The sequence below is a fragment of the Gavia stellata genome, chromosome 28 (genome assembly GCF_030936135.1).
Source record: "Gavia stellata isolate bGavSte3 chromosome 28, bGavSte3.hap2, whole genome shotgun sequence".
Lineage (NCBI taxonomy): Eukaryota > Metazoa > Chordata > Aves > Gaviiformes > Gaviidae > Gavia > Gavia stellata.
In genome coordinates, this window is record NC_082621.1 from 5,926,463 (window position 1) to 6,065,018 (window position 138,556).

A 138,556-nucleotide genomic window follows, 5' to 3' on the forward strand; every position below is an offset into this window, starting at 1 on the left:
AGGGAACCGCTGAGGTCGTCTTGAAAGACTCACGTACAGTAAATGTTAATTATTTCTCTGATACCTTTGAGCACAACGAACCCAGAGAAGACCCGCCTCCGACGGCAGCTGACCTCTATAGCCCAGAAGAGGTTTCAAACACGGTATTTAGACTTCTACATCCTCCTTGTTGGCTTTCCAAGGGTTTGTGCACTGAAGCCCCTCCGCACAGGTAATGTTTGAGATGCTCCATCTCCGAGTGATCGAGTGAGGCTCTTTGTTCACATCACCCTTGGCTAGGCTGATGCTGGAACCAGCCCTGGAAGCCTTAATTACATCTCTCCTACAGTGAAGGTGAGCTATTTGCTCTCCACTGACTCTGGCTGGACTTTCATCTCAGCTTTTGGCCCTTCTTCAGCAGATGCTCAGGTCAGACCATGAACCGACTGATTGGGAAACTCATCCCAGCTAGTCTAACAGCCTGTCCTCCCACAAACATTGACACAACCTCTCCTGTACTTCATTTTTCCTGAGTCTTCTCACCAAACCATGGGGATTTTGCCCTTCTCCAAGCAATGGGGATGCAGCAGGCTGCTCCCATCCTTGACATAGGATGCGAGTGCAAGCCCTGAGCCTCAGGACTGCTGAAAGCACTGTGCCTGTTCCCACCAGAGCTGTAACTGTTGTGCTGGGGCTGTTCCTGCATCAATATCCTCCATCCTGACCTTGGGAAACTCCAGGATCTTCATTGTTTTGTTTAAGACTTCAGCCCTCAGCTTTCTTCTAAGTCCTCAGGTTTGCAAGTGTTATGCAAAGGCAAGAGAAATGGCACCCACAACAGATTGCACGGACACAGATGTCCCCAGGATAGGTGCCACAAAGCCCAACATTCAAGTGCCAGGCCTCAGGGAATAATCAATGAGGTGCTTAGTGGTTTCTACAGAGAAGGTGGGAGAGGGATGGTTATAGTCTGCCAGGGTGATTCTACCTTTTGCTCCTCTAGCTGGGTTTTGCAAAAAAAAAGGACCTAACAGTTGTTTTTGAGCTGAATTCAAGGGAGTCTGAGCACTGTAACATAGATTGGACTCCTCAGCATACTTGGGAGAAGCTTGAGGATCCTCCCAGACCAGAACTGCAAGAGAGCTTGGTGGGTAGGTGCTGAGCTGTGCCATATGAGGGCCTCTCTGAAGTCTGCAGCCAAAACAGAAAGGCTACTCACTTTAGACACAGTAGTAGGCAGCTCTGGAGAGTCTCTTTGTTGGACTGATGCCTGTCAGTTCCTTCTAAATTTCAATTTATGTGGAATTTCAGCAAATCAGATAGTGTCTGAGATCATAGGACCATGAGGTGACAGGATCTCTGAGGTTTACCCCATGCCTTGCTGCGTGGGGCAGAATTCTAATAAAATAGCTGGTTGGATCAGTCCCAGATATACCACCTTGCACAGCATTTCCACCTCCATCAGCCCATTCTGCCTTCAGTGGCCTTCAAGCGTCATTGATTACATTTCTTAAAACCCCATAGTGACAATGGACAGAGATGAAAAAGGGAAGGGACTATTTGGGTTTTGGTTTCTCTTTCAAAAATACCAGCCTAGGTTTTTTTTCCCCTCGTTTGTTCTCATCATCTAAGAGATTCTGACAGCTGTTCTGTGGGGACACCCTGCCCCAGAGACCACAACACAGTCGGCTCGGTAACTAACCTTTATTTGTGCAGAACTATTGCTCTGGGTGGCTCCCAGGTACAGAGAAATGTACAGCAATGCTCCAGAAGTATCCAATTTATCTGTCTTACACAATGCCTGACGCCAAAGTCAAGCTTTGACCCTTTTTTGCACTCTTTCTGCATGACCCTGATGCTTTTGCTCCTTCAGTTGACCTGGTAACATTTCATCAGCTCCATCACTATCCTTTCCTCAGCTTCGTTTTGCAAGCTGGTGTCCGTGAGGTGGGCTTCCCTCTCTGCTTCACAGCCGGCTGCACCGCTGGGATGGTCAGCGGTCCAATAATCCTGGCTCATGCTCTGCAGTTTCCTAAACAAATCCCTGCTGCTCTCCTTCTCCAACTCACTCAGAAGATCCATGTTTAACTCGAAGCGCTTGGTGCCCGAAAGGCTTTGTAAGATCTGAAGAATGGCATGTCTGTCTTCATGACAGACATTCTCTGCCAGCACCGTAAGGAATTCACCCAGGAGGCCAAAGCCCAAGTCAGCCTGAAAGATTCTGCCCAAGGCCTTCCCTCCGAGTTCAAGCAAAAGCTGGTATTTTTCTTTTCCGCTTTTTAAGCATCTGCGCCAATCTCTGTAAAATTCGGCAGAGGTTCTGGGCAGTTGATCCAGTACCTGAAGGAAAAAATAGTTACCCAGTTCCTTTTGTTTTGTTCCCACTTGAAGATTTTTATCCCCCTGCCCCCATCAACTGGCAGATGGCTGAGATGTTTTTAATACAGGCTTTGATAGCACAAAGGGCTGCATAAAGCTTGTGAGGTGGCAAAACATAAAGACAAAGAAATATCAGGTTCCTCAAGCCCCATATAAACCAGAGCACTTAACAGGAAAATAATGGAAGAATGGATGAGACATGAAATCTGGCGTGGACAAACACAGACCAGTAGTGGATTAACCCCAACCCTAACCAGAATCAGACACGCTACCCAGTCTGGATCCACCGTCACTGCTCGGGAAGGGATCTCCTGGAGACTGGGGTAGTTCAGCAGAAATCTCTGCTCAATCTCAAGCACCATGAAGCAAATCAAAGGGGTGAGGAGATAAAAGATAGGAGATGTAAAACCCAGAAAATATGCAGATGGCCCTAACACACCGTTTCCTGACACACTGCATTCGTACGGTCTGTGGCAGAGAGCTTGCACTAAAAGAGTGCCAAGCTCAATGTGGCATCTCCAGATAAAAGGAAATCCTGTTTTATACAATATGTAATTGAACTGCCGAACTCATCACCACTGACTTAACTGACGCACAGACTGAAGGAGGATTAAAATGTTTAGGCTTTTATACAGATAGTGAGAACAAGGCACAGCAACATCAGGCTGTGTCTAAACACAAAATGGAGAAGCCCTGGAGATCAGAGCCCAAGCACTAACGGGATTAGGAACAGAATTTGCTCTGGGGAGATCACTGCTCAGTCCAAGCAAACACAAAGCTGCCTAGAAGAGTTGCAAAAGAATCTCATAATAAACAGGCAAATGAAATTCAGTGAAAAAAATCCATGAGAAACACCTATGGGAAATATCCCCGGCTACACATCCAGTGACCAGGACTCTCCAGCGTGGGCAGAGTCCACCAGAGAGGGCAGGACAGATGTCACTCAAATCACAAATGACCTGGACAGAAAATGTTTAGTCACCATTTCCCATAACTGAAGAACTAAGGAGCATCCAGTGAACTCATCAGACAGCAGATTTTAAACAAAATAGCACTTTTCCGTATCATGCATAATTAAACCACAGGGTGAAAAAGAGCTGGCTACTTTCAAAGAAGATCTGCGGTCTGCAGCTATTAAACGTGATGATCCAGATGCACAACCCTGGCTCTTGGGCTCTAAACTGCAGCCAGCTGGAAGAGTGTGGTCAAGGGAGGGCACTCTTCCCCAAGATTCTGTTACTGGCCACAATCAGAGGCAGGGTATTGGGAGCTCCGGTCTGATGCCGTGCAGCTGGTCTTAGATTCCCACAGGGTTGAAGCAGACTCTTCTTGAAGCAGCTGGTGCAAGCTCTTATCAGATGCAAAGTAGCGGCCAAGACTGAACCCTATGGTTATCTAAACACCAATGTTCCTGGGGACTTTGAAGGCATGCTCACATGTAGAAATATTTCTGGATAACTCTTGCATTTTAAAATAATACCCAGATTATTCTGGAGTAATTTTTAGATGTGGACAAAGTCCCGGAAAGCGTCTCCCTCACCTGGGGTAGCTCCACATTGCTGGCGTGTGGGGTCTTGATGGGGGCTGCACAGGGATTCCATAGCACATTCCTTCTTTTACCCATCTTGTCCTTTTTCTCTAGGGGCTTCAGGTGTGATGCCAGCACAATGTTCCTGCAGGCAACAAGAAGGGGATGGGGTACTTAGCAAGATCAAATACTCTGAGGCTTTGAGCTTCTTCTCTGAGGCAATTTCTGAGTTTGGGCCGTACGTATCATTCAGAGGGAACTGGACATGCTAGAGGAGTGGGCCCTTGTGAACCTCATGAACTTCAACAAGGCCAAGTGCAAGGTCCTGCACCGGGGTTGGGGCAATCCCCAGTATCAATACAGACTGGGGGATGAAGGGATTGAGAGCAGCCCTGCGGAGCAGGACTTGGGGGTACTGGTGGTTGAAAAATTGGCCATGAGGCGGCAATGTGCGCTTGCAGCCCAGAAAGCCAACCGTATCCTGGGCTACATCAAAAGAAGCACGGCCAGCAGGTTGAGGAAGGGGATGCTCCCCCTCTGCTCCAGTCCTGTGAGCCCCCCCCGGATCACTGTGTCCAGCTCTGGGGTCCCCAGCACAAGACAGACACGGACCTGTTGGAGCGGAGCCAGAGGAGGCCACGGAAATGCTCCGAGGGCTGGAACAGCTCTGCTATGGAGAGAGGCTGAGAGAGTTGGGGTTGTGCAGCCTGGAGAAGAGAAGGCTCCGGGGAGACCTTATAGTGGCCTTCCAGTACTTAAAGGGGGCTTATAAGAAAGCTGGAGAGAGACTTTTTACCAGGGCCTGTAATGACAGGACAAGGGGCAATGGTTTTAAACTGACAGAGGACAGGTTTAGATTGGATATAAGGAAGAAATTCTTTACTGTGAGAGTGGTGAGACACTGGACCAGGTTGCCCAGAGAAGTGGTGGATGGCCCATCGTTGGAAGTCTTCGGGGTCAGGTTGGATGGGGCTTTGAGCAACCTGATCTCGTGGGAGATGTCCCTGCCCATGGCAGGGGCACTGGACTGGATGGTCTTTCAAGGTCCCTTCCAACCCAAACCATCCTGTGATTCTATCAGACAAGATCAGGATTCAAATGAGATCATGAAGCATCAGAGGGAGGTCAGAGGAAAAGAGAACATACTGCATGGGGCACTTGACAGGCACATCCTCCTCACACACTCAGTGTTAACCCAATTGTCAGGACCAACGAGGCAGGAATTTCCCTGTAGGCTGGACCGCTACCGAGCACTGTGGTTCCTCAGCAGCATGGGGAATGGCTTGCTCCTCAGGAGCTGGGAATTTCCACTCAACACTTCCTCCAGAGCCAGGGAACTCAGGAACTGTTTCCTCCTGCCTTTTTCTTACGATACACTGAAGTTTCTATGGCTTTGGGACTTCCAGAGGAAAGACCCTAAATTCTTACAGCACCTAGGGACTGTTTCATAGCTTGCAGTGCACTGGGCAGGTATGTTTTTGTGGATTCATTTGATTTCAGCATCTTATTACACTGACATCTGCGACTATCTACAGCAGCCTGGATTCAGTGGCTCACGTGGTTCCTCTCATCCCGTGGGATGAATCCCCACAGTTAATCCTCCCAGTAACAGGCAGTAGATCTCTGAAGGGGTCCAGCTCTCTGCTCCTTTGCTAGTGTGGGCTACACAAGTGAAGACACTGCACCCACGGAGAGAAGCTGCTCCGTTACCTCCCTCAGATTACTTCTACCATTACCAATACACTGATAAAACAGCTTAAAATCACTCAGGAATCCTTTTATAGGGACTGGCAAGGAGGCTGTGGGAGAAAACACCATTTTAAAGTGTTTTACTGCCTTTCAGGGATCAGACGGCATGACCAAATGCAGGCAGAGATGAAGCCATGAATGGAATTTGATCTAGTCCTGTATAAGTCTACTAAGGGGTTGTCAAAGTCCTGGATCTACCTACAGATCCATCTGTGGATGTCAAGGGACAGGGACTTCCCCAGACGGATCTATAGGTGGATCCAGGACTTTGGTGGGCGTTGGGAATGCCCTGTGCTGCCTCTGCAGAGCATCCCTGCCATCCCTGGGCCACAAACCTGCTCCCAATCCACCTTGGACAAAATGGTGATGGGTTTCGGAGCACAAACATGCTGGGCGAGGTGCATGGGGATGTGTGTCACCCTCTTCTTCTGCACCACCACCACGGCATGGGGTGTGTAGGGAGGAAAGAGAGGGCAGGGCAGGCTGGCAGGGCTTGGAGGGTGGGTGCTGCGCCCGGGAACAGGATGAGAGGACAGCGTGCTGGAAGGAGGGGACAGCAAGCCGTTCCACTGCTGGTCTACAGCTTGGCCACCATAGGGATCTGCCCTGGAGCCGGCCGTTCCCAGCTGGAATATCTGAGATCTTACTGCACATGTCAACCTTTTTTGGGGGGCAAATCTTAAAAAAGGCTGAGTTTCTGTCCCACCAGAGCTCGGTGCCACTGGGCTGTGGCCTTCTCAGGAACCCCGAAGCCGGGTTGGCTGCCCTGTCAAGGCACACTCATGGTCACCTGGAGCAGAAAAGCACATATGATCGGTGCAACCCCCTCTCTGAGCAAGCTTTGAGCTCAAAACCCACTGTGTGACCTTGTTTCTTAAGAGCTCCCAAGACTGAAGTTCCAAAAGAGCTCCAGAAGAGCTCAAAAACCACCCGTGAGGTTAGGTCGGCCCTGCGGCAGGAGCACCCAGCACTGAGCAAAGCTTTGGTGACAGCGTTGACAAAGCCCTTTGGGGTAGGGAAGCACCCAAAACTGCCCCCCCGCCCCAGGCGTCCCCCATCGGACCTGAACTCCTCGTAGGTGGGGACACGCTGGCGCACGGCCCGCAGCTTGGCATCGTTCTCCCTCTCCCACCTCTCGTCAGCTGCCACCGCTGCCCGCAGCTCCCGCTCCAGCGCCACAGGGTCGAGGGCTCCATCCGCCTCCATCCCGGCCCTGCCGCTGACGGGGAACACGAGCAGGTGGGGCTCGGGGACCCCCGGCAGGGAGCCGGCAGGGACCTGAGGCCTGGGGGGATGGGGGGGATGTGGGGAGCAGGGCCACCCCTGGGTGCACGGGGACACCACTCCTGTTGTGACAGTCCTGTCAGGGCTGGCCTTGGGCACCCCACTCCTGTCACAACAGTCCTGCCAGGGCTGGCTTCAGGTACCCCACTCTTATTGCGATAGTCCTACCAGAGCTGGCACTGGGGATCCCAATCCTATTGCGACAACCCCACTCTTGTCGTGACAGCCCTGCCAGGGCCGGCCTTGGGCACCCCACTCCTATTTGTGATAGTCCTACCAGGCCGCACACACCACCAGCCCCAGGGACCCTCACTCCGGTCGCAACAGTCCTGCCAGGCTGTGTACATGGATGGCAACTGGGAGCCCCGCTACTATCGCGACAGCCCCGCCGGGCCCCAACACACCTCTTGCCATGGGGACCCTCACTCTGTCGCGACAGCCCCCCAGGCCACGCACACCGCCGGCCCCTGGGGACCCTCGCTCTGTCGCGACAGCCCCCCAGGCCACGCACACCGCCGGCCCCTGGGGACCCTCGCTCTGTCGCGACAGCCCCCCAGGCCACGCACACCGCCGGCCCCTGGGGACCCTCGCTCTGTCGCGACAGCCCCCCAGGCCACGCACACCGCCGGCCCCTGGGGACCCTCGCTCTGTCGCGACAGCCCCCCAGGCCACGCACACCGCCGGCCCCTGGGGACCCTCGCTCTGTCGCGACAGCCCCCCAGGCCACGCACACCGCCGGCCCCTGGGGACCCTCGCTCTGTCGCGACAGCCCCCCAGGCCACGCACACCGCCGGCCCCTGGGGACCCTCGCTCTGTCGCGACAGCCCCCCAGACCACGCACACCGCCGGCCCCTGCGGACCCCCGCTCTGTCGCGACAGCCCCCCAGGCCACGCACACCGCCGGCCCCTGGGGACCCCCGCTCTGTCGCGACAGCCCCCCAGGCCACGCACACCGCCGGCCCCTGGGGACCCTCGCTCTGTCGCGACAGCCCCCCAGACCACGCACACCGCCGGCCCCTGGGGACCCTCGCTCTGTCGCGACAGCCCCCCAGGCCACGCACACCGCCGGCCCCTGGGGACCCTCGCTCTGTCGCGACAGCCCCCCAGACCACGCACACCGCCGGCCCCTGGGGACCCTCGCTCTGTCGCGACAGCCCCCCAGACCACGCACACCGCCGGCCCCTGGGGACCCTCGCTCTGTCGCGACAGCCCCCCAGACCACGCACACCGCCGGCCCCTGGGGACCCTCGCTCTGTCGCGACAGCCCCCCAGGCCACGCACACCGCCGGCCCCTGGGGACCCTCGCTCTGTCGCGACAGCCCCCCAGGCCACGCACACCGCCGGCCCCTGGGGACCCTCGCTCTGTCGCGACAGCCCCCCAGACCACGCACACCGCCGGCCCCTGCGGACCCTCGCTCTGTCGCGACAGCCCCCCAGGCCACGCACACCGCCGGCCCCTGGGGACCCCCGCTCTGTCGCGACAGCCCCCCAGGCCACGCACACCGCCGGCCCCTGGGGACCCTCGCTCTGTCGCGACAGCCCCCCAGGCCACGCACACCGCCGGCCCCTGGGGACCCTCACTCTGTCGCGACAGCCCCCCAGGCCACGCACACCGCCGGCCCCTGGGGACCCTCGCTCTGTCGCGACAGCCCCCCAGACCATGCACACCGCCGGCCCCTGCGGACCCCCGCTCTGTCGCGACAGCCCCCCAGGCCACGCACACCGCCGGCCCCTGGGGACCCTCGCTCTGTCGCGACAGCCCCCCAGGCCACGCACACCGCCGGCCCCTGGGGACCCTCGCTCTGTCGCGACAGCCCCCCAGGCCACGCACACCGCCGGCCCCTGGGGACCCTCGCTCTGTCGCGACAGCCCCCCAGGCCACGCACACCGCCGGCCCCTGGGGACCCTCGCTCTGTCGCGACAGCCCCCCAGACCACGCACACCGCCGGCCCCTGGGGACCCTCGCTCTGTCACGACAGCCCCCCAGGCCACGCACACCGCCGGCCCCTGGGGACCCTCGCTCTGTCACGACAGCCCCCCAGACCACGCACACCGCCGGCCCCTGGGGACCCTCGCTCTGTCACGACAGCCCCGCCGCCCCGAACCGAGCTCCCGCCGCGGCCGCCGCACGCGGGCGCCCCTCCCGTCGCCATAGCGACAGGGCAGCGCGGCGCAAGGCCCCGGCGGGGCTGCCCGGGTCACGCCTGACAGAACCGGCCCCGCCGCCCCGAGGGACCCGGCCCGACCCGCGGCCGTTGGGTCCCCGTCGGGACCGTCCCCGGCCTCGTCCGCCCCGCCCGCCCCTTCTCCCGCGGGTGCGGCGCTGACGGCGGGAGCGGCGGGGGGGCTCTGTTGCGACAGGCAGCGCGGGCAGCCCGGGGGCCTTCCGCGGCGGTGTCGGCGGCGCCGGCGGCGAGGGCAGCGCGGCGGGTGAGAGCGGGACTGGGGCCGGGGCCGGGGTCCGCGTAGGCCCGGGGCGGGGGGGGACGGGTGGGCCCGGGGGATGCGGGGAGGGGGCAGTGAAGGTGAAGGCGGGGGCAGAGACCCGGGGAGGGAGCGCTGAAGGCGGAGGGTGCTCGGCGGGCAGGCCGGGGCCCTCGGGGCGGGCGGGCCTGGGGAGTCGCGCACGGTGCGGGCCGGGGCCGGGGCCGGGGCCAGGCAGGGACCCCCGGTGCGGGGCAGAGTCCGCACCCTTCTCCAACCCGCTCTCCGCCCTCAGCATGGACACTGACCTGTACGACGAGTTTGGGAACTACATTGGGCCGGAGCTAGACTCGGACGATGACGACGACGAGTTGGGCAGAGAGTCCAAGGATTTGGACGAGGTGAGCGGTGGGGATGGGTGGAGGGGCAGTATCTCATGGGAGCCTCATCCTGCCCCGTAACCCCCGCCGGGAGCAGGGGCTGAGCGCCATGGTCTTCACAAGCTGCCTGTGATTCCTTTTCCATGCCGGCCTCTGGTTCTGCAGTGAGGCTTTGTTCAGTGGTGGAATTTGACTCCCAAGGATCAGAGAGGATTTGGTTTTTAAAGGATTCAGCAACAGCTGCTCTCCTATTCCTGTCATAAAGGGAAAGACAAAGTTTCTGCTTGAATCATGGTTAGAACTGGGAGCTTCTGTAGCCCAAGCCACATTTGGCTTTTTTATTTGTGTTTAGTCAAACGGAGGATCCATACCCATTCAGTGAGGTCTTCAGGCCTTTAGTGACATGTGCTAATGCTACAACAGTATTACAAGGAGCTCAGCTCCCGGGTGGTGAAGACAGAGTAAGACTCCGCAGACACTAGAGGAGACCGACGAGGGCAGGGAGGACAGCAGAGGCTGTTGTGCCACGACGGGAAAGCATCGGAGGACCGAGGGAGCCCCTTCTAGTCTCCTGTTCCTGCAGTTCATCTGAAAGTGGTGTCTGTGTGTGATTGGAGTTGTGTTGTGCATGCGAGCGAGGGGCGAGAGTCGCTGCAAGTGCTCTTGCTGTTCATTTTCAAGCTGTCCCACAGCAGGAAGAGGTGTGTTGCTTACAGAGGGCACCTCTGCAGGCTGCTCTGCCGCTTGATGTGAGGTGCCGGGGCCATCTTGGTGGTTCCCTGGCTGGGTTTGTAGCTCTTTTTTGATGTACGATGCTGAGTCTGTACCTTCTGGGGTGATTGGCGTTTGTAAAGCAGTTTGGTGCCGGCAGCAGCTAAATGTGAGCATTGATTGCAGCTCGAGGATGATGACGATGATGATGATATGGGGGATCATGACGAGGACCACCCTGGGATGGAAGTGGTGCTGCATGAGGATAAGAAATACTATCCCACCGCCGAGGAGGTCTATGGGCCTGAAGTCGAGACGATAGTACAAGAAGAAGACACGCAGCCTCTCACTGGTAAGTGGTGAGGAAGCAGTGAGGCGGGTATGGAGGGCGGAAAAGACTCTTAATGGATCCTTGGAAAAGGGAAAATAATATTCCTTTCTGTTCTCCCCATCGGTTTTAATGCCCCTTTTGAATTCCCTCTCAGCCCTAGGAACACGTAGACTCTTGTTTGTCTAGCAGCGCGCAGATTTTGGCACTCAGGATTATTGCAAATGCCAAACAAACTATCTTTTGAAGAACAGATATCAGCAGATCCTGGAAAGATACTTAACGAGAAACAAAAATGCATTTAAGTCATCTAATTTGATCCTTCTAAAATAGAATAGAGTAGTTCAGTTGGAAGGGACCTACAATGATCATCTGGTACAACTGTTTTTATAAAAGCTAAAAGAATCTGTCAGCTTGAAAATCGTGTTTTTGTCTGCAAAACGCCCTGTTCCTTACAACTGTTTCTGAGCCTGCTGGGTTCAGGGTCTCTGGTAACAGTGTTTTATTGTTCTTTCTCTTGTTTTCAGAGCCTATTATTAAACCTGTGAAAACCAAAAAATTCTCTTTGATGGAACAGACGTTACCGGTCACTGTCTATGAGATGGAGTAAGTAATATGTAGGGGTTTTAAGCACGTAAGTTGGCTCAAGCCATCTGTGCTGTGATTTCCTCACTTTTTATTGTTTGCAGGCAAAGGTAGGGAGGCAGAGTGGTGTGTACTATGTGGAGGAGGCAGATTTCGGGGGGCATTGGCTTTGTTTCTTACTGATACTAGCAGCAGAACTGAGTGCAGCCGTTTCCCAGATTTTGAATCAAAAAGAAGGGGAAGAAAGTACAAGACTAACCATTTTACAGATATTTTTCCCTCCACATAATGCAGCGTAGTGCATGGTTTTCTGACAGTAGAATGTAAATCTTACTTCGACAGCTGATCCAAAGCTTGGTAATTGGAAACCCTTGTGGTGCAGGTTTGCTGAAGGCAAGTTTTCTTGACTGGCTCAAGAAATATTTATATGATCAGTATGTGGCACACCTCATGTTGGGACATTTTGTGTTGATCCCAGTGACCGTTGGCCCACTGCTGTCTCAAATTAATTCCCATCTGTCCTGGAGGGGTTTCCGGGGGAATTTTTATGCCGCTGGTTGTATGCAAAGTTGCGTTGTAGGTCAGCATAACGCTGCAGCTAAGCTGCACTTCTGCTGCACTTGATCTTCTCTGCTGGTTGTGCCCCACAAAGCAGCCCCTGGGACATCAGGGTTGGGAGAAGACCCTGGGAAAAAATCCAAACAAATTTAAAAACCAAGATATAATATTTCTCACAACTTTGGAAAGGAATAAAAAGTTGTTTACTTTCTCTATTAAAAACATATAATCTTAGCATCAACGTCTACATTTTGTCGATGGGTGGAGGGGCTCTGTATCCTCACGTGTATAGTGTTTCTGTATGTTGTCTTCTATTTGAGGATGAACAGATTGAGCTGCGTGAGTGTCTTGTTAGGCTCATCTTTCCATACGCCACTTCATGGCTAGTCAGAGCTTTTTCCAATTTTTAGTAGTCGTCTTCAAGTGCAGATCCCAGAACCAGATGCAGGCTGAGTAGCAGTTCCCTGTGTGCCAAACAGACCCCAGCGTGAGTAGTCCCTTTGCTTATCATCAAGGATCCTGTTATTTTCCAGCAACAAAATTCCGCTGGAGTTCATATTCAGTCAGTTGGTTACTTGGATGCCCAGGACCTTTTTGGCATGGCTGCTTCTCAGGGCTGTCCCCTGATACTGTCAGTTTGGCTGTGTTCATTGATCAGAGAGATTTTTGATATAGCCGGATATAAACCAAAGAGATGGCTGGGTCTTGTTTTTCTAAGCAGTCCATTTTGCTCTCAGTCAATGACCTGTACTCTTCATTATCTACTGCTTTCCTGAGCCCTGTGTCCTCTGCTTGTTCCATCTGTAATGAATTCCTCTTCATCCTGTTCATTGATATAAATGATTAGGATGGTGCCAAGAGAAATTCCCTGTGGGACTTAACCAGAAACCTGCAAGCTTGGTATCGATTTCCCATTTAGGCTTATTTTAAGACCAATAAGCAAGCTTTTAATCCGTATTGTTACTGATTTTTGTATTTTTTAGCTCTTAATCAAAATGTTGTATGCTAAGAAGTCTACTGCATCAGTGAAAATTGAAGTCCTTTTAAGAAGGAGATTATTTGACAGCACTTATTTTCTGCAGACCCATAGCAATGGATACTTGTTTTATAGCCTTCCGTTATTTTTTAGAGTAGTTGGTAATTCAGGATGTCAATTATGTTTTGGCTAGGGTCCGTGCAGAAGTGACCGGCCCATCATTACCCAGCTCAATTGCTTATTCTAAAAGATTTAAATTCCATTACTGTTTCCTTGAGTCCCTGGGAACGTCACTGTTTTAAGACCTGAAAATCAGAATTAATGGTCTGCGGAGCCCGGTGGCTACCTTTTAAAACTGTGTGGGGTGCTTGTTATCCAGCTCTGTGATTTACTTGACTGCCTGCCACTATTTGAGTGGAAGTATTTCATTATCTGAGTACATGGATGTGACTTTTGCTCTAATACTGACTAGAAGAGAAGAAAAATATTCAATAATATTCCATCGCTGGCAGTTTTACCAGCTCCGTATCCTCCCACCCACTGCCATCTGTCTAGGACTCCAACTCTCTTGTCCTCCCCATCTGGAAAGTGGGATTCTTCCTCCGCAGGGCATTGGCAGAATGAAAGTTTGGAGAGGATTCTGGGGGCACCTTGGATAGAAAGTGTAGCTGAAATGGCACCTACTTTTCTTAGACACAGCAGAAGCCTCCAACAGTCTTTTGTGTTTTGTTCCTCCAGTTTCCTGGCAGATCTGATGGACAACTCGGAGCTAATTCGAAATGTGACGCTGTGTGGGCACCTTCACCACGGCAAGGTAGTGTGAATATCCAGCGTATATTGGGTAGTAGTAATGATTTGTTTGTTGCTTACTTTTACCATTGCTCTTGACCCCTCGATCTCCGCAGCAGCAATCTCTTTCTGCTCCCCTTGCTAATGCAGTTATCTGTAGGTTTTCTTTCAGCCACGTGGAAATAGTAACATGCCCAACTTTCCGTACTGCTACTGGAGGGGTGAGATTGTACTTGTATCATCTGAACATAGTCACCTCATTTCTTTTGTGGTTTGGTATTTTTCAGACTTGTTTTGTTGACTGCCTGATAGAACAGACACACCCAGAAATCCGGAAGCGCTATGACCAGGACGTAAGTGAGCTTTTGGTGTATTCCTGCCCTGGGGAACATGGGTTGGCTTTTACACTCAGAGAGAGCATGACTATACGTGGGGAAAATGTGGTTTAGTGATTAGAATGTAAGATTGGAAAGCCAGAGCTCAGTCCTAATTCTGTCTCTGTCACTTACTTGCCACCTTAACTATGTGTCAAGAGTTACTGTGTCCTGCTTTAAACTTAATATTTGATACCACAATGTGATATTCTGACTCTGGTTTTGTCTTTGCAGCTTTGCTACACTGATATATTGTTCACAGAGCAAGAGGTAAGTGAGTCTTGTACGCGGTGATTTTTATCCAGTTGTCTCATGCTTTACTCGCAGTCACTTACTGTAGGCAGTTTCCTCTTCCATTTTAACATCTTTTTGTGCCTTCCACATTTTGATTATTTTCTTATCAATAAAATGATCTGTTCCTCTTGTTCACCTCAGTAAGATCCCTGGTCCAACTTTCTTCCATTTCCTGCAACCCTCATCTCCCTGTATGATTTTATTTATCTGAGATGATAAGCTGTGTGATGATGAAAATCTTTACCAGAGTTATCCCAGCATATATGTAACTCCTATTTTCTTTGAGGGAAAGAGGTAGAAGGGGTTCACAGCAATGATGGATGGGGAGAAAAACTATGATTTCAAAATGAGCATTATTTCTTCTCTGTTTCGTTTGACAGCAACTCTTAGCTAGGTGCTCTAACTCCATGTGGTTGGGAGCGAATGGGAATCTTATTTTGTCCTACTCGCTAAATATTGTCAGGACCAGAACAGGCCTGTGAAGCATTTCTTTCTCTTCATCTTAATGCTCTACTTTATACTCTGTGTGATCAAATCTTATGCTTTGAGGTATAACTTCATAGCAGCAAATGGGCAAAACCACAGAAAAACATGCATCTTCTGTCTCTGGTGTTGCATATTATACTTCCTCAGCTGAAATGAGGCATGGATTGTGCAGTGGTAGCTCACCAGTCTGAGCCAGTATAGATGGGGGAGCTGGGTTGGATACTGCAGCAATGTGAGGTTGTTCACTCCCTCCCTGGGAGTAACAGGATGTCCTGGATGGATGTTTACTTCTTCCCATCTATCTGATTTCCCTTTGGTCATCTTTTACATCTTTACATGGTGATCTATTTTTTTCTTTTAACTTATAATCTTGGTTTCTGTTTCCTGTTTTTCAGAGGGGAGTAGGGATCAAGAGCACACCAGTGACTATTGTTCTGCCGGACACCAAAGGAAAGTCTTTTCTATTCAACATCATCGACACTCCAGGTGATTGTGTAATCCTGAAAATCCTGTTTTGGGATGCACTTAGCTGAAAGCAGCTTGATGTGTGGAGCAGATACATGACCATGTGAACCAGGGTTTCTCTCATTAATAAACCCCTTTGGTCCTCTGGATAGTGCTATTGACAGGAGTAGAGCAGTGAAAACATGCACAGTGATGGCTAATGAGGGCCTTCAAAGAGCTTTTGTGTTGGATTGCGGTGGGATTTTGTAGCATTGGCTCTCAGAAAAACAAAGAAAGAATCTATACCCTGAAACCTCACTGCTTCATCTGGAAATATCACTTAGGTACAATGAAACCCTGGGAAGTTTTCTTTCACAGATAGAAACCCGTGTTTTATTCTGTGTTTTTTGTAGATGATTCCAGCCTAGTCCTGAGCCTTTAGCTAAGTTCATTCTTCTGAAATCACTTCCAGCAGTAATGACTGTGCAGCTGGCTTTTAGTCAGGCTTGTGTTTCTGATTAGCAAGCCTAACTGAGAACTAATGGGGCTGAAAATGTGTTTCACTCAAGTATATGAGAAGCACATGTAGAATTGGATTTTCCAGGTATCATGCACAGTGGGGACGCTGCTTTTCTTAAATGCTGTTTCCCCACAGTGAGACTCAGGAAGTTCCCTCAAGTCTCTGACAAGGTCATGTAGGGGGAACATAATCACAGATCGACTTCTTGTAAGAAACCAAGGCCAAACTTTAGGAAAGAGGGTCTTGGGACACATCTGTTGAGTTACAGCTCAAGATGAGGGAGGTTAGAGCGCAGGAGGAGACTGGAGGGAGAGGCATCTGTTGTTCTTTGGTGAGAAGTAATCTTCCTCCTTTTCCTGAAGTACTTGCACAGAACTGTGAGAAAAACAGTAAAAAATGTGAGGAAAAGTGCCTGTTAAATGAGTTGTTGTGTTTATTCTCAAAAAATAGCATTAAAGCTGAAGCGAATCCCTATACGGAGCTCTGCAGCCACTCCCGGGTCCCTGTCTGAGGAGGAAGCTGTCTGTGTTCTGCCTTGCTGGATATCAGTGACCAGAGCAAGCTGTAGAGCAGAGGGATGGCTTTCCACCCTCTGTGCTGCTGGTGTCAGGGCTTACTTTGGTTCTCACTACAATTTTGTGGTTTTGAAGGTCACGTCAATTTTTCTGATGAGGTGACAGCTGGTCTTCGTATTTCGGATGGCGTTGTACTTTTCATTGATGCGGCTGAGGGGGTGAGTGCCAGGTTCTCCTAGGGGTTAACTTCAAAATCTCTTCCTCTGGAGTCTTTGATCCTGCCTTAGCATGAAGGCCTGGGATGGGTTCAGCTTTCTGGGGTGAAGGGTTTTTGGAGTACAGTTTGGGAAGTAAGAGTGTTTTCCAGCCAAAACAGGGAGTCAAGCCTCTGGCTTGTGCGTCCAGGGCTGACGTGATACGTAAGACCTGTAGGCTGATTATCTAACTTGTTTGCATCTCCATCCCCATGATACCTAAAATTGAGCAGGTTATTTATATCAGAGATGTCCAAGGGGTAGGATTCAAGGAATTCGGTTGGGTTAGCACCTACTTCTGTATTTCAGGAAGATTAGCTGATTGCTGGTGGCTGAGCTTAGGCTTTTCCTTAGGCAGCCCTGTGTGTAAGGGTCGCTGCTTTGTCTGTCATGCCCTAGATAGCATTTTGCGGAGGGCTTTCCCTAAGGGGTGTTTGTGCTCGTTATTCCCTGCAGGTGATGCTGAACACTGAGAGGCTGATCAAGCACGCTGTGCAGGAAAGGCTCGCAGTGACTGTGTGCATCAATAAGATAGACCGACTGATCCTGGAGCTGAAATTGCCTCCAACAGATGCTTATTACAAACTCAGACATATCGTAGACGAAGTTAATGGTCTGATCAGGTATGGGTGTTTGGGATGATGCGGCATTAGTGCTTGCTGTCCCTGTTCTGTTGCAGGTGCTTTTCTCTGCGAGCCTTGTGTATGCCTAAAAACTCATGAGTTTGTCTCTTGATATGTTGAATCATAGAAAATGGGGCAGGAAGAACCATTAGAAATTCATCTCAGCCAATATATTGAATTATACAGAAAGAGCCAATCCTGCCTGAATTCTGACAAGCTTCATGGGATCAGCTCTTTTTTCCCCCATGAAAAAGTAGGGAAAGGTGACATATGACCGGAGCAGGGAACTTCTGTACTCCCAAATGTCTCAAATACATTGAGATTGTCCAGGCTGTATCCCAAATTGTAGGCTGAGATGTCTCAAAGCTCCTAAACTTTTGTTGCAAAACTAATAGGAACTTGGCTGTCCCAACCCCTAAACAGAGACTATGTATGATATTGCTATGGTCAGATCTCCTTGCAAGACCCTGCTCAGAGAAGGGAGGGACATCTTCTCTAGCTTTCGCAGTAGCAATGCATCGTTTCTGTGGGTTCTGCATCCAGGTGGTTTTTCTTAACAGCATTCTTCCTTTCAGTTTGTGTGCACCTGCACCATAGCCTGTATAACCCCAAACTGAATTTGCACGTGAGCTTGCTTGCATGTCTCTCTGTTCAGTTGCTACTGGCATCAAGCAGCTTGGAGCAGGATAATTTATCCTGTCAAGCATGCTTGTGAACTCATTAAAACTGTTTCGATTCAATTCTATCCCTGCATTATTTGGCTTGTATTACTTTTTCACTTGCTCGGTTGACCAACTTTGCTGCCTTTTTTTAGGGGAGGAAAAACTCTACTTGACAAAAAATACAAAGCACTTTTGCTGGTAACTTCTGAATTCTAGGCTTTAAATATTTCTTTGCACACTAATGCTTTGAAGTTTGTAGTCATAAAATGATACTCACCCTGAAATTCCTCTGATGGCAAGCATGCTGCAGCCTGTCTTAAGATGCTATTTAGCAATGTAGAATCCTTGCCTATCACATACTGCTGTTTGGTGTGGGAAGTGGATTGAAGTGTCTTCCTTGGTTCATAATATTGATTATTTTTTTTTTCTTGTCTCTAAAAACTCTCTGCTCTCAGCATGTATTCCACCGATGAGAACCTCGTTCTGTCTCCCCTTCTGGGGAACGTGTGTTTCTCCAGTTCACAGTACAGCATCTGCTTCACGCTGGGATCTTTTGCAAAGATTTATGCAGACACATATGGTGAGGATTATCCGGAAACCTTGTACACTTTAACATCTCATTTCCTAACTTTTTTTGTTGAGGCTTTCTAAGCCATTCATCTTTGACTTTCACTGCACACATATGGCCTGTATATGCGTTCTCGAATTTCTAGGAGTTGAGGGGTACTGCAGATCTGAGCCCTGGGTGGTAAAAAGCAAAAATACAGTTCTAACTAGTTTTTAGCTAGATAGTTTCTCCTGATAAATGTTTCTTGAGTCAGAAGCCAGTATTTTATACATATCCTTAAGCAGAAAAAACAAGTCCCACTATGACAGTTGAAGGCAAGTGTATTTGTTGTGCTTTGCCTCCTTATCAAACGGCTCAGGAGTGAAGCAGTTAAGTTCTGCCTGCCTTTTCACAAAAGTCTCCGGAGTCTGAGACTCAGCTGCAGCCAGGCACAAGCTTGGCCCACAAGGTTTTGCACTCTTGCCCTCTTTCTTTTTTAAGAAACTGTCTTTTTCTGGCTTTGATTTAATTTTCTGTTCCCCAGGTGCCCACTCAAGGCAACCTGCCACTTGTAAAAGTGGGCCTTTTGCTTGCATTAGCCAGCTGTACAGCCAAGACTTTTGAAGTCTCACACTGGGGAATTCGGGGTGATCTGTAGGAGCCATGAGCAGGGGAAGAAGGATGTTGTAAAGCAGCTGGCCTAGCTCTTGCAAAGAAGTTAGCCTGAGGGAGGATGAAGCTGTGGAGGTCAGGAACTGATGTGTCAGGACTATCGTGTGTCCTCGTGAGTGGAGAAATAAATGAGCTCCCTGAGCGTCACAGCATTAACTCAATGCCTGCTAGGATGATACCCCTTCTTTGGGGGACTGATAAAGATGCAGGCACAGTTGGCAGGAGATGCCATCCATGTGGGGCAGACATGAGCTGAGCGGGGACTTGAAGTTGGTAATATTTGACTGTGGCCACCAGGGATGTTATGTGCAGCCACCACACTTCAACTAACATGAGTTATAGTAGTTTAACTGTCAAAACCGCAGCCACCATGAAATTTCTTATGCTTGCACATCTGCCCACAGCAAAAGCTTGTTTGGAAACTGCTATAAATTATCACCACTGTCTTATTATTTGTAAATTCACCATGACAGACAAGCACTATGCTATTCCTTCAGCACTTGGGTATTTGGCTATGCACTTAGTGCATCAGCTGAAAAAGAGAAAAGAACCTGAAGATGTTCAGCAAGGCAGAAAATGCTTGCGATACGCCTGTGGGGCAGACAGGGTGTAAGCCATTGCAGCACCTTGGCACTACAGCATCAGGTTGCAGCATTAACGTTTGGAAAATGAAGCGGATGTAACTGGGTTCCTGCAGCGTGGCATCTGGCAGGCCAGGTCTTCTCAGCTCTAACCTTGTGTGTAATTGAGAGAGTTGAAATGTTCCTGAGAAGCAACTGTGCGAACCCACAGTGTACCTGGGCTGCTGCTGTCGTCCTTGGTGGACTGTTTTCTGCCCGCCTCTCTGCCTGGTCTCCCCAGGTGAGGGCTTCATCATATATTCAGAATTGGGACCAAGTGTTCACTCAGCAGCATCGGTCCCTTAAATTAAATCCTCAGGGTTGTTTTAAAAACCAAAATGCAAGGATTTCCAAGGTGAGAGAAATACAGTGTCATCTGAGAGACTTTTGCCATTTGCTTTTTCCCTTTAGGAGACATCAATTATCAAGAGTTTGCAAAGCGGCTTTGGGGTGACATCTACTTCAACCCAAAAACGTAAGAAGCCTGTTTAAACATCTATTAGTTTATTGCTGGTTTTTTCCCTCCTTTTCCTGTAAAACATGAACTAGACGACCACCCAAGGTCCCTTCCCACCTGAGTTGTCCTGTGATAGAGTGGTATCTGGGAAGGGTTGAGTCAGGCCTCCTGCTTGGTGTGAATCCATGTGGTTCTCCTGAATCCCATAAGTGGGAGCAGGGGACCTTTTCTGGCCTTCGTTTGGAGTAAGCGTGACTCCAATGAGTCATTGACTCATGGACTGCTTCCCAGGGAAATTGAGAGGGAGAAGATAACCTGGGAAGAGCAGAGGCTGTGTTTGCAGCAGGGGTGCTTGCAGGCTGCAGGGTGCTTGCTCCTCATGTCTCTCCTTTTGTCCCCCAACAGCCGCAAGTTCACTAAAAAGGCCCCAACGAGCAGTTCCCAGCGCAGTTTTGTGGAGTTCATTCTGGAGCCCCTGTACAAGATCTTGGCTCAGGTATGTGGTGGTTCATTCTTCTTTCCACAGTCCCAGATAGGAGCAGCCAAGGGCTGAACACTGGATGATGGTATGTCTGGTGCCTGTGGGACTCGCCTGTCCTGTTACGCAGCGGGATCTTCACAGATTTCTGGGTTTGGGGGTGCAGAGCAACAGTTGCTCCTTGCAAATATAGCCCTATATTTGCAGAGTCAATAGAACTGCCTTTGCTCTTTCTAGTATGCTCTAATATCAGCCAAGTGATAATTTGAACCAACCAGCCAGTTCTCATGTGAGCTCTAAACCAGAGCAGGTCAAGAGCCCTGAGGGAGACAGCTGGTGTGTGAAGCTGCACCTGGGAGTTATTGGCCTGGACCCCCGCAGCAAAGCTGAGAGTGGTGCTTGTTGTCTTGCAGGTGGTGGGGGATGTGGACACGACCCTGCCCAGGACTCTGGATGAACTTGGCATCCACCTGACCAAAGAGGAATTGAAATTGAACATTCGGCCCCTCCTGCGGCTTGTCTGCAAGAAGTTCTTTGGGGAATTCACAGGTAAATGCTGTTTGTCTTCCTTTCCACAATCTTCCCAATACCCTAGCCCTTAACTCTGTTGATGTGAGACTGTATTTCAACCTTTGCACAGATCCCTTCTCAGCTTTCCAAATATAAAATCTTAAGCCATTTGCCCGAAGGACAGCTTGAGACACTGCTCACGTCTTCCCCATTTCTGTGGGTCCACTGCAGTCAGAATGGCTTTGCCTTGTGTTTATTGGAGTCTGTTACTTTCCTCTACACTGCATAATCGTGTTCTCATGAAGTATTACTTTTCCAGGCTTTGTGGACATGTGTGTGCAGCATATCCCATCCCCGAAGGTGGGAGCCAAGACGAAAATTGAGCATACCTACACTGGTGGCGTCGACTCTGATCTAGGGGAGGCCATGAGTGAATGTGACCCTGATGTAAGGAAACTCTTCTGCTTTGCTCTGAGTGTCCAAAAGCGTGGCAAATATGCCCTCCTTTCACTGCCTTGACAGGGCAGCTGCCTCCTAGGCAGCCATCTGCACAGATTTGACTTCCAGCATTTTGAAACCTCTCATCCGATACTGAAACAAATCTCTTAACTCTGAGAAACTTTAGCCGCCTGCCAGGGCAGCCCTTGAGAGAGAGAATTGTTTGACAGTGTTCAGAGAAGAACAGGACTAGGTCAGGACTTCAGAGCACGTGGGAACTGCAGGGTGGTTTTGTGTCCTTTTGCAGCCTTTTTGTCCCTTTTCCTTGAAGTTTGATTCTCGCTCCAAACTCTGAGAAAACTGATCTGAACGATACTGATAAAAATAACCCTACATTAGTTAGTCAGCACCTTTCCTATCAAAGCCTTGCAAAAACCTTCCTCCTCAAACAGCTTGTACTGAGCTGTCATTCAGAGTTGTCTAGAGCCACCAATGCCAGCCAGCAACTGGTGAGGAATTTGCCCATGACTTTTGCTCTAATGTCTGGAGAGAAAATGAATGCTTATTTTAATGAGTTGTGATTACTCACATAAAACTGTACAGTGGTGACTGTCACCGGATCACCAGTCCCTTATGGGACTGAGAGCTGTGATCTGTGGAGGCTTGGGTGCTCTGCCCTGAGGTCGTTTGCAGGCCAGCAGATGACATTTCTTCTCATGGCTTTGTCCCAATCACTATTTACTCCTTCATAAGAGGGGGGAGGAGAGCTCCAGAGAAGTCCACCAAAGTCATTCTAGGGGTCTCCATACAGGGCAAGAAGATGTAAGGCTTCCAGTGGAAGGAAATGAAGGACTTGGCAAGTCAAAAGAAGTCTTTCTAATTTCCAGCCCATTAATCCCTTTGTATCCATGAGTCCTACCAGGTCTGTGTCTGTTTCTTGACTGTATTTTGAAAGAGGCTTATTTCTCTCCCTCTCTCTCTCTCTCATGGGAAGGGTCCCCTGATGTGTCACACAACAAAAATGTACAGCACAGACGACGGCGTTCAGTTCCATGCCTTTGGCAGAGTGCTCAGTGGTACCATCCATGCTGGGCAGCCAGTGAAGGTCCTTGGAGAAAACTATACTCTGGAAGACGAGGAGGATTCTCAGATCTGCACTGTTGGACGCCTCTGGATCTCGGTTGCGAGGTATGGAAAGCTCTGGCAACATGTTCATTTGGGAGAGGAGTCACCTGCCGTTGTTGCTGTCAGGGACAGGGAGGAGGACAGCACTGCAAGGGGCCTGCGGCTGGCAGCAGCGAGCGCTGCAGTGATGCTCCCCTGTCTTTCAGGTACCACATTGAGGTAAACCGGGTTCCTGCTGGCAACTGGGTGCTGATAGAAGGAGTGGACCAGCCCATAGTGAAGACTGCAACCGTCACAGAGCCTCGGGGCAATGAGGAGGTACTGTGCATAGCTGGTATCGCTCAACCTTACAGGGAGTCAAGGTGATGGAACACATCTCAAAGGCTCCAGTGGCGAGGTTAAAGAAACCTTGTCTGCCAAGGTGCCAGGGCACAAGAGCTGCTAAGGGAAACAGAACAGCTTCAGATGCAGTGTTTAACTCCAGTGGCCATTTCATGATGCAGAGATTCAGCTCTTTGTCCTTATCTGGTTTCAGGCTCAGATATTCCGTCCTTTGAAGTTCAACACCACATCTGTCATCAAAATAGCTGTAGAGCCAGTCAACCCCTCAGAGCTCCCCAAAATGTTAGATGGTCTCCGCAAAGTCAACAAGAGTTACCCCTCACTTACTACTAAGGTATTTCTGGTGTATGTGTGGCTGTTTTCAGCTCATGCTGTGAGCTACCTTGTAGGGTGACCTTAAATATTTTTCTTACTGTTGGTTGTTTTGTTTGTTGTGGGTTTTTTCATGCTGTTGCAATTGATCTCATAAATCATATGGAAATAGCAGAAAACTGTAAATCCAGCAGAAAAACACACACCTTGCTGTGCCAGGGAAGCAGCTTTCTGCAGAGCACACCAGCTCTTTCTGCTAGAAAAGGCTGTGGGAGCTTTCCTTGGGGTGCTCTGATCTTAACCGATTTATTTAAAGCTGGTACTTCCTCAGGCTTGTGTAGGAGCCTGGAAGGCAAGGGCCTGTGAGCAGTAATGCTGTCAGTTGAACCCGTCTTTTATCTTTTAGGTGGAAGAGTCTGGGGAGCACGTGATCCTGGGGACAGGGGAGCTCTACCTGGATTGTGTTATGCATGATCTACGGAAGATGTATTCAGAGATTGATATTAAGGTGAGGAAATGAGAGGGGGATTTTCCTAGCTGGGGAGGGTGTTTTGTCCCCCTATCTCAGAAGAATGGGAAAATAAAGGTAGCTGCACGTACAGCATTGATTTTGTCAGTTCCTTTTAAAAGGAAAGAAAGGGCTGTTAGGATTGAAAAGTAACTCTTACAGCCTGACTGTGTCACACCATTGTGATTGAGAACCTGAAAATTGGCTTGGAAGAGGGGGATGTGACTATGTTCCAGCCTTTTCCTATACTTCAGCCATTGCCTGGCTAGCATCAAATAAATAAATTGAGCAGACTTTTTCATACCTGGAATTATGTTTAAATGTTCCTGTCTTGTCTGAATAAAGGATTTAGTAAAGCTGTCTGTGCAGGCCTCAGTGGTTCATACTCAGTGCTGATTAAAACACTGTCAGATGAAACAGTTTTTTCTTGTAGGTGTTCAAAGGTTTCAAACAGTCTCTTTAAAAGCAAAAAAGTACTTGAAAACCTTACAAACCTGTTGTCATTATTCCAGGTCGCCGATCCAGTTGTGACATTCTGCGAGACAGTGGTGGAAACGTCATCCCTGAAGTGCTTTGCTGAGACACCCAACAAGAAGTAAGAGCCCGTGGGCAAGCTGGGCATTGGAGACAGGCAGATGGAGGGGTTCACTGGAGACTAGACTTCATCGTCTCCAAGGGGTCTGTTCTCAGTGGCTGTTGTCCAGACAAGTGGTGCGTGCCTGAGTTGGCAGTCTTCTGTTGCAGCAGCTCTGCTGAGCTGCTCAGTAACACACTTGAGGCCCAGGGATGTTTCTGTGCTTTGTGGGAACTCTCAGAATGGAGGGAATAAAGACAGATCCACATCCTCCTTTCTTTTAACTAAATTTCACACCTTCTTGGCAGTTTTGTGGTGTTTCCAAGACTAGGAGATGTATTGGGACCCTAGAGCAGGTGCCAAAGAGCCCAGTGCTGCCTTCAGTAACTCCCCAAACGTTTCATGAGCAACAGCTTTGTCTTCTTTTATACATTCTTAACCTTGAAATGGATTTTTTCTTTTCTGGTGATGCACTGGAGCCTTACAGCCTGGTCTCCTCTTCCTCCCCCAGCAATGCATTACGAGATGCACATGTTTGAAAGAGGGAGGCCTGTGAGGAAACATAGGCTGAATAACCAGGATGAAATCTAGGAGCACAGGAGACTTTTAATGCCTGAATTTTCAGGGAAATCCTAATCTGTCATATGGTGAAGATGGCTTTCCTGTCTTTCCCTGTGGTTCTTACCCTCCTTTAGTCTGATATACTCTCTCCATGGTTGGCAGCCTTATTTCTGGGAACAGAAAGGTTCCAGTCTTAGGTCAGTCTTTGAACTGTTGGGCATGTGGAGTGACCTGCTCTGAGGGCAGGTTACTTGCGTTGGCGAGGTCCTCCGAGGCAACATCCCGTGTGTTGGACACAATGAGTGCTGGCTCTGATAGAGGCATATTGACTGGCCCATGGGCTTCCTTCTGCAGCACTGATGAGCGCTGGACATATGGCAGGAGGGATGGAGCCGTGCTGTCCCTTAGCAGTCTGCTTCTGGAGATCAGCAGACTTTTGGAGAGCAGTTGTTAAGCACATGGGCTGTCTTTACAAGCAAGACAGTAACAGTGAAGGACACGGATGGCTTAATCTCCCTAGCTGTGTTCGAGGCAGTGTGCAGTCCCTGAGGTCCTGCCAATTACTCCCTTTTCCATCATTCTGCAGACTAATTGCATCTGTCTCTCTTCTCAGGAACAAGATCACAATGATTGCTGAGCCTCTTGAGAAGGGACTCGCGGAGGACATTGAAAATGAAGTGGTCCAGATAACGTGGAACAGGTATGACTGATCTGGGGAGAGCAGGAATCCATCTAGAATCAAATAATTGGGGGGAAAAAAGGGAATGCTGGGATCTGCAAGGTGCACAGTATCAGCCAACAGCCTTTAGGCAGGGGTCCTGTGTCCAGCATTGCTACCAGGTAGTCCTTGATCATCCCTCCCCAGCAAATGAGTTGCTCCAGGTAAAAAGCTGAAGCCATTTTATGCCTGAAGGGAATAGGGTCATAAATATGTTGTGACTGCAGGTCAGATACTTTTTTCCTAAGGTTTCTTCTCCTCTTCTTCTATCAGAAAAAAGCTGGGTGAATTCTTCCAGACCAAATACGACTGGGATTTGCTGGCTGCACGTTCCATCTGGGCCTTTGGGCCAGACGCCACTGGCCCAAACATCCTAGTAGACGATACGCTGCCCTCAGAGGTGAGAAACACAGGCAGGGGGTTTATGTTTCAGTGAGACATTTGTCCTGTGGTGGCAAGAGGTGACAGCTCCTTCCAGAACCTGCAGCAATGTCCTAATGCTGTTGGAGGGCTCATTGGTTTGCCAGATCTCAGTTCTGCTGTACTTACTTCATCATACTCCTACGCTGGCTAGCAAATCGCCTGTTATTTTTCAGGTGTTGCTATTTGGGCCAACGTCCTCAAAATTGGCAATTAATCAGCTTGCCTTTCGGGATTACCGAAATACGGACTCTTCTAATGTATAGCTCTAGACGCCAAACTCTGAAGATGATGCTCCTGAGCTGTGAGAGGGAGGGATGGACATTGGGACTATCAAGGGACATTGCTGCTCTTCTAGGAACTGGTTTTTAAACATTGGGTCTGTCTGTTACTGCCTTGTGATGCAGATTTGGTCTCTGAAGCAGTCTGTCTGTCTGTAGGTGGACAAATCGCTGCTGGGCTCTGTGAAGGACAGCATTGTGCAGGGATTTCAGTGGGGGACCAGGGAAGGGCCTCTCTGCGATGAATGTAAGTAGGACCTGTGGAGAAGTGTAGCTAATAAGATCAATTAAATTCTTCCATCTCTAAGCATTCAAGTCTCTTTGCTGGTGCAGTCCCTCAGTGGCCAGTTCCCTTCTCACACCACAGCTGGGGACAACTGTGGGGATGGGTGACAAGGGAGATAACAGAACCTCCCCCTTTTTCCTGGCTGCAGATGCCACCCAGGTACCAGCACTTCCCACCTGCCTACAAACTAGGGCCTGTTAGCTGGCAAGCTGGCTCCCCCAGACCTTGGCTCTGCTCCTCATATAGTTCAGGTGCAGATCACTGAGCACCCTGCAAGATACGCTGCTGAACTGCCTGTCTTGGACATGCAGGGTTAGGACATGGTCATGCTTTCCCTGCTGAAATTAAATTTAGAACAACTTCTTCTAGTGGCTCTAGGTCTTTGGATGTTTGCTATGTGCTGAGGGTCTCTGGGGATGCATGGTTGGTGCTGGTATGGCAGAGAACATCCCCCCTCAAGTCACTTGCTGTCATTTCTGCCCTTCCTCAGTGATCCGCAATGTGAAGTTTAAGATCCTGGATGCAGTGATTGCTCAGGAGCCCTTGCACCGGGGTGGAGGACAGATCATCCCAACGGCCCGGAGAGTGGTGTATTCTGCTTTCCTGATGGTGAGGACTACACTGTGCATGACAAAGACTGAACCTCGTGCTGTGCCGGCTCCTGTGCGCTCCAAGGAGTGCGGGTTGCACGTGTGCTGCAGTATCTGCCCCAAGGATGTTGGTTTAAACTGACTCATTCATCCATTAATGTTTCCAGCACGCTTGTGGGCTGGCAGACGGGTTTTACAAGCAGTCACGTTCCAGTCTGGCTGGAAACTTGTGTGCATCTGCTCTGTCTCCCCTTTTTGCTACTGCTTGGCTTGCTGGGAAGGGTGAGCGTGGGGGAGAGGGAAGCATATGACTCATGGCCAGAAGGAGAAAAGCTCCTTTCAGTGTTTGATGTTGGTTTGGGCAGCCATGGGGCAGCAGGAACCCTTTCATACCCCATCAGGCACTGTGTTTGACCAGAGCATGCCAGTCTCTGACTCTTCCTTGAACCAAATCGTGTTGGTGCTGCTGGAGGCTCAGTGTCTGTGTCCCTTTCTCCCCACAGGCCACCCCTCGCTTGATGGAGCCGTACTACTTCGTGGAGGTGCAGGCTCCTGCTGACTGCGTGTCTGCGGTGTACACGGTCCTGGCCAGGCGGAGGTGAGCTGCTCTGACCAGCTGGCATCACCCTAGTATTGCAAAGCAGCAACTGCTCGCTTGCGTTGCTAGAGATGTTCACAGTCCTAGCACCGCTTGTAAAGTGAGGGGACAGGGTGAAATCTGTATGAAGTGACAGCTGGAAGCTTCCTTGACTTATCCCAGCCCCTGTGATGTGTGGGGAGGTGGATGTCTAGGATCACACGCAGCCTTTGGTTTGTGCCTGGTTCCTCCTGAGTGGCAGAGAGGAGAATGTATAAAGGGACATGAGACGCCACCGGGAGTAGTGTGTTCAGCTCTGGGGCCCCCAGCATAAGAAAGACATGGACCTGTTGGAGTGAGTCCAGAGAAGGGCCACGAAGATGATCAGGGGACTGGAGCACCTCTCCTATGAGGACTGGCTGAGAGAGAGTCAGGGTTGTTTAGCCTGGAGAAGAGAAGGTTCCGGGGAGACCTTATAGCAGCCTTCCAGTACTTAAAGGGGGCCTGCAGGAAAGATGGGGAGGGACTCTTTATCAGGGAATGTAGTGATAGGATGAGGGGTAACGGTTTTAAACTGAAGGAGGGCAGGTTTAGATTGGGCATTAGGAAGAAATATTTTACCATGAGGGTGGTGAGACACTGGAACAGGTTGCCCAGAGAAGCGGTGGATGCCCCAACCCTGGAAGTGTTCCAGGTCAGGTTGGACGGGGCTTTGAGCAACCTGGTCTAGTGAAAGGTGTCCCTGCCGTGGCAGGGAGGTTGGAACTAGATGATCTTTAAGGTCCCTTCCAACCCAAACCATCCTGTGATTCTATGACATACAGGAAGACTAATCTTTTGACATGTTGGCAGAGGCCACGTGACGCAAGATGCTCCAATCCCAGGCTCCCCTCTCTACACTATCAAAGCCTTCATCCCAGCCATTGATTCATTTGGGTTTGAGACAGACTTGAGGACCCACACACAGGGACAAGCCTTCTCGCTCTCTGTCTTCCACCACTGGCAGGTAAGTCCATGCCCTGGCGAGATGGGGAAGAGGGACATGGTAGGATCAGGCACCAGGTAGGTGCTCGCAGTAGAGCTCAGTGCCACAGCTCATGCAGAGCAGGACAACTTCTCTGGAGAACATCCTCAAAGGATCTTGAGTTGGGGAGGCTTTGTACGCTAGCTATTAAGTGTCTGCCAGGAGCCAACGGCTTTGTTCCAAGTCAGATCACCCTTTGTCCTAGTGAGGGAGTGCTGAATGCTGCTGCTTGCTGAGCATAAGGGTGCTTTAGTGCTTGGAGAGAGGGCATCCTTGTGCGGCAGAAGGGAAGCTGTTTGGGTGTACTCGGTGCTCTGCAGCTTGGGAAGCGGAGGGCTTGGAGCAGGGCTTGGACTTGTTGGTCTGTCATAAGACATGGGTTGCCACACTTCAGCTTTGTCTCTCAGAGGTGGCTTTTTAAACCTATGGAAAACAGGGTTTGGGACAAAACACTGTCTTCTGGCCACTTCTCTGTCTGGGACAAATCGAGTCTTGTGGGAGCTACCACTGTGAGCCTGTGAGATGCACAGCTACTTGTGGTACAGCCAGGTGGGCGCAGCAGCAGTGACTGAGCCCCCAGAGCTGGCTTAAAGGTCGAGATGTAAAAGCCCGAGGCTCGGCTCTGAAAAGAGTAACTGTGCCTGATTTCTAGAGAGGGTTGTGCTGACTGGGACCTACGTGGGTTGTTCTGGTTAACAGGTTTTTAGAGGTCTTGGAGTACATCAGCAAGTGGGGAAGGTGGGACGTGTTCTTGGCTTGGGTTAGCAACACCGTATTAGTGACTTCTCGCAGGAATGATCACTAGTAGTGACGTGACAGTTTTTCTGTGCCAGGAGAACAGATGGGGTGTTGGGCTGTCACACCAAGGCCGGGGGTGTCTGCAGGGCCCAGGGGTGTTTCCCATTGCAGTTCAGCTCTCCAGGAGTTTGAACCAGCCCCCAGCATTGGTCTCACATCCTGGCCCTGCATTTCAGATTGTGCCTGGTGACCCCTTGGACAAGAGCATCGTCATCCGACCCCTGGAGCCCCAGCCAGCCCCACATCTGGCCAGAGAGTTCATGATCAAGACCAGGCGTAGGAAGGTACGTCTGGGAATAGTCCCTATAGCATCCCTCTATCCATCTGTACCAGCAGCTGAGCTGTTGCGGTGTTGTCCCTTGGACATGCCACGTCCCCTCTGTGTTCCCAGAGTGGACCGATGTCCTCCGTGCCTTGGGAGTTCCCTAACTCTTTATCCCTCATGCTGTATGTTGGTGCCTGTGATGGTCCCGGTGCCTGTGATGGTCCCATGAGTGACTCATCTGGCAGCAACTCCAGCCAAAAGCTGAGCCCCGCTCCCTTCCCAGCACCCATCTAACCCCATGGTGGCCTGAGTTAGTCTATTTGTCCTGCAGAAAAAGCAACAACTGGTTTCTGTGCTGGTTTAGGGAGCCGGACTGAGTGGTTGGAGGGGCACCTGGGACTGCAGAGGGAGCAGAGGGAATCAGCCTCCCCTTTGGAGGGCAGTGAGCTGGTAGAATCACAGAATCATTAAGGTTGGAAAAGACCTGTAAGATCATCAAGTCCAACCATCACCCCAACCCCACCATGCCCACTAAACCATGTCCCACAGTGCCACGTCTACGCGTTTTTTGAACACCTCCAGTGATGGTGACTCCACCACCTCCCTGGGCAGCCTGTTCCGGTGTTTCACCACTCTCAGGAAAGAAATTTTTCCTGATATCCAGCCTAAACCTCCCCTGGCGCAACTTGAGGCCATTCCCTCTTGTTCTATCGCTAGTCACTTGGGAGAAGAGACCAACACCCACCTAACCACAACCCCCTTTCAGGTAGTGGTAGATACGCTCAGCAGCAGCAACCACATATTTGCAGCTCCCTGACAGACTGTTAGATGTCTTCAAGCCGCTGAGCAGTGCCTGATCCCTTGCAAATTTTCTTGCCTCCTCTGGAGCCTGAAAATGTATCTTACTGCAGGACACCAGGGCTTTTTTGTGGGATCTCTGCCTTGATGGCTGTATGGGTGCTGGCTGCCGGAGGAATAACCTCTGGTTTTATGGTCATCCTGCAGGGCCTGAGCGAGGACGTGAGCATCAGCAAATTCTTCGACGACCCCATGTTGCTGGAGCTGGCCAAGCAAGACGTTGTTCTCAACTACCCCATGTGAACGTGCTGCTGCGGCATGAGGGCTGACCTGAGTCCTGGCCGGTGTCTGTCTGTCCTTCCCCATCCCCGCTTGCCCAGCCTTGGCTCCTGGACGCTCGTGACATGCAGGGAACCGCTCCTCAAGTCGCTCTTTCATGGCTGTAGAAGTCTCCCTGGGTATTCATGGACTGCGCGCTCAGGGCCTGCCCCCAACAGGGAACAGCCCCAAGCGCTGATGCTTTTTGTGTTATTAGTCTTCAGCCATTGTGGCCTCCAGTGAGGAGATTTTCCCTTTGGATAGGCTCTCTCCAGGCACACGGGTTATCCCCGGCTGCAGCAGAGCAGCGTGAATATAATGTCAAGATTACGAAGGACTGAGCGTAAACGTGCGTCAAGCATTTGAGCTTTCTGCTAACCTGCTCCTGGCTGCCGGGGGGTGTTTTGCCTTGGACAAAGCACGTCCTTGGGCAGCTGAGGAAGGTGGGGATGCTGGAGGGGGGTGCTTCTACCAGCCTCCCCAGGAGAAGAGTCAAGTGTGGCTTTTGCCTTTTTTGTACACCTTTTTTCAACCCTTGTAAACGTTTTAATACAAACTTCCACGCAGGGCTCAGTCTGATTGCGCCAAGGGAAGGCAGCGCTGTGAGAGGCTCTGCCTTCACTGGTGCTTAGAGCACGCACTGCCCCAATTCCCCCTGTCCTCAGCGCTGTCCCACCCCCAAGTGCTCCGTGTCCCCCAGCCATCCCTGTCCTGCCTGCAGTAGCTAACTGACCGGCCAGCCCAGGACAATCCTGTGCCACACTAAGATTTTCTTCCTTTCTCACGAGGTCTGGGGCTCCTACTGTGTTTTCAGGGGATCTCATCAGCTGTTTGTGTTCTGAAAGGTTTTTAGTGCTCCCTGTCCTCTCCACTGCCCCAGCTCCTCGCTCTGCGTCTGGACTCGGCCCCGAGTCCGCTCCCCAGTGTGTGCTGTGAAAGTAGGGCTGGTTTACATCTCGTGGGGGCATTTACACCCTCTCTTTCCCCTGGCCCTGCTCTGCTGGTGCAGCTGCCCCCCCCAGATTGAGCCTTGCCTGGGATCGCCCTGATGCTGCTGTGCTGAATTTGGCCACGGCAGCCTGGTCCGGCCTCAGATGCGCCTCTGGGAACCTGCCCCAGAGCATCCCCATGCTCAAAGGTCTCAAGATGGCTTGGGGGGGCACGCAGCATCGCGGGAGCAGAAGGTAAAGCCAAGGACACCCTTCCCCTCCAAACCCTTTCCCAGCTGCTGGTAGAAACTGGGAGGCATTGGGCTGGCGTAGACATGGGGGATAGGAAACAGCCTCGGGAAAGGGTGTCCCGCCATCCAGCGGTGTGCCGGATCTCTGTGGAAGCTGGATATGGCGGAGGATAATTCAGGGCCACCGCTCACCAGCGGGGCTTGGAAACTGGGGAGGGGGAAGGATTTCCTGCCGCTGCCGGTGGACAAGGGCATCGCCCGCATATGCTGCCCCATCCCATCCGCCCAGCGGGAGGGTGTGCGGTGCCGGGGCTCCAGCCCTATCTCTGGGCTCAGCCTTTCCTGCCGGGCAGTGCCGGGAGCTTCCCCCTCACCTCCCGCATCCGCCCTGGCACCGCCGTGCGCCACGTTCCCCTCCTGCCCTGGGGTGAAGTGGGGTTCAAGTCCTGCCTGGTGCGGGCAAGACCAGCCTTACAGCCTGGCCAAAACCTGCCCACGGCCTCGCTGGGGGTGCTCTTCATCTCCCAGTACAGCCCAGTGCCAAACTGGGTCTCTGGGGACCAGGCCAGGCATCTCCTGGAGCAGCGCAAGCCTAAATTGCTCACGCCAGGGCTGCAGCAAGGTCAGCGCCCGTGGGGCCGGCAGCAACTCAGTGCTGCGCAGCACGTTCCCGGCCTCCAGGGATGCGACCCCAGCTCTGGAGCCAAGCACTCGGCCGCTCTGTCCCAGGACATCCATCATTGTCCAGGATGGCTCTGATCCCAATCCTGGGCTCTCCAGGGCCAGATAACGGGGCTGGAGGGTGGTGTGGGGGCACCCCTACACCCACGGGCCTTGGTGCCAGTCACCCCTGCCCTCCGGAGAGCAGAACCACGGGGTGGCAATGCCCGACGGGTCCCTACGGATCTGAGCATCACCCTGGCTTTCACCCCCGGAGAGGTGGCAGGATACGGCCCAGGCAGGCGTGGGAAGGAGCCAGTTCTCATGCAGGCTGTTCCCAGCAGCTGGAAAACGCTGACCCGTGGCAGGGCCCGAGCAGCCACGCGAGCTCTCGCAGCTGAAAACCCGGCCCCGCACGCACAGGCTGGGAATTTTCCGCGGAAACCGCTCTTCCCTGGGAACAGGGGCTGCGTGCAGCCAGACCCTGACCCCCAGCCCCTTTTGAGCGGCTGGAATTTCCCCCGTGCCGGCAAATCAGCTTTGCAGGGTGCCCAGGGAATGCGCCAGTCCGGGGCAGCAGCGAAGGTAAACTGAGGCACGCCAGCATGCAGAACTGCTCGCCAGGGCAGCGGGTGCTGGGGGCCCCCATCCTTGGCATGAGTTCATTGGGGCTCAGCACCGGGACCCACCAAGGGGGCAAACAGCCCCATCCGCAGCGGGGTCATCAGCAACGAATGACGTTAACCCGACCCCTCAGTCGTCCCCATTTGTCCCTGGTCCCCACCGACTTCACGGGTCCACAGGGGGACGCACCGCCTTGAGCAACGAGCTCCCAGTGGGGTGAGCCCCAGCCCTGCTCCCAGTGCCCCTGCCCCCATTCTGCTCCCGTGTCCCCGTCCCCACCACCTCTGTCCCCTTCCTGCTCCCAGTGCCCCTGTCCAGGTCCTGCTTCAAGTGTCCTTGTCCCTGTCCTGCTCCCGATGCCCCCATCCCCGTCCTGCTCTTGGTGTTCCTGTCCCCATCCTGCCCCTGCCCCTGTCCTGTTCCCTGTGTCCCTGTCCCCATCATGCTCCCCATGTCCCCATCATCCGTCCTCCTCCCGTTGCCCCATGTCCCTCTCCCCGTCCTACTCCTGATGCCCCCATTCCCTGCCCCCACAGTGTCCCTGTCCCCATCCTGCCCCTGCCCTGCTCCCCGTGTCCCTGTCCCCATCATGGTCCCCGTGTCCCTGTCCCCACCATGGTCCCAGCATCCCTGTCCCCATCATGGTCCCCGTGTCCCTGTCCCCATCATGCTCCCCGTGTCCCTGTCCCCATCATGCTCCCAGTGTCCCTGTCCCCATCATGGTCCTCATATCCCTGTCCCCATCATGCTCCCCATGTCCCTGTCCCCATCATGGTCCCAGCATCCCTGTCCCCATCATGGTCCCCATGTCCCTGTCCCCATCATGCTCCCCGTGTCCCTGTCCCCATCATGGTCCCAGCATCCCTGTCCCCATCATGGTCCCCATGTCCCTGTCCCCATCATGCACCCTGTGTCCCTGTCCCCATCATGGTCCCCATGTCCCTGTCCCCATCATGGTCCCAGTGTCCCTGTCCCCATCATGGTCCCAGCATCCCTGTCCCCATCATGGTCCCCATGTCCCTGTCCCCATCATGCTCCCCGTGTCCCTGTCCCCATCATGGTCCCAGCGTCCCTGTCCCCATCACGGTCCCTGTGTCCCTGTCCCCATCATGGTCCTCATGTCCCTGTCCCCATCATGGTCCCAGAGTCCCTGTCCCCATCATGCTCCCCGTGTCCCCATCATCCGTCCTCCTCCCGTTGCCCCATGTCCCTCTCTCCGTCCTACTCCTGATGCTCCCATTCCCTGCCCCCACAGTGTCCCTGTCCCCATCCTGCCCCTGCCCTGCTCCCCGTGTCCCTGTCCCCATCATGGTCCCCGTGTCCCTGTCCCCATCATGGTCCCAGCATCCCTGTCCCCATCATGGTCCCCGTGTCCCTGTCCCCATCATGGTCCCCATGTCCCTGTCCCCATCATGCTCCCTGTGTCCCTGTCCCCACCATGGTCCCAGTGTCCCTGTCCCCATCATGGTCCTCATATCCCTGTCCCCATCATGCTCCCCATGTCCCTGTCCCCATCATGGTCCCAGCATCCCTGTCCCCATCATGGTCCCCATGTCCCTGTCCCCATCATGCTCCCCGTGTCCCTGTCCCCATCATGGTCCCAGCATCCCTGGCCCCATCATGGTCCCCATGTCCCTGTCCCCATCATGCACCCTGTGTCCCTGTCCCCATCATGGTCCCCATGTCCCTGTCCCCATCATGGTCCCAGTGTCCCTGTCCCCATCATGGTCCCAGCGTCCCTGTCCCCATCATGGTCCCCATGTCCCTGTCCCCATCATGCTCCCCGTGTCCCTGTCCCCATCATGGTCCCAGCGTCCCTGTCCCCATCACGGTCCCTGTGTCCCTGTCCCCATCATGGTCCTCATGTCCCTGTCCCCATCATGGTCCCAGAGTCCCTGTCCCCATCATGCTCCCCGTGTCCCCATCATCCGTCCTCCTCCCGTTGCCCCATGTCCCTCTCTCCGTCCTACTCCTGATGCCCCCATTCCCTGCCCCCACAGTGTCCCTGTCCCCATCCTGCCCCTGCCCTGCTCCCCGTGTCCCTGTCCCCATCATGGTCCCCGTGTCCCTGTCCCCATCATGGTCCCAGCATCCCTGTCCCCATCATGGTCCCCATGTCCCTGTCCCCATCATGCTCCCCGTGTCCCTGTCCCCATCATGCTCCCAGTGTCCCTGTCCCCATCATGGTCCCCATATCCCTGTCCCCATCATGTTCCCCATGTCCCTGTCCCCATCATGCTCCCCGTGTCCCTGTCCCCACCATGGTCCCAGCATCCCTGTCCCCATCATGGTCCCAGCGTCCCTGTCCCCATCATGGTCCTCATGTCCCTGTCCCCATCATGCTCCCCATGTCCCTGTCCCCATTATGGTCTCCCTGTCCCCATCATGGTCCCCATGCCCCTGTCCCCATCATGCTCCCCATGTCCCTGTCCCCATCATGGCTCCAGTGTCCCTGTCGCCATCATGCTCCCCATGTCCCTGTCCCCATCATGTTCCCCGTGTCCCTGTCCCCATTATGGTCCCCATGTCCCTGTCCCCATCATGGTCCCCATGTCCCTGTCCCCATCATGGCTCCAGTGTCCCTGTCGCCATCATGCTCCCCGTGTCCCTGTCCCCATCATGGTCCCAGCATCCCTGTCCCCATCATGGTCCCCATGTCCCTGTCCCCATCATGGTCCCAGCGTCCCTGTCCCCATCATGCTCCCCATGTCCCTGTCCCCATCATGTTCCCCATGTCCCTGTCCCCATCATGTTCCCCGTGTCCCTGTCCCCATCATGGTCCCCATGTCCCTGTCCCCATCATGGTCCCTGTGTCCCTGTCCCCATCATGGTCCCCATGTCCCTGTCCCCATCATGGTCCCCGTGTCCCTGTCCCCATCATGGTCCCCATGTCCCTGTCCCCATCATGGTCCCCATGTCCCTGTCCCCATCATGCTCCCCGTGCCCCTGTCCCCGCCCTGTTCCGCAGGGGACCCATCCCGCGCGGTCTCCGAGGCCGTCCCTCGGTGTCACAGGACGTGTGTCGTCCCCGCCCCCCCCCGCCCAGGGCCGCAGCCAGCCCCGCTCCCGCACCACCCGCCCGGAGCTGCCTGGGCCACTTCCCAGCCCCACGCAGAGCTGCTTCGCCCCCACCCCACCATTTCCAGCCCCCCCCCACGCGTGAGCCCCCCGGTGCAGCCCCCCCCCCCCCCCCCCCCCCCCACGCGCCGCCGTCAGCGGGGGCGCGCGGCACGTGGCGGCGGGGCCCGCTGGGCTGACGGCGGGGAGGGGGCGTTGCGCATGCGCCCCGCGCCCCCCGCCCGGGCTCGGCGGGCCCCGGCGCGGCGGCGCGCGTGGGCGGCCGAGGGGGCCCCGCCGCGACCATGGGGCTGGAGCCGCGCGGGGCGGCGGCGTGAGTGGGGAGGGGGCGGCTCTGAGGGGGCCGCGCTGAGGGGGGGTGGCCGCGGGGCTGAGGGGAGGCGGCGGGCCGAGGGCAGGGAGCCGTGCGGGGCTGAGGCGAGCCGGGCGCTCCGAGAGGAGGCGGGATCCTGAGGGGAGCCGCGGGGCTGAGGGGAGGCGGCGGGCCGAGGGCAGGGAGCCGTGCGGGGCTGAGGCGAGCCGGGCGCTCCGAGAAGAGGCGGGATCCTGAGGGGAGCCGCGGGGCTGAGGGGAGGCGGCGGGCCGAGGGCAGGGAGCCGTGCGGGGCTGAGGCGAGCCGGGCGCTGCGAGAAGAGGCGGGATCCTGAGGGGAGCCGCGGGGCTGAGGGCAGGCGGGGTCCCCGAGGGGAGCCGGGTGCCCGGGGGTGGGGGGGGCGAGGGGCCGAGAGGAGCCGCCGCGCCCTCCGCCGCCGTTGCGAGGTGCCGGCCGCGCCTCCGGAGCCCGGCGTCGTCCGTGGGCCGGGCGGGCCCGCGCATCCCGCTGCTTGCCCATGGCCGGCGCCGTCGGCTTTGTCCCCCCGAGCCTGCCCGGCGCGCTCCGGAGGGCAGGGCCGCGCCCGGGGTCCCGCTGCGGGGAGGCGGCTTTCAGGGACGGGCGTTTCTAGTGTGTTTTTCCCGAGTGAAGAGATGCAGACACTGGGCGCAGCCTTCTGGCGTTCGAGAGAAGGGTGCTGGGTGCTGGTAGCACGCAGCCTTCGAGCTGTTTTCACCGCCTTCAGTGGTAAATTTTGTTTGTTCCTGCGATGCTGTTCTTAACTGCAAGTAACAGGTATTTTTTTTACTTTGAGAGATGCCAGCGGTCTGTCGCCTCGCTGGTGCGCTCCCCTCAAAGCCGGCTCTGCCATCCCAGCTCCTCAGCCTGGCAGGACGGTGCTCGGCGGATCCCCGTGCGTTCAGTCCGCGGCAGCAGACACCGTTGTAGCACCAACACAAGCTAAGAAATCGGTAGCTCCTTGCTCTCCTTGGCCAGATACACGTTTATAATGCCGTTGATAGCCTGAGCTGACCCTGTCTCGAACTAACCGGGGCTCCAGCCGTGCAGTTGGACGTTTCTCTGTGCTTGATCTGAATGCAGAGCACGAGTAGAAAAATCCGTCCCCTGTGTGTTGGATAATGAAAGTTTTGGCCTCTGTTGGGCCTAACTTTCACCCGTCATTGTTAAATTTCACAAGAATGACATTTGTACAGTTATTTTACTGGGGGTTTTTAGCAAATTCTCTTTTCTACTGGTAGGAATTAGTTCTGACTCCTTCTGGTCATTGCAGCCTTGCTTCCCAGGAAAGTGTTAGTTTTGTTCCACCGTCAAATTGATTACGAATAGGAGATAGTGCACAGGGTTTTAATTGGGGCACGGATCTACAGTATGGATTCTCGAGCAACAGTTGGTAACACCAGGTTCAGCTTTTTCATTGGGTGTTTAGTTAGTATTTAGAAATAAGAGGAAGAAGAAAACCCTTGCATTTGACATACAACTGATTATTCTCATTATTTCCATGTCTTCTGCCCACTGTAAGTCAAGGATAATTGGTAGAAAAAAAATCTGTCCCTTTCTGTTAGAGATCTGTTTCACGGTGATGTTCGGCAAACCAGCCGTCAGCCCAGTTACCAAAACCCACCTTTCTTCAGGTCATTTAAAAGGGGAAAGCTGCTGTTTTCTGTCAAGACTTCTGATTAGGAAAATGAAAGGTGCCCTTCTCTGTATTTTTGATTCTTTCCGAGTATACTCCAAAGTTATGCTTGTGCTTTCCTGGGGTAACAAGTACGCTCCATTCTGTGAGGCGGGATATATAAGAATTTTTAAAAGAAAATGAATATACAAACAGACAGGTAATTTGAGCCTTGTTTTGCCGTTCCTTATTCTCCCCATACGACTGCAAACAGCTGAAAGTCCTGTATTTCCAGCAATCCTAAAATTAACTCCAGCGTTTCTGCAGTTCTAAAAAGGCAGGAGGGGACAGTGTTTGTTTTCCCTCTCGCGTCGCACTGGTGACTGAAGCGGTGGGTGGGGTGAACCGTTACATATTTTCTGTGTCTGACGAATGCGCAGGCTGCTCGACGTCCGTCCTTCTCTCTCTGGTCAGCGGCAAAAGCTCCTAACGAGTAGATAGACGGTCCTGACGATTAAAGACAGGGTAGAGTAGTTTGACCGCAGGGGTTTCCCGTGCGACAGTGCAGCCGGGGATCCTTTATGGCCAGGGGCTTCTGACCATGTCTGCAGCCGAGGAGGAGGCGAGGTAAGGGGGTGAGGGGCTCGGCGCAGAATCTCAGGTGAGCTGGGGTTGATGCTGCGCTGAGAGCAGGCAGCGCGGCTGCGTGCTCTGGGGCGGTTGTACTGAGTGTGGGTGTCTGCCCTGGGAGCATTTCTATGGCTCCTTGTAAGAAAATGATGCCTTTGCAGTGTATTTCTCGAAAAAAGGTAACTTGACTGACATTTCTGAATTGAAATGGCAGAGGATGGGGCAAAACAGAACAAGAACGTATTTTAGTACGCTTTGACACACGTTTGAAGGTTTGCGTTTCAGATCACATGGAACTTGTTTTACAAGACCATCTCCGTTTTTTCAACTGTGTTGAAAACGCCTTCAGCGGCTGTCTGTTGTGGCTGCTTGGGTTCATCACCCAGCTTCTCTCATCCTTGCGGTGGCTTTTAAAACTGGCTCTATCAAATTTCAGATTGGTTGAAACTGTGAGAAGTTATTCAAAAAACCTTAATGACTGGCTGTACCCTTATCAACGTGACTACCTTTAGTACTTTTAACACTAAAATTGTGAGTTTGTATTATCACTGATGCAGTGGGCTATTGAATTATTGCTAATAGACAACATTTTCATTTAAAAAACTGTTTTCTTAATTGATGCAACAACATTAATTTTTGGGGGTTTTTTAAAGCAAGTCACAGGTCTGAATGCGTGATTATAAATGAGGAGTTGTCATGAAATACCTGTTTTCTAGATGAGTTCCATTGGTATCCGTTCTTAGCGCTTCATTAGTGATTATTTTTGCCTGTCGCTTCGAAGCAAACATCCAAGTCATCACAGATAACTTGCAAGTGATGCAAATACCAGTAAATAACTGAAAAATCAGGGTCACAGACTGAGAGCACGGTGGTTCGCTTTGACCGAGTTAGAGGAGAGCCCCGAAAGGGTTGGAAAATGTGCTGAGAGTGAGGACTTCCAGCGGTCCCATCCGCCCCTTAACAGAGGGCAGGTTAAAAGAAAACTCAGTAACGGTTTATGAGTGCGTTTGTGGGGACAAAAGGTGTAGCAAGGCAGTGATCAGATGCTAGGCAAGTTTAGAGCGATGTTAAGAAATTAGGAAAGGTTTTGGTACATACTGTACAGTTTTAATTGTAGACACAGTTTTTCTAAAGAATTTTCTGTGCTTCAAAAGGTACTTGGTTCGGGAATTGTGTGGCATAGGTAAAACTTTATCTTATTAAAAGGTCTTTTCTGGCTTTATATGGTTTTATAGTTGACAAGGGCAAGATTCAAGAGGAAAATTCTTATAAATTGTGAAATCTAATCGCTGATGGAGAGTTTGCGATGAATTTTAACACCAAACTTGTTGACCTTAGTGATTTACTGACTGCCAGCAACTTCTGTGAGCCCCAAAAAAACCCCAAACTCTCCTAAAACATCACTTTTTGCCAAGCAAAGGGTAAGGTCCAGTGCCTTTGCAGTGCCTACCATTGTATGTAGGTGTAATTCAGCCACTTGGGACTAACAAAGCAACTTAGAAACATGCTGTCGGGAGTCGTTTAATCCTGAAAGCGCCTACGTTGAGTGGGTTATGGACTGGGTTACTGAAACGCCGGTGCCTCGGGTGCTTCTGTTGGGGAGCTGAAGCCAGCCGGCAGTCGCAGTGCAGCTGACGCTTCTTTTTTGACCAAGCCGCAATGCTGGAGAGGAAAGACTTGTTACAGTGTCGTGAGCTTTCAGCCCAGAGCTGCTGAAGCACAACAGGGTACGTGTGAGCTGGGAACCGGGGAACCCAGGTGGACTGTGCTCATCAGGTTGAATTTTGGTGATTTGCCAGTGTTCCCCTTGGAATGTGAGTACCTGTGAGGGGCCACGTGGCAGAGAAAAGTCATGAAATCAGTCTGTAGCCTCACTATTGGCATTGGGCCGGGCAGAGGGAGGCAATTTTGTGGCTCTTTCCTAATGCCACTTCAGATTTTCACCATCGCTTTTTCAAACATGGGCAACGCAAAGCGAGTTGCGGCAGGTACCTCATTTATGCCTTAGCCTTATTGCTCGGACAGGATTGTCTGAATAGCGGCACAAACTCGGACAATGGTAACAATTGTTAAACAGTTGGCGTAAAATCCTGGGCAGATAATGGATCTCTGTCTTGTCTGGCCCGACCGCAGAGGATGGGTGCTGCTGTCTCAAGAGGAGGAAGCTGAGCCTTTCTGCCCACCCTCTTTCCAGCTTTTGGGTTTTGTGCTCCACTCAACAAAGTGCTTTACAGAGCTTGTGCTCCAGATTTATTTATTTTTAATCTGGTTAATAGGAAGTAAGTTATTCCCGTGAAAAGAGCTCCATTAATATTCCCTACTTTTTATGCTTGCTCTACTTTAACACTGCTGACCTGTGTGGAGAAACACAATCCTTCCCAGCATTCCTGCCCAGCACTTAGGAAGACTCCCTGAATTACAGAAGCGCCTCCGAAAACTGGTCCCTGGACCCGGTCAGCCTCTCGACGGTGGCTGCACTCCCGCCTCTGCGCGGGGAAACGATCCCGTTTGCCCTGCTTTGTGAACGAGTATTTTATTGCAGAACCCCGCGTCACTATCAGTCTTTCCAGCTGGTCTTTGCACTTCCCGTGAGCAGCAGGAGTGGAATTCCACTGGCCCGTACTTGTGCAGTGTAATAACGTGCTATGCTTTTTTTGACTCAAATTGGGGTTAATTATGGTCAAATTCTATTAAATCACCTTTCACTTGCTCTGTTCAGTATTGCTCAATGTCTGAATTCTGCTTCTGAAAAAAACCCATACTTTTTACATGTCTAAATTGTCCATTCACTGGCCATTCTTTGTCATGGTTTTGGTAGGCTGTTCACTTTCTGTTAAAAGCCACAAAAAAGAATTTAACTTCAAAATGCTCCTTGGAGGGGAAGAAAGCGGTGTTAGATTTCCTTTTCTGACCTCCTCGTACCATAAATATGAGTCGTTATCACTGCTTGGGTAGTGACGCACGGTTCTGTCCAAATTGTGGACTGTCTGGAAGATCTGGTTGGGATTTTAAAAAACTTGGCTTTCTTTTGTGTAAAACAAAGATTGAAGGTGAAAGTTCACAGATGTGCTATGGGCTGAGTTGACATACGGCAATGTACGGCTGGGCAGTTACGACGTTACTAGGTATTTTCTGGTGAAGGAAATACTGAGAACAGTAAATTCCTTAATGATTACATTTCAAAGAAGAACCCAGGGCTTTAAGTAATAACACAAGTTACAAGGTTTTCTGACTCTATAAATAAAAAGCTATATTTGGAAAAAACGAATAGTGTATTTATGGACAAAACTGTATTAAGGGAAATGCGATGGAAAAATTGAGTCAGATGAGCTGATGTATGAGGCATTTCCCTATGGAGTCACTGGGCTGAAAAATGTTTTATATGCCTAAACTTGAACAGATGCTTCAACACACACACACACACACATGTGTGTACATTCCCCCCCGGCCCCCCGCCAGTTTAATATTAGCAGTGCTGTTCATACCACTGTGATTAATTCTCAAACCAGCCTGTTTTAGTCTCTTTTCCGGGGGCTGTTGGGTATTTCCAGATCATCCAGGTACTTAAGCCTGTGCCTAACTGTAAATATGCAAGCGGCTCGGTTATTAGCAGGATTTCTTTCAAGCTTTACATTAGGCATGTGCTTAAATGACTCGCTGACCTGGGATTTACATTTTTACACAGGAGTGAAGGATTTCTCCCTGTTACCTTGCTTAGATGAAAATCGTTGGAGTCAGCCAGCTTTTTTGCCTAAATAAGGACATGATACCAGCTTACGGCTCTTCAGATATTAGTTCCACCTTTTTAGTTACAAATTTCTCAGAAGACAATTCTGAGTGTGTGTGCCTGACCTCGTTTAAGATACCGCTGAAGTACTGAGAGAAGACATACATATGGATGACCAGCAGATCGTGCCTACCGTTCTTGTTAGTACGAATATTGTATTTGGTGGTGCTGGAGAGGTGGCTGACAATTGCATTTTATTATTTTCCTTTGAGCACCCGTTGCGATGTTCCGCTCAGCAGTTAATCCGCTTTCCCAGGGTTGTTTTATTTGCCTTGTAGGTAGCTGTGCACAGCGCTTCCTCTCTTCTAAAAATTCCCAAAGCCCTCCCAAAAAAGGCAGCGCGTTGGAGCCGGTTGTTTCCACTTTGCTTTTCTCATCGAGCTAACCTGGTGAAGGAATGTGGAAAAATGACTTCTGGGTCTAAACCTAATGACGTTGGGTCTAAACCTGGGTCTAGCCGTGGTGCGCCTCGGGAACACACGGCTTGCGGGATGAGCGGTGGTGCTTGTGGCTCGGGGTGTATTGACTCTTGGTTGTGACATCCCGGCATCGGATACTCGTGTGTGGTGCAGCCGTGCCAGACTCGGGTATAACAAGTCATCGTCTCTAAAGTTCTGTATCTCTCTCATGCTTAAAATAGCAGAGAGCCTGGAAGGGTGATTGTATTTCTTGTGTGTAGATGGTTTCCATGCTACCTTGACTCCTTGTTAGCTCCTGGAAGTCTTGCTCTGTGACGGATTCGGGGACACAGCTGACAAGTAATGCTGCATAACCCAGGGGCGTGAGGTTAGCGAAACATCTGTAGGCAGGCAAGGGGCTGGGTGGTAGATTGTGCTTTTAATGTGGGGGCTGTTAATATGTTTTTAAATGACGTAAAAATAAAATAATTAAGGATCTTAATGTGTGTGTCTTGCAGGTGTGCTGTCTTGTGTGCAGCATCTCCTCCAGATTTTACTAAAACCTCCTGATTTTCATGGTAAACATTTTTTAGGTAGTTGAGAAATGATTACATTTTAATTACAGCAGGCATTCATTTACAGGAGTTACTTAGCTGACATTCAAATACGTAGTTAAACTATCTTTAAAAGGAGAAGACTTTTCATAGTGGAAACTGTGATTCCTGGGATATTAAAAAAAATAAAATTGAAGTGTTTGGGAGGAAGTACACAGCGATCTTCCATATAGCCTTATGGAAATGATCTTCTTTATTCCTTCGTTCATGTAAAGTCTTCACTCCTCCTGGACTGTTTACTTGAAACGTCCACCTCAGTGGCAATACCTGGCTTGATTTGTATTCCTCAGCCTGCTCTTGCTCTCTTTGCAATCTGTGGCAAAACCTTATCGATCTGGGTGTCTGCAAAATCTGATTCCCTGGAGGATTGTGCTGGAGAGTTATCAACAGAAATAAATCGTTGCTACCCTTCAGGTATGCCGGTTGTGTGAGATTTGTCCAACAAGTAAATACTGAATACCGATCAGCTGTAACTTATCAACGACCAATAACCTGAGGTACCAATTTTGTTCCTTTTGGCCTCTCCTAGCCCCTCTCTGGCAGCTCATTCATTAATGCGCCCTTCCTGCAGCCCCCTGGGGAGACGCTCACTCCTGGCTCCCTTAGAACAGCCGCACTGGATCAGACTGAACGTCCGCCTGGTCTGGGGTCCTGTTTCTGACACTGGCCCAAGTGTAGCCTACAGCAAGAGCACAGGAGAAGCATGTTTGAAACCCCTCTCAGCGTGTTGACTGCTTTCTGCCTAGAGACTTACCCATTGTGTGAAGCACTGTCTCTTTTTTTCAGTTTTTGAGGGTTTTTCCTTCTCCAGGCTACTCCAGATTTTACAGCTCCCTACCCTCTTCCCCCCTCAGGCTTCTCGTTTTTTCCACTGTTATTCCTACACCAGCTCGTCCATACCTCTTCTCCAAAGCTGTTTCTGTTCTTCTCTATTCCTGTGACAGGGGATGGCGAGAGTGACCAGAGCCATACGCCGTGGCTGGGACGCGGGTGAACCAGGGGCGCTCATGGTGACACAGCAGCGTGTGCTGTTCGTCCGCTTGTCCTTCTCTAACTGGTAAAACGCTGTTGGCTTTCTGGACCATACTGAGTGGCGCCGGAGCTTTCATGGAGCAGCCTGTCAGCCCCAAGATCTCCTGCTTGCTGAGGCCATCTCAGGGCACAGCTTTTTTAGTGTGAAATTGAGATTTTTTTTTTTTTATTTACTGTATACATCGCTTTTATCTACATGGAATTTCATCTGCCATTTTATTACCAGGTTACTTAGAGTCATAAGGTCCTTCTGCTGTTCTTGATGGTTGCTTATCTTCCTTGCCTTGAATATTACCATCGGGATCCTTGGTCACATCCCGCCTGCCTCGCTGTTGCATTTTACTCAAACAGCGTCCTGGTCCAGCACAGGTCCCAGCCTGTCTCCCTGTGAACCTCCACTCTGACCTCCCTCCCGTGCAGGAAATAACCATTTACTCCTACTCTTTGTTATCTTTCACTCAGTTTATCCGCAGGGGCAGTCCCTTTTCCTGTGTGGCCTTTCGGTGTCCCTACAAGAAGCCTTTGATGAGAGAGATTCACAAATCTTAGAAGTCCAGGTAGTCTGGAGCCTTTTGTGAGGCTGGAAGGACTTTTAAAGAAGCCACACTGACTTTTCCCTCTGTATATTGTATTTATACAGATACATCAACTGTCCACTAATTCTAGTCTGTATAATATTGTCTAATTAGTCCTGTACGAATGCTGGGTTTGGAGGCCTGCAGTTTACCAGGATTTTCTTCGCAACCCTTGTCTTACAGACTTGGCATGACATTTGCCTCCATGTACCAAGGCAATTTTAAGAAAGGCTGTAACCAGGTCAGCTGTTCCAGCTCTGAGCTCCGTTAACCTCTTTGGTGAATGCCACCCGCTCCTCCCCACCCGTTACTCTTCATCTTGGCTCTTTATTCTGTAACCTCCTCTCCAGTCACTTCAGTCTGAGCCACTTTCCCAGAGAGTCCCCGGAGGAGTGGGGCTGGTGAGGAGGCTGGCTCTGTCTCTAGTTCTGTGAGTAGGTGTGTAAAGAAGTCACTTAATTTTGCCCATATAGCACTGTGATCTCTTCTAGTAGCATTAAGAAATGAACCTGTTCCTGGTGGTGACTTTCTGCAGGGAGAAAGATACCCATCAAGATGCAGATGGGTATCTGAAGCGGTAACAGAGTGATGGGGGAGAAACTATTTTAGTCATAGGATAGACGGCAGCCACGTGGACATCAGGTTGAGGGAGGGGATGCTCCCCCTCTGCTCTGCTCCCGTGAGACCCCCGGATCACTGTGTCCAGCTCTGGGGTCCCCAGCATAAGACAGACACGGACCTGTTGGAGCAGAGCCAGAGGAGGCCATGGAAATGCTCCGAGGGCTGGAACAGCTCTGCTATGGAGAGAGGCTGAGAGAGTTGGGGTTGTGCAGCCTGGAGAAGAGAAGGCTCCGGGGAGACCTTATTGTGGCCTTCCAGTACTTAAAGGGGGCTTATAAGAAAGCTGGAGAGACTTTTTACTGGGGCCTGTAGTGACAGGACAAGGGGCAATGGTTTTAAACTGACAGAGGGCAGGTTTAGATTGGATATAAGGAAGAAATTCTTTACTGTGAGAGTGGTGAGACACTGGACCAGGTTGCCCAGAGAAGTGGTGGATGGCCCATCGTTGGAAGTGTTCAGGGTCAGGTTGGACGGGGCTTTGAGCAACCTGATCTCATAGGATATGTCCCTGCCCATGGCAGGGGGGGTTGGACTGGATGGTCTTTCAAGGTCCCTTCCAACCCAAACCATCCTGTGATTCTATGAACTTGGCAGAGTTGCCTTAGTGAGGGAATCCACGAAATAATCAATAGTTCTCTATCAGGAATTACCTTGCTTGCCGCTAATCCTCCTTTTCATTCAGTGAATGAGGAGATGTGATATAGCGGATGCTCAGGTATCCTTTATGTTAAGAATATTTTTGCAACCAAGCCTACTCACCTCTCCATTAGAAAATGGTTGTGCCCCTTGCACACACCAGTGATTTAACCCTTCAGAGAACTGGTAGAGCGACAGCTGGCGTAGTTGGTGATAGATCTTTGAATATGTGCTAGGTGGAATAATAAGGCTGCGTCTGCATTCATCACTAAAGCAATCTAGCGTATCCAAACTTGCAGCATGGCCTTAGCCAGACTTGGGAGTGAACCGGTTGTCCAAAGACTGCAGAGGCTGCCAGTTGCTCTCTGAGAGGAGATTCTCTTGTTGGTACGGGTTTGGTTGTTATATGCTCATATTATTTTCTTTTAGTCATAAGAAACGTAAGGTTTTTTACAATCTTTGGTGTTCTAGATATTTTTCCCTGTAAGATCTTTTAAGGCCAGACTGCTGACCTGGCCAGTGCTTTATAATCCTGTTTACACTGACGCCCACTTTGCGCTGAGACAGCGAGTCGTGATTTCTCTGTGGTCTTGCTAAATAGCGGTGATCTGCTGTCTCCTGGTTGGAGCTTGAAGAGAACAAGCACAGAACAAGCATGAAGTTCACTCAGTGGCTAACAAGGTTATTTCAAGATGTAACCACTCTCCTAAAATCTGGAAAGCTTGGGAATAAGAAACTGGGGGAAGCTTTGCACTGTCGCATTGCCTAGGGTTGTGGCTATAGTATCTCCGTGTGCTTTTTCCCATCTCCAACAGGACTAAAAAGCAATATATATCATAGCCTCATCCCGTTGGCAGTCTCCTATCAAATCACATGGCCGGCTTAAGCAGTTTCCATGCATTTGGGAGGCTAATCTGCCTTAAATTTGCTGCTAATTTTCATAATCCGTGTTGATAATAAGTCTGATAAAATGCATGGCCATGTAAAGCAGTCAGGTGGCAAAAAATGACCCGCCTGCTACTTTGTGCTTGGTGAAGTGTGCCTTTCTCCGTGGCATGAGGCGTGCTGGGAACAGGACTTCTAGCTTCCTCTCATAAAAGAGACGTTATTTGCAGCTATTCTCAGAAGGGAAAAACCCAGTTGGTATGCGTGTTCTCCCAGCTGGTGTGGTGGAGCGTAGGGAGTTCAATCAGCGAGTGCTTCAGGTCTCTTCCCAAGGGGGTCTAGAAAAGTATTCAAGTCTTTCAGAAAATGACAATTTTGTGGTTCTTATTTCACTATAGGAAATAATTTTTTTTCAGCAAGTAATTCACTTACGGAATTTATGTGCATATTTATATTCTAAATTTTATCTTTGGCAAAATAAAGCTGTTAAGACTCCTGTTGAACTCAAGCTGGAGTAAAATCTTAATGCCAGTAGAGCAGTCTGCTCTGATTTACTATGCTCCTTTTCTCAAAACAAATCGTACTTAAAACCAATTCACTGAAACGAAACTCTTCAATTATTTCTGCACTTTAGTAGCACTTGAGGGAAGTTGAAGCAGCAGGCCGGTACTTGGCAGGAGAGCACGCGAGCTTGCCTGGAAGCTTGTGTTTTTGCTTGTGTAGTGGACCTCTTGCTCTCCGCGTGGCGCTCTGGAAGCAGCATCTGCCCTCTGCGCACGCAGCGGGTGCAGTGCACGGCTGTGTCTGCGCTGGGCATCGCGTTGCTGTAGAGGGTGGTTTTGATGGTGAGGTGTTGTCCTTCTGTCCTTGGCTGTAGGTGTTTCCAGCACCGTCCTCATGGATTGTTGTGGTGTACAGGTAACGATGGTGAGAAGATGGCCTTCTGGCGTGGCTGGCTACCATCCTCCTGAGCTTAGTGCTCTCCACCTAAGGAGATGTACAGTCGTGTAAAGTCACAGAAGTCTGCAAAGCTTTCTGGTCCTTCATATCTCAGCAAGTGGGGAGTCCTGAGCAGGTTTAGCAGAGCTATTCCAAGTGCTGGATGTCTTGGAAAGCACCTGGTGGTGAGGCTTTGCAATGTCCACTGCCTTCTGAACATCCTTCCTTCTCTGTAAAGCTTAGTCACAAAGCTGCCGTTGAAGAAAACGTTAAATGAATTTGGTACAATTTTAGGGCGAGGCGGCATCTTGTGCTAGACCAGATGACAGAGCTGGGAAAGAAAAATCTTCATTTTTACAGTGAAACAACTGCCATCCTTAAATGTTGCAGAATGGGTGATTTGGGACATGGTGGCAGACTGGGTATGTGGTATCTATTTTATTTACAAGCCATTCATACTGGTTTTTGAGGCTGATCTATGAAGCAAATGCTATCATAGTTTCTTTTGACTGTCATAATATGGTGGTGGGTGAATTAGGTGTTCATCCCCATTAGGTGTATCCAGCTCAGACGAGCGAGAGCCTTTTGACATACAGGAGCCGACAGAATTGCTCTCTTTTGGCTTCTCTCTCCTTTCCCGAAATGGCTGTGAGAGTGATATTTGGGTCAGCTGCCTCGAGAGTGTCATTTTCTTTTGACACTCATCCCTCTGAGCATATAGGAGGAGCCCGATGGGGAAATGCTGTGGTGCTGTTGGCTGCAGTGGAATCAGGAGTAGTTAAAGGGGTGTTGTGGTTATTCAAAGCACTAATCACGTCAAGACAGAGAAATCTCTCTGATGCCTGACTGAAATGGTATGCAAGTGAAGATGGCCTTACCCAGACCTCACTGCAAGAGAGATGGAGGGTACACTGGTAAGTGCACGAATGCTCTAGCCCATACAAAGGCTGTTGCTCCCCAGCAGCACGTGTCCCGCAGCTGTGGATGTAGCACACAGCGGTACTTGTGTGTTCTTTGATTTGGACCAGAGACTTTTTGGGCCTGTCTGAGAAAACACTTGCTGCAATGCTCCGGGTCTCGGTGTGGAAGTGTCTGTTCGTAGGTGTGAAGTGTCTAGTAGGGCGTCGTGCTCCTGTTCCCTTTGAGTGCGCAAGTCGTTCTGCTTCGCTCCACTCTTCCCCTGCGTGTCTCCGGGTGCAGCCCTGCGTGACGGTGCTGGGCTTGCCTGCACAGGTGCTGTTGCAGAGCTTGAAGCGGGACGCCGTCCTGTGGTTTCTTTACGTCTGCTGTTTCAGGTGAGCGCGTCCTGAAATGAGCTGCATCTGTGGGATTCGTTGGCAGGTGTGTCTAGTAACCCCAGCCGCACGCTCCATCGCACTTTATCACTTCGGAGTGGTGGTGGTCACCTAGCACCTGCTTTTTGTCATCATCCCCACTGCATTTTTTCCATCTTTACCTTGCCATTGCCTGTATTTGCTAAAATAACTGCTGAGAACACGGGTGCAATAGTGAACAGTACAATATTTTTAATATTTTTATAATGTGTTATGTTTATATCCTACCAATGCTAGTGGAACTGCACAGGGCATTTTGGGGTGACTACACGGCAGCAGCCCGTGCTTTTTTGGGCAGTCGTCCTGCACTGTGAACGGGAAGGATCTTAGGTCGCAGTATCACCTGCCAGCGTATTTCAAGTCCCTGTAACTTGTCTCCCCTCTATTACCTTCATTCTTACAGGAAAAATTGCCTTGCTGCTGTTGTCCCAGACTCTTCTCAGTGGTAGCCAGGGAAAGGTGATGGGCACAGAATGAAACACGGGAAATTCCACTTAATCATGAGAAAAGCTTTTTTACTGTGAGTGTGGTCAGACATAGGAATAGGTTGCCCAGAGAGCTTGTGGAGTCTCCATCCTCAGAGGTATTTAAAACCCGACTGGACATGGACCTGCCAGGCTGCTCTAGTTGACCCTGCTTTGGGAGACAGAATTGGTAGTTTAAACTACCGGTTGGCAGAGTATTATACATTTCTTAGGGTAATGCCTATGGGTACAAGGGAACCTAGGGGTTAAGCATCTTCAAAATATAAATGACTGAAGTAAATGGGTGGTTCTGTCACTTACAAAGAAGCTGTCGCAGTGTCGGACTTGTTGGGCATTTGGTGTGTTCGATCTCTGAAGCATTTTGGCAAGTGGTTACGCTTCGTGTGTCTGAACAAGGGTTTAGTAGCCCTGAGCTAAGGAGCATGTGGTATCTTATCAAATGGATATCTAGGTTGGGAGCAGCTCCTAGAGAGAACTTCTTGGTATTTGGGAGATGAGTGCCATACATACGTGATCATCTTGTGGAAAAGCCTGCAGGATCCACTTGGTGTGAAATAAAGGGAACTGACATCCCTCAGTTGGGAGTGTTTTGTGGACCTGAATCCACACTGAGACCACACTCTCCCATTCTGACGGTCATTTCAGTTGGTAGGAACAGTCTTTCTTGAGGGTACCCTCCCGATATTTGGATTTTAAGGGTACAAATAGCAGTCCCTGGCCACTTTGTCTGCAGACAGCCTGGGCTGGCAGTCCAAGAGCTCAGGTTTTGGTTAAACACTTGGCCTTGATCTTGAAACAGAAGTGTTGCGTGTTTTCTCGAGTACAGCTTGAGCTTCAGATTCAAACTCTTTGCAAAAAGAAAAAAAATTGCCCTTTTACCTACGCTGTAATTCCTTGTTTTCAATGTCCGACTAAGTTACGCAGGGGAAGAGTTTTGCTGTATGTTACCAGCTCCTACGTAGCGAGGAACAAGTGTGGCAATGCTGAGGCCAAGAGCAGGGCAGGGCCTGGGTTGGTAAGTCGTGCAGGACCTGCCAACACTGTATAAGGCCAGTTCATATAGGAGCTACTCAAAACCATCTGGGCTTAGTAGGGTTAAACTATATTGTAGAGAAATGCTTTGAAGTGTGTGAGACTAGAAAAGAGAGATGGGTGAGGTGGGAGAGGGAATGCGTGGAGAGCTTGGGCAGAGTTGACTCCGGGGTTGTTTTTGAGCTCCAGTGCAGCAGCTCTTCACTTGTTGGGTTATTCCTAATCCGTAAACTGTTGTGAAGGGAGAGGGCTTGCTGGCGCTGCAAGCTTCAGTCCCAGTAACTGTGCTGGTACGACCAAGGTTTGGCACAATGCCGTGTCAGTTTGACTGTGACTTGTTGCCCTGAGGATCAAGCGTTTCATTGCAAAGACTGTCAAATAGCGCACGGCGTCTCGCCGTGTAATCTGCTGACCGGTTTATTTTCTCCATTACTGCATTTCACATCACCAGAGTGCAAGCATCACCTGGGGCTTGCTTCTCTTTCTTGATACCTGAAGTCTGTAGGACAGATCTGATGAGCAGCTTGCTCAGGTTTGCCAGGCATCTGACAGCTCTGTCCTGAGTCGCTACAGAAATGCCAAATTCAGGAGCTTGCTGTACCAGTCTCAGACCTGGTACACCTTGGAAGGGACACTGAACGCTGAGCCTGTATGAAGGGACTCAGGCTGACGCAGACCTCAAAACAGGTCTCCAAAAATTTCATGAGGTAACAGACTCTACAGCCCAGCCTCCATTTTCGATGAACCCTGTTCTCACTGCAGGCTTCTGCTCTCAGATGAACTCGAGTCAGGCTTGCAGCTCGTCATGTTGTCGTGCTGCAGCACAGGGTGCACTGGCTGCCCTGACAGACGCCGCTCTTCCAAAGTCGGGATCTCGCGTGCTCTGGGTGTCTGCCCTGGAGACACTGCTTGCTGGAGGAGCGTGGTTGCTGTAGGTGAAGTAAATGCTAGTTTTGGCCAGCACGAAACACGTTGCGATTTCATTTGAATCGTGTCACTGCGGGGGAGTGTTGCTAAAATTGTCATTTGGCTTTCCATGTTAGTGTTACCTAGAGGGCACGCTGAGGCTACTGGAGGTTCATGTCTTATCTGCAAATTCCAGTTTATCTTTAAGCTGAATGCTGGGGTGGGTATATGTATATTGATTTTCAAAAAGATACATATTTGACATCTTTATTTTTTTGACAGCACAAGAATCTTGTTATATCTCTACCTCTTACCCATATTTTAGTGTTCTATTTATATCCTGCATAGGATCTGTGGTCTCATAATTCAATGAGGGGTTTTTAGACTCGAGGGGATTGGTCTGGGGATCCGCAGAACCTTGTTAACATGCCTGGGATTTGAAGGCACCGTTCAGAAATTATTTCCAAATTGACATTGACGCTGTGGCTTTTTCAAAACTGTTCTCTGCTTTTTGCCATGTGAACCTTGCCAGACGACAGAGTATTTACTTGAAAAAGCAATGTGTGTTGTCCAAACAGTACCAGCCTTTTCACTCCCAAATATCCTATAATATAGATTAAAAAATAAACTTCAGTACAGTTGTTTTCGTATTCTTTTTCAGCTGCACAGTGCTGTAAACACTTCTTAAAAGTATACGATTCAAGTTGCTGGTGATTGAACCCACTTCCTTCACGAATGATGGAGGGGTGGTAGCAATGAATTGTCTTATCCCAGGAAGATTCCTGCGTCCTTCCTATGGCGTCGGTTGGGAGGATGGACACTGGAATTGCTGCTCCGGTCAGGAAGGCCCGTGGCATCAGTGCAGTACACAACAGGATCTGCGGTGTGCTTGTACCTTGCTGGTGCTGGGTCTGGCCACAACTTTCTCCTTTCTTGAACAGTAAAGTCTTACTCATTTTTCAAGATAAAAAAAAAAAAGGAACCCCTGTGCTTCTTCAAAAATAAATCATGCAATTTCTTACATTTCAATGTAAATGAGATTTGAATGAATAATGCTAATTATTCATTCATCCTAATTCAAATCCTATTTTAATTAGCCTGTGGGCCCAATTTCACTTTCATGCAGCATGAAACCTCTTTTGATTATCAACAGGATTGCCATGCATTTATTCTTGAATTTTTTTTCTGCTTAGTACACGTCTTTTTAAACTGCTTCAAAACAAAACAAATATATCATTAATAAATTAATCAAATTTCTTTAGCAGGACACAGTAGGATATATTTTAAGTGAAAAAAAGTCTTCCTGTAAATATATTCCCCTTAAAGGCTGCTTCGGCTCCCTTTGCCCCTCTGGGAGTCGCGTCTCAGGGCTGGAAGGTGAGCTCCTGTGCTGCACTTTGCCTCTGTTCCAGGGAAAACTCAGCTGTGAGCTGAAGCCCATACCCGGGCGTGGACTTAGCTGGGGAGGGTGTCTCAGGCTGCGACGGGATGGTGAGCTGGGCTAGGAAGGGGGGGTTGGCCTGTCTGCCTTCGCAGCGCTGTCGGTCAGCTGTGGTGGAGAGGTCACTTGTAGAGTCCTTCCAGCCAGAGTCAAAGAATCACAGGATGGTTTGGGTTGGAGGAGACCTTGAAAGACCATCCAGTCCAACCCCTCTGCCATGGCAGGGACACCTTTCACTAGACCAGGTTGCTCAAAGCCTCGTCCAGCCTGACCTGGGACACTTCCAGGGTTGGGGCATCCACCGCTTCTCTGGGCAACCTGGTCCAGTGTCCCACCACCCCCATGGTAAAACATTTCTTCCTAATGTCCAGTCTAAACCTGCCTTCTTTCAGTTTAAAACCGTTACCCCTTGTCCTGTTACTACAGGTAAAATGTCCCCATCTTTCTTATAGGCCCCCTTTAAGTACTGGAAGACCGCAATAAGGTCTCCCCGGAACCTTCTCTTCTCCAGGCTGCACAACCCCAACTCTCTTAGCCTCTCTCCATAGCAGAGCTGTTCCAGCCCTCAGAGCATTTCCGTGGCCTCCTCTGGCCCCGCTCCAACAGGTCCGTGTCTGTCTTGTGCTGGGGACTCCGGAGAATCTCCTCCCTCAACCTGCTGGCCACGGACAAGGACACCATTGGCTTTGTGGGCTGCAAGTGCACATTGCTGGCTCATGAGCAGTTCCTCAGCCTCCAGTATCTCCAAGTCCTTCTCTGCAGGGCTGCTCTCCATCCATCCACCCCCAGGCTGTGCTGATGCTGGGGATTGCCCCAACTCAGGTGCAGAACATTGCACTTGGCCTTGTTGAACTTCCTGAGTTTCACACGGGCCCATTCCTCAAGCCTGTCAAGGTCCCTCTGGACAGCATCCCTTCCCTCAAGTGTATCATCAGTTGCACCCCTCAGCTTGGTGTCATCCACAAACTTGCTGAGGGTGCACTCAGTCCCACTGTCTGTCGTTGATGGAATGACATGAAATGAGTCCTGATGTCACACATTCCGAAGGCGTTGGGGATTCAACAGCCTGGAGTGAGGCTGTTCTTAAAACTTGGCAGCTGCATGCTGCACCACCTTATAGGTGCCGTACATCTGAAGGGCATGGAGGCATTGCTGGGAGTGTTTCACCAGAGTAACCGCCGTTCCAGCTGCCTCCATTCTTCCTGTCCCACAGGCCATCCCTGCCGCGCTTCAACTATCTCATCCGAAGGCAGGATTTTAAGGTTGCTACAGTAAACTGCTCCTCCGGGGTGCAGTTCTTCCCTCCCTGACTGGCGGGAGGCCATCACAGATGAGAAAGCTGAAACGAGGTGAAATTAATCCCATGTTTAAATTCATATTTGGACCCACACATGGGCTGGGTAGGGGAAGCTCCACACATGAGGGGCTGTTCTCTGTCTGTATCTCCACTTAAACAACAGCCATGTTAAAATAAAGAGATTTCCTGCAGTGAATCTCGTAACCTAAAGCTGATTTTTTTTTTTCCCATGTACCTGCTCCAAATTCTTCTTCATTCTTTCTGGATGTCAGTGTCTGCAAAACCTTAATTCGCAGGAGCCAGCTTGCTGTCAGAGATAAGCATCATGTTATTTGCATCGTGTGTCCTGCCTGCTCTAAGGAGCCTCCTCTGCTGGAAGTGCTGGAATGAACTTATGACAAATACAAGGAATGAAAGTCTCTCTCAAATGCACTTTCTGGCATGACGTAAATTAGCTGAAATTGCTGACATTTTGTCTTTTTCAGATGCGTGTCAGTATCCATAGACTTATTTCAAACAATGGAAAATTATTGAGTTAAATGTTGCCAGAACAACAAATCCGGGAGACGCTAAGTGTACGTTAGGTGAAGGTTACTGTGATGTATCTGGGTCCTGCAGTACCTGTGTTGTAAAGGCAGAAACACACAGTCTCTAACCTTGGCCAATCTCACGAAACTGAAGGATACCACCATTTCAAATGCTGTAATTCTGCCTGGAACTTTCTGCTTTTGTATTACGTTTAATTTGGATGGGCTGAACATTTCCAGTGAAAGACAGGTTTGATGACAGGTCGTTTTGCTTGAACTGGCATGTTACCTTAAAGACAAAGAAGTTCTTTGCCTGCTGGTGGATGCTCCCATATTGGTGTCAGTAGCTCTGCTCTGGACTAAAACTAAATTTAGAGTAAGTGACACTTTCTTGTTGAAGAGAATCAGAGCTCTTCAGCAACTTCACATCTCCGCAGCCAGAACTCTCTAATTGACAGAAGTCTTGGTTATTAAACACATGGCTGATAACGCCGTCTTCCACATCTGAAGGCTGTGGTTAACCTACATGTACAAGTCTGTGCGGTCAGTGTCTGTACGTAGGTTTGTCACGCTGTTCATTTATATAACCAGTGGAATCCAGCGTGTGAATCCCCATCTTTCTCCTGAAGCAAGTTCTAAAGCGGGCCAGATGCGTTGTGCCCTCAGTGGCCGGCTTCCGCTCTGAGCGGCCGCTCGGTTCCGCACCACAGCCGAGGGAGCCGAGGTGTGATCCACCCGCCTCCCCGTGTCTTCGTCTTTATAGCTGGCGAGGTACGATACGAGCCAACCACAGGTACGTGGTCTGCAGATAGAAAATGCACCGTGAAAAGCTGATAAATACCTTGAAAGAATTTATTAGATGTCGAGGTAGCACTGCGTCTAAAACTAAAGATGCTAAAGAGGGGACACTTTAGTCTTATCAAAAGAAGTGCTAATTTCAAACTTCTCTGTTAACCACTGATGGATAAACATTGACAGTAACTTCTCTGTTAACCACTGATGGATAAACATTGACAGTGTCTGAAAATTAATTTAAAGGCTAATTCCTGCTTTTATTCCAAATTTACACTGGCAACAGTATGTAATTAATTTCAAATTTACTCAGTAGTTTACTTTTAGAAAAGAATTTGGCCCTAATGTTTTCAGTGAGTGAAAATTAACCCCTTCTTAAACTCGTTTGGGTTTTGTCTGGTTTTTAATTGACGAATAACAACATGTCAGCTAGCAACATATATGTCGCGTTACATGCCTGTGCTTGGTGACTAGATTGGCAGTGCAACTTGGTGTGAGTGTGGGTGTTGTGGCTCTTACCTCTGTAATCCCCAGTTTCGGATGTGGGGTTCACTTGGCTTTTCTGTTCAGTGTATTGGAGACTCTACCACCCGTTTTGACTCCTAATCGAAGTGAGCCCCTGGAAAATACTGAACATGCAAGTATCTGAAGTACTGTCTGTCGTGTCATTAATGCAGAACTCGGGGTTGCAGAGCTGTACTCGAGTGCCTTTCTGAAATGGGGATTCAGAGCGTGAAGCCACCTGTGGCAGTAAGGAACACTGCACTGGAACTGGAACCCTCTGGTCTTTTTCCCTGTTAAAAATGTCTTTTTTCAGCCAGTTATCCCTATGGCATAATGGTAGCATGGTTGCGTAGAAAGAAGATCTTGGATTGTAAGCCTTAGATTCATTGCATGCTCAGTTGACAGCCACTAGATTAAGTGATTCACCAGTAACCCTTCATTTTCTTCCCATGTTTCCCAGCTAAACAAATTGAACTCTCTAAATCTCTCACTTTTAGGCATCTTCCCCATTCTTCAGCTGGTTTCGAGACTAATATATTCGCTCTCTGATGTTTAAGCAACTTTTGAAGGATGCAGACACGGGCATTGAGTGCTGTCTTGCTAACAAGGAGGTAAGATCACCCTCCTTGCTTCTGTTTGCATGTGACACAGCCAAGGATTGCATTAATCATCTCTGCTGTATCACCAGCTCTCGTTGAGATGCTCATTCATTAGGACCCTCACTCCCTTCCCTGTTAACTGATGTCCAGAGTAACTGCCCTCTCTTTTAAAAAGACTGCTGTTCTTTTTCTTAGCTGCGTGTCTTTGCATTAAGCTTGGTTAAAGCGGTGGTTTTGTTTCAGTGGACTCAACCTCTCGAGCAATCTGTGTTTTTCTGCATCACTGATAACTCTCATCTTTATTTGTCAGCCTGCAAACTTCTGTGCCATTTGCAGATTTTGTCAGCAGCCATTTTCTGGTCGAGTCGGGAAAATACAGCCCAGCTGCCAGGCCTGTTCCTGGTCTTCGCAGAACTTGCTGTAATTACACGCAATCGCTCTTGGTTCTAATGTGGGAATCATTTGTCAAGATCTTCGTTACTTTTAATCCACTTAATGTAGGCTTTTTTAATACTATCTTGCACTATTTTTTTCTCACACTGTCATGAAGTAATAAATCAAATGTCCCACTCAGCCCATCCGCATTATGTCTGTGCTGTTGCCTTTTCAATGAAACATTGAATTTCACCAGAAGGGGATTACATTTATATCCTTTAATTCCGTATTGATTGCAACCCCCCAAATTTCATTATTTTGCCTGTGACTAACTCTGTAGTTTTGTGGAAGAAGTTGAATAGTTGCAAACACTAGTTTTCTTCCAGACTCCTGGAATTTCTCCAGGTTAAGAATAATTCATTTTTAAGATGAGAGTGCCAGAGATTTGTTCAATGCTGGGCTTAGGATCTTTCACCAAATGTTGTTCTGATGTAAAAATGTGTCTTAATAATGTTTGATAAACTAATGTTTGACATCATCAGAGGACTGAAAGATGTCTTGTCCCCTGTGCTATAACAATGTCAAACAGTTCTTCCTGTGCCCAATATTTTACCAGTTTCACTCCTTAGAGCTCCAGGTGGGCCTGTAACGTCGCTAGTTTTTGTTCATTATAATTCTTCGCAGTGTTGCCAGCCCTGAGTTTCCACTGATTTTTTTTTTTTTTTTACTGTTATGTTTGCAAATTTATATTGATTTCTACCTAGTATTGCTTGTAAAATTTTTGACAGGTAACTTTTTAACTATATTTTCCTTCTACTCTCCCAAAAAATGCTACAAGATACATACTAAAGTCTTTTCTGGCCCTGGAAGGGCGATTTTTAGCCTCTCTAAGGGACTGAACCCAAATCCATAGAATAGTTTAAGCACCAGGTTAGAAGTCAGATGTTTCTTAGGTCAAACCCTGTCTCTAGGCTAGACCTGCAGGGTAGCACTGCTCAGGTCACTCAGGTTGTCCTGCCTTTAAATCAAAGATAATAGCAGTTGCTTGCTTCTCAGGTTTGGGCCGGGTGATTCATTTCTGTCTCAAGACAGCTGGCATTGCCCCGTGGAGAGAGCGGTTTCTCTCCGTGGGCTATGGTCGAGGCCAAGATGACTAGCTCAGACTTTAACAGGGCTTGGCCACCTCCGTGCAGTTAAAAGCAATCTTCCTGTTAGCGCTGGGACATAGCCAACAGCGCCCATAAAATTTCACAGGAGCTTAGCTTTCGCTCCACTGTGTTTTGGAGACTTCAGCCTCAAGTGTAAATGTTTTTATTAACATTTGAAATACACGTGTCTTTCTCTTCTGCTCAGGAGTAGCTTTGAGAGCATGTTTTGTTTGTGAAATGGCAGTTAACTGCTACTTTTTTTTTTGTGGCAGACTTCTCAAAAGCCTGCGGAGGAGACGTCGGATCTTCAAGCAAATTCTGGCAGCTGGAGTTTCCCGATAACAGGTGATGCTGCAAAAGTGGTTTTGTGTTGGTTGTAAAATTCTAGAGTTTTCTGACTCTCTTGGTTGGATGTTTGCAACATTTAGGCTTAAGCTGACAAACTCATAAATATTTGGGGGTTTTGTTTGTTTTTTAGATAAAATTATTTGACCACCATGAGTTGGAGTTTTCTGACCCGCCTGTTAGAGGAGATCCACAATCACTCAACCTTTGTTGGCAAAATCTGGCTGTCAGTGTTGATTGTATTTCGGATTGTCCTAACTGCTGTGGGAGGAGAATCCATTTATTACGATGAACAAAGCAAGTTTGTGTGCAACACAGAGCAGCCTGGCTGCGAGAATGTTTGTTACGATGCTTTCGCTCCTCTTTCACATGTGAGGTTTTGGGTCTTTCAGATCATTCTTGTTGCCACTCCATCTGTGATGTATTTAGGCTATGCAATTCATAAAATTGCCCGTATGGTGGAACACAGCGAAGCCGACAGAAGAATCAGAAGCAAAAGCTTTTCCATGCGCTGGAAACAACACCGTGGCTTAGAGGAAACTGAGGAGGACCACGAGGAAGACCCGATGATGTACCCAGAAATAGAGCTGGAAAGTGAACGGGAGAATAAAGAGCAGCAGGCCCCTGCCAAAGCTAAGCATGATGGCAGGCGGCGAATCCGTGAAGATGGACTCATGAAAATTTATGTCCTGCAGCTTCTGGCGAGGACTATGTTTGAAATCAGCTTTCTCGTGGGTCAGTATTTTTTGTATGGCTTTGAGGTCAGCCCCATATTTGTGTGCAGCAGGAAGCCGTGCCCGCACAAGATAGATTGTTTCATTTCAAGGCCAACCGAAAAGACCATTTTCCTGCTAATAATGTACGGGGTGAGCTGCATGTGTTTACTTTTGAATGTCTGGGAGATGCTCCATTTGGGATTTGGCACAATCCGAGACACGTTGAACAACAAGAGGAAAGAGCTGGAAGACTCTGGTACCTATAACTACCCTTTTACTTGGAATACGCCATCTGCTCCTCCTGGCTATAACATCACGGTCAAGCCAGAGCAAATGCAATATACTGAACTGTCCAATGCCAAAATGGCCTACAAACAGAACAAAGCCAATATAGCTCAGGAGCAGCAGTATGGAAGCAATGAAGAAAACATTCCTGCCGACCTGGAAAATCTGCAGAGGGAAATTAAAGTGGCTCAGGAGCGCCTGGACCTTGCGATCCAGGCTTACAACAACCAAAACAATCCCGGCAGTTCCAGAGAGAAGAAATCCAAAGCAGGCTCAAACAAAAGCAGTGCCAGTAGCAAGTCAGGAGATGGGAAGAACTCTGTCTGGATTTAATGTTGGCTGAGTTTATATATTGTGGTTTTTCTCCTAGTTTGTCATAACCAGCAACCCCTTGAATAATGGCTTCCATTAAGTAAATATTTGACTCTGCTTATTTTCAGGGATACCGTTGGCTAGTGATTCAACCTCTCAGAAAGGGTTTATATGCATATTCTAGGATTATAGAACTTTCTTCTTCTGTCTTCCAAGTCAGGAGACAAATAGGTATATTTAAATCATTCTCATTGAACGGTTTATGCTGTATGTACAGTATTATAGTACATTTATTATGCACAATTTTTTGTATTTGTACACTGGATCTCTGATGTTACACTTTTGTATTAATGAGGAGAAAGCAATGGGTAGCTGTTAGCATTTTGCTAGTTTTATTACTGTGGTCCGCAGTTCCATCGTTGTTCTTCCTTGTTTTAAATGTAAAAATTTCTATGCTGCGTTTCAAAAGTGCCTTGGACATGCACACAGCACAGAGGAGCCTCCGGTTATCCCGGCAGCCCACGGGTGCCAGTCACTGAGCAGCAGAGCAGTGAAAGATTTGGAAAACATCTGTTAATGGTGCTCTTGACTCTGTCTTTTACAAAACGATGTGCCACTTATAAAATGGAAGTGTCATACTATAGCTGTTATGTGCTAAAGGTTTTTTTTGCCCTATGGAAAATCACTTACAGGAAAAATGTACGTGTGTGAGAGTATTTGCGTTCAGAGTAAGAGTGCCAGCCATAACGCAGAGAGGACTCAGACCTCCCTGCAAGCTTTATGCAACAGGAGGGAAGAGAGGCTTCAAACTCTTGTAAAACATCCAAAAAAAAAGTAAATAGAAATTACTGGATTCAGTAATTCCACATATTTATGTGATATCTATGGAAATGGATGTTTTCAAGGTCTGTTGTTACATAACACCCCTCTCCCCAGGGGCATGAAGTTGTTACAATACCTTTTGGATAAGATTTCTGTCTTTTCCAAAGTAATCTGGTTAGATGGAGTCGTGGTGATTTTGCTTCTCTGTGCATTACACTCGAGGAAGAACCTTCCTCCCCCCAGCCAGGACACACGAGCTGTCTGTAAGAGTCTTTACAAAGCCCTTTCCAAATATCAGTGATACTGCCTTATTCCAGACCCCTCTTCCTTCCATTATGTCTGAGGAATTTAGTTCAGACAGAGCAACATGTATAATTTAGATTTCTGCTTGAGAGACCAGTCAGATTTGGCATTCTGTGGTTTTGGCATTAAACTTGAATTTATAATTAGAAAAAGGAGAATGCGGTATTTACTGCCTTTGGCAGTGTCTTTTTGGCAAGGATGCGCATTAATGTTTGAGAGATGCTGATAAATGTGTATGCTTTTTGCTACTATTTATAATGTATTCAGGACCTTGCTCCGCTCTCTTTTTTTGTTAGGTTTTGGTGCGTTTAATGTATTTTGGGGGCCTGTTTCACGCGGGACTGTTCTGTTTCGAGGCTACCTCAGTCCTTAGCGCCCTCGTTACAGCCTGGTCAGAACAGGATTGAGAAGTAAGGCTCCGTGGAGGACACAGGTAAACCCGTACTCCATTCCTGTCCCACAGAACACCTAGGCTTTATGTTAGAATAGTAGAATCATAGATTCGTTTAGGTTGAAAAAAACCTTTAAGATCATCGAGTCCAACCATAAACCTAACACTGCCAAGTCCACCACTAAACCATGTCCCGAAGCGCCTCATCCACAGTTTTTTAAGTACCTCCAGGGATGGTGACTCAACCACTTCTCTGGGCAACCCGTTCCAATATCTGACAACCCTTTCAGTGAAGAAATTTAAATTAATTTAAGTTAAATTAATTTAAGTTAAATTTAGACTAAGGGGATATGAGCACATGCTTGCAGTTATCCTCTACCCAAGCACTTGGTGAAAATAGGTATTTTGCTGAATTGTTTGCAAACTGTTTTCACTTGGGGACACCAGACAGTCCAGGCGTAAATCCCGGCTATCTCAGCTTTGCTTTAGAGAGACGTCAGTGTGCCCAGAGCCAACGCAACCCCCTGCATGAAGTCAGCGAGAGCTTCTCCAGTTCACCTCCAGCAGAGACGTTTGGAAGCAAACTTGTATTTTGTTTAGCAGTAACTCCTGGCCGCTGCTCCGGGAAAGGAGCAACCTCTGAATTTTATGCAGAAAAGTTTCAGGGTGATGTCTTTGAGTAAGTATAAGTAAGTTACACAGTAAGTATATAGCAGTTTCTAAAAGCTTAAGTGGACTTGCAGGCAGCGACAGCTAGCCAGGGAGATGGGACTAGCTGTGTGGGGCGAGAGGGAGTTTATTAATAGTGCTCCTCTAATTAAACAGGAGTCTGAAGAGAAGCACGCTGCCTGAAGATGGGCAGAGAGGCTTTGCCAGCAGAAAGCTGTGAGTGTGATGGAGAAGCTGGGGGGAAAACATGTTGTCTGAAAGTACTAGGGAAAGACACTTGGAGCCTGGAGATAAACAGGATGCCTGGCTACAATCCACTCATTATCCCCCAACACTACACTGGGGTTGTTCTTTTCCGCTTCCCAAAAGGGTTACGTTGCTCTTAACCCTTTGCAGTGGTTTTGGTGGTGCCTTTCACCAGCCGAATGGCAAGAAGTGAAAATCCTTTCCCCTTGCTGCTCTCTACGCAAACTGCAGCGATTTCTTATTAATGGCTTAAAATAAAATTGGTTCATGACAGCTGCTTCACCTGTTGTTTGTATTAGCCCTTTCCCAATTAATGATCTAAACTGTCACCCACTTAAAGCTACCGTCCCAGGTCAGTCCTGTGAGCTTTTGTCCACACCAGTAAATACTCCCGTTAGTGAGCAGAGTGTATAGAATATTCCAATCCCAGCACTCAGTTCATTCCGAAAATGCGAAGTAATGGAGCTGTTTCTATTACTGTTTTTTGGTTTTCATTTTAATTGTGTATAAAGTGCACATTTTCTTTGAAACTGAGTGTTTGTGTTAGTAGAGGATGTCTGTTAAAGCTCTAAATGTTCATGTCTGTGACTGTATTCAGTTTCAAAGTACCGGGCTTGATTTTTCCTTTTGAAGAAGTGATACATGCATTACTTTAAAATGCTCTCTTGCTTTGGCTTAATGTAGGCCATTCCGAAATAAACGTTCAGAAGAGACTTTTGGACAAAAAATACTGAACATAACTTGGGTTTGTCTTGTCATTCTCTGGTTTTGGATGCAGGTTGGAAAAAAAAATCTATTAAATCCAGTGGATTACTCCAGTCTGAGTGAGATGGCTTTTTTCCAGCAATAGAATATGCTCCAAATATGTGAGTGATGGAGAGGGATGTTTTAATGATTTGTCTTAGAGCCACAACTTGGAATTTTTATATATTTGACCTTGTTTAGCGTAATAAAGAGTCAGTTAGAAGCTAACTGTGCCTTTCTGCATGCAAATTGCTCTTCAGTGACAAGATCAATTGCATTAAAAAAAGAAAAATCTATAAACTTTGCAAGTCAGACCTTGAGAAGGGTACCACTTATGAAAACACAAAAATCTGCATTTATGCATATGAATGAGCATGCTGATATTGTCCAGTGAACTGTGCAGCATTAGCTGGCCTAATTTAGCTGCAATTTTCGAAGGAACATACGGGAGCTGGCTGCCCAGCTCCTTTTAAAAATTGCAGTTGAATGCCCGTCTGTTTTGCCGTCACAAAAGATGGCTTTTGTAAGTGTCCCATGCTTTCCCCTCGCTGCGAATTTGACCTCAAAATTGGAAGTATATCTAAGGAGGCATGAAGTGGTTTGCCGTGTCACGCAGCTGCGAGAAAGCTAGAAGTGAGATGGATTCGGTGATGTGGGCTTGGAATAAAAAGCTGTTTGTTCAGAGTTAAAGAAAAAAGCAGCCGTATAGACAAGGACAGTGCTGCTCCTGCTCACAGAGCACGTTGTGTCTCGAGGCTCGGTAAGGGCTGTAATGGCAGAAATCGGTGACAGTGACCGAGGCAGGATCCAGGAGTGATAATCGTGTGTGTTTTTTTAACTGTCAGGTTACCTGAGCGTCCCGCAGTCTCCACAGACTGGGGAGTGCACGCAGAGCGGGGAACAGCCCAGACGCAGTCGCCAGCTCTGTGCCCAGGCAGGGTAACGCTGGCTTAAGCCGCGCGGCACGGGTTCAAGTGCACGGATAATCGAGGAGGTGCAGCGGGGCCTGGACTCCTGCTGCATCGCCTCTGCTGCTCCAGAAGGACACTTAACCTCACCGTTATCTTTAAGCGTGTGATTATCTCTGCATGAGTCAATGCAGCCAGCAACAGGTATCCAGCTATGCGTGTGCTTAAGTGTTTTAAAGTGCAGAAGCCTTCGTTTAACACGAATTTGCAGCAAGAAATTCTGAAATGCTTCAGGCATTTAACCATAACTGAAAAAGAAGGGTATGATTGCAGCACTCTTCGCTTGCATTCTGTTTCTTGAGAAATCGTCTAGTAGAAGCCATCATGTGATGGCTGTGTTTGATCTTGTGCTCAGAAACAGGCCAGGAGTAGAAAACCCCAAGGTCAAAGCTGAGATCATACGCGGTCACCCCAGGCTTGGTTCAGTTGCTCCGTGCAGATGCATGGTGCTGTTTAAGATGCCCCTGGGCGTTTCGCGTGGCCTCCAGCTGCTGCTCCGAGACTGCGCGTCTCCCAGGGGTCCTGTGTCACATCTGCCAGCCCTGCGCAGATGCCTTGGGTGCTTGAGGACCTCTCTGACAGCACCACACGCCTAGACGTGATCCCAACTGATCCTTTGTGTTGCTGGGTAGGCCAGCTGACAGTTCCACCTTGTTTTCCTCTCCTATGAAGGGAGGATAACGTGACTTACTTCGTACTGGGTATCACAAATATAAACTAGATCCTCTCTGCAGAGTGGCTTTCCCGTTGGAAGCATAAGTTAGGCATTTAATATTGTTACCAATAGTTCCTGCCTGTAGTTTAGCTACAATCTTGTAGCAACTACGCTGTTCTTCTTGTAGCTTGATTTGTTAATAATTCAAGAATTCTTGATACTGGGCACGTAACTTGCCAGCTACAGGTTACTTTCGAGAGGAGCTGTTTATTGAGACGCGCACCTTTGCTCTCGGGGTGTTTGTGGCATGCCTAATTCCTGTGAATCGGACATGCTGGGCTTTGCACGTTGTGCAGTTACCATGAAACAGTTCCTGAAAGACCAATGCGTTTGCGCGGGCTGAATTACTAGTTGCTGTTAACTGTGTAAGTAGACATAATCCACCTTTCTACAGCAGCACGGAAAGGAGCTCAGGCGCTTCCACTCCTTTGGGGCTTGCCATTCATTTTCTCTGTATCAGAGGAGGCTTCAAATATCAATTTGTCGTTGCTTGGAAAATGACATTTTGTTTTCTACAGCATGACATTATCATTGTTTAAATTTTCTGTTGATAGCTGGGGAGAAATGCCTTAGAAGGGGGATTTAAAGGCATCTGATTAATGCTCATCGGTACTATGGAATAGTTTCTATACAGTTCAGATTTTGCTGTCCTCCTCCCTTTTTATTTTTCTATTGAACAAGACGTTCTGGTTATTCCTTGGCAAAGGACGTGTTCCTATTTGTGGACCTGAGCCTGCTGCTTCCCCAGGAGCAGAACTGAGACCGCTGCGGTTGCGTCCAAATTGACTCGCGGTCTTATGCCCTGGGATTTTTACGCATGACCCTTGTTCATGTCTGTGACTGAGCTGTGACTTCTGCTGCCTCGTGGCCTGGATTTCCTCTGTGTGGAAACAAAGTCTGGCCAAGCAGAAGCAGCAGCTGCGAACCCGCTTTCTCTTTAGAGATGGCCGCGGCGTGTGCTGGAGCCCAAGTGCAGGCGTGGGGCCGAGTCTGTGGCTTGAGGCGATGCAGACCTGTGTATGGTCTGTAACACGCTTTGCCAGGAGGCTAGTCTCGGTATTCAGATGGAAGTTAGGATCCCAGTCTCTGGCCATGAATGAAATTTCCTAAGTCAGCAAACAAGCGGTGATATATTTTAGCTTTGTTGTGAGTATTGGAAAGCATCGTGCCAACTTCTCAGCTTTCATCTTGCCCTTACTTAAAGACACATCATGTCTTAAGTGAGTTACTTCTTTTCCCCCCTCTGAGTATTTCTTATCCCCAGAAATTCAGTATTCCTGTTAATGCATGTTTGCCAGGCTTTTCATATCTTTTTCCATAAACTTGAAATCACATGAAAATCCAGTATCAGAAAACTTTTTTAAAAGCCTGTTCTGTATGGAAAATGTTTTCGGTAATACATTGATATTAGCAGGTGTCAGTACGTATGTGTGTATCAGTTGTTTTGGCGCTACCTCATAGCCTTTGGCTGTTACTCCCCCTGACTTTTTGTGCAGGGAAGAAGGTGAGGAGATTCGGCCCGTGATACCTGAATTTAAATGTGATGACTCCAAGCTCTGAAACAGAATTCCTCTCTCGCTTTATATTGCTGATAGCGATATTTCTTTTTTTCTCTCTGAAGCTGGTATTAGAATATTGAGCAATTCGTTGCTGCATGTATTCTTATGTCATATACAAAAACTTAAGACTTAATGCATCGTAGAGATCCTTTGAGTGTTGGCATTACATCCTTCGAGTGTTTGCATTAATTGGAATTACACCAGAGACCACAGTTAAGTCCCACTGTTGTGCACTGGTGAAAAATGCTGTGAAAATACGAAGTTACAAAGAGAAGTTTGAGGGTTGTCTGTGGTTTTTAATGGAGGGAAGAGACCGCCGAAAGCGCTGTACCCGCTGCTCAGGTCAGCTTCATCCAGAGTACCTGCCCGGAGGAGGACGAGGAGCATCGTCACAGGAATCAACTTACCTGGAGCTTGCTCCGCAAAGCACCACGTTTCATTAATTGGTTCCAGCGCTAATTGAAGGCTGGTAGTCTGTTCGCAGGTATGTTGGATGTTTTATAAACTCTATAGCCTTTGGAAGGAGCTGGTTTCCACTGAGCTGAGGGTGACCCTCCAGCCCAGGCACAGCCCTTTATCTGACATGTAAAGCATGAATCAGAAAATGTGGCTGATTAGTCAACCATATTTGGTAATGAACTTGTTAACGTTCCAAAAGGTCTTTGAGGGAGCTGTTGAAAAGTCAGTTTGATTACATCAGCTGCACGCTGAATTTCTATGGGCTTGTAGCCGGAACACAGTCAGCATGCGAGATTAACACATAGGTTCCCTGAGAGTATGTTTTCCATATTGTCCACAACAAAAGTAGATAACTTTGCTTATATAAACATGTGCAATATGTTATATATTATGTTACATATATGTTATATATACAATATTTTATACATGCGCTTAAAATGAGGTGGAAAGAGACATAGAAATGTACAGCAAGGATCTCTGAAAATTAGGGCTGGATTGATCTGGTAAATTTTGTCATGAGATACATGACTCAGACAAGACAAGTGCTAAATGCAAACGTTCTGGACATGAGTCGCTGCCTTGTTACAGTGCTGCATAAGAAACTGTTCGGCCAGATAAGATGGGGTATTCTCACAAGCCAGGTAAAGTGCACGAGAGCAGTGCTGTAGGTGATGGGAGCACAGGAGGGAGAAGGGAGAATCACCAGTCTGGAGGGCAGAAGGAACTGTGCTCTTGGTCTTTAGACCAAGATATTTTCATATCTTCATGTAAATTTTTGATATTTTGGTATTTTCATTGTTTTTTTTTTTTTTCTCTCCCCCCCGTCCCAGAATCAAATGTACTAATGGAATCTGCAAGTAGCAGGGAACTGGGAGGCGTTTTGTAAAGCCGGTGAAGGTTTGGAGGCAGGAATTGCTGTTACCGGTGTTACAGACCTGGTGTGACGTGGGTGCGCAGTATTCCCCCTCCTAGAGCAAAACTGCTTTTCAGCGTGGAAATGTGTGCAGCCTTGCCCCATTTTTTAACACCTCTCTTCAGCCCTCCTGCAGGTGCTTGTTGACTTCAAGCAAATGAAAGGGAAGTTTGGGACACCTCCAATCCCATAAAAAGGTGGTGGCCAGAAGTGCTTCTGTTGAAAAACGGGTAAGAATATGTATTATGGAGGATTTTTGTAGCGTGGCTGGGCAGCTGCCAGATCACGTAGCAGCACCTGCACCCTGCCAGGGGATGGCACAACGGAGGACACGTGGCCAGGAGCCTTGCAGCAGTAAGAAACTTTTCAATTAAGAGAAGAGTTGCAGTTGTATCAAATAGAAAATGAGTCTATTAAATGAAACGTGGGGAGTCAGGTACCGATAGATGTTTTGCCTCCGCGCAGAGCGTGAGTGTGATCCAGCTGGCACAGCTTGATGTTGTACGGTGTCTGGCACTCCTGTCTGAGGGAAGTCCTTGCTGCTATGTGCATTGCGATAGCACCCAGATGCTGCAGGGCAGACTGGGGACCACGGTGCTCTGTATGTATAAAAAAAGCCACCTTGTCCTAAATGTTAGAAGTATGTAGCAAGACAGAGAGCAAGCGGGAAAGCTTTACACCTTGTTACACCCAGAATGTGATTTTTCCAAGAAAACTCGAACTGCTCTGAAGTTTCCTTCGTCAGCATGTCTATTAGATCACACTGTCCCTGAATATTTCTCCCCTATGTACTGGAGGAGGGAGGGCAGTTCATTTCTGGACTGTCACGGGAGGGGATGAGCTCAGGAGTATGCCACCAGGCTGCGAAATGAAATTCTGGTTTAATCGGTGGCTCTGAAATCTGGTTTCTTATCATCTATTGCCTTTTCTTGATGACTTGCTAGTTGGAGCAGCAGTGTTACATAATGACCGGGTTGTTTCTTTTAACAAAAAAGTAAGTTAGGGTCCTCTGCAAGGCTAGGATTTTATGCGTTTCCTATTTGTATGCATGTTTTGATGGCCAGGAAGGAAAGAGAAGATCCTTGTTAAGAAAGGAGATCCCAGAAAAACGATAGTATCCAGTGCAGGGGTAAAGGGATAGTTATATAAACTGCTCTGACCTGGAGTGCCACGGTACTGCAGATACCCAGAGAGGAGAGACGAGATCTTGAGAGACTTCAAAGCTAATTTAATAAATTGCTGGTTTGTAGTTGCGAATTTAAATTCTTAAGAAGGACGAGGAAGAAAAGCTCAGGAAAACGGAGCCTTTTCTTTGTCAGATGCCAATTTAACTCAACAATCTCTGATCCCTAGCTCCTGCAGTTTAACAAGCTAATGAGGGCTTAACTCTCGCTTGCAATTATAGGCAGGGGTCGGCGGGATGTGGGTCCCGGTGTGCTGTGCCCAGCACAGAGGAGGGTGACAGCCGGCGCCTGTGGAACGGAGAGTTCAGCGGCTGCCATCTATCTCTGCTCTGACTGCGCTGACAAGGTGAAATGGGCCCACTGGGGATTCTCAATTAAATTCTGCTGACCTGGATTTGAACTGCTGAGCTGTAAAACAGGCTGCACCTATCTTGCACGCGCAATCCCAGAAGCAATCAGCTGTCGTTTTTGAGTCACGCCTGTCTCTGCCTCGGCTGCTTGTGGGTTAAAGCTTACCGGCGGCAGAAATGTGAACTCGAGCGTTCAAGGGGGGGGGACTGCTAATAAAAAGCAGCGGCAAGGCTGGCCCACGCCTGAAATGACACAGTCTTTGAGCTGGAAAAGACCTACAAGGCAGTGCAGTCAGTGTCCTGGCCAGCAGGAGATTGCTTCTTAAAGGGCGTTCGGAAATTTTTTTGTACAGACTCAAGGAATTGGGTTTCCCCCACTTCCCCCGGGCTATTCTCAGTCTCCCCGTGGAGCTGGCGGCTGCACAGCTAAAGTTAAAGTGCACCAAAGTCTTCAATCACGTTTTCAGGCCACTGGCTGTCTTCTGGGCTAGCAAAAATCCTTCCCTTCCCGTTGTTGGCTGGGGCTGTTCACACGCCTCCAGCCTATGGGCCTCTCTCGCAAGTGAGCAGTCACTGATGTGGCCGCGCTTTGACACACAAGCTGCCCCGTCGCCTCTGGCGTGTGCGTGTCTGGCAGCAGCCCCTGGCTGCGAGCGGCTCCGTCTTATTCCCATCTGGACTTTGGCTGTTGCCTCTGGTGCCATGAAGCTGCTTTCACCTGTCGCTCCAATTGCTAAGCTGACCTTGGAGGCTCAGTTCCTCTTTTCTTTTCCCCCGACTTTGAGGGTTCAGTGCTCTTGCGGGGTATGGCGGGGGGAGACACTGAAGCAGCCACGGTGCGCCCATGTTGGGACTGGGGCCAGCTGGCCGTGGGAGCTCTCTCCACCTGAAGTTGGTAACCCTCAAAGAATTTTTAAAAGCGATTTTGGGTTTGACTTGTGTCTGGTTTGTGTGCAGGCTTGGAAAGTCTGTTTTTTTACTGATGTCCTTAGTCTCTGCTGTTGAGAGTTCCTCACTACCATTAGAAATCGGGTCAGTGGTGTCTCAGGTTGCTCAGCAGAAGATTCCAGCTTTGATATACTTAAGTTCACAGAATCACATCTTTATGTTTACCTAAAAGCAGAATGATACCCAGCTTTCCCATGCAAAATGCTTCAAGCACCATGTAACACTGGGTGCGTTTATTACCCCAAATGAGCTCCATAGCACAGCTAGTGAGAGGAAGCCTGCGAGGGGAGTGTGGTCACCGCAACCTGTTGTGTTTGCAAAGCTGCAACGAGCAGTTGCCAAAATTTCTGTGACCATTCGGTCTAATGTGTTTCAGCTCAGCCTGCCCAGCTCGTTCTGGTCCACTCGAAGCTCAGGTCGCCTCTGCTGCAGATGTGTTGTGCTCGGCAAACCCTTGGCGGCTGGAAACGCTGATGCTCCCCTTCCCCCTGAAGCGCCTGGTTTGTGATCAGCGCGCTGGAGTGCCATTTGGACTGACAGTGTTGTGTAAGACGTGCGGAGCCGAGGCTGCTCGGAGAGACTCGCCACTTTCCCCTGAACTACCTCTTTTCTGTGCGCTGATTTGTTTCTGGTTTCCAGCTGGAGCCTGAACAGCAAAATTCCCATAGCAGGCGAGACTGAGCTGGGATATGCTTTTGTTTGAAGTGTGCGTACTCCTTTTGACCATTTATCAGCTGTTTGCCTACAGAATTTCTCCATGGTGACAAAAAGGTGAATTTCCCTAAAATCTCCATGTATCAAATAAGAGCAACACAGCCTCAACTCAGAGAGGCACAGCAAGGACTTGCTTTGGTCCTGCTCCATCCCTGGCCATGCTGTGTGCCACGGGACTTTGGGGGAGAGCCAGAGTGGGCTCTACGCTTCCCATCCCCTCTCTCCTCTTCTCTCTCTCTCTCCAGACCCCAGTTTCCCACTAGGAACTGGGGATGACACAGCCGAAAGAAGTCACGCTGTCTTCCAGCATTGTCACTGGAGTAGAAAGCGCCTGTTGCTCGAGGGTGTGGGGGTGTGACCGGAGTACTTCAAACAGGGAAGGGACAGATGGACAGCTTCTGTGCCGTGTGGTTGTGTCAGCCTTCTGAGGGTTTCCCAGCTGGAAAATGCATGTCCTGGTTTGTGGTTGGAGTTCAGTTCAGGTTCTTTGTTGATTTGCTTGGAAAATGAGGACGTGTTTTTTTCAGCTGTGTTGCAAAGACAGTATTTGGGGTGTTATTTTTTCTCTTCCCTGTGATTTATCCCCCAAAGAAAACTCCCTTCAGGATGACATTTCTCCATTTCACTTCACATGGCAGCATTGCCTCCTTACCATCTGACATCTCTCTCTGCTCTCAAAAGCTGACCGAAACATCTTGGCTTTCTCATGAGCACGAGAGCTGAAAAATCGTAGCCTCCCTCTGCTCATGCAAGCTGCTGCTCACGTGGTGGCCCCCCATGCTGCGGCGACCACGTTCCTGAGGAGTCCTTGAGGATTTTCTTCCTTGTGCGCATCCTAAAAGCAGTCTGCCTCATTATATCATAGCTGAAAAATCACAGCTAGATGGTCAATCATCAGCTTCGGCAGCCGAAGGAGTGGAGATATTTTAGGTTCAAGGGTTTCCCATTATGTAATGGCACAGACGCAGAGGAGGCTGTGGAAGAGTTGGTTTCTTATTTCTTTGGTTTTAATAATAATGAGGGGGATTTATTTTATTTTTTTTTTCCCATCGCAGGCTTTCAAGATTGACAGGATCCACCCTTAGAGGCTCATTGCTGTTTGCAGTGAAAAGGAGCAAATAAGTCTTTGATTTTATCCTTGTAAGCAACAGCTGCTCAGACAGACGCATCCCCCAGACCTGCCCAAGCCGTTGGTCCCTGCGGGTCCTTTCAGGTGTGCTGCGTTACAGGGGGATGTATCACACCGGGATTAGGGACAGACCTCTGCAAGTGACCTCGGAGGTACACAAAAGCCAATGCTGACCTCGCAGCCTTCATCAGAGGATCACCTCAGCACCCGGCACAGAAATGGGAGACCGCGGCTCTTCCCTTGGGCGATGTGGTTAACTTTTATCAAGCGCAGTTAAAATCTGGCAGCAGTGGATGAGGAGTGTGGATCAGAGCTGAGCGTGAGGATGGTCTCTAACATAAACTGACGAGTTAGGAGTAAAAGGAGCTTGAGGACAGGCAGGAACACTGCAGCATCCAGCCAGCCTGTGCTCCATGTTTCGGGGCAGCTCCTCTTCAAGGCAGAGGAGCTGGCTGATGCGCTGGAGGAAGCTAAAAAGGAGCTGGCAAAGTTTGCGATGGAGAGAAGCAGCAGCCTGGGACATCGAGCGCCTCTGGGCGCTGGACCCTGCTGCCTCTCATAGTTTTTGTGGTCCTGGGGAGTTGGCCAAGGAGCATCTCCCTTCTGCTGGCACGTCCAACCCCACCGCAGCATCTTCGTGACCCCCAGCCTCCCCAGCACATGCAGCGGTGCCGGTGAGCAGGACCCTCCCCTAAGCAAGCAGCATAGGTGCTGCATGACCCTGCAGGGCTGCAGATCAGAGCCGGGCCGAATTTAAGTCATATTTTTTGCCCTCCTGACCCTGAAGGCCCTGAATAACTCAAGATTCAGAAACAGTCTGTGCATCTGGAATATTTCTAGCTCACTCATCATGCTGGTATCTAGACACGAGCCCAAAATAGCTCCTTGCCAAGATGTATCTCAGTCATGGCTGATAGCAAATCTGTGGCTAAAATCCTTAAGGGGTATAAAGATGTCCTTGCTGGGATGGGTTCATGGCATCGCGGGGGGGGAAACGGCCCTGTTTTCTCCGAGCCGTACCCTGCCAGGGGAGGATACTGTGGCTGAGGAGGCAGCAAGGATGGGGGGGCAGCTCCTGGAGCAGACCCCCCCACCCAGCTCAGACGGGTGCTCGCCCTGCGCTCGCTGCCGTGGCCAGAGGCTCCTCCAGCATCTTCACCCTGCGCTGCCTCCTGTGAGGCCGTAGCTGCGGGGGACAGAGCGAGCAGATGATGGTGATTGTTTTAATAAGATGGGCTTGACCCTTCTGAAGCCAGGAGAGAGGCCCCAGCCCGGGGCTGGGTCTCCCCATGAGAGAGGCAGCACCCCAAGGAACACCCTGGCATCGCCCTGAGGTGCTCCCGGGCACCCCCAGCACCGCAAGTGGGGCAGAGCCAGCAGCACACGTCCTCACCCACCCTGGCACCCTGGGTTGTGTGCATGGGCCCCGGTGCTTGCCACAAGGTGCTGAATCCGGGTGCGTTTTCATGCCGTGCCATGTAGGGGACACCAGAACAGGTCCCTGTGGGGCTCTGCAGGGCGAGGGGCACCTCTAGCCCCACCGGTCAGGGGCTCGGCCCCCTCCGGGGTGGGTTGTTGCCGCATGCGTTGTCCTGCATCATCCCTGGCTGGCAGAGAAGGGGGTTCCCCAGGGAAGTGACCCTCCTCAGGCAGGGGGACTCTGGGCCTCTCCCACCGCTGCCAGGGCTGAGGGGACTGGCAGCAACGCTCGTGTGGTGTCCCCCATCTGCCACCGATTTTTACCATCAAATGACCCCGAACAGGGGGGACGTGCTGCAGCCCCTCCCCAGCCTGTGCCTTTGGGTGCTGGTCTCTTCTCCCAAGTGACTAGTGACAGGACTAGAGGAAATGGCCTCAAGTTGCGGCAGGGGAGATACAGACTGGATATTAGGAAAAATTTCTTTACTGAGAGAGGGGTAACACAGTGGAATAGACTGCCCAGGGAGGTGGTAGAGTCACCCTCCCTGGAGGTATTCAAGGAGCATGTGGACGTGGCATTGTGGGACGTGGCTTGATGGGCATGGTGCTGTGTGGTGCGGGTGGTTTTTTTTGTGTGGTGTTTTTTGTGTGTGGGTGGGGGTTTTTTGTGTGCTTTTTGGTGGTTTTTTTTTTTTTTTGTAATGGTTGGACTTGATGATCTTACAGCTCTTTTCCAACCTTAGTGATTCTGTGATTCTGTGATTTGTCCTCAGGCTGCGTCCTCCCAGCTCAGGGCTGGGGGCTGCAGGGGCACGCGTGGCCCTGGAGCATCTGGGGGACCTCAGAGCATCTCCTGCGCCGTCCAGTCCAGGCGTGCGTGGACTGGACTGGGGGGGCCCTCTCGTGGCCAATGTGCAGGAGTCCGGCTGTGCCAAGGAGTCCGGCTGTGCCAAAGAGTCCGGCTGTGCCACAGTCCGACTGTTCCAAACAGTTCGGCTGCGCTGAGCTTTGCCACAGCAGCCCCAGCTGAGCATCACCCAGGCTGGTCCCGTGGGAGGATGCTCCATCCTCGTGGGTCCCTCTGGGAGTTGGGGACCCATCCCCGAGTCCCCGTCTGCCTGATTTTGCTCACCCCACTTTAAAGCCAGGCAGGACCCTGTCCAGAGCCAACCCAGCCTGAGGGTGTCCCTGGGAGGGGACAGGAACCTGCCCGTGCCCCTGCAGTGGGACGGTGACCAGCTCTTGCGTCCCAGAGGTGTGCGAGGGAGTGGGCCCCGTGCTGCGACAGCGACTGGTGCACGTGGTGGGACAGGGATGGAGCCGTGCCCTCGCGCTGGGACAGGCGCAGTATTCCGCATCTCTGTGGTGGGACGGGCAGCGTCCCCAGCCAGGCAAAAGCTCGGAGGGACCGAGCTCGAGGCGGGGTGGGGGGGGCACTCGCCATGTGGCATCATCTCTGTATGCTGGGACACCTGACTCAGACATGAGTCCCAACCCTTGGGGACGGGCCAGGGTAGCGCGTGGGACATGGGAAGGATGTCGGTTGGATGAGGTGGAGTGGACCAGTGATCGGAGCGTCCTCAGGGATGAAATTTTGGGGAGGCCCGGGCCTCCCCAGCACTGTACTTCCCACCCTGCCCCGGCGCCGGTGAAAAAGGAGAACCCCCAGCATTTTCCAAATCTTTATTGTAAATAAATTCTGCAATATTGCAGGAGGCTTCCCGGGGGCCGGAGCCAGGGCCGAGCAAGGAGCACACGGCGTCTCCGGCAACGGCAGCTCCGGCAGCGGCGATGGCGGCTCCCCAGTGCGTGCAAAGCAGGAGCGCAAGACGAGGCGCAGGCATTCGAGGGGGTGGCGAAGCCCCCACCCCGTGACCCGGGGCCCCATCCCGGCTGCGGGCGGTAGCGCGGAGCGAGGCGGTGCGGGATGGCGGTGCGGCTGGCGGTGAGTTGGCGGGGCGGGGGGTTTGCCACCGCCCCGGTGCACTTGTCCCTTGCCGCGTGCCGGGGCAGGGCCCATCGGCTCAGCCTGCTGGGGGGTTTGGGGGGGGGTGTGCTGTTTTACTCTCTTGGCTCTGGAAGCACCAGGTGCACCCCCCCGTCCCCGTCCCGTCCCAGCCGCAGGCCATCCCTGGCGCGTCTGTGGCAGCACCAGCGGCACCGCTTGACCTTACAGCGTTAAAATCATTAAGAAAAAAAAACCCCAGTATTTATATATATATATGTGCTGATGTCCCCAAACCCAGTGACAATGGTGGTTTCTTGCTCTGAAACAGGGGTGTCCCCTTGCCGTGGGGACCACCCTGGCACTGTGGCTGTGACAGCTGTGGGGACATTGTGGTGACGTGATAGAGCGGGGGGAGTTTGGTCCACTCGCCCCCCCCCCCCACGCCCCCCCCCACGCCCATGGCGTCCCCAGGTCCCCACGTCCCCAAGCCCGTCACCATGGGGCGCCTGGTTGATATGTCATGTGAGGAGCCACCACCGAAGCCAAGCCTGGGGACATCCAGCCACCCCCTGTCCTGCTGTCACCTCCCAACACCCTGGCACGGCGGTGCCCCGTCCCCTGTCTGGTGCCACCGCAGCCAAGGCACCCAATGGTGTTGCAGGCACCCAGCTGGGCTGTCACACTGCACTGGGGGCCACCGCACACCTCAGCCCTGGCTGGGCTTGGGGACACTATTGGTCACCCCCCGCCCATGGCAAAGGGGCCTGGTGGTGGGCAGGGAGGCTGGGGGAGGGAGGAGATGGAGGGGACACCCCCCACCCTGCCATGGGCATGGGGTACCCCCACACACAATGTGTGTCACCGGGGGTGTCATCAGCGTCCTCCCCGACGCTGAGCATCACCAGTGGTGGAAGGAGCCAGCGTGGGCCCCCAGTGCTCCTTGGTGCTGTGGGTTGGGTGGCCCTACAGAGCCACCCCATGCAGGGTGACATGTGCCATGGGGATGGGGTGACACATCCCACCCCCCCTGCCATGGGGATGGTGGACACTCGGCAGGGGCCGCGACCCAGCCTGCCGTGGGGACAGATGCCACAAGCCTGCCATGGGGCTGGGGTGACATGTGCCACCCACCAAGCAGCCCTGTGCACCCCAGCCCCTCCAAGGTGGGCCTCACTGTCACCTGCCCCCCCACCAGCCCCAGTGCCACCAGTTTGGGGTTCACCTGCCCGAGCTGGGGAAGGGGGGGTAGCCCCTGCCCTAGAGGGAGAGGCTGGCACCCATGGGTGCCAGTCCCCACCACTGGGGACAGCGGGGTCTCATGGCCAGGCGGGTGCAGCTATGACATTGGGCGGGGGGGGGGAGTTTGGGGGGACTTGCCCCACACTGGGAGGCTGCTGATGGGAGGGGGGGCACATCTGGGGGGTGCAGACGTGGCCCCCCGGGACCCCACCCCAGACCTGGCATCTGGGGGGGGTGTGGGGGCGGGAATGACATGACTCCCAGGTCCTGCACTGCAGGGGTGCTGGCCTGGTACTGGGATATACTGGCCTTGTACTGGGGTGTGCTGGCCTGCCATTCGGGGGGGGACCCAGGCCCCAAAGCTGGAAGATGCTGATGGGGGGGGGGGCAGAGAGGGGGGATGTGGGGCCGGGAGGGGGGTGCTGGGTGTCCCTGCTCGCCCCCGCAGGTACATTCATCCCGGTGCTGGGAGTGCCCCGGGGCGGGCGCCGGGGGGGGCCCGTACATTCATGGCAGCGCGGTGGGGGTCGGGGTGGGGGGGGGTCCCGGGTGCCCCCCCCCCCGCTCTCCTCCTCGGCTGGGCTCTCGGCAGCAGCGCCCCGTTTAATTGCTGTTATTGAGGTGCTGGAGGGGGGGGGTGTGGGGCGGAGTGGCCCCGCTCAGGCCCCCCCGGACCTGCAACACAGAAGTGGGGTGTGTTTAGTGTGGGGCTGTGACACGGGGGGGGGGGGGGGGGGCACACATGGGGGGACACTGAGCCGAAAAGAGCCAGCACCGGGGTTGGGGGGGGGGGGAGCTGCTGCAGACCCCCCCCCCAACCGCCGTCTCTTTTCAGCTGCGTGGGGCACAGAGATGGAGACAGCACGGCCGGACACACAGCGACACGGACAGACGGGCCCGGGGGGGCTCCCACGCCGTCAGGCTGCCGGAGGGTGACGGTGACAGTGACGGTGACGAGGAGGAGACGATGGGGGGGGGGGCGGTTACACTCCCTGCTGCGCCGGGTCGTACCTTCCTCGGCGGATGTTCCTTGGGGGGGGGGGGGGGGGGAGAGGAGAGGGGCGTTAGTGCCACCCCCATCTCCCCACTGTCCCCCAGTGTCCCCCCTCAGTGTCCCTGGTCCCACAGGCAGCAGACGTGTCCCAGTGCCAGGCAGGAGCACACACATGGGGGCCACGAACACAGCCCCACACCCCCCCCCCCCCCCGGCACCCCATGCTTGGGGACAGACACAGCCAGGACTGAGGGAGGGGTCAGGGTGACAGTGAACCCCCCGGTGACACATGCAGGCAGGGCAGGCAGGGCCAGGGGACCAGGCAGGGCCAGGGGACCCAGCTGGGACCAGGGACCGGGCAAGGCCGGGGGGACCAGAGGTCCCCAGCCCCAGGGGACCATGCCGCAGGTGATGCCCAGCTGGGGCCGGGACTGGAGGTCCCCCCACCCAGGCACGCCTGGGGTGTCCCCAGGAGGGCAGGGGTCTGGCCCTGGCGTGGTGGCGGTGCGAGGGGGGGATGTGGCAGGTGACAGCAGCAGAGGGGACGAGCCATGCAGAGGCTGCTTACTTAAATCCCCAGCCTGTCCCCCCTAGGACGATGGCAGCCACCAGCACGGCCCCCGCGATGGAGCCGATAATGATATTGGTGCCACTGGGACCTGTGACAGAGGGGACAGGGAGGAGGGGATAGGGACACACGTCAGTGGGAGGGGGACATGGGGACATGGGCAGCCGGTGGGGACCTGGGAGGGGGACAAGACCCAGCTGGACCCAGCTGAGCCATGGCATCAAGGGGCAGATGGTGACACTGGACCCCTGGGGGGGTGGCTGGGGACAAAGTAGGACACCCCAGCCTGTGGGGACCGGGGACAGCAGGGACACGGGGACCCCATCCCCGCCGCAGGGCACACGGACCCTTGTATCGCTCCGTCTCCCCCGTCGGCTTCGGCTCGGGGATGGGGTCGTAGACGCTGCAGTCCTTCCCCGTCCACTCGGCCCGGCAGATGCACTTGCCCTCGTTGCTGCAAACCTACAAGGGGACGGCGTCACCCCGCCCTCTGCTGTGACCCTCCCCACGTCCCCCTTGTCCCCGCCATGTCCCTCACCCCGTGGTCGAAGCAGATCTTCCCGTCCCAGCTGCCAGGGCAGGAGCTGAAGTTAAAGGCCGTGGCTGGAAGGCATTTGTGGTCGAGACACAGCATGCCGGGCCCGCAGGGCGTCCCGTCCTCCACATAGCTCAGGTCCGAGCCGTCCACCAGCTGCACGTGGCCTCCCCTGCGTCAGGACGGCGAGAGTGGGTGACACTGGGACCCCCTCTACCCAGAGACGTCCCCGTCCCCATGGCAGTGGCACCCACCTGCAGTCCACGTAGCGGTTTTGGTGGAAGAAGGTGGTGGTGGCGATCTCGCCGCTGAGCTCGCCCAGCCGAGGCGTGCCCGAGATGTTGGCGCAGAGGAGGAAGCCGCAGAGGACATCCCTGCAAGGCACCGGTGGCATCACCGGGGCGGGCGGGTGGCACCCAGGAGGGGACATGGAGGACAGGGCTCACTCACTGCTTGTTGCACTGCAGCCAGCCCAGGCCCTCGCGCCCGCAGTTGCCCCTCTCGGTCCCCTCCACGTTGAGCTTCTCGTAGCAGAAACGCTCGGCCGAGCCTGGGAGAAAATGGGTGTCACCCGCTTGTCACCCCCTGTCCCCCCCCCAAGCCTGGCAAAGCCACCCCGGGGCCGGCACTTACCGTGGCCCCACAGCGCGTTGCACTGCCGATCTCTGGTTTTGCAGCGCCCACCGTAGCATCGCCCCTGGGGAGCAGGGAGAGGGGTCACGGGGATGAGGGGGGGCTTGCACGCACGCGTGTGTGGCCACGGAGGTGGTGCAGGGACGATGGCCCCCCCATGCACGTGCTCAGCCCTGGGACCACCGCCCCGGCTGCACGGGCAGGGGGCAGGTTCACGGGGACCGGGGAGCCACGTGCGCACACAGTCACGCGACAGTGTTTGGGGCACGGCCTCCCCCCACGCATGTGCATGGAAGCTTTGCACGGCCCACGGCTGCAGCTGCATGTGGATGGAGGAGGCTTGCATGGCCCATTGCACAAGGAAGCAGCACACGGACCGCAGCTGCAGATGCATGGGAGAACTTGCGGGATACGGGTTCCACGGCCACACACAGGGAAGGCGCGTGGCACAGGGACCACAGCCCTGGCTTGCACAGCGTGGGGATGGCGAACCAGTGCACAGGGAGGGCTTGCACACCCCAAGGACGCCGGCTACTGCAGGAGCCAGCTCACCCCAAAACCCGCACCCGTGCACGTGTGCATGGCTCAGCCGTGGCTGCAGCTGTTGGCATGCCCAAGTACCCAGATGCTGGAGCCCAAGGGGTGTGCCCAACCCCACAGGACATTCCGGAGCCCAAGGGATGTGTCCAACCCCACAGGACATGCTGGAGCCCCACAGGAATGTGCCTGAGCTCATGGGACATGCCTGAGCTCCATGAGGATGTGCCCGAGTCCACGGGGACGTGCCGGAGCCCATGGGGACATACCAGAGCTCCACGAGACATGCTGGAGCCCACAGGGATGCACCCGAGCCCCACGGGACGTGTCCAAGCCCCATAGGATGTGCATGGGTCCACAGAGACATGCTGGAGCCCACAGGGATGTGCTCGAGCCCCACGGGACGTGCCCGAGCCCCACGGGATGCGTCCCACCATGCCGGGCCGGACTCACCTGTTCATTTTCACAGAAGTAGCCATCCAGCTTGTGGAGGTTGGGGGGACACTGGGGGGACAAGGAGAAGAAGACAGGTGGTGCCACGCAGCCCTGCAACGTGTCCCCTCCCGTCACCCCCAGCCTGGCTCACCTGGCTGGAGTCCCCAGTGCAGCTCTCGGGGATGTCGCATTCGTTCACGGCCTCCCGGCAGGACACGCCACGCGGCTCGTACTGCACCCGGGGGGATGAAGCCGCCATGTCAGGAGCCCGTGGCACAGGAGCCCCAGCAGCTCGCAGGATCCGGCCACGCGGGACGCCGGATCCAGCCCCGCCCGGCCCCGCACCTTGCAGCCTTTGCAGCAGAGCCCGTCGCTGCACATGGCGTCGTGGGTCAGCGTGCACTTCTTGCAGCAGTTGCCCCCGCTCTTCGCGCACTCCTGCGGGACAGCCGCCGGCATGGCAAGTCAGCATCTGGCAATGCCGGCAGCCCCGGCATGGCTGCGGTGAGCAGACCCTGGTCCCCGCTCACCGCCAGCGAGCCGCAGTCACACTCCTCTCCCGCCTCCACGAAGCCGTTGCCGCACTCCGGAGGGTCCAGGAGCTGCCGGGACCGAGGGGAGGGGGAGCAAGAGATGCTGGGGACGCCCCCAAGCCAGGTGCTGCCACGAGCCCCCCAAAAAGGGCATCACGTCCCCAGGGGATGGCAGGACCCCCAGACCGCTTGCCATCAAGCGTGGGGGTCCAGCTCTGTCCCCCGCTGGGGACACCGAGTTCAACGCTGGCGCCGTTACCTTGGACGTGGCAGGGGCGGGGGGAGACCGCGAGTCCCGAGGGACCCTCGGAGCTGCCCCTGGGGCATCGCTCCCCCGCTGCGACAGCCGCCCCGGGGCCAGGGGGGTCGGGGGGGGCTGTTACCTTCAGGGGTTTGTTGAAGAGGCAGCTGCCACCGCCGTCCTGCAGGAACTGGTTGTACTCGTCGATGCTGCAGCGGGAGAACTTCCGCGGGAGGTAGTACCTGCGGGGCGGGGGACATGGTCACGCACCCCACCCTGCGCTGCCCGGGTGGCATCGCTGGGCACGACTGGTCACCCAAAATGGGGCAGGACCCTCGGTGATGCCCCCACCGGGAGCAGTGACACAAAGCTTGTGGGGGACGGTGGCAGTGCCACCCCGAGCAGGCACCCACCCTGTGTCCTCCATGATACAGCCCAGCCACGAGTCCGGACACCGGCAGTCCCCTGGGAGGAGAGGAGAGGGCTGGGGGTGCCGGCTATCCTGCCACCAACTTGGTGGCACCGCGGTGTCCCCCCGTTGTCCCCATCCCACTCCCAGGGGGGTGGCGGGTACCTGCGGCCGTGCGGTGCTTGTTCCACATCATGCCCACGTTCTGCCCCAGCGTCTGCGCCAGCGTCACTGCCATGGCCGCCACATTGCCGTACTGCGTGGGAGGGACGCGGGAGTCACTGGAGGGACCCCCCCAGCCCCAGCCCGCTCGCACGGGGGTCTCACTGCACCCACCTCGTTGACACCCCCGGCGCGGGCGGGCGAGCAGATGCCCCCCACGAAGGCGGTGCCACTGCGGCTGCTCTGAAACGTCCGACCCCTGCGAGGAAGAGGACGGTGGGCACGGGGGACGGCAGCTCCCGGCCCTGGGGAGGTGACGCGGCCGCGGCCCTCACGAGAAGAGGTGGACAGTGTCGCTCTGCTCCGCCGGCCCCTCGCGCCGGTACTTCACAAACTCATTCAGGGTCTCCAGGGAGTCTTCCCCCATGCGGATCCGGTCCTCTGAGGCCCACGTCTCCATGGCCACCAGCACGATGCGGGTGTTGAGCTGCTCCTTGTAGATCTGCAGCGGCGAGGGGCAGCACTGGGGACAAACCCCCACCCCAGGACAAACCCACCAGGTGCTGGGGACCAACCCCCTGGGGACAATCCCACCTGGGGACAACCCTCCCAGGGACAAACCCACCGGGCACCAGGGACAAACCCCTTGGGGACAAAGTCCCTGGGGACAAACCCATCAGGTGCCGGGGAAATAACCCCAGTGGGCACTGGGGACAAACCCCCAAGGGACCAACACACCAGGTGCCAAGGACCAGTCCCCCGGGGACAGACTCGGCCTGGGACAAACCCACCAGGAACCAGGGACAAGCCCCTCCAGGGACAAACCCAGCAGGTGCCAGGGACAAACTCCCTGGGGACAAACCCACCAGCTGCTGCGGACAGTCCCCTCAAGGACAAACCCTCAGTGGGACAAACCCCTGGAAGACAATCCCCCCAGGGACAAACCCACCAGGTGCTGGGGACAAACTCCCTGGGGACAAACTCCCTGGGGACAACCTCCCCCAGGGACAAACCCCCACCCAGGGACAAACCCCCACCCAGGGACAAACCCACCGGGGACCAACCTCCTGGGAATGAACCCCCCCAGGAGACAAACCCACCAGGGACAAACCCCCTGAGGACAAACCCACCAGGGACTGGGGACAACTCTCCCCCTCCAGGGTCAAGCTCACCGGGGACGAACCCCCTGGGAATGAATCCCTAGGGACAAACCCAGCAGGTGCCAGGGACCAACCTCCCCGGGGCCAACCCCTGCCCAGGGTCAAACCCTCTCACCATGTCGGCCAGGTTGACCACGGACTTGGCAAAGTTGCTGGTGAGAACCACGGACTTGCGGAGCTGCAGGAACTGGGGGGGCACCAGGGGCCAGGTTGGGCCGGGGGGGGCCACCCCGAACCCCCACCACACCCCACTGGCCCTGGGACCCCCCCACGCTTACCAGCTGGTGGTCATTCACCACCGCCAGCTCGATGTACTTGGTCTCGCTGTGAACCGTGTGCTGGGCTCGGCGTACCTGCCGGCGGGAGCCCACGGCTGAGCTGGCTCCAGCAGGATCCGCCCGCCGAGCCCCGGCAAAGGGGCTTTTTGACCCCTTTTGTGGCTGCCTGTGAGGGGTATTTGGGATGTGTGGAGGGGGGAAGGCCGCCTGGGTGGGCTTGGGGACGGACCCCCTCCGGCTGCGGCATCTCTGGTGGGTCCCCAGGGCATCCCCGAGCCCGCGCAGGAGCAGCATCCTGCAAACACGTCCCCGGTACCCACGAACCAGCCCAGCTGCACCCGCAGCACAGCCATGCCGTGGGTGAGCAGCCACCCCAGTGAGGCTGAGCCGGCAGCTGGAGGCCAACTGGGGTCAAGTATACTGCCCCATGTCCCCTGTCCCCTGCCCAGTGTGCCCCGTCCCCTGCCTCGTGTCCCCCATTGTCCCCGCTAACCTGCCGCCGCTGCCGCAGCTTTGGTAACCCGCCCGCAAGGTGCTGGTTCAGTGCAGGGAAGAGGCAGCCTGGAGGGAAGGGACAGAGCTGGCGGGGTGCAGGACATGGGGCCATCCGGGCCACCGTCACTGTCACCGGTCCTTGGGGATGAGGGCTGGCTCCGTGCAAAGGCTCACCCGGCTGGGCACAGCTGGGGATGCGCTGGACGACGTGTGGTCGAAGGCCCTGCCATGGGGAGACGAGTGTCATGGCTATGTGTGGATGTGACAGCATGAAAGGGGGACAGCCACATCCCCATGTCCCCAAGGCTGTCCCTGAGCCGCAGCCAGACCCGTAATGCTGCAGTGGGGAAACTGAGGCAAGCACGTGGCGGGTCCCGGTGCCACCACTCACCTGCCCGTGCTCGGCGCCCGCCTGGGGCTCAATCAGGTAGGTGGCTCGGCCGTCTGAGAAGACCCCACTGCAAAGACAGAGTGGGGTGACAGGGTGCAGGGGGGTGCAGCCCTCCCCGACCCCCCCTTTCGCCCGCCTGGCAGCGGGGGATACTCACCGCAGGCCCTGGCAGCTAGAGAGAGCCACGAAGGAGCGGGGCTGCCCCCGGATCCGGCCCTGGTAGTAGCAGTGCTCCCCCGCGCCCTGCCAGAGCGGGGAGAGGGGGCTGAGCCAGCTGGACCCTGGCCCTGGGTGCCATCCTGCCTGGTGCTGTGCAGGCAGCTGCCCGCCTCGCCGGCATCCCCAGGAGCCTCGTACCCCTGGGCTGGTGGCTCTGGGGTTCGCTGCCTGCCCGCCTTGGGGTGCGCCTGGCACCCACGGCACCCTGGTGGGCACCCATCACAAGGCTGGCAGTAGGGTGGCATGTGCCAAAGCACCCTGGGGATCACCCTTCATGCCAGCACCCATGGGAGGGAAATCCTCCCCCCCGTCACCCACCAGGGCAGCACCCCGATGCATGGGCTGGGCACCCCAGGGGCGGGGGGGGGCACCCCGAGGCCACCCAGGCGGAGATGCTGAGCTGCTGGTGGCCACTCCTGGACTCTTGGATTTAGACATTTGCCACCACAACCCCAGAGCTGGCACGGCACGGCATGGTACAGCATGGCATGGCACCACATGGCACAGCATGGTACGGCATGGCATGGCACCGTGTGGCACAGCACGGCATGGCATGGTACAGCATGGCATGGCATCATGTGGCACAGCACGGCACGGTGCGATACAGCATGGCGCGGCATGGCACAGCGTGGCATGGCATTGGCATGGCACGGCATGGTACAGCACGGCGCAGCGCGACACGCAGCTTACCGTGCTGTGGCTGCCATTGCTGCCCGCGCCGACGTGCCGCTCCACGTAGTGGGAGGCGAGGAGGTGGCTGCGGGGAGCAGGCGGGGTGAGAGGCCGCGGCGGTGAGGAGGAAGAGGAAGAAGAAGAGGAGGAGGGAGACCGCAGCGGCCGTGGCCCTGCCGGCAGCACCCTCATCGTGCATCCACCCACCACCCATGCACGTGACACCACCCTGACGTGGGACCCCCCTGCTTTGGGAGGGTGCTGGCACCCCACAGGACCCTCCCCACCCGCACCCCCCAGCTCAGCCCCGGTACCAGAGCTGGGACGGCTCCGCACAACCCACCCCCTGTCCCCAAGGACCCCCGGCTTCTCTACCCCCTCCCTCCTGCTGGGGGGCAGCAGCAGCCCCATGGTGGGTGCCCCCCACCCCACCGGGACCCCTGGGGCCACTCACTGGTTCAGCCAGAGGTCGAGGGTGAAGGCTGAGCCGAAGGCGCGCACCACGAAGCTCACCTGCGCCAGGTGCAGCCCCTGCAAGAGAGCCGGAGCCGTCAGCCCCCCTGCGCCGGCCCCCCAAAGAAAATTAAAAATCTTTTAAAAAAACCCCAACCCAAATATGCAGCCTTTAAAAGTGCGCTTTTATTTTTAACCCCCAAGAATTCAATGTAAAGGAAAATGCTGGGTTTTTCGCCCCCAAATCATCATTCCTGCCGTGCTGGGAGGGCACCCGCATCCCATTGCCCACCTCCTCAGGAGCCGTATTCGGTTGGGGGTTGCCGGAGCATCACCCCCATCCCGGCAGGCCTGGCTCAGCCGTGGCAACACCGAGCCGGCGTTTCACCCACCCTGCGGCTCCCGGTGCTCCTGACCTAATTCCTGCCGGCAGCAGCGGGAGCCGCGCTCTGCGGCGCCTGCCTGAGACCCGGCAAACTCGCCACACGGGTGAAGGTCCAACAGCACCAGTGGGTCCCTTGGGAGCCCCAGCGCTTCACACTGGGGGAAACGGTGGCCCGGAAAAGCCAAACCTTTCCTGGGGTGCCCCGTCCCCTTGCTGGAACCCGGGCGCAGCTCAGGACAGCGATGCGGGAACGTGGACCCATTTGGCACTGCGCAGCACCCTGGGGAGGGGGTGTCCCCGGCCAAGACCGCGTCCGCCACGTCAGGCAGCGTGGCTGGGAGAGGCTCCCCGGGGCTTTGCTGGTCTCACCGCTGGGACCTGACCCTGGATCCCCGGGATCCGCAGCTGCTCCATCCCCCCGCGATGCCCTGGCTTAACACCTCCCTAAAACCCCGCCAGCGCCAGCGGCGGCCCAGCCAAACCTCCGGCGTTTCCTGGCGTCCGGCAGTTCTACTTAACACCGGCTTTAAATCACCTTTGCGGCAATTGCAGCTCATTATTTCGCCTTTTATCCAGCGAAGATGATGGGGGGATCAATGCGCACCGGCCTCCGCAGGCGCCACCGCATCTTTGAAAGCATCAACCCCCCCACCGTGCCGGCTGGAACGCGTGTGCCGGCTCCTCGAAACACCGGGCAAATCAGCCACCGGCCCTGGGGTGAAGGTCGCCGGCCGGCGTGGATGCACCAAGTCCGGGGGAGGGAAACCGGCTGCTGTTTGGGTGACGGCACCGGGTGGGACGCGCGGGGCTGCTGCCACGTGGCCTGGATCCGTCCTCCCCGGTGCCAGAGCCATGAGCCCATTCATTCCGCAGGAGCCCTGCCCGCCTGCCCGCTCCCATTTCATCTCTCCTAACGCCCGCGCGCGCACCGCCGCTACCCAGATTTAATAGGATTTCGTGGCACACATCGGTGCCGTGGGGGGGGACGGATGGTGGCAGTGCGGTCCCCAGGGGGACGAAGGCTCCAGTTTGGGATGCCAGTGGCCATGCGCGTGCCAGGGTGCGGTCATGCCGGCGACGGCAGCTGCCTGGGGACATGCCCAGCCACCCCGGGACCCCCGAAAGTGCGGATAGGGGGGGTTGTGGTTCACTTACGGGGCTGCCTCCTCCTCCTCCTCCTCCAGGCTCATTCCTGACCCTGGTGTCCAGCTGATGCCTCTGGACTTCTCCTCCAGAGCTCTGCCCCACCAACCTGCTGGGGTGGGTGATTTGGAAAACGACCCGCCCGTCCTGCCATCCAGCCCGGGGGAGCCTCCGCTGCAGCGAGCCGGCCTGCGCGGCGGGACCTGCGGGCGAGGGGAGCGGGTCGCGGCGGCCCAGGGAGGGCTGGGACACCGGGGACTGGGGACGAGGAGGGCCGGGGCTGGGGACGTGCTCTGGGGGTGACCCAAGCGTGGCATTGCATCCCGAAGGGGAGACCCGTGTCCCGGATGGGGTGCACAGGGGATGTGGAGGGTGGGTATGGGGACATGTCCCAGGGTGGACGGTTGGGGGACATGGGGGGACACACAGGTATGGTGGTGTGTCCAGAAGGGGACACCCAGGAAGCCCGGGCTGGGGGGTGCCCAGGGGACGTGGGGGGCCCAGTATGGGGACACATCTGGGAGGGGAAGCTCAGGTGGCCTCAGGTACAGTGGCACGTCCTGGAGGGGACACCCAGGGAACACGGGTGGCTGGTAAAGCAACACTTCCCTGAGTGGGGCACCCAGGGGACGTGGGGGGACCCAGGAACATGGGGGGACCTAGGGGACGTGAGGGGACCCAGGGGACATGGGGGGACCCAGAATGCCACCGCACCTGGAGGAAGGGGTGGGGGTGGGGCTGGGCACAGCAGCACATCCTGGAGGGGACGTCCAGGGGACAGGGGGGGCTGGGATGGGGACACAACCCAGAGGGGACACCCAGGGGACATGGAGGGCTGGTAGGGGGACACCTCCTGAGAGGAGGTGGAGGGCCTCTATGGGGACACCCCCAGAGGGGACAGCGAGGGGACAGGCGGGCTGGTGTGGGGACAGCTCCCGAGGGGACACCCAGGGGACACCGGAGGGCCGCGACGGGGACACATCCCAAGGCGACATGGAGGACCGCTGTAGGGACATCTCCTGGGGGGGGGACACCAGGGGACGGGGGGGCCGATATGGGGACACATCCCGGAGGGGACATGAGGGGCTGCCGTGGGGGCACCTCCGGAGGGGACACGGGGGGACAGGGGTGCTGGCACGGGGACAGCTCCCGGAGGGGCCACCCAGGGGACACGGGGGCCCGCTGTGGGGACGCCTCCCGGGAGGACACGGGGGGCCGGTGTGGGGACTCCTCCCGCGGGGACGCGCGGGGGAACGGGGCTGCGGGCCCGGGCCAGTCCCGGCGGGGCGGCAGGTGCGGGGCCGGGCGGCTGCGGGGGGGGGGGGGGGGGGGGGGGGGGCGCGGGCCCGGCCCCTCCCGGGGCGCTGCGGGGCGGCGCTGCGGAAAAATGTGTCGATGCAGCGAAAAAGCCGCAGCGGCGGCGGCGGGGCCGGAGACCGGGGACCGGGGACCGGGGACCGGAGACCGGGGCCAGAGCGACGCCGCGACCGGGGCGATGCCGGGGCCGGGACCTACCTGCCCGCGGGGCGAGCGAGAGGAGCGCGGCCAGCAGCCAGCCCCGCAGCGGGCTCATGGCTCCCTCATAATCCGAGCGCGGCCGCGCCGGGCCCGCGGAACCGGGGACCGTCCTGCCCGTCCCGCCCGTCCCTCCGCCCCGGGCCGGGCAGGGAGCGGCCGCCGGGCCGGGAGCGCCGCCCCCGCCCCCTGCACGCGCGCACGGCACCGGGCCCGCCGCCCCCCCCCCCCCCGCCCGCCGCCACCACCGGCACCGGCGCCGGCAGCGGCAGCGCCCGCCCCGGGGCCGCCCCGCCCCGCCCGCCGCCCCCCGGCCCCCCCCCCCCCCCGGCCCCCCCCGGCCCGGCTGCCGCAGCGCCGCTGGCGCCCCCGCGGCATTGCAGCACCGGAGCGCCCGGCCGGGACCGGCAGCCTCCAGCCGGTGTCACCCGCGCCCCCCCCCCCCCCCCCCCGCCGCTACCAGAAGCCGAACGGCACCGGAGCCCCGCCAGCCCCCACCGGGCTCCCCAGCTCCTGCCGGAGCCCCCCCCAGCACCCACCCCCAGCTGGGACTGGAGTGGCCCGGCCAGCACCAGCCCCCCCGCAACCAGTGCAGGACCCCCACCCGCCAGTACCGGACCCCCCATCAGTACTGGACCACCCCAAACAGTACCGGCCCTCCCCGCCAGTACAGGACCCCCACACCAGTACTGGGTTCCCAGCCAGTAGCAGCCCCCCCCAAGCAGTGCTGCCCCCCCCAGACCCCCCCCCCCAGCTGGGAACGGAGTGCTCCAGCCAGTACCGGACCCCCACCCGCCAGTACCGGACCCCCCATCAGTACTGGACCACCCCAACCAGTACTCACCCTCCCCGCCAGTACAGGACCCCCACACCAGTACTGGGTTCCCAGCCAGTAGCAGCCCCCCCCAAGCAGTGCTGCCCCCCCCAGCCCCCCCCCCCCCAGCTGGGAACGGAGTGCTCCAGCCAGTACCGGACCCCCACCCGCCAGTACCGGACCCCCCATCAGTACTGGACCACCCCAACCAGTACTCACCCTCCCCGCCAGTACAGGACCCCCACACCAGTACTGGGCTTCCCAGCCAGTAGCAGCCCCCCCCAGCCCCCCCCAGCTGGGAACGGATTGCTCCAGCCAGTACTGGACCCCCACCTGCCAGTACCAGACCCCCCGTCAGTACTGGACCACCCCAACCAGTACTCACCCTCCCCGCCAGTACAGGACCCCCACACCAGTACTGGGTTCCCAGCCAGTGGCAGCCCCCCCCCAAGCAGTGCTGCCCACCCCCCCCCCAGCCAGTACCAGACCCCCAGCTGGGGTCGGAGTGCTCCAGCCAGTACCGGACCCCCACCAGTACCAGGACCCCCAGCCGGTACAGAACCCCACCACACCAGTACTGCCCCCCCAGCCAGTACTGGGCCCCCAGCCAGGACCGAAGCCCCCCAGCCCATACTGAGCCCCCCCCAGCTGGTACCAGACTCCCAGCGGGTACTGACTCCCTAACTGGTCCCCAGCCAGCACCGGAGCCCCCGGCCTCTTCCAGCGTGCCCAGCCAGTGCCAGGGCCCCTCCAGACAGTACTGGAGCCCCCAACTGGTACCGAGGCCCCAACCAGTACCAGGACCCCCAGCCATTGTCAGAGGCCACAGCTAGTACCAGAGCCCCCCAGCTGGGACTGAAGCCCCCCAACCAGTACTGAGCCCCCCCAGCTGGTCCCGAGTCCCTAACAGGTCCTGGGTGCCCAGCTGGTGCCGGTGTTGGCTGCGGGGTCCCGGGGGAGGATGCTGAAACAGGGGGGTGCTGGCACCCATGGCGCTTGGGGAAGCGGGTCAATCCTGGATGTCACCGGTGGGCGGGTGCTGTCATGCAGGGGGTGCTGTGGGGTCCCCCCCACCCACAGCCAGACGTAACCCTCAGAAAGTACCAGAAACAAGGACCCCCCCTTCGGGTTGCCCCGATTTCGGGGGATGCTGCAGGGCCACATTCCCCACCTGGGGATAATGGAATGATTTTGGAGGGAGAAAAGCCCCAGTAAACTCCTGTTTACTACAGCTGTGGGATGGAGGGGGGGTACAGCACCGTGGGAAGGTGACGCTCAGACCCCGCGGGGGGAGGCAGCACCGCTGCGGGCACCCACGGGAGGGACTGTCCTGGGGGGCACAGGTGGGCTCCGAGCCCACAGGTGATGGACAGTGCAGGGGGGCACTCATCCCTCTGTTGCAGAGATGGGGCCGGAGGTGGGACAGTGACCTGCAGATCCCCAGCCCCAGCCCTGCTCCCCAGGGGCCGCTCAGGGCCGTAGCCAGGCGGGTGCTGGGTGCCCCCGCGGATGGCGATGGGCAGCCCCTGCCTGCCTTCGGCCGGCGGATGAGGGGCACGGCTCGGCCACCACGGTGCCCCGGCGTGGTGGGGGAATTGAGGTACTTCGGTGTCCCCCAGCTCATCCCAGAGGCCAGCCGCCCTGGGAAGGCCCCAGAGCCCCCCCAAAAGACCAAGTTGGGGGTCCTGAACCCCCAGTTCACACCCCTTATCCAGGACAACTCATCCCACCTTTAAACCTTTTTGACCCATTTTGTGTTACCACCCTGGCTCAACCCCTCCCGTGCCGCCTCGGATCAGGCTCCATCCCCCTCCCTGGGGCAGTCAGCACCCGGAGGGGGCTCCCCACATCTCCCAGCAGCATCGCTGCACCCCACCTCCTCCCTCCCAGCACCTTCCACCGCCGTGAGGAACCCAGGGAAAGGATTTGCTGCACGTGCCAGCACCCAGCCCCTCGCCCTGGGGCATCAAGGAGCCACACTGGCATGTGTCCCCCCTCCCAGTGGACCCCCCTCTTTTCCAAGCATCTTCCTCCGGAGCCCCTGCGCCCGCTCCCTTCTCGCCACAGGACTCACGTGCCCGCTGGTGACAAAAGTCTTTGGGTACCCGGTGGCAGCTCTGCAGCTCAAAGCCACCAGCCGAAGCACCAGCCTTCCCTTGCCGGGAAGTTTGTTGAGCATTTTAAGCAGCGAGTCACGGCAGTGCAACGGGCCCCCTCCCCGCCAAAAACCACCTTGAACACCCTGGTTAACAGCGGCCGCTTCGTTTTTCATCACTTTTGTGCAAAAGTCGGGGGGCAGAAGCACTTAGGGGTGAAGGGAAGGCAGGACAGGGCCGGGACGTGCCGGAGGTTGGGGAGCAGGGAGGGGGATAAGCCCCAGCCCTCCTCCTTTCCCCTCCCCAAGCTCTGCCGCTCACCTCGTTACCATCAAAGCTTTGCAGAGCCTTAACGAAGTGAAACCTGCAGCAACTCCAGGATGGAGGGGAGCAGGTTCATCTCAGCCTGGTTTTAGCACAGAGGAGCCGCCGAGGGGTCACGCTCAGGTTGGGGGGCTCACATCCACCCCCACAGCATCCCCCCCACCCCACGTGCACGGGGGCTGGCACGTGCGCGTGCGGGGAAGCGTCTCCCACGCGGGTTTTGTCAGACAGCTGCACGGGGGAACAGGCTCTGGGAAACACCGATCGTCTCCTTGGCCACGCTGCAGCAGTTCCCAGCTGCCGAGTGGCACTTCCAGGGCACACCTTGCCCGGATCAGCCCCATGCCTCCCTCCCAGCGAAGCTCAGCAGGGCGCAGGTAGGGCTTTGAAGCCATGACCTGCTGCCCTCAGGCCTTCGTCTTCCTCCACGCAATAATTAGCCACAAATGCAGCAACGAGGTGAGGAACCTGCGGCATCAAGCACAGCAGAGCTGATCCAGCACCTGCTCTGCACTGCAAGGTCACCGGCCTCTTCCAGCGGTCCTCAGCACCACAGGGACAAAAGGGACCGGTGCTTCACAGGAGGGGGTCTACACCAGATGACAGCAAGCATACCTCCAGCAAGAGCATCTGACCCAAGGCCTGAACGGTCCTCGAGGGTCCACAGAACAGCTCCTACCGTCCCCAAGACCAGGGACCCCCATGACGTAGGTCACTGGTCAACATCAGGAGCGGGCAGGCAGCAACCAGGGCTCCCTTTCCCCTCCACGGAAGGGCCAAGCTTGGTGAAGGGGAACCATCCTCACCCGCCAGCTGATCTCCCAACACCGTCTCTGCTAACGCCCCAGGGAAGCTCACTGCCTCCGCCCCTGAGCAACGCTGCCCTGAGGTAACCCAGTCTCTGCAGGGGACAGCTGACCACCTTCAGTTTTGGTCACATCCACCACACTGTCTGGAAGGACCCGTTCCTGGCTCACCCTGCAGCCCAGGTCACCCCTCTCTGCTGTCTGAGGGGCACAGAGCACACCAAGATGTCGGCCAGTTGGTGCACCAAACCTGTTTCTACCTCTCTTTCAGGGATTATCCTTCAGCTGAACAGCGAGCAGCTACAGGGACATGTCCACGGCAGAGCCAGACGCTGCGTTCTGGGTTAAAAAAGAGCAGGGCTGGGTACGCTAGCCACAATCCAGGACTAAAGAGTGGGAGTCAGACTGTTGTTCCTCCTGCCCAAGGGTGACAGAACCACAGTCAGAGACAGGAGACAAGCATAGGTGCTTTTTGCTGCTAAAAAACCGAGGCCAGCTTCTGCTACAGCCCCACGTCTGGTGTGGTTCAGCTCCTGCAGCAGCTTTGCTCAGCCCTTTGCAACCTGTATAGCATCTTCACCAGGTGAAGAAGAGCCAGAGGTTGGCTGTTGCACTGGAGAATGACTTAGCTCAAGAGGAGCCTCTAAAGTCTCATGTCCAACCTCCTGCTCACAGCAGGGCTACCTTGTGCAACTGCTCAGGGTTTCACTTCAAGCCTTGAGTAAAGGAGGATGGCTGTCCTTCACTCAGGGCTTGAAGATCTCCGAGGATGGACAGACCCCACTGCTATGGGTGCCTGGCCCAGGGCTGTCCCACCCTCCTGGGCAGGGAGCCTTTCCCTTTCCCAACCTGCACACTGGAAGCCCTAGCTTGGGACATCTGGCACCACTGAAAGGTTGGCTCCATCCCACTTGGAACTGTCCTTCAAGAAGTGATAGCCTGTGTTTAGACACCCCTCAGCCTCCTCTTGGCAAGGCTAGGCCAGCCCAGCCGCGATCTCCTCTCCTTGGCCCCATGCCCAGGTGAGGTCAATAGTCTCCAGTGACTGCTCTCCAGTTTCTCCACGTCCTTCTTCACCTGGGGCCACTCCACACGTGGCTGCCCCTGCACGGGGTACCAACAGCTTCCCAGAGCCTGCTGACCACATTCCTGGGGCAAACCATGTATGGGGTGATGGTGTGTGACCACAGCCACCGCTGCCCCCTATTCAGCCTTGGGCCCCACCATCATCCACAGATCTTTTCCAGCAAGGCTTCTGCCCGGTCGTCACCTAGCCTCTACTGATGGACTTTTCACAAGATTTTGAGTTAGTTACGCTTAGGCCACCAGGCAAGTTTTACCCAGCATACAGCAGAGCAGGATCTCATCTTCCATTTTATTTCAAAGTTTAAAAGTTTGCTAAAAAAACCCCAACTTAGTACCAGTTACAAACATCTGTAAATGCTCAAAGACATCCAACAAAACCCCAACCACATGAAGAACACAGATCTCACGCCCAGGGCCCTCCTCTCCACGATCTCTGCACCTCCAAGGACTGGTGAGAGGAGGGAAAGGCCATGCTCTCAATCTGGAAGGGAAAAGAGCATATTCCTGCTGAAGAGACACTTGCAGAGAAAGACCATCTTGTCAGCAGCCCAGTGAGGAGCTGAAGGAAGCTCTAAACATTACCAGCAGAGAGGAGGGAGGATTCCAGCCCCTATCAGAGCCGAGGACAGTTAAACCACCACATCACCCATCAGTTCCCAACAGGAGAGCTGCCCAGGTTGCCTGCAGTGTCTGGAGACCACCATGCAAGCTGACAGTCCTCACTCTGGCTCTTGGCTGTACGTCCCAGTCCCGACAGGGAGGGTGGCTTGTTAAATCCCTTTCCAGCCACTTCACGGCTCCCACTAATGGCCCGGAGAACAGCCAGGAGGTGGTTTTAACTAGTCCAGCTGCCAAAAAAGGTCTCAAATACGGGGAAAGAGGCTCCTTTGGTCTCTGTGCAGCAGTTCCGGCAGTTCTTGTCCTCTTTGCCTGCCCAGGCAAGCTCTGACTTCTGCTTCAGGACCGAGTAGAGCTGAGACTCATACCCACTGTCCCTCACATTGACATGTGTCCTTTCGAGCAAGTCCCTGTCCACAGACTGAATCCTGCCATTCTGGGCACCCGTTAGTGTGGAGAGCAGCTGGACATCCCAGTCTGACTCGGAAGGACTTTCGCTGAAGTCATAATCAGCCTGTGTGTTACGTGGAAGAGGCTGAAGGAGCCCAGGGTATGGAGCCTGCTCTTTGCTGTGGCCTGGCAGGTCAGGTAGTTCGGGTGCTATTTTTTCTACTGCTCTGACACAGAGCGAGCAGCAACATCTGGCTTCAGCCACAGGCAGTTTTTGAGAGGGCAACCGGCCAGTAGCACAGCTGGTCTTGCTCATTGTGCTCTCCAGATCAGGACTATTCACATTTCTGCGCGTGCTTTCATTCCCGGCTCCGAGCTGCTTCCCTTGGGAACTCACGTTTGCTCTGCTCCAGCCACACTCGCTGACAGTGCTGCCTGCAGCAGCTTCTGTGGGATCAAAACCCACAGACACAGCTTCAAGGGAACCCGGCCGTGATGCAGGGTCCCCAGGGTTCCTGCACAGGCACAGGTCCAAACCAAGGGAACTACGAGGTCTGTTGGAGAGCTTTGCGCTCAGGAGCAAGCTGCCAGCCTCCACCACACCAGGCAACCCTGGCTCAGACATCTGTCCTGCACCCTGTCCACCCATCCCACCATCCACTGGGTTCGTCTGCTTACATGGAGAGAGGCTACCACCCAGCTCCAGCCTGGGCTTCTTTCCCACCTGGGTGCTCTGTCTGCAGGAGAGCTGGCGTTTCCTGGAGGCAGGCAGTGCTTGTGGAAGATGGCTGATGGATCCAAGCACTTGCTGTTTATGAGGTTCAGATGGAGAAGCAATTGCCTCTCCAACATGAACGGCTGCTACGCAAGTCCCCCAGCCCAGGTCAGGAGCCAAGCCCAAATCTGTATCCCCCACCGCAGATTCCTCCGTGGTGCCACGCGCAGCACAGACCCCTCTGGTGAGCCCTGCTCCAACAGGCAGTCCCAGAGAGCAGTTCTTTGACAACCCCCCTCCTTCTCCGGCATTACTGACCCAGTCCCTGGGCAGGCAAGGGGAGCACCCCTTGGTCTTCAGGCCACAATCACGCTCTGTATCAATTAACAGTTTCACGGCACCCTGCTCAGGCTGTTCCCTTTCCTTTCCCAGCTCTGCTGTCAGCATCTCAGTTCCTCCAGTAACTTGTGCTTGAGGCACCAAGTGTTCATCTGTCAGGCAGGACTGCGGCACCCTGAGAAGAACCATCAGTTAATGCTCACTCTCTCTAGGCCTAGCAACACCCTCCCCCAGCAAGATGAAGCATTTTCTGCAGTGCAGGGTGCTTGAAGCCCTTGCTCAGGAGGCAGTAAGAAATTTTAGACTAGTAAGACTCAGCAAACAGCGATACTGCTGCTGGCAGAGGAGATGGGCAGCACGAGGGATCTCTCAGCCTTCTCAACAGCCCAGGGCCTGGGCACAGGAGTGCTACCAGAGCAGCAGGGTTTGCGACAGACATGGGGACAGAAGACATGGGCTCAGCTGCCCTTTCTAGTTAAAGAGGCACTAGAAGTCCACGGGGAGTTCCCTGAAACAGAAAAGCCACAGAAACGCAAGAACATCTCCTGTGGTTCGTCTAAACCTTGCCTGGCATGCACCAGGTTGGTCCTGCAGCCAGCTGCAGCCCTCTGCTCCCTGATGGCTGATTCCGTGGCACGGGGCACAAGCTAGGGGCCAGTAGCAGCACCAAGACTCAGGCCCTGTTCCCACGAGCATGCCATGTGGCACCATGCTGCTTTTCGGCTCCAGGAGTTACCGGATTCGCAAAGACTTACTTGGCTGACTGCTCCACAAAGGTGTTGGTGAGCTGTGAGATGACATGATCCACAGGGGCGTACTGCAAGTCGTCCAGTGCAAACCGTTTGTGCTGGGGGCTCTGGAGATGCTGGAAGGTGGTAGAGGCCCTTTTAGCAACACTTACCCTTTCACAGGAGGGAAATCTGCAGTAACAGCCACTTTCCACAGCCTAACAGACTAGAGGGCAAACAGCCTTTTCACCAGATAGAGCCGTTGTTTGGAAGCGGATTTGGGAAACGTAGGCAACGCTGTTACCCCCGGTTGCTTACAGCGAGTATTCTGTTCCCATAGACACCTGCTGATGAGGAGGTTGTGTCTGTATCTAACAGCAGCCTACAGCTTTCCCCAGCAGCTAGTAAAAATGCAGACTCCAAATATGTACTGTCTATCACTAAAGGCTGGTCTCCGAAAGCCACATTGTTTAGCATCTTCCAGGAGATAAAAAACTTCTTCCCACCTTTTTAATCAGCCTGTGCCCCCCAACTACCATGGAATAGGCTTCCCACCTTACAGATCAGGTAACGGGATGATCCTTGAGACTCTCCTAGCCCCAGAGATGAGCATGTCATGCTCCAATCTTCAAAACCATTGTTTGTGCAGACCAGGAGGTCAGAGCACAGATATAATATGGCTTTCATCTATGAGGCTGATCCTACGAGATACCACGAAGGCTGTACGTATAGCAATCTACCTTCCTTCCAAAAGGGTTTGTACTGATAACAGACACATCATGATTAATGAAGCCGCTGAGTGGCCCCCATAACTTTTGCAAGAAACTAGCTCCCACGGGAGCCTTTACCTTCTGCAGCTCTTCAAAGGTCTCTTGGCAGCACTCACAAAATCCCCTCTTTTTCTTTGGCACAGTGACTGGTGTGGATCGGGGGCTCTTCTCCCCCTCGCTGCGCATCGGACAGCCCTCCACACCCCTGCAAGGTAACAGCAAAGATCTTCCCTGCCCTCACTCGACAGCGTCAGCAGGTACCCAGCTGCCTGCGTAAGGGCCAGGGAGGCAGTGCTGCCTTTGAGCTACAGCTGTTTAACCCACAGCAGGGCTCCTTTCACCCCCATCCAGAAGACAAGTGATTCTCTAAATCCCAGGCACCAGCAGGGCAGCAGTTAGCAGAGGAGTTGGGTTAAAAACTTGCACAGAAGGAGCTACAACCTACCCGGCTCTGCAAGAATTCGAGAGGCTTTTCAGAGGCTCAAATGGGCTGGAGCTGTTGGGCGCCAGGAAGTTCAGGTTGGGAAAAGTTTTGAACTGGTGATGGAAGGGTCGAAATTGCCTGAAAGCAGCAGATCAGGACATCAGACTTCTGGCAGAGATAACATGGTTAGAGAGCTGTCCCTCCCGCAGAGGGACTCAAGGGGCCATCTCATTTATGACGGGATACTGGCTATCGCTGTCCTTTCATTTGGCTGTTCCAGAGATTTCCCATTTCTCACTGGAAGTACTAAACCAAATTCCCAGTAACAGCACTGATGGGGGGGGATGTTTTGGGCAGAAGGCAGGCTTGGCTGCTCAGATAAAAATCCACCTTTTGCCCCCGAGGCACACCAGCAGCAGCCAGTGCAGTATTTTCAGCTACTCAGCAGCATGGGAAGGTTTTGATTCCCAGACCACATCTCTCTCTTCACACTTTATTGCATGCAGCATGTAAAACCTAATATTTAACTCTGCAGCTGCCTCAAATGTTGTCTTCAGAATAATTAATTAGTGCTCTGGATACCGTTAGAGTTACAGAGTTGTTAGAAATACCACAGAGATCAGATCCCCTTGTGCTGGATGCTGTAATCAAGTTACAGGCCCTGACCTCATGTGTTTCAATCTCTTTCCTCGTTTCAGAGGGCTCAAGCAGATTAAGTGACCCGCCGAGGATCACAAACGGAATCTGAGCAAGGAAGTAAACTCCGTTGTCAAGTCTCGTTTAACACCTTTCCCCCCCCCCCCGACATATGAGCCACCTAGATTGTTTCTCTAAACTCCTTTTGCCTCCCTCTAGGAGAGTGTCAACTTCCCAGTGTTTAACAGGGTCTTCAGAGAAGCCACACTCTGCCTGTGGACAGAATATTCACTGTCCCATCTGCAAATAAAACAGGTAAAGGATTCCCTCCCTGGAAGCCCCTGAGGTTTTAATATAGTTTGGCTGTGACGTTTAGAAAAAACCTTGTTTACCTGCTCTGGTCTTCAACCTTCAGAAAAGGGGGCTTCAATTTTCCTGCTAGAAAGAAAGCTGGTTAGAAGTTGCCCTGACCAAATTCCCTACTTATTCATTCATTCATTCCCCAACAGAATTGGGCTACAAAGCCAAGCTCATCAGTACTTCTGACACCTATGAATGCCAAGTGGATGGCTAATCACAGCCAAAACATCTCTTCGGGTAATCTACAACAGCCCTCACCTCCAGAGTATTCAGTAGGGTGACCAGACCCTAGAGGCAGCCCAACCGTGGAGCATCCAGCTAAGCCTCTTGCATCTTTAACGTCTACTCAGTCACATCAGCCAGTGGCCTAACCCTAAGCCTCCAATTCTGACTTGAATTGTAAAAAGTGTCACACATCCTCAACATAACATGTAATCAAGCACGAGAGACGAGTTTATAAGAAACAAATTGCAGCAGCAGTTGCACAAGCACAGAGCTCTGCATCAACCCTTCCAGCATCTTTTTCTCCCTTTACCTTTACAGAACAGCTCAGAGTTTAGAATGGCTCAGGCCAAGACAGTTAAGTCAAAGCAGGAAGAGTTGCTGGAGACAAACCAACAAGCTGCATAGCCAAGCTTGGCATGAGAACACTGCTAAAGAGCAGTATCTGGCCTTTGGTTGGTCCCTGAGGAGGGCAAACAGCAGCTGTGCTTCCTACAGAGGCGTAACATATATTAAGGGAGCAGAAGAAAGCCTCAGCAGTGCATTCAGGGAAAAGGTTTTCAGAGCCAGGCTGGAAGAAGAGGCTACCAGGTCCCTCCTGTCTCACAGGTATGTTCAACTTGCAAGCGATAACATTATGCTCAGCTTGGAAATCTGAGTACAGATCTGGTTAAGAAACAAAAGAACACCAAGGTATTCCCACAGGGTGTCTGCCTGACCCTGAAACCAAACCTCTCGTGCCTCCCTTATTGCCTCTGAAGGGCAAGGTGTTTTGTTTTCTTGTGACCCTGGCACTCTATGCTATTTTCTCCAAAGAAATTTTAACCTCATCCTCCAGAAAGGCTGAGTCCACCTGTCCTCACCAGTTAGTTCCTCGAGCCTCATCCTGAGCTTGCATCAAATGTGCTGTTACGTCACTAAAGTAGCTATTTAAGTACAGGATCAATTTTTCCATGTAAATGCTGCCAAATGCTTAGCACTTCTGAAAGCAAGGCCATGCTTAGGGCCCCAGATAAAACTCAGACTGGTGCGCAGGTCCTGAGCTCTCATGGTAGAGCGCTGAACAGTGACAAACGGTTCAGCTGTCACCACACGTCCCCAGGCAGGGTTCAGAGTGTGCTGCAACAAAGAGCTCTGAGCTTGCAGCAGACAATCTGCCTTATCCGACAGCTTTTCGAGCCTTTTTTCACCACCTTCCCCCCTAAACTGGAAAACAGTCTTCCAAGTGTCACACACAGAATCCAGGTTGGAGTTTGCTCTGAGATATTCCTGAGCGTTCACTCTCTGATGAGCAAAATCAAACAAATCACAAATTAACTTACGTCACTGGTGCCAATCTCAGTACCACAATTGGCTCTCATCTAATTGCAGATGAGAACCTGGTTTTTTCCCCCCTCCCTCCTCCTTTGGAAGTGCTGTCCCTAGACTGGCGTCTCAGCAGTACATTTCAGCCTAACAGAAGTGAGTGGGTTGTGAGGAACATGCTCTCCTCTGTAGGATGCGTTATTCTTCGAAACTTCGTTTGAGCCAGTGGATTCAACGTGCAGTGCCAGCAGCACAGTTCTCAGGTGCCTCGGGATTCTGTGAGCTGCGCTGTGAACGGTTTATGTGATTTTAAAAAAAACACTACCTGAAATCAAAGGCATAACATCCTCAGCTGTATTAGGAGGCTGCAGCTAGACTCAGACAAGGAGTTACAAAACCCGTTCAAGAGAAACTGCCTTAACAGTTGGCATATTTTGGATTGCTGAAGTTTCAGATGGACTTTCAAATTCTAAACGAGGCTTCTTCAAGCAGCTCCGCATCTGAGTGTAAATAGGAGCACAATTTCCAGGGCCTACCTTTGCGAATTTTTGATCCAGATGCAAGGCATTTTGCCTAAAGGAAAAAGTGACATATTTAGTATGGGAGCCAGCACAGGCAGAACTGTAATTACTGATCCCAGAGCAGTAAAGTGAGATTACAGCAGTCTCACCCACCACTTCAGAGCTCCTGCATCAGAGGCTATATCACCTTCTCCTGATGTTTTGTCTCCCAAGTTACCGAGAGTTACTTTAAATACAATATACCGTCTGCCACTCTCTGATCTTATGCCCTACCTTCTCACTGACATCTCCAATGTATTAAAAAATACTTCAGAAAGCCAGCGTACTAGCTGCATATGATCTTCGTTTTACCCTTAGTCCCTTACAAGTCAAAAATCAGTATTAGCTATGGTACAGATAAGGTTGATAACATACGGCTGCCTCGTTCTCATCTGGTTTTACCCCCACTTTATAAGAGGAAAAATTCTTTGAACTCTGACATCTCCATCAATAAACAGAAGCACCAGATTGCCCAATGTTGGATGAAAACCTAGGAGATCACCCTGCTTACTAGCCCAGTAGTACTAAAAGAGCTAGAACGATTGCTTAGAGCTACTGAGGGATCCTCAGCACCTCAAAATGGGCTGGAGTTAAGTCAGTTACCTCTGTCTTCTGGCACCGTTTCCTCGTTCCCGAGATGGCACGCAGCAGCTGTTGAGCATATGACAACATTTCTGTGCAGGTGGGATGTCAAAGAGCCATAGCTCAACAACAGAAGGTGAGCTGCTCCCCTCCACCATCCGCACCACGGAAAAGCACGTAGCGCCTGAGCCTGCCATCACCTGGCAGAGCATCACCACTACACAGTTAATTTGCCCAAGAAGCAGCCAAGAAAGAGTGCTTTGAGGGACGGTACCCCATTTTGCTCTTTAGCAGAGCTGGAGGCTGGCTTTAAGTCTCTGTAGAAATGAGACACTGTTAGGAATTTTGCAGCACACAGACCAGACCCTGACATTTGAAAGCCCTGACAGGCTTGCAACACTGCTGCGGTTCAGCAGAGCTGGCTGCTCAGGAACGTGTACTAGCAGCGGCTGCCTCCATCACACACCCAGACAAGCTCAGCCACGGCTGTATGTCACTGTCATTGGACACTGAGGAACCTTTTACTCCAGACCTATTATTAGAATCAGAGTTTCACCATCTGTCTTTCCTGTCACCCCCTCCCCATTCATCACCGAGACAGGAAGCGCCTTCCAGCACAGGTCCTCAAACATCAGTGCTTCCTAATTAAAAATGACCAAATCCTGCCATTACCATGATCTGTACTTCCAGGTCAATTAGTAAACATGGTCTTTTTGGAACAAATTAACGCACTGACCAAGCTATTTTCTAATATTACAGCTTCAGTATATTACAACATACTCAGTGTTTGCTATTGTAAGTGTGACAACAGCATGTTCTATGCACACAAGGAAATCTGTTTTTTGAAGGACAAACCTAGCTAGCCACGGCCAGGACAGCATCAGTTAAGTACCGGCTATTGCTCACAATTTCTTCCTTCTCCTGTACCACACTTGCTACATCACTTCTGCTCCACCTGTCCCAAAAATCACTAGTTACCAACAGTTAAATTTCAGCCTACAGAGAAGGATACCATCCACGTGCAAGATCTGGACTCCCCACAGGCGAGCGTTGGCGAGGATACTGCTGCCACTGCAGGTGTCCTGTACAAACAGAGAGGTTTGGCAAGGTATAGCTCAAAGCAGAGATGGCTGCGTGAGCACATGCAGCTCTAAATCTAGTTTAGAGAGATTTTTCATGTTGCCCAACTGACAGACCATTGCGTAGCTGTTATTAAAATCAGGACACAGCAGAAAAGGTTCAAACTCATGCTTTATGTACCCCAAATTAACAGTAGCATCTAGGTCAAATTTTTCATCCCTGCAACAGCATGAGCTTCTAAGTGGGCACTGAGATTCTTTTGGCCACTTGTGATATTAGTGAAAGGACTGCAGGGGAGCCTTTTGCCCCAGCTATGTTGCTTTAGCTCTTTCTAGGCTAAAAATTCATCTAACAATGGGTCTTGTGTTAATAATTCTCTGGTGTTGAGCACACAGATCACCAGTACAGGCCTTAGAAGTACTAACATGGACGGATGACACGGTTCTGTGAAGAATAGTGCCCAGGAGCACTGCACAATATTCTGCAGAGCCACAAGCAACTGTTTCATACCTTTACCAGTCCCAGAATTTGCTCCCTTCAGCAGGCAGGTGCTATGGAGAAGAGGCTGGCACTGGTTCTGCACTCTCAGCAGTACTTTGAGCACACCCAGCTAAAGAAAAGACCATCCACATGCTGCTCACCTGATTCTTCATGGCCTTCTGCAGCAGTTCCTTTCCCCTGCTGATCAGAGCCTGCAGAGAAAGAAGCCAAGTACTACATTAAAGCAAAGAGCTACCACGCAGCAGCAAGCTGAGGACAGCGTGGCTGTCCAGTAAGAATGATTTCTAGTGATACCCGCTCTCTGCTGGGGAGAAGAGTCTGGCCAAGACTTCATCTCAAAGACAGCAGGACTGAGCGTTTCCAGGGAATGCAAACCGCAGAGGTACCCATTAGGCCTCCACTAAGCAGCTGTTCAGCCAAGGCTCGGCTTTTATTGAACAGCAGTGAATATTCTAGAGCGAGCCAAGAGGAAGCAGCAACTTAGCTCGGAAACTCTGCCTGCCACATCCCAACTGCTGGCAGGGGTTAGCAACATCCTTGCTAGTCCTTCCTGGGAACGGGGTCTCATTTGCAAGCCAATGATTTCAGCAAATAGGTTAAGCTCTTTGTAAGACAAATGGATAGCACTGTGAGCAAGGACCAGGGAACAAACACTGAGTGCGTGAAACCCTGAGATCAGCCCAGGCTTCCCACCTGCAGGCAGTCCAGATCCAGCTGGCAGAGATCCCCGTGGCCTAGACAGGGGTAGTAGGCTCTCCCCACAGCCACAGCTTCCAGCAGACACCAGTGTTCAACGCAGGACACTGGAGGAAGCTTTGGCCACAAGCACTACTGACCAGAAAGCCCAACTCTGACAGGGTGAATAGGACCTAGAGAAATCCCTTCATGCAAGCTGCCCTTGTAGACATCCTCCCAGGTTACAATGGCCTTGCCCTACCCGTGTCCGTGAGCATGCATCCAGAACCTGCACTGGTTTTATCTTGTCTACATTTCTCTGGATTTTCTAGACACACCTCTGCATCAGGACAGATTGCCTATTCTGTTGGGAAGCCAGCCAAGCCCTCTATTTCCACTGCCATTTGAGTAGATATTCTTTATTTACTAGCTCAAAGCTGTGATATGCACATTTGAGTGGACAATGATACACAGACATGAGGAACATCAGTACAAACATCGGTACAGATTGTTTCCACCAGACCAGCGGAAAAAACTGCACAACGTATTTGCACAGGACAGGAACAACTTTACTTTTCAACACGGGTCTCAGGTTCTACTCTATAGATCACTTGGGCCAAACTTTGAGGTGGCCTAAACCTTTATAGCTCTTACAGTGTCTAGTGGCTTCTGCTGAGGTCTGGTATGGTTCCCTTTGGAGGCAGAAGGCATTGGGCTCGTGGCTTTTGCATCGTCTGAAGTTATGTTGCTCCGCTTCTCAGTCCGAGTCCTGGCTTTGTCTCGTTTGGCTTCTTTGTTGCTGGAAACCACATAGCTGACTTCTTTGCTTAGGAAGCTTTCAGTCACCTGCAGCAAGAGACAGAACAGAGCAGCTCTGAAACCATCCAACAACTCTGAGCTGAAAGAGTCCTGCTAAGAAAGAACTACTGCCTTTAGCTTAATTCCACACACAGATAAGGGGCAGCTGAAAGTACTCATCTCTACAAGTAGTTCCTTCTTTCAGTGCTTACTGCTGTCTCACGGAAGGAGAGGCGATCCTATGATGTGCAGAGAGCGCACACCCTAGAGCTTCACTACAAGTAATCACCAGAACCGTCAGATTGAGACTTCCACAGCGCTGTCTACCATTATCCACTCAAACAACGGTTTCAGAAAAAAAAGCAGTAGGTGAGAAAATAGCCCTGGATATCATGCACCAACGTGGAAGAGCTCTGTTTTCAGGAGAACAGAATACATTTTAGCAAAAGAAAGTAGAAAGTGAAGAGCTGGGACAAGCAGCTGCACACAGAACAGGACAGCAGGGAACTAGAAAGCCAAAACACACACATGCCTTTGCATAGAAGTTAGAAGTCTGAGGAAGAGGAGGAAAACCAAAATTTGGGATACTAACAGCAGGCTTATCAGAAACTCTCAGCAGAAGGCAGACAGCCTTGGTGCACTAACAGAGGTATGAAGCCCACAGGAAGACAAAGATCTGAGCAATCCGAAATAGCGGCTGCTGAACAAGCCAGTTCTGCTGCGTTACAGAATCCCTGCGGATCGAGATCCTGCACTCAGCTGTGTGAAGTGCCACAAGCGACACTGCAGGCTGCCCTGCAATGGTGACTTGTGTTACGGGAGATCAAGGGGGCTGCGAGCACAGAATCGTGTAAATCAAAATCTCCCCATCCAAGTAATGCTCCAGGGTGTTACCACCCCTACGTCAAGGCTAAGTTCAAGATATCACATGCAAGTCCAAGGCCATAAGACGCCCTTAACTTGGTCCTGAATGCACAGGGCCTGGATGTGGGTATTACTATTGAAGAGCTGTTTTACAGATGGTGGCCATGGTGCACTTGAATTCAGTATCTCCACAGGAGCAAGAGTTATGAGAACCCCACTCCCATTTCAGAGAGGGAAGTGACCCAAGACAATGCCTGATGAGAGGCTAGAGGCACAATCAAAAGGCTAAAATTCTTTCCAAGTAGTGTGGCAAACTACGTAAATAACTGACTTCTGGGAGCAAGCGATTCTCAGACTTGAAGACGTACAGCTAAGTAAGACATGCTACGAGAAGGAGAGCTGAGTGTTGGTGGTGCATCCAGGGGAGGACAGAAAGAAATCAGCAAGTTCAGCATGAAGGTGTGACTTAAAAAAAAAGGGGAAAAAAGTGTAAGTCAGCTTCCCCACATGTCTCTACAGCCAACACGTGATCCTGGCAGCAATGACAAGAGCTAAATGAGTATTTTACACCTGTGTGTAGTATTGAAGGACTTGAGGATGTTTTGGGGTAGACGTGGCTCAAACAGAGAGATTAAACAGTTTGAAACCAAACAGTAACAACTATTAACACCAAACTGTACTTAAGAGTCATAAGGAAAGTGAAAGATGAAACAGATGGACAATACGCTGCTGGGCACAGCCCCTGTCCTCAGTTCCAGCCTGGGTGACTGAAGTGATGCTACTTTTTGAAGGGTCTTGGGAGAAGATATAAAGAATTGATGAGCAATATCAACATCAAGGAAATCCGGAGAGGCCCTGAAGAATGCCATATGAATCCACCCAAACAACAGTTTCAGAGGGGGAAGAATCCAGGTGGCTTCTCTGGGAAAGCCATGAGAAAAGCACACAGCTACATGACAAAAGAGACTTGTCTGGTGTTACCCTACTTTATCCTATGTTGAATTCTAGGAAGCATTTGGAAGTCCCACAACTTCTCTAAAAAATTAAGCCGCCACAGGCTGTTGTGTGGGATGAGGGGGAACCAGACAACCAGTTACCACCACCCAGAAGGTGCTCCCCATGACCAGGCAACCAGTTACCACTGACTGGAAGATGCTCCCATCACTCGGTAACCAGTTAGCACCTACTGAAAGGCGCTCCCATCACTCGGTAACCAGTTAGCACCTACTGAAAGGCGCTCCCATCACTCGGTAACCAGTTAGCACCTACTGAAAGGCGCTCCCATCACTCGGTAACCAGTTAGCACCTACTGAAAGGCACTCCCATCACCATACAACCAGCTACCACCACCTGGGAGGTACCGCCATGGCCAGGCAACCAGTTGCCATCGACTGGAAGGCCCTCCCAGGACCCGGCTACCAGTTGCCATCGACTGGAAGGCCCTCCCAGGACCCGGCTACCAGTTGCCATCGACTGGAAGGCCCTCCCAGGACCCGGCTACCAGTTGCCATCGACTGGAAGGCCCTCCCAGGACCCGGCTACCAGTTGCCATCGACTGGAAGGCCCTCCCAGGACCCGGCTACCAGTTGCCATCGACTGGAAGGCCCTCCCAGGACCCGGCTACCAGTTGCCATCGACTGGAAGGCCCTCCCAGGACCCGGCTACCAGTTGCCATCGACTGGAAGGCCCTCCCAGGACCCGGCTACCAGTTGCCATCGACTGGAAGGCCCTCCCACGACCTGGCTACCAGTTGCCCCTGACTGGAAGGCCCTCCCACGACCTGGCTACCAGTTGCCATCGACTGGAAGGCCCTCCCAGGACCCGGCTACCAGTTGCCATCGACTGGAAGGCCCTCCCAGGACCCGGCTACCAGTTGCCATCGACTGGAAGGCCCTCCCAGGACCCGGCTACCAGTTGCCATCGACTGGAAGGCCCTCCCAGGACCCGGCTACCAGTTGCCATCGACTGGAAGGCCCTCCCAGGACCCGGCTACCAGTTGCCATCGACTGGAAGGCCCTCCCAGGACCCGGCTACCAGTTGCCATCGACTGGAAGGCCCTCCCAGGACCCGGCTACCAGTTGCCATCGACTGGAAGGCCCTCCCAGGACCCGGCTACCAGTTGCCATCGACTGGAAGGCCCTCCCAGCACCCGGCTACCAGTTGCCATCGACTGGAAGGCCCTCCCAGCACCCGGCTACCAGTTGCCATCGACTGGAAGGCCCTCCCAGCACCCGGCTACCAGTTGCCATCGACTGGAAGGCCCTCCCAGCACCCGGCTACCAGTTGCCATCGACTGGAAGGCCCTCCCAGCACCCGGCTACCAGTTGCCATCGACTGGAAGGCCCTCCCAGCACCCGGCTACCAGTTGCCATCGACTGGAAGGCCCTCCCAGCACCCGGCTACCAGTTGCCATCGACTGGAAGGCCCTCCCAGCACCCGGCTACCAGTTGCCATCGACTGGAAGGCCCTCCCAGCACCCGGCTACCAGTTGCCATCGACTGGAAGGCCCTCCCAGCACCCGGCTACCAGTTGCCATCGACTGGAAGGCCCTCCCAGCACCCGGCTACCAGTTGCCATCGACTGGAAGGCCCTCCCAGCACCCGGCTACCAGTTGCCATCGACTGGAAGGCCCTCCCAGCACCCGGCTACCAGTTGCCATCGACTGGAAGGCCCTCCCAGCACCCGGCTACCAGTTGCCATCGACTGGAAGGCCCTCCCAGCACCCGGCTACCAGTTGCCATCGACTGGAAGGCCCTCCCAGCACCCGGCTACCAGTTGCCATCGACTGGAAGGCCCTCCCAGCACCCGGCTACCAGTTGCCATCGACTGGAAGGCCCTCCCAGCACCCGGCTACCAGTTGCCATCGACTGGAAGGCCCTCCCAGCACCCGGCTACCAGTTGCCATCGACTGGAAGGCCCTCCCAGCACCCGGCTACCAGTTGCCATCGACTGGAAGGCCCTCCCAGCACCCGGCTACCAGTTGCCATCGACTGGAAGGCCCTCCCAGCACCCGGCTACCAGTTGCCATCGACTGGAAGGCGCTCCCAGCACCCGGCTACCAGTTGCCATAGACTGGAAGGCCCTCCCAGCACCTGGCTACCAGTTGCCCCTGACTGGAAGGGCCTCCCACCACCTGGCTACCAGTTGCCATCTACTGGAAGGCGCTCCCAGCACCCGGCTACCAGTTGCCATCGACTGGAAAGCCCTCCCAGCACCTGGCTACCAGCCACCCCTGACTGGAAGGCCCTCCTAGGACCTGGCTACCAGTTGCCATCGACTGAAGGCCCTCCCAGCGCCTGGCTACCAGTTGCCATCAACTGGAAGGCCCTCCCAGCACCCGGCTACCAGTTGCCATCGACTGGAAGGCCCTCCCAGCACCCGGCTACCAGTTGCCATCAACTGAAGGCCCTCCCAGCACCTGGCTACCAGTCGCCCCTGACTGGAAGGCCCTCCCAGGGCCAGGCAGCCAGTTGCCACCGCCCCGAGGCAGGGGCAAGGATGCAGCTGGTCCCAGGCAGACTCGGGTGGGCCCACGGTGCCCCGTGAGGGTCGGGAAGAGCCCGCAGCGGGGCGATGGGGTGCAGCGAGGGGAGGGAAGCGGCAGACAACGGAGGGCGGCCTCCTTCCCCGGGGGGGCCCCCGGCTGTGAGGTGAGGCCCACCGGGAAGGGGAGCTGGGTAGAGGCGTTACAATGTCAAATCAACACCGGGAGCAACCAGGAAAATAGGAAACCATGAAAATAGAGCAGAGAGAGAGACGGAGCGAGAAGAGAGGCGGGGCCGCCTCAGCCCTCCGGTCACCCGGCACAGGCGGCCCCGGGCGCCGCCGCGGCCGCTCACCCCACCGAGGCGCCGGATGGCCTCCGCCAGCTCCCGCGCGCTCCGCCCGCTCGGCAGGTCGAGGTAGAAGGACTTCCCGCGGAGAGGCCGGGGGGCGGCCGCGCCCGCCATGGCGCCCTGACCGGGAGGCGCCGCCGCCGCCGTTTAAATTCTCGCCCGCCCCGCCCCTAACGGCGGCGCTATGGCGGCCGCGCAGGGCCCCGCCGCTCCTCGCGAAGCCGGCGTAGCGTGTTCACCGCTCCTGAGGGGAAGGAGCGGGGCGCTCGGCGCAGCGGGGCACGACCACGAGCACCGGTGAGCCGCCCCGCTGGGTACCGCCGCTCTGTGTCCGCGGGCACGGGCGCGTTGATCCTCTGAGCGCCGCCGCTTTCCCGCCGGCGCCGCCAGAAGTTTGTCCTCCACGGCCACCGTCGCGCCCCCTTCACTCTCCCCGCCGGCAGCCACGTGCGCATGCGCGGCGGTGGCGGCGCTGCTCCAAGATGGCGGCGCCCGGCGGGGAGGCGGCGGGTGGCTTTGCGGCCTGGCTGGCGGTGCGGCTGGAGGCGCTGGGCCTCGACCGCGCCGTTTACGGTGCCTATATCCAGGGGCTGCTCCGCGAGGAGGAGAGCGACGAGGAGCGGCTGGAGGCGCTGCGCGGTGTCCTAGCCGCCTGCCTGGTGAGGGCTGGGCCGGGGGGGTTCCTTTCACCGGCGGCCGGGCCGGGCGGGACGAGCCTCCCGGGGTGAGGGGCTGGTTCCGGTGGGTATCGCCACCTGGTCCGCGCCCCTGAGCTTTCCGTCTCCCTGCTGGGGCTCACCCGCACCCCCGGGGGGCGACGGGCGGCCTCCCTGGGCCCGGTGGCTCCGTGGGGGACTGGCGTGGAGAGCCGCCGGGGGCCACGCGGGCATCGCTCCCCTGAAGCTCTCGGGTGGATAATCGCCTTCCTCAGAGGGTCCCCAACACCTTCGGAGGCGTTTCTGGGCTCTCTGGGGGCCTTTCTGGGCTTTTCAGGTGTTCGGAGTTTATTTAGGGTTTTTTGTTTGCTGGGAAGGGGGGTTTGTGCCAGTTTTGAGGCTGATCGGAAACTTTGGCAGCGCTGTGGAGTGTGGCTGTTCGCATGGGGGAAGAAAAGGGTCGGTTTTTATTTGTGTGGAGGACACAGGGTTTAGCCTGAGAGCTGGGTGGCTTTCTGGTAGTGCCCAAGTGTGATTTGAGAGGTGATTTTTAGCGACACATCCTTTAGAGTGGCTCAACTGTAGCTGTGTTAGATGGTGGTTGTTCCTCCAGCAGATCTCATTCCTCACAGCATGGTGTTGTCTTCCAGGAGTCAGGCCCTTGGATCAGGCTGGAGCTGGAGTCCATCTCTCAGCTGGGACAGAGATGAACTGCATGCGTGGGCAGAGGCTGGAGCTCTCAGGGGTGGGCAGTGCTTGCCTCTCCCCCGACCAGGTTTCTGGGAGAGAGCTCAGAGAGTGCGGAAAAGGGTTTGTCTTCAAGTAGTATTTTTACAGTATCTGTATCTCAGGTTGTTGCATAAATGGATGTTATGTAGTGTAAAACGTTAAATAGTGAGTGCGCGCTGCTGTTGATTAACAGTCTGCTCAATGGCTATTGCTGATTTCTTCCCAAAATGTCTGTCTAGGAGCACAAAACCCAAAGGGACTTGGTCGCTACAATCAGCTTTTTGTTATCATAGGTAACTATACCATGTAATTCTTTCTGTTCACTGACTGCATGCCACTTTAAATCCATTTTCTTAAAAGACAGAGCACCTCTTCTCTGCCTTCCACCATCCCTTCCCCACCCCAGGCACCAGCAGTAAGGTAGTTTCTAAAAGAAGCGTAACTGTGGCAGTATAGCTTTGTGCCTAAAATACTAGGAGAAGCAAACCGTGCATCCTTCTGGCTTCAAGGGCAGAGCAAAACATCTTTAGAAAATGCGGTTCTAAAATAGCTGAGGTTAATTAACTTGCCTGTAATTACCAGACTTGCTTCATTTCATCACCAAAGGCAGAGCCTGTGTCTGATCCTTGACCACGCCGGTTGCAGACTCGCAGGCCTGGGGTGGGCCTCGTGTTTCGCTGTGCCTGCTCTTTCCGAGCTCTGGAGGTACGTAGCGCGGTGGCTGTCCTTTGCCCTGCAGTGGGTTCTGATATTTCCCCTTTTCTCTTTAGTACTGAGTTACCCTTCTCTTGTCTTGCTGCCTGGTTTGAGAACCAGTGCGGGGTTTTCATGTTCATCGAGTTCTGGGCTGTCTTTATCCTGCATGTGTTGCACCACAGCCCCGTTTCTTCTCTTCGTTTTCTTCTTTGTGACACAGTCACAGCTGACTTTTGCTTCATTTGCAGTTTTGAGCTCAGTTTGATTTTTCTGCAGTTCTTGTAAAACGTTTTTCTTTCTTGAACCCTCAGACTTTTTAATTACTTTTTTTAGGTCGTGCATTTTTTTTGTTTATTTGTAGACTCTATGCTTATTTCTGTATTGACTTTTGAAACAATCTTTTATTTAGCTAATTTGGGGCCTTTCTTGCCAACTCTTTTATGTTTGTTCTATACACAAATTCCAGGTAATTTTTTGTTTGTTTTTTGATAACCCTCATGAAAATACATTTCAGGCGACCTCTGCACTCATGTCCACGGTTCTTCAGTCCTGACAATGTCATGCACTAGTTCCCTGAGTTTATTCAGGTGTAACCATTTCAAATCAAGAAACTTAGAACCAAGATCTATTTCTGTTCAGTTATTCTCTTTAAACCAGACAGAATCCGTCTCACTTGTATTTTCCATAGTTAATTTTTCTCTGTATTTACTAACCTCTAAACCAACATAATTTCTTGTTTGTTTGGGGAATACCAGTTGAAAATATTTGGTAGTTGTACCCTCAGCTCTCTGAACTCCACCACTATTAGTAGCGTTTGCTCTTGTACCTGGGGAGCGAGCGTCCCAGAGGCACAGAGGTCAGTGCTCTGCTGGATGTCTCCATCCAGAGCGCAGTGAGATGGAAGGGTGCTACAGCAAACGGCCTGTACTACGTGTCAGAACTTCTCTTTGCTTCCTTCCATAACAGTTTAGTTTCGCCCAGGCTGTCCCATTGTGCTTCTTTTCTGTTGCTTTTTTCGTGTCCGTTCACACGCTGTCATCCTGGTCTTTCGTTTCTTCCTTTCTCCAGCTCCAAGGCTGTTTTTTTGTTGTTTCTGGGATTGCTAGAACTTCTCGCTTTTGTGTTCTTCTCCACTTATAGGTCTGCCTCCACCGATACACAAATAACCGATTTGTTTCTTATTGCTCAAACCCTCATTAGAAGGTTGCACAGGTCTCTGCCATCATTGTTAATCTTCTGCTGTTCATTTTCTTTCCCACTTGCTGCCGTTCCTTTATCATCACTTGCCTGATTTTCTTCCTCCTGCACACTGAAACCAGGCGCCCAGGGAATAAATCTCTCCCAGCCTTCTCTCCTGGCTTAATATAAAGTTGCTTATCATTTTGCCAGCCTTGATTCCAGTGGGCTAGTATTCCCTGCACTCAGGGGAGCCCATCCATTGAGGAGGATCCTTTTACTATGAGTGTTTCTGGCACTTAAAAACCTTCATGTCTTCCGTGCCCATGAAGCATGCTGATTTTTGTTATCTTTTCATGACTTACTGTGTGTCTGAGGGTCCCTCTGACTGGCACTTGAAATGGTGTGTCCATGCACATCATCCTCGTTGCTGGTCTGCTCATCCAGCCTGTGTTCCTGTGAGGATCTCAGTGTCATCTCCTGGTGGGAGTGGGGTCAGTGGGTTCTTCCAGACCTAAACCACTCGTTCTTATATCTGATCTTAGTAGCATCATCCTGTCCTCTGGATCTACTCTGGTTAAAGGCATGTTGACTTCTGAAAATGGAGTCTGGTATCCGTGGGAATCGCAAACCCTTCATCTTTCTGCTGTTTCCCTGTTTGCAGATCACCTCCTCAATCACAGCCTTTAAGTATCCCTCAAGGTGTGATTGTCCTTGTAGCGTCTCCTCCCCAACTGGGGACCTTGTTCTGTTGTGTGTACGGCCCTGAACTGCACTAATGGTCTCAGTGCTCGGCTGTTTTGTGCTATGGTATTGCTGTGTGTTGGTTCCCCTGCCACCTCTGCCTGTTACGTGCAGAATTTTGTGCTTAGCTGTTGTAGGCTTGGACTGGGAGGACTTCGCTCTGAGTTGCTCTTTATTGGTATTGGAGCAGAAGGTGGAGAGATTCTGTGTGTGTTTTTATCTCTTCGTCTGTCCCACAGTTGTGGGGAACTCAAACTTTTTTTGCTGTCCCCCACGCAGGTGAGCTTTGCTCTACTGGATGGGTAACGTTTTCAGTGACAGTCTGTCCTGGAGCTTGAAGGTGCTTTGTTTTAGATATTTAGTGCCCATGTTTTCAAGATGAGGATCGTGAACTTGATGTCTCTTTGGTGGGAAGTCTGTGCACAGGGATTTGGTGTGCTCATCTTTGAAATGCCAATTAGTGCATGCCTGGCGGGGAAAGGGGCAGGTGGTGGAGGTCTGGTTCCCACACCCCTGTGTAAGAAATTCTTTTCTAGGCAGGGGGTTTCTGCTTCTTAGAGCTAGGTTTTGGCATAGGCAGGATAGGCGATGGTTAGGGCTGGCAGAACAGCTCTAGTAAGAGGTCACCGTTGCTTTGCTGCCCAATTTGTCCCTGCTTAAGTGTAGTGCTGCTGCCCCAGGAGAGCTGGATGTCTGCCAGTATTTGCAGGCAGTGCCTGCATCTAGCTTGAGCGTTAACAGCTGCAATGCACTGCCCAGACCTGTCAAGGTGCAGGGGAATGGGATGTCTTAGTCCCAGCTGGCTCATTCCTCAGGTGTCCCTGGCCAGCTAGTTTCCATTTGGTATCAGCTCTCCTTAAGCCCCTCTGCCTCTCTGCTACTGTTTTTTCCTAAGCTGTGGGCAAACCCAATTTAGTGTTAATGAGCAAAATAAATAAAAAAATATTGAAACTTCCTGCCCATTGTACACATACGTCTCCGCAGTGAAGAGCTGCTGTTTGAAACTCTTCAAAACACTTCTCTCTTTTATCAGGATTGTGTTTCTTGCCTGGATTCAGCTTCTGTAATCTGAACTCACATACTGGGCAATTCTTGCAGAAAGGCTGTGACCGCGTGAGCTGAGATGTGGTAGAGTAGCGTGTTGCCTGTCTACTGCTGGAACTTGAATTGCGGTCTTGAGCAGTCCCCCGAGAAGTTGTACATAGTTATGCCACATTAGTCATGGTGGAGCTCCACAAGCAAAGGATCTGGTGCTGAGAATACTGCCCTGGTGCTGGTTGGGTGCGTTTCCTTTCTCCCTGCAGTTTAGTCTCCCCCAGTAATGAACAACAGTGTGAATGCATTCCACTGCCACCTCTAGGTCCTGTTCAATGCTCCAGGCAGGTCAAGGGGGACAAAAATATCCCTGCTGGTGGGAGGAGATGGTCTGTCAGTACCACCAAAGTGGTTTCAGCTCCATACTGGCCCTGACCCTTGTTTTATCCAGTCTAATTAATTCTCTTTAGTGAGATTGGCTTGGAGATGGCCTTTGAGTAGCTTCTCCGCAGCCTTGCTCAAGAAGAGATGACGATGCTGGGCAGCAGATTTCTAGAGCAAAGATACCCTGATTGCCTGTTTGTGGTGTTTGTAGGGCTGTTGCACGCAGAGAGCCTGCCGCTATGAAACCAGCATGTGTTGTTAGAGCTGTATCGGGTGAAAAGTAAACCGCCGCGGTGATACGGCATTGCCTGGTGCGGTGCACAGCTGTTGGATGGCAGCCTTGACATCTTGTGTTTGCCTAGGGGGTCAAGGCATTCTCTAGTCCTGAGCTGTGTCAACAAGTAAGTGCATCGCTTGACTTGTATTGTCCCAGGTTCACAGAAGTCCTGTGTGTGCGTTTAACGAGCAGCTTTCATGTGAAAAGCTGTATCGCTTGAGCTTATTCTGGGTGTTCAGATTCTTTGCAGCTGGTACTTTTCATATCTGATTCATGCTTGTTTAAAGCAGACCAACTTTGTTCCAAGACTGAGAAGTCTCTTTTCCCTTACTAGGAAGAAGATCTCTTAAACGATGTTTGCAGGGAAGTAGTCGAGAAGTGGTCTGAATCTCAGATTGTTGACGCCAAAGAGAAAAAAGAAGGTAGTGTCGCTGCTCGGTGTGTCTTTCCTCGTGGTATGAGTGATTTGCAGGGCCTTCCCAAGATGAGAACTGTGTGTGCATCCTGTTAGGAGTTAAAACCAACGCTGCTAATATGTTTGCAGATCTGACTTGCTTCTCATTGCCATTGCTGCTTATTTACTGTTTTGTCTTGAAATATGAAATGAGGATGAGTAGTTTCACTTTTGGCTGTACCTAGCATTCTGCTGCTCTTTGGGTTCGTAATCCTGCAGAGGAAAAGCTCTTTTTTTTTTTTTTTCTGTAGGATTTTTTCAGTTTCCTTTCACAAGACACCTAGGGCTTTCTCTCTGTTCAATGCTAACAGTGTAGGGATGGCAGCTAGCACTCTGATGGTAAATGCAGTTATTATGGTACAAAATGCCTATGCTACTTCACTTTATGCTAGTTTGGAAAGCAGGTGTTTCTATACAACTACAACTGCCCCTATGGAGAGCTGTGCTGTCCCTTCTGCTGCTGCTCGCCCCAGGAGAAGGTCCCAGTACACATCAGGAAAGCGTCTTTATTTTCTTCTTTCAAAATCTTCTCTTAAAACTGTCTTTTTTTTTTTCCCTAAGTGCTTGTAAGGGGGGGAGCTCTGTGAGGCTGCTGCTGCTATGCTGCTGCTCCTCCTTTCCCAGTCACGTATAGAGTCCCACCGTTTCTTTATACCCTTTCTGAACTCATCCCTTGTCTTCAGCTGTCGGCTTGGGAGCGAGGACCTCCGTCTTGTTCTTGTTCATCAGGGGAGGCTTGTTCTGGTCACTGAGCAGAGCTCTGGGGTACAATGAACTCATACACTGGAAAGATTTTGCTGGTTCCAGCACACTGCATGGATCAATTAGTAATCTTCCAACTGCACGGACCTAACTGTAGCCCGTGACAATATAACATCCCTTTTGGCTAAATCCTGCTTTTTGTTTGCTTTGCATTTTTTTGTTGGTTCTGGCTGCAAATAGAATATTGTCACTGACTGATGCTATTCTAGAAATAGTTCTCCTAGTGAGACCTTATTGTGAGACCTGCGTTTATATAGCACTTTTCTTGTCTAAACCTCAGCATTCCACAAACATCACTCACCTTCTCTTTATAGATGAGGCAGCTGAACCACGCAGCAGTTGAGTGGCTTTCCCCAAAAATTCACTGAAGCCTGTCCTTGGCCTAACCTTGCCTTTGGCTGGGGACAGGGAAAAGTTACGCTATGCTGTGCATTAAATAAAATAAATCCCTCTTTTGGGGAGAAGTGATTGGAATTGCTGGAGCAGCTGCTGCACTCCTCCTGCTCATACCATCGGTTACCTGCAGGGATTTTTTTTTTTACTTGTCACAGAAAGAAGGTAGCAGTATGTGTCTAGGCTGTTAGAAGTGCAAGGATTTAATTATTTCAGTGTGGTTCCACAAAAGGATAAATCCCCAATGAAGTCAGTATCTACTTAGAATAATAGAATCCTGAGCATAAGTTATTAACAAACTAAAAAAAATTTGGTGTCAAAACCCAAATGTCATTTTAAGAAATGGACAGCAGAACGTCAATGTTAAAAGAGAAATCAGCTGTTTGTTTCCCTAGGTAGGCAGAAAAGAAAGAGTATTAAACTGACCAGTCACTTTGGGTTTTCAGGATTTCTATTTGATGCGGTTTTAAGTACGTCATTAAATAAACATATTTAGCGGCTTTTAACCAGAAGAGAATGCAATTTGGAGTAAAATGGATTTTCATTAGCAAGAGTCTTACTGATTTCAGAGTTTCATTGTGAAACTTCCCTTGCTCCAGGAAAAATAGTGTCTGAGCCTGGCTGTGCGCAGCACGGGGGAGTTCCCCCTCGCGAGGAGAAGCTAGTGTCACATCACCACGTCAGATGCCACGCTGGCCTGAACCACCTCCTTGGTGGCTCCTCAGCGGCTCCTGCTCTCCTAAGCCTGAGATTGAATTCCCAAAAATGGCTGGCTCGCTGCGCTCTGTGCGTTGACAGCACCACCCGTGACCTTGTGAGAAGGCTTGTGGGAGGAGGGTAGGGGATATTTTTGGGTGAGACTTCTCCCTTTAGCTTGGTGCACTTGACCCAAGCGACAGCTGCCTCCCTGCAGACGGGACACAGCCTGTGGCAGTGGGACAGTGCCTTTTGGGGACTGCAGATGTAGGAAGCAGCAGCGTGTGGCATCTGTCAGCCAGGACTTCACTGCTGTGTCTGCAGGGACTGACTGATGCTCTGACTCTTCTCCTTGCCAGATGAGATCCAAGCTATCGCCAGCATGATGGAGAAGCAGGCCAAGATTGTGGTGAAGCCAAAGGAGGTCTCCCAGGAAGAGAAGCAAAGGAAAGCTGCGCTCCTGGCCCAGTATGCCAACGTGACGGACGAGGAGGAATATCCTTTTCCTGACCCACTTGGGACTCTGTGTTTTGAAGGACAATGTTTATTAAAACTCCTAAAACAACACCTTCCCAGCTTTGCAGTGTCTAGTGGAGAGAACTGGGGAAACTTTTCAATCTTCCTTCTCCACGATAAAATAACTTCCATGGAAAAAAGTGTGGAAGCTCCTGGTTTGTGGAGTGCCATGAGCAGATGCTCCTTTGAGGATGTTTTTCTGCAATTGCCACAGTCCCCAACAACACTTGCTTGGCTGGGGAAGGTTTGCCCCGTCCAGGTGTGTTGCAGAAGAGGGGTTAATCACCTCCCGGTAACTCTGTGCGTGATAAATTCAACATGTTAACTATCTCTTGCTTTCTGACAAGAAATCTGCTGAAAAGATCCTTTTTAGAGACAGTTTGTGTAGCGTGGGAGAGTTTAAAGTTAACTCTTTGTAGTGCTGCAGAACAAGTTTTTCCTTGAAGAGCAGAGTTGAATAGCAAGGAACCGTACCTGGTACTCGAGCAGCAAGAGGGAGCTGAGCATGGGGTTTTGCGCTTGCCTGGTCTTTGTCTAGCTGCTTCCTTGTGGCTTGATAAAATTTGACATGTTTTGAGTTAAGCGTGACTGCATAGAGGCACAAGTTCACTACTGATGTGCGTATTTCCTTAATTCTCTCACTGGCGAGGATGAACAGGATGGATCAGTTGCGACAGCAGTAAATATTGGATCGGAAAAATGTATCCTTTGAATCTCAATGACCCAGGCTTTTTGGAAGGAAGGCAGCTTCCACGGTGAGTTTCCTGTTCTTCCTTATCCGCGTTGCTACTCACTGTTTCTTTAGGGCCACCTTTTAAGTTTGGTGATTAATTTTTCTTTCTGTGTAACCTGACCTTGCTCACAATGAAAGTTAGAGGTCCATCTGCTCCCTGCCCGTGTGTGCGGCTGAGACTGATCCTGTCATTCTCTTTTCTTTCCTCTATTCCTTCCTTCTCTTCCACCCTCTCTGAAGCTTCACAGAATATGCTATGAATAAGGATAATTCTCCCAAAACATTAGCTTAATGTTAACTGGTGTCCAGAGAGGTAAATCACATCAGGAAATACTAAAAGAGCAACCAAAACAAACCTACTGCGGAACTCGTAAGGCTGTGGTGCAGCCTTGGTGAACAAGGACCCATTGTCCCATGTTTTTCTCAACACAGTAATTTGGGACGTTCCTTGAGCTCACCAGCTGGCAGCTTTAAGATGGAAGCAGGTTTTATCACAAAATTAAAAAGTGAAACCTAAGTTATTCTTGTCCCTACATTACTGATGGTAAGGAGGAAGAGGCAGCGGAGGAGACGCCTACTTGGTCTTTCTTATGGTCTTCCCAAAGCATTTGCCACTGCTCGCTGCAGGAGGGAGGACACGAGACTGTGGAGGTCCTTGGCCTGAGCTGCCTCATCCGTTCCCAAGTCTGTAGCCTCCCTCTGCGGCCCGCGCTCTGCGGCACTGTTCCCATCCCATCAGCTGGGACCGTTCGGGAGCTGGAAGGAATGCCTTGTACCCGCTGGCTGTCCCGGGGGTGTCAGCTGTAATCACAGTGTCTGCAGGTCCATACACACATGTACCTATATGTAAAAACATACAGGTCATATACACAGCTGTAGTGAATCCAGGAGGAAGCTGTACCATATGTGTTGTTTTTCTTCTTAGGTTTGTAGAGGTTTTACAAATATTTTTACATATCAGTCTTAAGAACCGTAGGCAACCTGATTTTTCTCAGAAAAATCCTTTTCCAGGGCGCGTGCATTTATTCTACGTGACTTCTGTATTTCTCTGTTCCTCATTTCTCATTCCCATATTCCATACCTGCTTGTCGAGGAAGCTGAAGTGGGAGTCAGAAGGTGAAGGGGGAGGTAGAATAAACCAGCCCCTGTGCTAAAGCTACTGCCGAGCGTAGAGCTCCCACACAGGGCTGCAGAGTGGAAGCTGCGCGGCTTCAGCCAGAGTGTTGCCTGCCCTTAACACGCCGCCAGCGCTGTTCCGAAATACAAACGTGGAGGATGTCTTGAATGCCAGGAAGCTGGAACGGGAGCTGCTGCGAGATGAGTTCCAGAAGAAAAAAGAGCAAGATAAACTCCAGCGAGAGAAAGATAAGCTAGCCAAGCAGGAGCGGAAGGAGAAGGAGAAGAAAAGAACACAGAAAGGCGAGCGGAAGCGATAGCTGGGGTTTTCCAGTTGGACTTTCAAGGAGTAAAATTAATTACGAATATGGTGTGTGTTTAAAAAGCAGCAGAAATTCTGGGCACGTGGCTGGCGAGTGGCTCTTTGGAAGCATTTCCTTTTTTTTTTTTTCTTTTTTTTTTACATAGCAACAAAGAAATTTCGAGCACCTCTTAAACTCGATGTGTGCCATGTGCTTGTGGTGTCAAATGTCCCAGTTGGTTATTGTGGCCAATGTCTGTACCAAAGAACGGTGAAGTGATTCTGTCCGTGTTTTAAATTGATTGATTTTTACTTCTAACCACTTCAAGCAAAGCAAAACAAGATGTAGGAGAGGGCTTCCAAGCTGGCCGCGTCCTCCTGCCGGCCTCAATTTGCAGCAACAGCGTGTTAGGATTTGAGAACAGAGCAGAGCCCCTTTCTGACCTGTAATTAAGGACATGCTGCTGCAGGGCCAATGTGAATTTATTTACACTAGCCTTGAAAAATGTATTTGCAAATACATGTATTTATGCTGCCAAGAACAATGCTACGTCTTCATTCTGGCTGAGCTGAGAGAGCAGGGTTTGGAGCTGACCTCAGCAAGGGTAAGTGCTGTTCTGCAGCAAGAGAAAGGAAACATTATGAAATATATATGAGTTGCAGCTATGAGACTGCATCACCCACAGGCTCTTGGTAAGAGAAACACTGCGCTGATTTGAGCGTCAGCCAGGGAGGTAGCAAGTCGGTCAAGCCCTTACACTGTTTTAAGCCTTCACGCTGGTAGCTGGAAAATGGTGCTCCCTGATTTTTCGTGTGGGTGAACGTCGACTGTTATTTCTACGGTTGCCAGGGCGAATGCTTTAACGCAGGCTCAGCGCTGAGTGGCTGTGAGTGAAGTTGGGTGTGCTGGGTTTACAAGCTGGTTGCTCCCACCAGGCACAGCTGTAATCGGGAGCTGCCTGTGGGGGCTGAACGCTTCCCTTGTCCCCGAAGGGCTTGTTACCTGCTGTTTCCAGCCTTTTTTGTGATGGTGTCACCCGCCTATGGAGAGGAGAACACTAATTTCTGTAAACTGAGCGTGAAGGAGGCCCTGCAGCACTTTCAGGGGCATGGGAGGAGCCGGTGTGCCTCACCCCTGTGCTGCTCCGTGCTCTGGCCGCTGTGTTCGCTGGCGAGGAGTGCTCCTGGCAGCAGGCAGCTCCCGAGCTGCTGACGGTACCTGTCCCCATCGCCTGCTTTCAGCACCGGTCTGATTAAAGGGTCATGCCTCCTGTTTAGCTGCTGCAAGTGTGAGTATCTAACTGCTTTATCTTTGGACTTGAATAATAAAACTGGTTGGCCAAGAAGCGGGTTCCTCTGTCTGAGTGAACGTCACAGTTAACGATTGCGGCGCCCGATGGTGTGTGGTGGGGGGCACCTCTGACCTGTCCTGTGTCCTTGGTTTCTGCTTACCCAGGAGCAGTGTTTCTGAGGGCTGACCCGCTGCTGTCCTAATTTATTCACACCTCTTTTCCCGAGGCTGCAGTGCCTCCCTTCACCTCTTCCCCGGGGCCTTGCAGGGCAGTCAGTGAGCTGTGCTTGTCCCCAGGGCTGGCTTCCCTTCCCAGCCCGGGGTGCTGTGGTGGATCCTGGCTGCAGTGTTGCGTTTTGGGGTGGTTCACAGAGCTGCTGGTGTGTGGGACTGCAGTGGGACAGGCAAGTGGGATGTAGCCATTGAGGGAGAAGGGTGTCACAGCAACAGTAACTGCACAGGGGCTGCTCAAACCCCAGCACCATTCTCCTGCCAGCCGGAGCCCTTCACACCCCCCCTAGGCTTGAAGCAGAGTGAGGGCACTACGCTGTGGCGCAGCACGTGGGCCTGAAGCAGCCCTGGTCACACTGGTTTGGGGAAGCTGCTGGTTGTCCAGGGTGATCTAACGCTTCCACTCGCACCTCGGTTGCTCTGGCAGCAACAGCAGGTGGTAGGAATGTGGGGAAAAACCAGGCCTCCTAAGCTGGGCACCAGGAGCTCTGCAACCTGGTTCTGAACGTCCCCAAACCCCTGCTTCCACGGGGAAAGCAAGCTGAGGACTGGAGCTGCCCATCTGCACGAATGCCAGCACACCAGAGCCTGTTACAGCTCACTCCCCGAGACCTTTAGTTGTAAAGGTCCAGAGAAAACAGCTGCGTTCACCACCTCCTGACAGGAACTGACCCTGCTCTGCCCCAAAGAACAAAAGACTATGCTGTGAGTATACATTCAAAAGAAGGGTGTATGGATTTAAGAAGGGCGCAGCCACAAGCGCAGCGTGGGAGCGCCCTCTCACAACTGGGGCTGAGTTTGTTGTGTCTGGCTAGCCAAGACTTCCCTCCCAGCGTTAAGAAAGGTCCTTTTAGGGACTGGGAGACAGGAGCACAGAAAGGCCAGCCCCAGGGTTTTCGGCAGCCATCCTGGGGCAGCACCTCACCAAGGCAACTTCCACCAGCTGTTGGCGCTGGAAACCCAGAGGGTTGCTGTGGTCTTGCGTAAACACACAAACCCCTGAACCGACTGCAGCTGCAGGGCTGAAGCTGCCCCTTGGCCATCAGCCCATCTCAGCGCAGTCGGTGCCTTGTGGCTGGGGGGCTGCAGGTCTGCCTGCAAACCCCAGAGCTGCTGCAACCCACTGCCAACAAATTCTGCTATCGATTCTGTGTGCAGGCCAGACCTTGCCCCTGGAGAGCTGAATGCCGATGCTGGACTGATGCTCAGGATATTCAGGAGTGCATTACTGGCATCAGCACCGAGAAATGTACAGAGCAGGAATAAATACTCCAGCCAGACTCCTGAGATTTCTAGCACAGATACTGAAATGATTGCATAGGCTTTCTCTGACAGTACAGAGCTTGTAACTAACAAGATACTTGTAGGGAAAAAAACCCCTACCACTTTGGCTTCACTGCACTGATACAATTTTTCCCTTGGTTTGTCTAAAGTTACAGGCATTTCTCTCTACAAAAGAGTAATTTCAGTCCCACCATGGCTTTATACCTCTGTGATGGAGGGCATTCCTCCGGTTTGAACTACTTGAACTTTGGTCCAGGCAGATGCTCAGCAAGTAGGCCTAGCCAAGGGTTATTCCATTGTGTGAGGCTATCAGTGAGAACGCAGCACCAAGCCCAAAAAAACCACTGCTTGGCTGGAGACTGGCCTGGTAAGCAACCGAAACTGTGCGAACACCGCAGAAAATCCAACTACAAATCAACTCCTTTATGCTATAAATACCTGCAGCCATCAGGGTGCATTGAGCTCTCCCTCCACAGCAGCTGGCTGCGCAGCGGTGATCTCCCCTTGAGCAGGGACACCTCTCAATGTTACCCCTCCAGGCTGAGAGATCCCTCACCTGACACCAGACATAGATGGCTTGGTAAGGGACATTTTTTGCATGCGTGTAACATTTGAGATACGTATAGTAAGCTTACGCAATAATCTTTGTATCCCATACCAACTTTCAGTGTAGTAGAGTACTGCCTGCCAATCCATCTGTACTTACTAGATACTTGACATACCTGAATTTACTGATTAGAGCTCAATAAACTAACTCCTAGATCAGATCTGTTGGAGTGATCTCCAATTCTTCTCCTGCGACAACCTCTTAACATCCTTCAGCAACTAACCAAAAATTACAATCCCTGTTAATGGATCATGTTCAGGAGCTGAGGCTATGAAGACCAAGACAGAACAAACGCTCTTCAACAAAAGCTAATTTATTTCTTACCAGACAGACTAAAGTCAGTACAGTATTGCTTTTAACATAAACTTGTCCTAGGCTAAACTTAACAAATCCTAATGCAGTGACTTGCGGTATGAAGATGTGCTTGGTCCTCCTGCCCAGATAAACTCACACTGGCAGGGCTTTTGGTCATTTCCGTGATCAAAACGGTTACTCCGCTTTCTGCTGCATTTGCATTCAGTTTCTTTCTCACATCATCTAATGACAATTTATGCGGTGTGATCACACCTTTTGCGTATCAGGATTTCCAGAAGTAGGAAGAACACAGACATTTAAAATATCAGGGTATCTAGGCAAGGACAGCTGAATAAATTTAATCCACACATTATAAACCCGATGCTAGAAGTGTTAAAACCCGGTATCTCCTGAGCCACATAATACCAACATTTCGTATCAGTGAATAAGTTACTTATATTCCGTACAGATTAAGATATGCAGAGAAACACCCAGTATTAATAGCTGTCAAAAATGCAGTTGTAAACTAATAAGTCTAAAATATGACAACCAAATTTCAAACCAAACTAGTGAAAGAGTAACTTTAAGAAAACCTAAATTTCAGAACTTTGTGATACCTCTTCCAATTTTACAGTGAAGGTATTAAAAACAAGACTCATCATTTCAGCTGCTGCACAGCTTTTTAAAGGATAATCCTGTGTGCATGTTGTATTTTCATTATGTTTAAATACTTTAAAACAGAGGGGTTTTTCCCAAAAGCATGCCCAAATGATTTGAACACATTTACTAAATTGCATGGTTTCACAACAGCAATTTTGTCATACCAGTAATTTAGTAGAACCCGGTGCATCTCCTTCCACAAACTTAGATTCTAAAATATCAAATTCATAAATATTAATATTTTAAATATTTAATTTTACATGAATATTGGGTATTCTTAGTATTTTCTCCTCCTGTTTCCAGGTATTAGTTTGATAAGGAAACCATTTTTACATCACAATCTTGTCTGATACTGACCGGACCCCCCGTTAGACTACAGTCTTTAAGAATCATTATTTTAAAACCTACTTCCTGAAGCAAAACTAAAAGAAGTTATCGGAGGAGTTGTACACCGGGGTTCACCTGCAGAAGTTAAATAATATCTTGGCTGTTAATTAATTAGTCTGATTATTTTTTAAGTTAACATTCACCAGTTCGGCTTTACAATATTCTGATGCTGCCTGTAATGGTAACACGAGAGCCCTTAAAGCAAGTTCAACTTCTCGTCAAGATACAGCTTTAAATATGAATATTAGTAGTTCAAACTTTACAAATAATTAAAAAGAATTAGCGTGTCATCTCTCCTACATACAGACTGTGGAGTGTATTTTTGCATGCAACCACTATGTCATTAGTGCTTGCTTACTTCAGCCCTCTGATTTAGGATGCTGCAGCTGTTCATGTTTTCGCACGCTTTCTCTTCAGGTTGCACTGTCTCCCGAAGAGCTTTCTCCGGATCTAGTTTTCCAGCTGAAGATTTCGGTAAGGTCATCTGGAGCGCGCACCAGAGTGTCGTACGTGCTTTACGTGTTGCTACGCTCATCTCTTTAATTGCCAAAGCAAGAGCAAACACATCTGCAGGAAGGAAACCACACTTTAATCTTTATTATATAGGTCATCAGCAAGCACTATGGGGGATTAATTCACTCTGGCAATGCTCAAACAAGCAAAACTTTTTAGGCCCTTTTTAGTGTCTAATTTTGTCTGTCTCTTTATGAGATTGTGAAAGTTCAATCTGAGGAAGTAGGGATTTTTAGGCACTCATACAAAGAGGCAGGTATATGGAATTTAGGTACTTATTTTGTTGAAGCCCCTACTTAGCTGTCCCCTGTTATCAGGAGCACCTAAAGCCTTATGGTCAGCTCTGATCTTGAAAGTGTTCCACGTACTAAAGGCATCTCACCCCTTCCGGTGTGAGCTCATTGCTAAGCATTCACAGCAACCCCTCCACATCCACAAAGTGGATCCTTAGCCCATCCTGCCTAAGAAATTATCAAGACAGGTGAAGCAATAGCTCATTTATGGCATTTTATTAAAGCATACAGATTATGTTCTGCAAACAAACACGTGTCAAACACCACCACTTTAAAATAAAGAGTAAGGTGGTGCCGTGGTCCATTTATTCAACAGCAATGACTTAATGCATACATAATGCTTTGATTTTAATTCTAGCCTGTGTGTGAAGAAACAAATTCAATACCCTCTTCTAGGCACTGGAGTTTTCCGCCAGAACTTGCATGTTATTTTGGGGTAGGGGCACACTAACCCCCCTCGGAGCTGGGTCACACTGCATGGTACGTTGGGCTGCACAGAAAGCATGTGTGCACTTGCCTCCCTGTCAAACGCTTCCATGGGGACTGGAAGACTTTGACTTAAAGTCTGCTCTTCCAAGCACTCATCCTCAGTAAGCACGTCTGCAGTTTCATTTTACTGCAAAAACCTGGCACCTACCTTCAACCAGTATTCTCAATTCGGTGTTCCAGGTGAAAACATTGTGCCTGGCAGCATCAGGGGTGCCTCAGAAAGGGGCAGAATTTAAAGGCCTAACTTTATCCCCTCACCATCCCTCTTCACCAGCTCGTCTGGCTCTCACTTCATGGGCTAGAGTCTGTGAAACCCATTCTGAGACATCCCTCCTTCCCTCTGCACGGAGCGACCACCAATTCCTCTACAGTGACCACTGCGAAGCAGGAGTGGTACAGAAAATTGATTTAGGTAACTGTGAAGAATCACCATGAAAATCCACTTGTCCAACACAAGTGTCAGCCATCCAAAGAATCTGAGAAGTTTGTGTTTGGGAGGGTAACTCCAGAGACATAAGGACAGAATTCAGAGCGGGAGGACGGGATTATCAGGTCTTATATTTTCAAAATTCTAATGTCCACACCAAGCTTTGCGGAATCAAAAAAAGACCACAGGAATGGTGTCACCTGGACTGCCTGGAAGAAGCTAAGAAATGAGTGACACTCACATAAATGCACATCTCAAAGCTATAAGATATGGTTGGTGTTTGTGTCACTACCAGGGAAGAAGGGAAAATCCCATAGTAAGGAAGACTGGACTTCGGCTGAAAGCAGTCCCCGAGAGTTACAGACATTAAAAAGGTCTTTTCTCCCCTCAGATGATCTGTAACATCTATATCCTTCTGAAAGGTCTTGAAAACTAAATCTAGGGCAATCTCAAAGCAGAGGTATGGTCAGCTCTGAAATGCTTGATGGTTGTTCTGGGTGATAGATGGCACTCTGTAAAACCCTTTTTCATTGTGATTTCTTCCAGAACTCCATTAAGCAGTCAGAAACATTTACAAACAACTGCCAGATACCTCATACAGTTCCACAACGTCAGCGTCTAATAGAATTTTTCAGACCCACGTTGTGCATGAATACAACCGATATGAGGCAGGTCAGATCTGCTTCCCACTGAAGCAAATCTGTGTTGCAACTAAGGCAGGGGAGCTGGGAGAAGAGAAGACCATGGCTCACACATGAATTTTGTACAAAACAAACTTCCTAGAATAAAGGACACAACAGACAGGTCCTGCCTGATAGGACAGGTACCTAGTATCAGATCAGATGGAATAGATAGGTGCTGTGGAAACAGGGTTGGGCTGGGGAAGACCTCTTCTCAAACAAAACAAAAAGAGAGGACATGCACAGCTTCAGGCATTTTCTTCAAGGCTTTCCCAGACATGCAGCAAATAAATATAGTTACTATGCTCAATAATCCACTATTTGAAAAATCCTCTCCAATTGCCACAACAGGCTAACACATCTTGGAGAGAGCCCATACGGAGGATGAGAGGTAGACAACCCTTCTAGTTAAGCAATCAGACCCCATTGTGCAAAGCCCACTTCTTTCTCTTCTCAAAGCAGTTGGACCAGGGAGCAATCCCGAGGTCTGACAGCTCCTCTTTTCCAGACTACTTGGTTCCAAAGAGCTCACTGATCTGGTTAAGAAGTAAAGACAGTGCCCATTATTTTTAAACACCCAAAAAACTCTTTGTCTTAACAAGTCACATAATCTTCAATCAGGGTAAAGTGAATCAAGAATGATGGTGAACAGATGAAAAGAAAAATTGCTAAGTGTAACTGCTGAAGTAAACTTGAGAATTACAGAACTGCATGATGGGCACCCCAAAGAAGCAAAATAATCCATCTAATTCAGTTGTGGAAAGAGAGGTAGGAAGTGAACAGAGAACAGTCAGGAATGTCAGAGAGCTTCCAACACAGAGCCGTAGGTCAGAGCATCACAGGTAGCGGGAATTTATTCTGCCTCACATCTAAGAGAGAAGGGAATCTGCCATTCTGCCTGTGCACTAGTGAAAGATTATGCTGAATGTTCTGCATATTTTGGATACCATTAAGAATAAAAACATTCTGACCAATATATTCTTGCATATCCATCCAAAATATGATTTGTGTTTTATGTCAATCTATGACAGAACATGCTTGAAAAGGAAATCCATTCATAATGCAAAGCTGTCTTGGTCTCTTTGCACAGATTCAGCATGGAGACACCAAGGAAGTTCTACGCAGAAATACAGACAGGGCTAGAGGGGTGATGGGAACAGGAATGTGAGCGACAGGGGGAAGAAAGAGGCAATAGCTTAATATCATCTCCAATCCCAAACTGCATTACAAAAAAACCCTACTACCTTTTCATTACTTGCTGGTTTATTAATTGAATAAATGCACTCCAACTTGATTTAACCCATTTACCTCTAAACCCCAGTTTTAGTGTCCTCTCAAAACTGTCATCTAAAACCCATCTCAAAGCTCTAGACACTGAAAAATAAATCAAAACTTTAATACAAACCCCCTCACACTTATTTTTTTATAGACTTGCAATATGTGTAGAATTTTTCAGCTACCTTATAGAAGTATGTAAGCATAGTTATACCTCTGTCATCCTGGCATCTGGGAGCTCCTTGCCTCTGTCGATTTGAAGCATTTACAATTTCATCTTTTCTACGTGACTGCACTACATGAATTACCTCCAGATGTTTATCAAGAGCAGTAGAAATGTTAGCATGAAGGGGAGAACTGCGAAGGCGCTCCATTTTTCCCAGTAAAGTCACAACCTAATGAACATTTTACATGTTACAGGAGTTCACACTGTACTCATCTAGACTTACAAGAAAATTTAACCACATTAGGAAAAACAGATTAATGACAACCATTATTTTCTTTTGAGAACAGTTTACAAAGTTATAGTTGAAGTGGTTTTAAATTCTTACCTAGGATTTCTTCTTCTCCAAAACCGAAGCTGTAGAACACCCAGGTGTGCACAGCACACCACAAAGCTAAAAGACTCCAAGATTAGGACACGCAGCTTACTAGTTAATAATGGATACATGCAACTTTGAGACAGCAGCGTAGCAGGAGGTGGTTCCATGACAATGTGCATTCCTCTGAATCAAGACCCTTGTGGTCCTCTCTTCCATCAGCACACCTGCAATCACCTGGGTGAAAACCAACCCCACAAAGACCAGCCAGTTTTCACCCAGATGATCTCCCTGTGCCAGCACAAAGCAAGAGGCAACACAGGAGAGCAGCAGTCTCAGTGTGGACTGGCTAAAGCTGCTGTGGAACCACAGGCATAGGCTGACTTTCAGGATGGCTACTTGGCACTAGAGGGACTCTTTCAGAGAATATCGAGCACAACCACTCAAAAATCAGTTTTGATTAGTTAATTGAAAATCTGTATCTTTGTTGTCTTGTTTATCTTACAACAGTCATGTTACTATGCATTTCCACTTGGTGAGCGATTCCTCAACCATGATTCACAGACCACTGAAGAACCCAGTTACTGGTCTGCAGAAAGAGACTTATAACTTCAAGTTCCAAAATTGTAATGTTCATTGGGCAATGACTACACTTGATGACCTGGAAAGATGCCTGATGATTAATGGTCATCCACAGGGTAAAAATAAGAAACAGAGGGTCTGGGAGCACAGTGCAAAGCGAAGTTCTTGATGTTTCCTTGCAACAGAACGACTGTAGGCTTCCCTAGGAAAAGGACTGGTGTGGAGTTTTTAAAATGTAAGAAAGGGTGGCTAACAAAGGCATTTGAACCAGGACAATTTGCCCAACCTGCCCCAAGTGTCCTCAGAGCAGGCTGCTGGCCAAGACAGTTATTTTGGTAACAGCATCCACAACAGCAGAACAGCCTACTCCTTGCCACCGCGCTCAGGAGAAAGCATTCAGAAGGAGCAAGCTCCCACTGCCAGACTTGTCCTGCTCTCCCTTAAATCTGGCAAAAGCCTGGGGAAAAAAAATGTAGGCAGGAATAAACTGTGCAAGTTACTGTGACAGCAGCAACAACCAGCAAACTCGAAAGTGATGTTTCACATAGGAAAATAAAGTAGGTAAGATTGTTTGAAAATCACCAGATTTGTTTCTGAAGAAAAAGCCAATTTTTGAGGAGTGGCACTGTAGGATTACATGAGCAAGGGAAACAAAGTAAGATGAACCTGACAGTCATTTCCCAGTCTTACTTAATAGCATGTCCACATTCACATCAGGACTTATGTTCTGAAGTTCTGGTTTTCAGGTACCACAACCTCATCCAACGGTATCCACAGTTGATAGTTAAATGCCGACATTCTTTATACTAAGCCTGGGAAAAGTGCAGGTGTCTGAAAGCAAAATCCACAAAAGTCAGCAAAGCTGGGCTGCCCCAGCAACCCAACGGGAACCACTGAAGGCTCAAACACTTGCTCTTCCATCCCCTCAGGTTTTTCAGAAGCTCATCCTGCACTCACAAGAGACACCTCCTTCCACTCATGACTCACAGGCATTAATTAAACCTGCCCTTCTCTTGCAAGGCACAACTGATCCCTTTTGACTCTCGCAGGGCTTGCAGAGTAACTCAGATCCTTCACTGGGAAAAGCAGCAAGCCACCAGTGATGCCAAGGCTGACTGCTGGAGTGGCAGGGTCCCAGCGAAACAGCCAGCAAAGTTACGGACCCTGCAGTCCAGAGGTGAGCGCACACCATGGAATAAGGACTGACATTTCAGGCCCAGCTTTGATGATTGTTCTTCACAAAACACTGTATTTGGAGCAGGAACTACAATGCTTTCCTCAGCCCATACAGATAACCCTCACTACTAGAAATAAGCTCCTATTTCCTCTCTCTGGCAAAAATCATTACCAGTCCAGAACAGAAGAGCTTCAATAGGACAGGCTGAACGTCCAGCCCCAGAGTATCTCACAGTGGGGTGACTACGGTATTCTCCAGTTACAACCGAGCTGTGGATCTGTATCTCCCCAGACACAAGGGAGATGAGATATAGTCTGTAGAGAGGAGAACCTGGTTTAAAGTTTGTTCTCTGACTATTAAATGGTTTTAATCGCTACTGATGACATAGTGAAGGAAGCTACTGTCACCTCTCTGTCAGCTATGCTTTCTTCTGGAACTGAAAGCAACTACAAGTGGAAGTCTCAAATGAGAAAACCAAAGTCAAGTGCGTGACCACCAACTAGATGCTCCACACTAAAAAGAGTTAATCCTAGATTCAGCCAGTTCAACTTCCACATGAACCTGCTGTACCAGGGTTTCTCTTTGGCTGTCACTAAGCTTTTTAATGTCAGAATCCAGGTTTAACAGCCCCACTGTGCTTTTGAGCATCCTTAAAACTACTTTTCAGTTGCTACCTAACAAGTGTTTGAGATTGTATACCCATAAGTTAGGTTCCTCAAATGGTAGAGAAGATTAAGTTCTTATTTAGATGCAGTTTTAAAGTACCAGGCCAAGGACAGGCAAGCCTTCTCAAAGTGGAAACTTCCCAACACTGTTCTTTTGGGGTTTATAAAACAGTAGTTTAAAAAGTGTACACTAAGCCTTTCAACACATCTTCCACTATACTTTCTACTCAGCTGTATGAACAAAACCAGACAGATTTCAGCAGGCAGTAAGCAGATGTGGCTCCACTGCTTATTTCACCTGTGTGAGACCAGTAGGAAAGACTGCTTCTTACTACTGCTGCCATGGGAGCTGCTGAGCTCAGCCGCACTGGTTCCTCCAAGAACCAGCCTTTCTCAGAACAACAGCTGCTGCCTTTAATCCCACGTCCTCTCGCAGGGGCAGGTTTTGGTGTCTGTGCTTTCAGCCCACATTTCTTCTCCTTCCACAGCGTGAGCGTCCTGGCTCTGGCCTCTCAGCCTCAGAAGAGCCAGATCAGACCCTTGCTATTCTGCTGGCAGCTCAGATCAGCTCTGCCTGTGCATGCCTCCTCCCTCTAGTCTCCCTTGCAGAATTCTGCCCAGGCTGCTGCCTCACAAAGAAGCACGATATGCATGCTGGCACCATTGTTTGGCCACAGAGCCACAGGCAGCTCCAGGGACACCAGTCATGCCTGCCCTACAGGTTGTGGCTGTTTGGCTTAAGAAGCAAACTAGTAACATAGAAATTCAGGCTGAAGTTGCAGCAAATAACAATTCTGCGTTAAAAAAAAAAAAAAATACAAGACTCTCAAGCAAACGTATATCGAAGTCTTACAAACATTAATTAAACTTGCTTTTTTCCACACAAATACTTCCTCTAATACAGTGTCTACAAATCTGTAGTGAACGTTTCTCTGCTGAGCTGCTCAAAACGGAAAAGCTCATAAGACAGGCACATCTTAGAGATGTGCAAGCAGTTAGGCTAGATGACTGGATTCTGGTATCTCAGGCACGCTCTTGTACTAGAAACTACATCTTCCTGGCACGTAGGCACATGAACGTGAGCCTCAGCTACTCAGTGGGTTCCCTGGTAACAGCAGCAGTGAACCTGGAGCTCCAGAAATTCTAGCAGGGACTGCTGAAATATTATTCCCTGCATAGCATTTAAGAACAAAGCTATTTTGGGAAAAGCTGCTCTGATCATCTTGCATGTCTTATACTGTACTCTAAGTTCTGCATAACAAATTCAATAGATTTTTTTTTTTTTTTTTTTTAAGTCCTACAACTCACTCTGGCTTGTTCACGCAGCTGATCCACAATTAAGCGATCAACTCTTGATGGGTTTGATGCCAGCCTTGGAATCGGAGTGTTGTTAGCACTGGAAACCTTTTTCCCCTGGAAATTCTTAGCAAGAGCTGATTCAGTCTGCAGGAAAACAAAAGAATAACTCCCTAAGAATGTAAGCTGCAAAGTGTGCTTTATTACAGAAACAAGAAGAAATATCAGCTATACTGTTTTTTTCCCTTAGGGTTTTTGATTTTTTTAAAGCAGATAATGAGGATTCAGGCATTTGGGATTTAACCATTCAGTAAGACAATCACCTGTTTTAAGTGAACAACCGCTTTACTCAAAGCGGTTCAACTAAAGTAATTATGCCAACATAATGTGTTTCAGAAGTGCTATGTTTTCTCACACTCTGACTACATGCTGTACTAATTTCGCCTGTAAGTAAAATGGAGGCAAGTTAGAATTACAAGGCAAAAAAGAATGAGCAAACAGTTGTGGACCTCACCCACAAAATTAAAATAGAATTGTTTAAGTCAGCAATTAACCTAAATTTTGTATGTATTAGTCAAACTATAGAAAGCTTTTTTGTTTTGTTAAAATGAAATCATATTTTATTTAGCCATCAGAAAATTACTTTGAAACCTGACTGCAAGATTTCAAATGTCGTTATGTCACTCTGGAACACCTGTAACAATAGCTAGCTAGCTAAATATGCTTTAAAATTGCGTTTCTTGCGATTGTTTTGTGGTGGTCCGCATAAAGCTGCAGCCTAATTTTCTCCACAACTTCCCCCCACCTCCCACTTCTCAGCATGCGTCAGCTTTCTCTTTTGCACTTTTCTATGCAAGCCCCTCCTCAAGCCAAGCTCATTCTCTCTCTAACCCCTCTACTCAAAGCAACAACTGGCTTCTGTCAGGAAACACTTCGGCAAAGCCCCCTGTGCTACAGCCCCTCACATTTCTTTTGGTGGACTAGCGCAACAGAGCTTCCACAGAGAAGCTGACAGCCAAATGGCCGGCCCCATGATTCCCAGGTAACATTTGGTCAAGCTTCCCTCTCAAAAAGTCACAGCTCCAGGTTGCTTTTGAATTTCAATACCAGCTAAACTGGTGAAATCAAGACAGCTTTCAAATTCTCTAGTCAGCTTTCTACAACTACCTGAAAGGAGGTTGCAGAGAGGTGGGTGTTGGCTGCTTCTCCCAAGTGATGAGTGACAGGACAAGAGGAAATGACCTCAAGTTGCAGCAGGGGAGGTTTAGACTCGATATTAGGAAAAATTTCTTTACCAAGAGAGTGGTGAGACACTGGAATAAACTGCCCAGGGAAGTGGTGGAGTCAACATCCCTGCAGGTGTTCAAGGAACATGTGGACAAGGCATTGTGGGACATGGTTTAATAGGCATGGTGGTGTTTGTTGGTTGATGGTTGGACTTGATGATCTTACAGGTCTTTCCAACCTTAGTGATTCTGTGATTCAACAAGGGTAGCCCGAAGCACTTCCACTGACGACCAAAAAGGGCAACTGCTTTAAGTAAGGCTTCATACAGAACTACCCGAATCTTTCAGTTCAAGTGTTTTACCCTTTCTTCAGCCTCCGTCTCTGGGGGAAGAAAAAATAGCCCCTTCAAATACATCTTGGGTTTAAAACTTCAGGGAAACATGAAGTCAGAAAAACTCATTGAAAGAACTAAAAGTGTAGGGCCTAAGAAATTTTAATTAGTTCTTGAAAGGATTAAAGTTTAGTTCCAATTAAAAATATAATTAATGGATTTGCTTTCCAGATGCGTTGTATTTATTGTGTTAAAAAAAAGCATAACATGGCTTTGTCAGTCATACAACACACCTTCCTCAACCCCAACACAGAGACTGAACAAGTCAACTGAATTCCTGCTTTAAGTGCAACATTCAATGCAACACTAGTTATGCTCCCACCATGCTACAAACCTTCAAAACTTCTGTTTTCAGCCCAAATATACAGGGAAGCAAACTCTTCTAACTTTGAAGTCCCATTAAGCATTTCAACTCATAACAGTGAGAATTACCTATGTTCTCTAACTAGTCTGAGTAGGATGAGATCTACATCAAATCTGTGATATGGCATATTATTTTTTTTTTTTTTTACCTTCTTTCTTTCTTTCTCCAAAGCTCTCCACTGTTCATAACATTCTTCTAGTCTAACATGAAGTTCGCTGGCAGGCCCAGTACGGGTTTTAACTTGCCTTTGAAATCCAAATGCTGGTACAAAACCAGAAAAAGAACCATCACCATACATCTTATCATTAAAATAAGGGTAGAAGTGTTTTAAATCATCGCAGGAGAACAAGTCGTGAGACTCCATCAGAGGGACAATGGAATGGCCAAACAGGCGAGCTGGTCTCAAGGGGAATGCACTGGAACCAAGCTGCTGCTGCCGTCTGAAGTCACCCATCACACAATTGTTGGAAAAGCTCGGAGCTGGGAGGTAAGTCACAGGATTGACAGCGTTACTGTCTCCGGTCCCCTGCCTGAGATTAAACTGACCCTGAGACTCCATTAGATCTTGGTACGTGTTCTGCAACAAACCATCTGCATGTTTCTGTCCTTCCAGATCATAACGCTCACTCTGTGGCTTCAACTGGAAACGGGGTTTATTCATATTTTCAATGATCCCAAAATGCTGAGCTGAATAACTGTCACAGAATCCATTTGGCTGCTTCCATTTCTTTTCACTTAAGTACTCAATGAGATTCTCTTCTCCATTCCTAACTAGTGCTTCCATGCAAGCAGCAGACCGAGCTCGTTCTGCAGTGTTATAACCAAAATCAAGACTTGAAAAAAAGGAAGGATTATCTTGACAGTACTTGTGAAATAAATTACTGTTTAAAGGGAAATTTGATGATGATAACTGAAAAAAATCATTAGAATGACTGGAACTTTTTGGAAAAGCAGGTAAATGATTATTCAGTTTTAACAAAGGACTTGGATTCTGAAATGGGACAGAAGCAGCGGTTTTAGTTTGAATGTTCATCCAAGCTGGCCTTACATTAGTACCTGCTGAAGGGTTTGCTGAGTTTGGTAACAATGGAAGTGATTTACAGTATTCAGAATTCTGAGGATCGGACTTGGAGAACGGCTGCTTTTCTACACTATTTGCACAGTCACTATTCCCTGGACAAGTTGCAAAAGATTTTAGTCCATATTCAAATTTTTGCCCCAAATCACTGCAGAATGAAGCTTCATTTGCAAATTGTTTTTCTGACAGAAGTCCTACAGCCTTGGGAAAGGTAAAGTTTTGCTGATCTGAAATTGTATCTTCTATTTTTTTCTGAGTTCCTGATTTAACTTGAAATAATTTAGTGTAGGGCTCTGTGTCCATAGATGGTGCCTCAATGGTTCCATTTACTAACTTTTTATTTTCTTGGAGGCTGCAATTGGCACTCTTGTTAGGCTTTGCTTTACTAGCATGAGAATATTCAGTGTATCTACTATAATCTGCGTTTTCATTGTATCTGTGAAACTGCGGAAAAAACATTTCTGTCCGCTTTTGGTGCGACTGTGCATCTGCTCCTTTGGGACACACCTTCTCCCTTCCGTAACAATAAGCATCAGCTCCCAAGTCTTTGATTACTTCCGAATACCCAACTTGGGGTGTAAAGGCGTTTTTTATGTATGGATAGTTCTGATATACAGGTGTTGTCTTAATATTCTCATTAGTCTGCATGTTGCAACAGTTGGCATGATCATTCCTAGAAGGGTATAAACACTGCTCTTCAAGGTCTATGCCAGTAAACCCACGGTAACATTCATCTACTTTTTGCTGCGGTGCAAGATTACCACTTTGCAAGTACTGTTTTTCAGCAGCAGATACAGACTCACTACTATAAAAACCCTGTTGCGAGACAGCTCCGACAACTGGTCTTTTAGTTTCTGGCAACAGGTCATGGTGGTCTGAGATTCTGGTTGCATTCATGGACCATACTGGCTTCAAGTTGGGAGGGCAACTCCTTGAAAAACAAGAAATACACAGTTAGATTCTTATCTGTGGTGCTCCTCTTCCATTCCCAAATGCAGAAAAGGTTAAGAACCCAATTCTTCCCCATCATTTCTCTCGACTGATTCAAAGATGTCTTACTGCAATGTCTATCTACTACTGTCATCATTGCAGCTTTCCTTAACTAGATGAGAAAACTGATTCTGGCTTGTCTAAACCCACACGTGTACCCCAGGAGCTACATACAATGCCTTCGACCTGCAAGCGATGTGTACATACCAAATTATATTCAGTAAATCTCTTGATGGGATTGACTATGTCACCACTAAAGTAGTCCCGGTTAAGCAACAAGTTAAGATAACCACACTTCCCAAACTACCCACAACCTTTCAAAGCCGTGTAAAACACTTCTCTGTATCGTCTTGCTTGTTGCTTCAGAATCGCCTGTGTTTTACACTGGCTTACACTGCTTCCTGCAGGTCAATCAAGAATAAGCATCTCAGCACATTTCCTTTCCTCCCACTAATTACCACGGATTAGCACAGGACAGTCACTGCCTGTCAAGGAAAGCTGTAAACAGACTAAGTGAAAATTGGAATTGTGCCTGGAAGTCATTACAGTCACAGCCAAATTTGGCAGTACTGAAAACAAATCCAACCTTAACTGTCTGAAGCAAAGGAACTGGTAAGCTATCTCTTGATCAAGACTGACTCTTTCTGAAGTTTTCCCTCACTTCAGCCACATAACTCAGCACATGTACAGAAATCACTGGAATTTTGGGAGAAGACCAAAAGGAAGAGTGGTGCCTGACTTGGGAACCTTGAGACCTGGATTCTCTTTCTTATTCCTTAGACCCAGAATACTCAGATTCAGGCAGAACACCATGAGCTCTCCGAGTATCTCGGGGATGGTGGATCCGAATCCTTCTGTGTTAAGTTATTATGACCATCTAATGGTTTCTTCTGGTGCTAGAATATAGGCATAATAAATCTGACATTTAGATATGCAAGTATTGCTTAGGTAGCACTAACGTCAAGAAATATTAATTTTCCATGGAATTCTTCTCTTCTGCCAGTTCACGGAAGCATGAAAGAACATTATTTTGTATACTCTTTCTGTGAATTGAAATTAATTAAGACTGAATTCCAACTTTAGGTTTCTGTCTGGATCTAAAAAAATAGGCCAAGGCATATATTCAAGGAGATTTATTTGAATACGGCATTTCTACAATGCTCGTTAAGGACTTATTTAAAAAAATAACAATTAAAATGTTCTATAAATACCAGAAAGCCAGAAACTACCATGTGACTTGAGTACCCAGAGAAAAGCTTTCAAGTATCACAAGGGAAATATTAGAAGATTAGGGGAACGGAAGGGAAACCATAAAGAGCATGAGGACTTGCCAGCAGCAGATGCAAAAATGACTAACAGCACACAGATATTGAGATC

The 138,556-nt window shown here is 51.6% G+C and overlaps 7 protein-coding genes across 11 annotated transcripts in view; 3 read left to right on the forward strand and 4 right to left on the reverse strand.

Annotated features, from left to right (window-relative positions):
• Positions 1-1,848: 1,848 nt before the first annotated feature.
• Positions 1,849-6,841, reverse strand: CCDC103 (coiled-coil domain containing 103). The gene is made up of 3 exons (XM_059830595.1): positions 6,699-6,841; positions 3,899-4,031; positions 1,849-2,319 (listed from the first exon to the last, which is right to left on the reverse strand). The coding sequence occupies exons 1-3, from the start codon at positions 6,839-6,841 to the stop codon at positions 1,849-1,851; spliced, it is 747 nt and encodes a 248-aa protein (XP_059686578.1).
• A 2,496-nt stretch (positions 6,842-9,337) lies between these two features.
• Positions 9,338-31,597, forward strand: EFTUD2 (elongation factor Tu GTP binding domain containing 2). Its single transcript, XM_059830618.1, has 28 exons — positions 9,338-9,349; positions 9,639-9,744; positions 10,621-10,786; positions 11,290-11,368; positions 13,620-13,695; positions 13,958-14,023; positions 14,279-14,314; positions 15,220-15,310; positions 16,439-16,521; positions 17,014-17,180; positions 18,298-18,422; positions 20,093-20,156; positions 20,544-20,634; positions 21,030-21,165; positions 21,446-21,573; positions 22,559-22,752; positions 22,896-23,007; positions 23,225-23,365; positions 23,750-23,851; positions 24,364-24,446; positions 25,600-25,686; positions 25,978-26,104; positions 26,565-26,652; positions 27,182-27,300; positions 27,785-27,879; positions 28,711-28,864; positions 29,857-29,964; positions 30,951-31,597. The coding sequence occupies exons 2-28, from the start codon at positions 9,640-9,642 to the stop codon at positions 31,044-31,046; spliced, it is 2,919 nt and encodes a 972-aa protein (XP_059686601.1). The 5' UTR covers positions 9,338-9,349; position 9,639; the 3' UTR covers positions 31,047-31,597.
• A 6,269-nt stretch (positions 31,598-37,866) lies between these two features.
• On the forward strand, positions 37,867-63,991 carry GJC1 (gap junction protein gamma 1). 4 transcript variants are annotated; one of them, XR_009484512.1, is made up of 5 exons: positions 39,025-39,176; positions 57,482-57,595; positions 59,379-59,451; positions 59,585-60,995; positions 62,186-63,991. XR_009484512.1 is itself a non-coding variant. In XM_059830473.1 (4 exons), exon 4 carries the CDS (start codon positions 59,604-59,606, stop codon positions 60,783-60,785), a length of 1,182 nt encoding a protein of 393 aa, XP_059686456.1. In that variant the 5' UTR covers positions 37,867-37,887; positions 57,482-57,595; positions 59,379-59,451; positions 59,585-59,603; the 3' UTR covers positions 60,786-63,991. The 4 variants fall into 4 exon arrangements, 3 of the variants coding, with proteins under 3 accessions (XP_059686456.1, XP_059686455.1, XP_059686457.1); XM_059830473.1 differs by lacking the exon at positions 39,025-39,176 and adding an exon at positions 37,867-37,887 and having other exon boundaries at positions 59,585-63,991; XM_059830472.1 differs by having other exon boundaries at positions 59,585-63,991.
• Positions 63,992-78,467: 14,476 nt separating this feature from the next.
• On the reverse strand, positions 78,468-89,300 carry ADAM11 (ADAM metallopeptidase domain 11). The gene is made up of 26 exons (XM_059830211.1): positions 89,243-89,300; positions 87,740-87,930; positions 86,201-86,277; positions 85,765-85,831; positions 85,013-85,098; positions 84,856-84,922; positions 84,639-84,687; positions 84,463-84,530; positions 83,970-84,044; positions 83,807-83,878; positions 82,867-83,033; positions 82,706-82,790; positions 82,535-82,625; positions 82,374-82,425; positions 82,103-82,202; positions 81,717-81,788; positions 81,532-81,624; positions 81,338-81,418; positions 81,205-81,255; positions 80,215-80,278; positions 80,032-80,131; positions 79,836-79,955; positions 79,585-79,753; positions 79,394-79,508; positions 79,047-79,137; positions 78,468-78,513 (listed from the first exon to the last, which is right to left on the reverse strand). Exons 1-26 carry the CDS (start codon positions 89,298-89,300, stop codon positions 78,468-78,470), a joined length of 2,307 nt encoding a protein of 768 aa, XP_059686194.1.
• Positions 89,301-95,100: 5,800 nt separating this feature from the next.
• On the reverse strand, positions 95,101-109,885 carry DBF4B (DBF4 zinc finger B). Its single transcript, XM_059830596.1, has 11 exons — positions 109,775-109,885; positions 104,928-105,119; positions 103,739-103,789; positions 103,030-103,099; positions 102,039-102,109; positions 101,412-101,448; positions 99,381-99,423; positions 98,374-98,490; positions 98,007-98,133; positions 97,186-97,295; positions 95,101-96,605 (listed from the first exon to the last, which is right to left on the reverse strand). The coding sequence occupies exons 1-11, from the start codon at positions 109,883-109,885 to the stop codon at positions 95,204-95,206; spliced, it is 2,331 nt and encodes a 776-aa protein (XP_059686579.1). The 3' UTR covers positions 95,101-95,203.
• Positions 109,886-110,253: 368 nt separating this feature from the next.
• On the forward strand, positions 110,254-121,777 carry CCDC43 (coiled-coil domain containing 43). 2 transcript variants are annotated; one of them, XM_059830521.1, is made up of 5 exons: positions 110,254-110,430; positions 115,803-115,890; positions 118,133-118,268; positions 118,932-118,990; positions 120,271-121,777. In XM_059830521.1, exons 1-5 carry the CDS (start codon positions 110,254-110,256, stop codon positions 120,456-120,458), a joined length of 648 nt encoding a protein of 215 aa, XP_059686504.1. In that variant the 3' UTR covers positions 120,459-121,777. The 2 variants fall into 2 exon arrangements, with proteins under 2 accessions (XP_059686504.1, XP_059686505.1); XM_059830522.1 differs by lacking the exon at positions 118,932-118,990 and having other exon boundaries at positions 120,271-120,395.
• Positions 121,778-125,536: 3,759 nt separating this feature from the next.
• The window catches only part of MEIOC (meiosis specific with coiled-coil domain), a 17,279-nt gene continuing 4,259 nt past the window's right edge, over positions 125,537-138,556 (reverse strand). Inside the window, exons 5-8 of the mRNA XM_059830188.1 lie at positions 135,260-137,120; positions 133,142-133,276; positions 129,085-129,265; positions 125,537-125,760 (exon numbers count right to left, since the gene is read on the reverse strand). Of these exons, the coding sequence (XP_059686171.1) occupies positions 125,537-125,760; positions 129,085-129,265; positions 133,142-133,276; positions 135,260-137,120 (2,401 nt within the window). The remainder of the gene's footprint in view (positions 125,761-129,084; positions 129,266-133,141; positions 133,277-135,259; positions 137,121-138,556) is intronic.

Bases quoted from the DNA above. Each gene is read 5' to 3' on its own strand.
- GJC1 (XM_059830473.1), top strand. From the start codon at position 59,604: ATGAGTTGGAGTTTTCTGACCCGCCTGTTAGAGGAGATCCACAATCAC.
- CCDC43 (XM_059830521.1), top strand. From the start codon at position 110,254: ATGGCGGCGCCCGGCGGGGAGGCGGCGGGTGGCTTTGCGGCCTGGCTG. The intron at 110,431-115,802 runs GTGAGGGCTGGG...TTCCCTTACTAG, and splicing joins GTGTCCTAGCCGCCTGCCTG to GAAGAAGATCTCTTAAACGA. The intron at 118,991-120,270 runs GTATCCTTTGAA...ACACGCCGCCAG, and splicing joins AAATATTGGATCGGAAAAAT to CGCTGTTCCGAAATACAAAC.
- ADAM11 (XM_059830211.1), bottom strand. From the start codon at position 89,300: ATGAGCCCGCTGCGGGGCTGGCTGCTGGCCGCGCTCCTCTCGCTCGCC. The intron at 83,879-83,969 runs GTAAGCGTGGGG...GTGCCCCCCCAG, and splicing joins TGGTGAATGACCACCAGCTG to TTCCTGCAGCTCCGCAAGTC. The intron at 81,625-81,716 runs GTGAGCGGGGAC...GCTGTCCCGCAG, and splicing joins GTGACTGCGGCTCGCTGGCG to GAGTGCGCGAAGAGCGGGGG.
- DBF4B (XM_059830596.1), bottom strand. From the start codon at position 109,885: ATGGCGGGCGCGGCCGCCCCCCGGCCTCTCCGCGGGAAGTCCTTCTAC. The intron at 105,120-109,774 runs GTGAGCGGCCGC...CTCTTGCTGCAG, and splicing joins CCATCCGGCGCCTCGGTGGG to GTGACTGAAAGCTTCCTAAG. The intron at 101,449-102,038 runs GTAACTGACTTA...TTTTTCCTTTAG, and splicing joins AACGGTGCCAGAAGACAGAG to GCAAAATGCCTTGCATCTGG.
- CCDC103 (XM_059830595.1), bottom strand. From the start codon at position 6,841: ATGGAGGCGGATGGAGCCCTCGACCCTGTGGCGCTGGAGCGGGAGCTG. The intron at 4,032-6,698 runs GTCCGATGGGGG...TGTTGCCTGCAG, and splicing joins CCCACCTACGAGGAGTTCAG to GAACATTGTGCTGGCATCAC. The intron at 2,320-3,898 runs GTGAGGGAGACG...TTTTTCCTTCAG, and splicing joins GCAATGTGGAGCTACCCCAG to GTACTGGATCAACTGCCCAG.
- EFTUD2 (XM_059830618.1), top strand. From the start codon at position 9,640: ATGGACACTGACCTGTACGACGAGTTTGGGAACTACATTGGGCCGGAG. The intron at 18,423-20,092 runs GTGAGGATTATC...TTTTCCCTTTAG, and splicing joins GATTTATGCAGACACATATG to GAGACATCAATTATCAAGAG. The intron at 27,880-28,710 runs GTGAGCTGCTCT...ACATGTTGGCAG, and splicing joins ACGGTCCTGGCCAGGCGGAG to AGGCCACGTGACGCAAGATG.